The 144,179-nt window shown below is 38.4% G+C and overlaps 1 protein-coding gene across 8 annotated transcripts; it reads left to right on the top strand.

The window, feature by feature from the left end:
- Positions 1-54,498: 54,498 nt before the first annotated feature.
- HNF4G (hepatocyte nuclear factor 4 gamma) lies at positions 54,499-115,430 on the top strand. 8 transcript variants are annotated; one of them, XM_087751189.1, is made up of 11 exons: positions 93,296-93,400; positions 94,851-94,947; positions 96,154-96,322; positions 97,925-98,019; positions 102,638-102,744; positions 106,844-106,999; positions 109,016-109,103; positions 110,913-111,065; positions 111,246-111,482; positions 111,966-112,088; positions 112,484-115,430. In XM_087751189.1, exons 1-11 carry the CDS (start codon positions 93,392-93,394, stop codon positions 112,600-112,602), a joined length of 1,353 nt encoding a protein of 450 aa, XP_087607315.1. In that variant the 5' UTR covers positions 93,296-93,391; the 3' UTR covers positions 112,603-115,430. The 8 variants fall into 8 exon arrangements, with proteins under 8 accessions (XP_087607325.1, XP_087607348.1, XP_087607354.1 ...); XM_087751199.1 differs by lacking the exons at positions 93,296-93,400; positions 94,851-94,947 and adding an exon at positions 54,499-54,685; XM_087751222.1 differs by lacking the exons at positions 93,296-93,400; positions 94,851-94,947 and adding an exon at positions 72,318-72,338.
- The last annotated feature ends 28,749 nt before the right edge of the window (positions 115,431-144,179 follow it).

Raw genomic sequence — 144,179 nt, 5'->3', positions numbered from 1 at the left:
CTTCGTCCAGGTCATTGATGAAGATATGACACAGAACTGGCCCCAATACTGAGCCCTGGGGAGCACCACTTGTGACCGGCTGACCACTGGATTTAACTCCATTCGCCACGACTCTTTGGGCCCAGCCATCCAGCCAGTTTTTCACCCAGCGAAGAGCACACATACCCAAGCCGTGAGCAGCCAGTTTCTCCAGGAGAATGCTGTGGGAAACGATGTCAAAGGCTTTACTCAAGTCCAAGTAGAAAAGATCCACAGCTTTTCCCTCATCCACTAAGAAGGTCACCTTGTCATAGAAGGAGATCAGGTTAGTCAAGCAGGACTTGCCTTTCACAAATCCCTGCTGACTCTTCCTGATTCCTTGGTTGTCTTCTATGTGCCGCATGTTGGCACTCAAGATGATCTGCTCCATAACCTTCCCCGGCACTGAGGTCAGGCTGACAGGCCTGTACTTCCCCAGATCCTCCTTCCAACCCTTCCTGTAGATGAAGATCGCATTTGCTAACCTCCAGTCAACTGGGATCTCCCCGATTAGCCAGGATTGCAGATAGATGATGGAAAGTGCCTTAGTGAGCACCTCCGTCAGCTCCCTCAGGACCCTTGGGTGGATTCCATCTAGCCTCATAGACTTGTGTGTGTCTAAGTGGTGTAGCGGGTCACTAACCATTTCCCCTTGGATTATGGGGGCTTCATTCTGCTCCCCGTCCCTGTCTTCCAGCTCAGGGGGCTGGGTACCCAGAGAACAACTAGTCTTACTATTAAAGACTGAAGCAAAGAAGGCATGAAGTACCTCAGCCTTTTCCTTGTCCTCTGTCATTATGTCTCCCCCCACATCCAGTAAAGGTTGGAGATTCTTCTTAGCTCTCCTTTTGTTGCTAATATATTTATAGAAACCTTTTTCATTGTCTTTTATGGCAGTAGCCAGATTAAGTTCTAGTTGGGCTTTGGCCCTTCTAATCTTCTCCCTGCATAACCTCACGACATCCTTGTAGTCCTCCTGAGTTGCCTGGCCCTTCTTCCAAAGGTCATAAACTCTCCTTTTTTTCCTGAGTTCCAGCCAAATCTCTCTGTTCAGCCAGGCCAGTCTTCTTCCCCACAAGTTTGTCTTCAAATGGGGATGGTGGTTTTGTCTTCAAATGCACATGGGGACAGCTGGCTCCTGTGCCTTTAAGATTTCTTTCTTGAACAATGTCCAGCCTTCCTTGACTCCTTTGCCCTTCAGGCCTGTCTCCCAAAGGACTCTGTCAGCCAGGCTCCTGAACAGGCCAAAGTCTGCCCTCTGGAAGTCCAAGGTAGCAGTTCTGCTGACTCCCCTCCTTACTTCTCCAAGAATCAAAAAATCTATCATTTTATGATCACTACGCCCAAGAGAGCCTCCAACTGTCATATCTCCCACAAGTCCTTCTCTGTTCACAAACAACAAGTCCAGCAGGGTGCCTTCCCTAGTTGGCTTACTCAGCAGCTGTGCCAGGAGGTTATTTTCCACACACTCTAGGAACCTCCTAGACTGTCTCCTCTGGTAAGCTGAAGTTCCCAATGAGAACAAGGGCTAGCAATCGTGAGACTTCTTCCAGCTGCTTATAGAATATTTCATCTGTCTCTTCATCCTGGTTGGGTGGTTTATAACAGACTCCCATCATGATACCTGCCTTGTTGGCCTTTCGCCTGATTCTTACCCATAAACACTCAACCCTATCTTCACCATCATTAAGCTCTAGACAGTCAAAACACTCCCAGAGCTACCCCATCACCTCTCCTTCCTTGCCTATCCCTTCTGAAGAGTTTATAGCCATCAATTGCAGCACTCCAGTTGTGCGAGTCATCCCACCATGGTTCTGTGATGGCAACTATATCACAGTTTTCCTGCTGCACAAGGGCTTCCAGTTCCTCCTGTTTGTTGCCCATGCCGCATGCATTGCTGTACATGCACTTCAGTTGGGCTATTGATCGCACCACCTTTTTGGGGGAAGAAGCCCTAATTCCTATGTGACCATTCTCAGGCACTTCCATGGTTTCTAACATGTCAATAACCCTTGTGTCTTTACTGCCGCATGGATCTCCATCCCCTACCTCCACTGAGATGGCAGACCAAAGGACCTCACTAGCACACCATCCCTCAAACACTGGCATGTTGCCCCCAGGCTTATCTCTAGAGAGCCTGGTTTTCTCCCTTTCCCCTTCAAATCTATTTTAAAGCTCTTTCAATGAGCCCTGCTAACTCACGTGCAAAGATCCTTTTCCCCCTTTGAGACAGGTATACCCCATCTGTCGCCAGCAGGCCTGGTGTCATGTAGACTGACCCATGATCAAAAACCCCCAAATTCTGTTGGTGATACCAGGAGACAGGGACTCACTAAGACCACTCAGTGGCTTTTTTGTTTCATGAAACTGTCCAAATGCTTTTTCAACCCATCACAACTTTTAGCATCCATATAATACCTTATGACAGAGGTATGACAGACACTTAGGTAAGTGTTATCTGAAGAAGTCTTACCCTTTTACTTATTTCAAACCTGTCCTGTATTGTTTCTTTTTATGCTCCTAGTTTTTGTACTGTAACACAGTGATCTGTTGCCCTCTATTCACCTTTTCAATGCTATTCATGATTTTAAGAACTTTATCAGTTCTCCCTCATGTCTTTTCAGGCTGGAGAGGTGAAGTATGCTTGTTGACCCTTTTTATGGAAAACATTGCATAATTTTGGTCATCCTTGTTGCTTTTTTTCTGTACCTTTTCCAGTTCTACTATGTTCTTTTTGCAATGGGATGACCAGAATTATACCTGTTATTCAAGATGTGAGCTCCCCATGGATTTGTAGAGTGTTTCAATAATGTTCTCTGGTTTATTCTCTATTTCTTCTCTAATAATTTTCAACACTCGATTTGCTTCTTCACAGCTTCTGAGCACTGAACTGATGTTTTCCTAGAAATACCTATTATAACCACAAGGTCTCTTTCCTAAATGGTAACGATCAGTAACAAGCATATCAAAGGGATTTTTTATTTCAGTGAACTGAAGTTTTTATTCCATATCTTTACATGTTGGGAACAGCTGGACTGGTGACATCCACTTTTAAATTCCATTTTTTAAGTGAAAATATCTTTGGGTTTGATTCAGTGGAAATAACTAAGATTTCCAACCCCCTTTGAAAAAAATCAACAATCGTCCACAGTCAAATGTAAAATAATGAAAGCATGCAAGATCTGCAAATGTAGTTTCTTCTCAGTTCAGTGGCTGTATTTCAGAACAGTAGACACAAGGACAGTAGTTTTCCAACCACTCACAGAGACAATCTAAGTGTATAGGTTGGGTGGGTCATAACAGCTATCAGGCCTTTCCATGTCAGCTTGCTATTCATTGTAAAGCCTACATTATAAAAAAGAAGTAGAAGAAGAAACAGAATTTTGATAGATTAAGTCTTAGCATCTACCACTGACCTGCTCTTTAGAAGTAAAACACCACCATGACTTGACCAGGGTCTAAACAAAACCTCTGACTTTGACACCACAAGACTTTCTTGAAGGAAGAGAGGCCATCTCATTAATTCACACAGGTTTTGCTCCTGCTTTCAGCACTCTATTCAGAGAAAGTGTCATTAATCAGCTTTCCATGAATATGGGTGGCTGTATCTTGGCAACAACGTTCAAATTACTCAGGGCTTACAATTTAGAAATATCCTCACCACTAAATTGAATGGTGATTTATCATTACTGCAAGGAGATGTTAATTAGAGCAGAACTATAAGCCTCACAATATAATCATATTTTAATGGGTTTTTAAGTCCTACTAAAAATATTTCCAAAAAATACTTGGTGACAGTCTGATGTAATTAAACTGATGCCTCAGTTTTTCAAACTTTGAAAGGTAGCTAGTTACAAGCAATGTTTCAAAACGAAATCTCATTTTGTAACACTCTGTACCATAATTATGGATGAATAATGGAAATCAATGCAAAGGCAGGAACAGAAGCCGTAGAAAATGATTCTGGTTAAATCATTCATTAGTATAATCTTTTATGTAGAATGAAAAAATGAGCAACAGCTAAGATTTCTTTTGCCCATATTTTCTTAAAAGAAAACCTTTAATGAAGCTGCAACCAGGAATGTATTTTCATAACTGTGACCTGAGATATTGTATTTCTTTAAGTACATATCAATTTCAAACCCAAGCCTGCTCGGCAGGATGAATAGAGCTCTCCTAATAAATCATCCATCCTTTCCACTCATGCATGAAATCATTGTAACATGCATGACAAAAGATAACAGATTATTACACCAAATCAAAAAAGAATAACATATGCCTATATTTTTCAGGAAATATGTTCAAGTAAGGTTGCTGTGTCTGCTTAACTCTTCTGCTTCATGCTTGATGCTAAAAGTTTTATGGAATAAAATACAGCTTGAGTGAAGGAAAGTCTGAGCTGTATTAACATGGCATTTGCTCTGACATCATAGCTGGCATAGAGAAAATGCCATGGTTGCCAGGTTGCTTGACTACCAAATTTTGAAAATTAAAAACGAAGGAAATGGAAAGAGGACAATAATAATAATTTAAAAAGTACAAAACTGATTCAGAGGCATTAGAAAGGAAAGAGAACACATTTTATTTTTGTTAATTATGCAGTCGTCGCTGCGTCACGTAACATAATTGCTATCTGTGGCACTACGCTGACACCTAGTGGTGCTCGCCGGGCTGCAGTGGTACCCTTGGGTGGACCGCCAGGTACTGGTTTTGTCCCCAAGAAGCCAGCAGCTATGTATCTTTGAGGAATCTGTTTCAACAGCTGCATGAAATACTCTGGGGATGGATGTGTTCATCACCTCCAGTCACCCACAGGCATGTTTTCATGAAGAACACGAGGATGCATTTTCATATTGAGGAAAATTCACCTGGAACTGAAAGAGAGAGTGAGAAAGCTCATGTGGAGAGATGCAGCAATGCAGAATGGACGACAAGCCAACAAGGAAGCCCGTCAGTAGAACACAAAATGTTCTCTTTCAGATGGGCACATATTTATGCATGCAGAGCAAATAGCCTGAGCTTATCACCCTACAACAAAACTCAGCATCTCCCCATGGTTGCTATCCGATACGTCTAGTGGAACTAAGGAAAAACTCCTGACCCAACCCACACATATCCCATCTAGTTTGAGATCACTCTCAGATACTTCAGTGTGGTCGATGTAAATAAATTATGACTTTTCAGTTTTACCAGGCTGCAGAACTTTATACAGTGAAATGTATCCAGAGGTTTAAATCTGGAGGCTTTAGTGACAGATGCATTACATTCAGGATTTCAATATATGAAAAGTGTAATAGTGTCAGCCTTTAATCAGTTTCAAATATTGAAAAAATTGCTCTAACCTGTTTTCTTCTTTCCATTAAGTCTTGTCTAGAGAATGAATTACTCTACTTGGCATTTTCTGACACAACTTATTGGATGAATAGCATTTGGTGAAATTGACAAGTATGGATTATGGATGAAATCCAGGGACTCAGTGAATTCAAAGGGTATTTTGCCTTTGAGTTAAAAAGGGTCAAACCTGAGCTTTAATCTAGTTATCTGACAGAAGTAATGTAATGATGCTATCTCAAATACTTCCACATACAGGGTCTGATTCTGTTCTCATTGATTATTACATATTCATCAAATCGCCTGGAAGTACTGCATTATATATGCTGGAACAGGTAAGATCAGAACGAACTCTACTTGATAAGAGCAACCAAAGGACAGATGACCTAGTTAGAAAATTAGGTTTGGAGAAAGTGGTTTACATATCATCATTGTAGATCTACATCTTTATATGATGAAATCTACAGCTACAGTAACATTGTCTCTATGTTATTCAGACTGCTATATAAGCTCATCATGCAGCTCCTGTTCAGACAGGATGTTTTTAAGCAGACCTCCCCTGGCAGCATATGCAGAGGTTATGAAGTCCGTCTTACTGTTAGGCATGCTCAGGAAGGAAAGGGGACTTATAGGAGCATTGTGTCTCTGAATCAAGTCTGGGTGGATGTATGTCATGTCTTTGTGAGAGCTTCTGAGCACATTCAGTAATCTCAACCAGTTTTATAGAAGGACAGAATTGCCAAAAAAAATTTATTTCAAATAAGTCTTCTGAAAATTACGAATTTTTAGTGCTTCCTCCTGTCTCTCCCCAAGGGAGATGCCAGCACACTTCTTCCCTGCCTGGGAAATGGTTGGCTCCAAAAAGCCACCATGCAGGCTGGCCAACAAAATGGAGGTAAGCAGGGATGTGAAGAGATGCAGAGGCAGAAGAGAGAGCATGAGGAACCTCTGGGATTAGAGGTGAAGCAGGTTGGAGTTGGTTGCAGGAAAAATTCTAAGGTCCTGAGGAAAAGATTTGTAAATCTTTTGGTTTGTACCTACATGTTTTATAAGTCCTGTTCATTTTTGGAGAAACTTTTTGTCTGTTTGCAGCTTCAGATGCAGATTTTTTGCACCATAAAAAAAAAAAAAAAAAAAAAAAAAAGAGAGAGAGAGAAGTAAAAAAGGATTTGATCCACATTGTAACCTCTGCAAGTTAACTGTGACAAATGCAAGTGGTGGAACTGTTGGTGGCTAGAACAGTTGATTTCTCGTGGTCTAAAGGACTGCTGGGTAGAGCATAGGATTAGATGGGAAACTTAGGGCAGATACCTTGCTCTCACTCTAACTGTAAAATATCTATAGATTTTAATATCTTGGGATCATGCCTTACAGAGAAAAGCTTCAGATGTTGAAATATTTACTACACCATATTAAATTCAGTGCTCAAATAGCTTATGCAAAAAGATAGGCATTTTACATTTATTCACTGAGAAATGGGTCTCTGTAACAAGACAGGCTCTTAGGGTTGATCAAATGTACTGCAACCTTGCTGGTTTAAACTGATGAAAGTACAGTACTTACAGAAGTATTTTGAAAATAGGAAATGCTATATAAAGTTTGGGGATTTATTTTCTTAAAACAAAAATATACTTTTAGGAGAAAAATCACTTATAGTGGTAAAGATGATAAAAAATTATCTCTAACTGTTGGAAGGATATAAAAGAAATAACGGAAAATTGTTTTTGAGCTAACAGAGGCCACATCTTATGAGAAATAACAATGGGGTACAAAGTGAAAGATTTTGATGTGAAGTAAGAACCCTTCCTAAGCTGTTTTCCATTCTACATTGTGCTTGGGGCAGATTCATAGAAGCTGTGGGGGGAAAAAAGTGAAGAAAATATTTCTCCCTTGGTTTGTCAACGTTGAAAATATTTACACCTATATTTTAGCAGTTTGAACAATGTTAATAGCATCTATGTGAAAGAATTTACAGATTTGTAGAATGCATTTTTACAACTAAATGACCTATTTGAATAACACCTTTTTTTTTACAAATACTGCTTTCCTCTTCCTTTTTTTTAAAGGTAAAGTTAGCATTGTTAATGAAAAAGTTAACAGTTGTCACTTAAGCAGAGAAGGGACAATTAAAAGTAACTATGTTTTTCTTTTGATGATTTCTCTTTTGTTATTGGTCCCTTTAGAAGTGCATGAGGTGACTCACCTTCTCCCGCCTTCTTTTGACTAACCTTTGCAAAATCTTCTAAAACACCAAAGAAGCAAATGTCTTGCTTTGTTCATGTACAATACCAACCTAACACTCACTGAGATCATTGAAAAACTCAGCATTGTATCTACCAAGACAGACTGACTCAGAGATTTTTCTGAGATGTACAGAATGCATCACGTCCCTGCGCTGTTTCATTGTTCCTATCAAGGTCATTTCTGGAGTAGTACCTTAGTATACTGTCCTGGGATATTTTACTACTGAAAGCACTTTTAGATTACATGCAAACTAGCAGTCCTGAAAGCCCTAATATCACTCCAAACATCCTGATACTTTTTTTCTAGCTAATATAATTTTGTAGATCCAGCATGATAGTCTACTAATACCCCTCCTGGTGCAGAGTGGGGACAAACTGGCATGATTTGTTCAGAGAAGCAGACCGAAGGCCAGATCTGGAAACTGTTCTTCTACAAATACGGTACAGCACGGACTCTGTTTTGATTTCAACCAAATATACCAAGGGTCAGCTCCTGTGGTTCTAGGGTTTTGGGGTTTTTTTTGAGGGGAATGTCTATGGGTTTATTTGCATATCAGCTTCCCTTTTTGTCCCTATTTTACTGACAACTTGGAACTTTGGATGAAGATAATGAGGTGAATACATAAACTAGCAATGATACGCAGTGATCTGTTAAAAAAAAGATTTCTGATGGTATGGAAATTCCTCATTTTCTTTCCATTTTCCCTCTGCTACCTCCTAAATCCTGTGAATATCTGTCTCAAGCTGCCATTAACCAGTGCTCAGTTGGCGTCCTGCTGAGTTCTGTATATTTTTCTCCCAACAAAAAACTCTGGCCATTGTGCAAGGGGCACTGCCATCCAAATATGTCATATCTCTGCAGATAGTCCATGCCAAGATTATTTTAAGTTATACTTAAACTAAAGAATAAATAAGCATTTTGGATTTTCATTCAGCAACCTGGTTCCTAAAACTGATAAACACTTTCTGAAGAAGCATTTGTAATTAGTTGTGACAACAAGCTGTGGAGACAGTCCCTTAAATGTTTCTATGAATATTTGAATTTTCAAATTATTCTGCTTTGACTCCTTTCCTAACCTTACTGCACTCTCTATTCAGCAGTACTCTAGCATGGGGGTTTACTGATAGTAATGCTGACCAAAACAGATAATTTACAATACACAGTCACAGGTACTGCTGATGCTGATATATTGAGAGACTGATAAAAAAAAATCTGATGGGCTGATTTTCAAAAGTAATCAGCTCATGCAGTACAAATCAAACTCACAGAAGTGTTTTGCTTCCACAGAGGTTCCTAAATGATTTCCAGAAACATTTAGTATATCCAATAGTTCTTACTTGCAATATTAAGTACAGAAAACCGTTGAAAACTTGAACACATTTTTTATATATACAAATGAGAACCATCTCTTTCAGAGCAGGTCAGTTATTTAGGTTCCTGAATAAAAATGTAGAATTCCTTTAAATGTGACACCTTGCAGCCTTTGTACTCAATCAGAGAATATCTGGTGAACTATAAAGCACCATTCAGGAGTTAAGCATAGAGACTATTCAGAGTATTTGAGTGAATGTTCTATGAGGGACAACAAAAAGTTTAAAAAGTCAGATAAAATTCTAGATAAAAATTATTGAGCTGGGTCTATGAAAAAGTGAATAGCACATTGCAACAATGCAGTTCCTCTGCAATGATATAATGCTGGTTTTTGGTGCCAGGCTTTTTATGCTGATATTTATATTAAACGGACACAAATACTTGTGGTTCTGTGTCTCTAGCAGCCTTTTTTCTCCAGTCTCTTCAGGTTCACGCTGTCTCAGACACATGACTCATAACTTCTGGCATGTAGAAGTCTGCCCAAGTGCCTTCCAGGAGCTTCAGTCTACTTCCATACAGTAACTCCACAGGAACAAGTGTTCCTCTCCCCGGTCCTTAACCACATTTGAAGGCATCTTCACATAACTTCATTCAAAACCTGAAAAGGAAGCTCAGACTCTTCCTGGGCTTCCTGTAGGAGCAAGTTTGACCTCTTAATCTCTATATTTAACTTAAATATTTACATGGCAAAAATAAATCCTGGCTATTTTTACTCTGTTTTCTGGAAATTTGGAATATTAGGTTTACATTTTCCTTTATTTTCTTTTCTTCTTCTTATGACGTGAGGTAGCTGGGAATATTCTGTCTGGATATACTGCTTGGCTGGAAACAAAATATTTTCATGAAAATGTGAAAACCTTTTGTTTTTACAAGATTCATTAAAAAAATCAAAAGTTGGGGTTTTTTTACATTCCTTAAAAAACTATTTCAATTTTACTGAAAGGAAGTCTTCAGTGTAGTTTTCAAATGTTTTAGAAAGAATCTATTTCACCAAAATATTCCCCTTTTTCATTCTACCCCAGAATGAACAAATTTGAAAACTGGAAGATTACGTAAAAACTGAAAATACAGTTTTGACCTGATTCAGGAAAAGAGGAAGAGCAAGAAGTTTAATCACATGCAGTTTTTAATGCCTTTTATTTTTTTAATGCTGTTTTATTTTCATTGATTAATGTTCCAATATCAATAAGTAAAACTTTTCTATAAAAGCCAAAATTACTTCTCCTATTTTCTACATGGGAAAATCAAGGAAGAAAAAATTAGGTACAGAATTTGCATAAAGGAGCTCACCAGTGCTGGATGCTTCATGTTTGTGATGCTCTGTATTCCCTTAAGGTCTGTAGTTCTGAGGCCTTTTCAAAAGGCTGACCTGAATTACTAATTCCAACTTTAACAGCAAGGGAGAAATCATGGGTCTTTTGGAGTTAATAGCAAAACTTTCAAGGTTTTCAGGGGAGCTAGGTTTTCATCACAAATTATCTAATGTAATAACATCTAGATCATCTAATCCCTAGTCCTGGAATTTAAGTGCTGGACGTCCTTTTTACATTTACCACTGAACAGTTCAGAATTGTAAAGAGAATATTTTTTCCCCTATTGATGTATCATCTCAGAGATCAGCAAATCTAGGTGGTCCTACCACCCCTAAGAGAACTGAAATTTTTTAATGGAAATTGGAGCATAGATGAATGAGCTAACAGCAGGGTTCAATTTTAATGACAGCAACAAGGAATTCTGTAATTAAGCACATTAAGGCAGAACAACCTCTTTGAATTTCAGAACATCTCTAGTTCATGCTCTAACAGCTGTTTTTCTTACACTGCTTTAATCTGCGTCGTCCCTTCAGGCATCTTACACTAAGGGCTCGACAGACTTTCCTAGTTGACAGTAGCTGGCATCCTTTTAATTGACAAGGGAGACCACTGTTGAAAGAGACTGGGAAGAGCATTCTCTCTTCCCTCAGGGTCTAAATGCTTTGCTTTTGCAGAACTCCTGCAGGACCCGCTAGCTACAAACTCAACCTGAAAATACAGTTTTTGCAGAATTCAAGGAAGAGCTCACCTGAGCTTCCCACACGCACTAGTGTCTTTTACTTTGGATTTTTGCCCAGTGTCCCAAGGGGAAGAGGTTTTGTCTTTTAATTCTCTATATATCTCTTATTTTAGCAGAAAGTGGGATAATCTCCATTTTCACAAAACACTGAAGGATACGCTTATACCCTGTTGAAATCAGATGCAAATGAGAGTTTATCTAAAATTCTTCTTGTGTATATGGTTATGAGATGCAAGCACACATCCATATTTTTTGCTGCATCAGGCCCATTGAATGTACCTTTGAGAAATATAAGCCTGATATAGAAAAGTGTTGTGTTGAAAATCATAAGCAATCACAAGAAGATAATTGACCCCCCCATTATACCAAATGCATTCATATATTTGCCATCCAGTTGCACTGGTTTTCTTGGACTAGCTCCCATCATGTGCATAAAAACTGTTTAGATTGTATATTTCTGGGCAAGGAACCTTACCTTTGTGTTAGTATTTAATGCATCTGGTGCCACGTAAGTAAGAGTAGTGGTTTTAATCACTTGTTCTCATATTTCTGTAATCCCAGTTATTTCACTTGGCCTGCTGTCTATTATTTATCATTCCTGATTGTATTCATCCTGTTGAATAGCCACTACCTGCTGATCTGCTCAGATTAATAATACAGATTCTTTCCAAATGCTGTTTGATGTGTATTGTCAAAGTGTTATATTTTTTGTGATCTGTTCTCGTAACCAATTTCATGGTTAGGTGCCACTGACTGAAACATCAGTTATATTCATACATGGCTTTCAAGAAAGACTGAACTCCAACTCGGCAGGACTATTGTAATGATGGTGGAATGATTATGATTAAAACTAAGCTGATATTTCCACTTCTTCAGCCAGTGTTCCTGGTTTTATTATTTTAGTCTTCCAAAGAATGAAAAAGGATTATCCAGATGATTTTTTTTCTTTTTTCTTTTTAAGAAAACAATGCTCTAGATCCATTAATCTAGTCTTTCTTCACTTCTAAAACAAACCAGTACCTCTGGGTAAAATTCTAGACAAAGTAACGTGGTTAAAAAAGCAACTGGTAAAGACATACAACTTACATTGAGCCTTCTTATTAACAGACTTTTGAAAACAGAAGCCTTGCTGAGATGTTCAGAAGCCATTAATGGCACATTTTTTCTCACTATTGGCTCAACTGCGTATCCTGTTTGCTAGTCATTTTAAATTCAAATACCTCCTTCAATCCAGTGTGGGTGTTGAGCTCATTACAGATTAAAAATTTTAAACAGAGAAACTTCTGAAACAGCAGTAATTATTATTAGGTACAATCATAGCTCTGGTTTACTTCCCTGCTGTACCTGTTGGCTTTGTTTGCTGAAAATAAAAATGCAAACCATACGTTCAAAAAAAGGCATTTTTCGTTAGAAAGATACGCTCTCAGGTACTATATTCCATTAGGAAGTGGAAGCCCTAGGCTTAATTCCATAGAAAAATGCACACAGTGTAGTGACAAAAACTAAATAAATGTTACAAATCACTTTTAAGATGAGATGCGCCTACCCAGGAAGAACCTGCTCAAAGGGAAGTGATTTCCTCTAGCAGCTTATTTCAGCACTCTTAACCTGAACCCTGCGGCGTCCAGCACACGCCTGACACACCGTCCCCTGGCAGAGGACTCCCCAGCACCGATGGATGCTCTTCACTACATCCCCCCACCCACCTGCCCCCAGGACAATATTTGTTTCATCAACCTACAGTAAGCTGAATACATAGATAAACCACACCATTTTGCACACCTCTGTTTTGAAGAGCTGTTCAGGATAAGTAATGTTGGCCAGTGTTGTGAGAGTCTCTAATTATTTTTTTCACTCAGAAACCACATGCAAACTAGTTGGCCCTTGCTGTCTCTTGTCATCTGATGTTACAAAGCAATCTACACTGTCTGTGAGCTTCAGAACACATACTGACAAAAGAAGTAGTTTCCCTGGTAACAAGGACTATATGAGAGCTCTCAGAACATATCCACCCCAGGAGTTAATTTGTTTCAGATGAGAAAGGTGATTACTTATAAGAAAAAAGGGAAAACAGCTGAGCTATTTAAGGATGAAATAGTAAGAGTAAGCAGTGTTATTTGTTCCACTTCCACTGTTTGCATTTATATGCACATGATATATATATTTATATATATTTATATATATAGTTTTGTATGAACTATCGTTGCATAAGTGCTAATAAAAGCGTGTAATGGACTTAGCAGTAAAGAACTTCTCTGAGGGCTTCATTACATCACACAAAAAAAAAAAAAAGAAAAATCATTTCTCAAATGAAAAGCTTGAATATTTCACAAAGATTCCAAGGATACAAAAAGATGAAAAGACTACAGGACGCATGAATAAAGGTCTAGCCAGAAGATTAGGAAATGCAATATGATTGGATTGCCAAAACTAAAGAAATAAAATGCAGAATAAATAGTGGCAAAAGTCACAATAATATTAAAAAATAAAGCTACGTATACAGGTATGATGTTCACATGCAGATAGCTCTTTTAGGAAAAGTTAACTCTTTTTCCTCTAGAATAACTGGAAGTAATATGATGTGATTGATCTTAATGGTTTTCCAGATGTGGAGTGTGGGCTACCAATGATTTATGGCTCACTAGATTTTTTCAAACGGATGCTGTGTGACTGTGATTGAAGGGGAAAGTTGTCTGTGCGTTCATGAGCTGGAGAGCAAATGGTGTCCACAACTGGGCATGGCAGAGGCAAGGTATGTTGCACAATTGGTGTTGTTAAATGCGATCAATGCAATGAACACTTGGGGTGATCGCTGATTCGAGAATGGGTATTACTTGAACTGTTTAATCATTATATCCATTGAGATCTTTTGTCATAACACTTCAGTGAATAAGGATTCCTGTATGCTTTAACAAGACTCATCTCTCTGAAAATAAATTAATTGAAAGGCCAAGACATTGCTGAGAAGAGGAGCAGCAAACGAATCAGGCATCTTTAAGATGAGAACTTTGACTACCTAGATGTCATTATTGAAACCCATGGTTTTCTTTGTTGGAACTTCAGAGTTTTTCATCAGCTTGAGTTTTTCTGTGGGCTTTGTTGGGGGTTTTTTTGGTTCGTTGGTTGGTTGGGTTTTTTGGTTTTGTTTTTACAGACCTGTGGGCAAAGACAGTGCAAAAAATACAGATTTGCCTTTGCCTTTACAGAACACTAAAACTATTAAAGTTGAGGTGGGAGAAATTAGAAAGGTCTAGATGCTTGTCATAACTGTGATTATTTTCTGACTTTTTTCCAAGAAACTACAGCAGTAGCAATTCCTTCATAAAGTTAAATCTTTTTCTTTTTCCTGTTAGTTCTTAACAGCATTAATTCATTCAAATTTTCAAAGACAGTGTAAATTCTTTTCTTTTCACCTACAGGAGGTATGAAAATTAATACCTGGTTGAGAAAGATACAAATGAGCAGTTAATGATAATGGATATATTTTAAACCATTTTATTGAAAAAAAAAAAAAAGACATGACACTGTCTCTTTAATGTCTCTGTTCCCAAAAGAGAAGACATGAGTTAACTGTTCCTACAATTCAGTCATATATTTAAAATGTATGAAGGAATTCCTATAAATCTTACTTTTTGCAGTGTGCCACACCTCAAATTATTTGGAAACCTGAGCTGAGCTCTGGCAGGAATCTGTGGTTTTCTTGCTGAAGAGTTCTGCTTTCGGGGAGTATGCATATTCCAGAATTTCCTCTTGCTCTCAAAGCGTTTCTGGTTGCAAATCAAGATATTGCTTTTGTTTTTAAAAGACATAACTGACTTGGAGCAAAACTTTGAGGAATGTCTAAGTGTCTTATAGGTTAAGTCTCAGTTTTAAAAGTGATTTAGGCACACTACTTAGAGATAGATAGGTTCACTAAAAGATCTCCACTGTGTCTAAGAAGCTAAATGCTCTCTGTGGGATGGCCTCTCACTGTAGGGACCTGTTCTCAGGATGAGCTGTTCCATAATCCAACTCTCCTAGATCTTAAAGTGAGTGATGAGATGTCTCAAACTTCCCCATCAACTTTTCTGTCAAACTCTTTGTATCTGCTCACACGCGCGTGATGTCTCACCCATGTGACTGGGTTTGCTTTTATATTAACCATTGGAGATAGATAATTTGAAAGTTTAAAATACTCCTTTACTTTATTTGTTTATCTTTTTTTTTTCCTTTTCTTTAGCACAACTCTAATCCTAGATAGTACAAATATTTAGAAAGTGTATTTGCTAATGTACACAGAACAAGAGACCTAATTTCTGTCTCCTTCTCAGAGTCTTTCTTACTATTAAAAGTCCTTGGATCCTGTCAGTTTTTTCTAGGGAAGATAAAATCTCCCACATGTTTATCTTCCCACTTTAGAGTCTTTGCCAATACTAGAAGACTGTGGGCTGAGGATCCCAGTCTCCTTCAAGGAAGATAAAATCCCTCACACTCTCATTTTTACTGCTTTGCTTTCTGTTTCTGAAGGGCTGTCCCATTGTAGAGATGACGTCTCTCTCCTGAAATAATTTGTGACACCTTTTTCATTTCGTTCTTTGGTTGGTAATTTCCATTCCATAGCCGCCTTCTCTCTCTCCCCCATTACTTTTGGACAAAAAGAGTTGTTAAAAGTCAATGACGCGATTAGTAACAACCTCATTGCCCTGCCGTTTATCACTGATGATCTCCTTCCTGTCTTCTTTGAGCTTTTATTTTTGCTACAAAGTGGAGGTTGTAAAATATAGATGACACCAGCATAAAGAAAGATGGCAAATTAAAAAATAAAAAATTAAAATTGAGCACTAACTTCCAATATTAGTACAGAAATATTTTTGACTCTCACACTAAATATTAATTATTATTGTTGCTTTTGAGGATCTATTCTGTCCTACCTATGTATCTTTGGGATTTGTCATATAGTCAAAGACCCAAGACATACTATTGAATTAAAAAGTTAATTCATACTCTGATATGAAGTAACGAAACCTCATAGTGAAGAAAATCCTCTATGTTAACATCTAAGCATAGAATTTTTTTTTTTACAAAATTGATTCAAGATGCATTTTATCCAATTTTTCCAAGGGGCAGAACAAGAATATATGCCAGCAGAATAGCTGTTGATACCATAAAGCCATCAAATAAAGAACATAATTTCAAACTAAACACTGGAATCCTGTCACAAACTAAACACTCCATCTGGTGCCATTTAACTGAAATAACTTCTTCAAGGCACCACTCCCATGAAACATACAAACTTCAAACAACATTATTTTACTACAAATGTGGGCTATAAAACTTGATAGAAAAAAAGGAAACCATAAAGTCCTCAAGTTCCCTCTGAGCCTGAGCTAGAATCCAGATCTTCCTGAATTAAGTCACTTTCAACATGTTGCAACAGATCTTCAGACGACTGAGGGTCCCAGTAGATATAAGTTTTATTTTCATAATTCATCCTCAGCTTGGCTGGGAACAAAGTAGCCACCTCCACATTTTTGGCAAGAAAAGTTTCTTTACTGGAATAAAGGTCTGCCTCTTCAATGGGGTGTTTGGCGAGAGATCAGGAAAAAATAATATCTGATTTCCTTTACACTTGACTTCCTTTTTTTTTCTTTCAAACTTTAGTAAGAAGTCTCTCTTCATCCCTCAAATACTCCAGCCAAACTATAATTGCTTTGTTAGCTCCTTTTTGATCCACTCACATACCCAATCCTTTATATCTGCTTTACAAATATTGTATTTTTAATGATACCGAAACCTGTGAGCTTTGGAAATCATTTTTTTCCCTCAACTTCACAATTTACTAGAATCTGAAATTCTTTTACCCGCAGGAAGATTATTATGCCAATGTCGTAAACCTGCATTTTATTTTCCAGCATAATAATTTTTCTTTTCTTTTACAAGACTTTAAACATTCATCAAGGGCCTCTGCTCAGTATATAACTCTTGTCCCTACAATGTCTTTTCCTTGGGTATTTTTCTACTCTAATTATATCCCAATCTATCCCACTAACCAAATTTAACCTCACTAGAGCCAGCATGATATTCCTTCCATAGTAGGCTCCCACATATTTATTAGTATTATAAAGAAATGTGAGGGGATGGCTGCAATAATTTAGCCTTCATAAACTAAACATGAGTGCTGTTCCTGCATTAAACTGAAAGAAAGTACTAGAGATTTTGGTGATAGTTCATAACCGTAAAAATTATTCTGTGCAAATTCGTTCTTACACTAGTCTGAGCAAAAATGAGAAATACTTAACTACTCAGATAACAAAACTCACAGCTGAAGAACATGGGATCTCTGTAGATTTCTACAGAACGCCATAAACATGCGTTTATCTACAACAAATTTCCCCTGACACAGATCATCTGCTTCATTTCCCTCTGAAATGGAAACTGCACAAAAACTTGATGGAAATTCTTGGGCTTAGGAGACTAAACTAGGGAGTTTATGGCCTGTTTGGACCTTGAAAGAAACCATGGTTTACCTGAAAGTCATGAAAGACAGCAGACTTGAAGAGGAAGAATTCACACACTGTGTAGGAAAACTCCATGCTTTGGAGCTGAACGAGAACAAGTAGCTGCCACTTTCACAGATGTCTGTTATCCATGACATTAAAGCTAGGATGGTTAACAAAAATGCATCTATTAAATATGATACAGACCAGGGAGAAAATTTAAGTAAAACCAACAACAGCAACAAATAAAATAAACTTTTGAGAAAGTTGCAACACACTGAACAGAATGTTTTACATTACATTACTGTTCTCAATTTTATCCTGTACAACCTATAATAGAGAAGAGTAAATTTGTGATTAGGCAATTTGTGATTAGGGGAATTACATATCATAAAAAACTAATAGAAATTTTAATAGTGGTGACATACCAAGGCCAATTTTAAAATGCTTATAACTGTATTTTAAATTCCATAGCACATGCAGGGATATATCTAAGGTTTTAGCAGAATGAGATGCTGAGGGAAGCTCTCAAGGGTTCCTGGAAGCAACTTGTTAAAATTCTGTCACCAAATTGAAGGGAAATTGAGAATAATTTTAAAGCCTCTAATGCAATTCCTACTTTCTCTGGGTAGAAAAAACCATCACCACTAGAAATGATTGGTCCCTGGTAGTCATGAAAACAACTAACAGAGAGTTATTTATTTTGCTTTTGGAAGGCATAGCACTGGTCCCAATTACATTATCAAAAATGTCTTGGGGATAATATAACCCAGGCACCTACAAGGTCTTCACGTCCACCCCCTTTTCAATTACATGAGCTGACGCTACTGCTGTTGTGTCACTAGACGGCATATGTTTTTGCTTCCTTGGTCGAAGGAAGGTTTGCAGGGTTGGTTTGTTTGTTTTTTAATGGGTAAACATATCAATAGATTTTCTAGTCTCACTCTCTTCTTGAAGTGTGAGATGGTGGGTAACTTTAACACAAAATATAGGGGAAATGTACGTTGGTGCCTGATGGCAGTAGAATGAAGAGAATTAATGCATTATAGCATTGTCGCCTTCATGCTCCTGAGTATGCAGTGTCTTGCATATGCTCTTAAAGACTTTGTGATTGACTTTGAAACAACTTTGTGCTTTCATTCCCTTTTACTGTATATTCTGTTGTACTTTTTACCAATACAGAAGGAGCTCTTGTGTGAAAATTTAGGCTCCAGTCCTGTAAACACCCAGGCACTTAAGCAGTTGAATAGCCCTACTGCTTTCTGAGGGACCACTCTTGTATTTGAAGTGAAGCATTCACATCTGCATTTGCAAGAAAGGAGTTTAAGGAAAATATTATGGTCAATGTGGATTAACATTATAAATGAATTTCTGTTCCAGCAGAAATGGCTAAATCCTACCCCTTCCATAACAGTGGTATGAAATTGTAACTCAGAATTTGTTTGGTGTTTTTTCTCAGTAGCCATATAACTAATCCCAGTTGTTGACAGACCTCATAGAAAGTTCAAAACCTTAAAAATTGGAGTTGCTTTTACAGGTTCTGTGAATATGAAAACTATAGTGGAGAAATCATATTTTTTCCAACTAATGCAATTTTTCTCTATCTTTTGTTTTGAGCTAAAGCAAAGTGTGAATATTGAAAAAAAATGTTTAAAACATAAGCAAGAAAGAATAGTTTGGGGGAATGCACTGCTAAGCCAAGATCAAGAAAATATCTTTAACAGATGATATTCTAATAACAAAATCATAGATGTTAAATATTTACTCTTAGTATAAAACTCACAAAGTGTACCCTGAAGTTACTCATCACCCAATGTTTATATTTTTAAGTTGCCCTGTAATATTGTGAGAAATTTAAAAGGCCAGTACATCACAGGAAAATAAATATTCACCTTGAAACTACAGAAATCTATGTGGCCTTGGCCACCGAAAGTGTTCCAGTAAAATTTGGTAGCCAAAACCCAAAATGTGTATTCACCTAATGTATCCCTAAAGTATTTCATAGCATAGTCCCTAGTATGCCTTTTTAAGATGTATAGGACACAACTTATTATCCATGACAGAAGCAAGGCAATGTGTTTGAGTAAATACTTTAATATTAAACTATGATTTTTCTTTGTAAGAAATATGCAGAAATATTTCACATAGAATTTTGGTGGTGGCCTATTCCAATACTTGCACATTGTGAAGGAACTCTTTATTTCAATTTGGGTAATTGTCACAAAGATGTAGTAAATGTTCAGATTTTTCAGCTGTACCCACCTTGAATATCAATAACGATCTTGCTGTTGGCTTTAATAGCAGCAAATCAATGCCATGTTACAGCTTACACAAATGAACATACAGTAGCTGCGAGTAGCTAGCAGGAGTTGAGTCTGAATACTCGGTCAGTCTTAATGCTGTCTTCTTACTTGTCTGCATGAAAATATGTTTTTAAGTACATGATTGCATACTACTATTTTTATTCATTAACTAATAATACAACAGACAATGTATTTTTTGAGAACTTTCATCTTTAGGTTGAGTACAAGCGTGAAAGATTTTAGTTCAAAAGGCAAATGAATGAAAATAATAGAACACTTTTATCAGGGTTATCACTTTGTCACACCACAATTAGAGACTGAGCATGTTTAACTGACCATATTGTCGTACTGGCACTGCCTGATACCTATAGAATATACTAGCAATGTGAAATGATTGCATTTTTTCAAGTAAATGGAAGAATTGTATGTAAAATAGGAGTTTCCAAAGCCTGGGTCTAAGTTTGTTCCCATTAAAATCAGTAAGCCCTCTGTAATAGTTAGAGTTAGCTGGAAATGTTATGCACTTTTGATTTTCCCACCTTTAATTCTGCAAATATTTTAGTTGCACAGCTGCTGCATTGTATTTCAATCAATCTACATTTCTTTTAAGCACTCCAGTCATGCTCCAAAGCATTGGCATTATTCTATCCAAATAAATGAATGTGTAGAAGCGAATGAAATTATAGGAACTTTTGTTCAATTACAGTTTCAACTGATAACACTGTGCCACACATCACCACAATACCTCTCTGTTTCTCCTGGTTTAAAGAAGGTTAAAATATGTAAAGACAGAGTTCAGATGTTCAGCATATGTAAAAAAACCTTCAAAGTAAATGATGTAGGGCAATGGTCAATCCTAAAGAGAACACAATCTAAATATCAGTTCGAAAGACAAAGTTTTAATTTTACTGGTTAAAGTAGCTATGACAACAGAAACACATGACAGTGTTTTTTGTGTGAGTTCTCCATAGGCTTCAAAATCGTCAAATAAAACACTTTACTCTTGAAGCCATGCTTGTGACAGACATTCAGAGGAATCCTTGCCCTTAGCTGACAAAATGCAAGTCACAAATACAACTCACCCATGTGATCTTTTCTTCTGTAAGTTACAATTCCACCTTTTACCAACATCTTTGTATATCTTCACATTTTTCTCCACAACAGGCAACAAACTTAATGCTCGTCTTAAGGAAATTTCACATATATGGACAGTCAAATGCCAGCTAGAACTGATGGACCGATATAGCTTGTTTTACCAGCAGTTAATAAACATTATTATATATCTTGGTACAAGCTACAGCTAAGTGCAGCTTTTTAACTAGTATCTGTGACCAGGGATCACAGATCACATCAAGGAATGTGGTTTGTGGCAACAAACATGTATGATATAAGCATCCTGTCTCCAGAAACAGGAGGAGTAGACTATTGGTGAAATGGTTCCTCAGAGCTAACTAAGAATTAGCCACCTCAAATCTTAACAACTGTCAATCAGAAAAATGAAAATCAACTAATCAAGGGAAGATACTACAACTATCCTAGCATCCTGTAGTTCAAAACTCTTTGAAAGAACATGGACATTTCAAATATGTGCATGCATGCATTTATAAGTATATGCAAACTATGCAAAGCCAGGCTGTGGTGTTCGTGCAACAAACACAGCAAATCTGGTATAACTCCTTTGATGTTGCTCAGCCCAGAAAACATGCCTGTTTCATCCCAATGTAACTGAGATAATTTCCTTAGTCTGAGTATTTAAGGCTGTCCTTCAGTTGAAGTTGTCCAAGAACTAGAAAGTAGCCTCTAAAATTGGGGTTACAAATCTTGTGTATGGATGGAACTGTAGAATTTTAGAATTAATGTCACTCTCCATTACATTTAAAATTTCTGTCTTCATCAATTGAGATGTATTCTTAGAATTAGTCTTTTGACAAATCACAGTCCTGACAAAAGAATTGAGAGACTGAAGGTGAGCTACTTTGGGCTTTAAATTTGGCAAAATGCTCTTAAGATCACCCTTAGGAACACATGTGGTGGTGTTACTCCATGTGGCCCCAAGCGATCACTGAGAGATTTGTTATTTCACTTTAGGCTATCCTTTTTTTTTCTGGAGATTGAATTTTAAAGATGAAAACATTATAGTTTAAGGACAAAAGTTCAACCTGAACATCCAGTTTCCCTGTGGGTTTCAGTGAAATTGTTTTTGTGATCTTGTGCCTAAAAATGAATTGAATGTAACACAGCAGGCATTGGGTAACACAATACTGACATTCAAAAACAATTAAAGTGGCCCCAGCTTTATTAATAGCCAGGGAATATTCTGTTTTCTAAAACAGATGCTTTAGTTATGCCACAGAAATTTAATACATGACAGTTGTTATAGAATCAAGCCATATAGTTTATAACAGTGGGAGTTATTGATCATTGTCTTAATTTAATTGGCTTTATCTGACCATTAACCCATAGTCTTTCAAAGGCTATATTAATTATTTAAGCCTGAGGTATCTGGTAATATCTAATTACTCATTAGTATAAGCCAGTGGAACAGATTTTTTAATTGGAAGAGTAGCTTTTATCCCATGTACCAAAGTAAGAAATGAATTTAAACTAGATTAAGCCACAACTCTTCAAGGCATTTGGGGGCAGAAAGCACCACAGAAATTTTAGGTAATGGAAGTCCATAAGAAGAAATAAACAAAACAAGACAAAATTTCCTCCCATTTTTTTAATATTGTTTAAGCAAGATTGTGGTTGGAAGTTGGAATTCCTGGCATGTTTCCCCAGATACATTCCACAAATATATTCCTACTTTGTTGAAAGCACATTTTACCTACCGACATATCCACAACTACATCCTGCTCTGCTGTCATGCTTCCTTAGATAAGTTGGTATTTTCAAGAGACAATCAAAATGTATTGGAAGCTTTGCTAGTGCTTAATTTAATATGTTGCATCTCAGTCACAAGATCGATATCACTCTCCTCTCCGATTCTCTTCCTTGCCATTTTGTCTTTCACATCAAGCCTGAACTTCTGTCCTTGACCTTCAACTTGTCCTTCTTTGTCATTCCATTATAACCCGTCCCAGCCTCTGGATTACTTTTGCACAGCTTCTATGTACCTGCAATCAGCCCCATGTGCTATTTATGTTAATTAAAATAAGTTTTTTTAATTAACTTATTCTGTCCACTAATGCTAATTAATTTCAACAAAGACGTTGTTATCTACTCAAATGAAAACACAGCAACACGCTTCTGCAGATCTCTCCCAGGGAGCTTCCTATGCATTTTGGGATGGATTTATCTGATCTGCATATTTAGACTGTAAAATCCTCATGGCGGGAGTTATGTCTCCATCTCTTCCTGATTCTGTGAAGCAGCACAGTGCTGGCAGCTAGCAAATAATTTCTAATATGAATAATAAGCTGTGTTTTGCCAGGCATGATCTAATGATGTCCTTTCTAAGGTTATGTGGCAAGTATCAGAGACACAAGGTACTTTTTTCTTGAATGAGGACGGTTTTTCAGAAATACTCGCATTTTAAATGGTAAAAATGTATTTTTTTTTTTTTCATTTAACCAAACTGTTCTTTTTCAGACTAAAGCTGTTTAAACAACACAGCTGACCTGATTCTCACCTTAGATAACTGGCAAAAGAGGCACTTTCAAATATGGGACTTCACAGTGTTCCAGGAAAATCTCACATGGATTGCTGCTCACATTTGAAGGTAAATTACACCATTAAAAAGGACACAAATGAGCTCTAAAGACAGGGAATTCAGAGCTTAAAGTTAAAATAGCGATAATTATATCATTTTAGTAATAGTAAAATTCTTCGTCCTTGATTTTCGGTCTTTGCACCCTTTGACTGCCTGGAACTGTTCAAGGTAATAAAGTTAAGTACATCCATAAACATTTGGAAAACTTAGGCCTAATTTTATGTTGTGTTTTACAGCACATGGTGGCATTTTTTCAGTGTTGAGACATCTTTTTTCTCCCTTGAACCCAAACTCTCTATGTGTATGTAAATGTTAAAAAGTATTAATTATTTTCCCTAATTCAGTATTGATATATGATATAATCCGAACTTTTTAAAGTTTGCCCTGAAAAGTCTTCCACGTATCAATGCCGGAGACACACAATACCTGAGGAAAGGCTGCTCGTCAAGCATTCTTGCTTTTCTTTTGAGAGTGAGACTTTGCCTGTTTCCTCTGCCCCTGCATGGCAGCCAGAAATCTGCCACACAGCAAAGCCCACCCTGCCGTGGAGCCAGAGAACGCATGCCATGGGGTATGTGCTGGGAGACATTCCATGTGTATGATAACATTTGCTAGAAAAGGTTACGTGGCCGATAGCAAAAGCAGGGGAAAACTCAAACGCCACTTTGTTTGGCCAAGGATTTTGTCAACCTTCATATCAGTTGCAACAGCTTTTCTACTGTTTGTAGGCAGGTAATGACAGCTCCCATTGGTATGTTCATTTGTACACAACTCCCACATGTAAATCAGTATCAGGTAAATTCTTTATGAATAAAGACATGGGGACTGTCAAGACAAATAACAGTTTTACTTTTGCTTTTTAAAAATTGCTGGGGCAGTGAAACAGCATGTTAAAAATTCCTTTCTAAATATTGTATATTATTGCTTCAGAAGACAGTAATAATCGTAGAAAGCCTAGAGCTACCAATCACCATTATCATCTCAGCATTTCAGCTAGTTTCACAATGACTGATTTAATAAAACCAAGTCTGTCAGTAGTATTTTTTAAGGAAAGTATTTTTAAGGAAAGCATTGGCCAGACATATGTTTTCAGGTAATGCTTCCCATCCACATACAAACTGTTCCTTCATCATGAAAGGATTTTTTGTACAGCTAGCTATTTGTATATATTTTAGCTTTCATATGTATGTATGTATGTGTATATATATTATAGATTTTAAACGTAGACTAAGAAATATTTCTGCATATCGAGGAAGGCACATTTTATCCCAGAAGCTGTGAAGTATTAAATAAAACACTCAAATAAGTGAGCCTGGGCTCACTCACAAATATGTGAAGGATGCCTGATCCTGGAACTTATGTGAAGTTTACTGAAGGTAATGAAAAATCTTCCATTCATTTTTCAGTGTGCTTTTCACAAGGCTTTTAACTATTCAAGCACGGTGTCCTTAGACCCATAATGAAATAATTATGGTGCTAAACATACGTTCGGGTTTGCTCTGAATTTATAGATTGAGATGTGAAGAATTCAGGAGAGAAAATTATTTGGAATGGTTTACCAAATATTGCTAAGCTGTGATCATTTTTTCTATTTATATCCAGAATTTTATACCTCTACTTATAAATGCTTCCGATAAATTCCAATGTCATGATCTGATTATGAATATTAAGTTCATCCAATGGATTTTGGATTGGGCTCAAAAGCCAAATCAATAGTTGGAGCAGTCATACATGTGCAGCAGATCTTTTTTTTAGTTACCAGTGGTATCACACATCAACTGAAATTATTACTAATTACAATTTCTTATATTAATATGCTGAATACCTGTCTAGAAAACATGCACATTACAGTGTCTTACTCAAACTTCTGCCTGGACTTTTAACTGTCTCAGAGATAATGGGGTTGCTGATAAGCTAACAACCAACCATTTTCTGACTGAATTCTTCAAGGGCAGATGGAGCAAAAGGAGCCTGTGAAGCGTTACAACTGGAAAGGACAGCAAGTGTCCATGGTCAGTGTTTATGAAGAAAACAAGCAAGCATGCAAAACTGCAGGGTGCTGCTTCCCCGTACTCCTGGCCCTGGTCACTTCGGGTCCTCCACAGCAGTCCCTGCAGATCCCTTTTTTGCTGGACATGAAAAGAAATTATGCAGAAATTCCTGAAAATGTCTTTTGTGAAGGTTGTGTTGGCTGGTTTCTCTGGTTCACCAAACCACTGATTACCCAAAGACTTCTGACATCCAACTCAAGAACCCAAAATGGGGGTGAGGGATAAAATTATTTGGGCAGTCATGCACAGATTGGACCAGCCAGCCTCCTGATCTGTCTGTCCTCAAATTATTTAGATATATTTAAAACTGAAGCTGTACTGCCTCGTGCCTGAACTCTTTGAAGAGGGGGCAGGGTTTATACAGAGAAAAAGCAAGAGCTCCCGGATGGAAATATTTTATTTTTGCAAGCATTATTACTTTCAATGGGCATCTTATATAGGTGGAGCTAGATAAGGCCTTGAATTAGACAGATGAAATAATGAGAAATGACAGCAGAAAATTAATGGAGGCAGCAGAAAGAAAAGACCACAGAAAACAAAACGAGTGGAGAAAGCTACTTTAGGAAGAGCATCATCATTTGCAAAGCACTGTTTTTTTAAAAATTTATATTCAATAAGAACAGGTTAAAAGTGGACAAAGGACTCATAAAAAGGAGTTTTGAGAAGAGATCTCTTGTTGTAGGTGGTTGAATGACTCCCAAAAGGAAAAATGACCCTGATTAGTAGGAGGCAGCACAAGCCGAGGATAATGTAAGAGGGCTAAGGGGTAGACAACAGAACACAAATCATAAAAAAGGAGAGCGACAGAAAGGAGGGATGAAAGCATGACTGTGATGGCTTGAACTCTCTGTGCTAGGACAGGGAGTCACTAGACTGCCTCCTGAGGGGAGAAGGTGGGCATCCAATGCAGTGAAAATTATTTATAGGAAAGCGGTTTGCATAAAAGGAAGAGACAAATACAGAGATGAAGATAAAAAGGAAATGCAAGGCAGAATTTATTTAGAAATTTAATGATACAAAATGTAGCTCAAAATTTTGCATGCAACATGCATTTTTTCTCAGATATTTAGTGAGAAAGACTGTTCTACATAGACTGAGTATATCACAAAACTAGTTCCTCTCACAATATTTCTCTCAAGGCTGCTTAAGTAGAGGCTTTTTCCATGCTTTACAACATACAAATAAAAATGAAGGGTGTCCAAGCAAGAGGTATTTCAGGAACTACAAGAGACCTCCAAAAATGAAAGATTTCATCAAGAGAGAGTTCACAAAATAATAAACCCAGAAAACAGCCACTATTTTGTAACTTTAAAAAATGAAAAAATCTCTAATTACAGTGAATTCTTTTTCTAAGAAAGTCTTCCTTTAAAAAAAACAACCAAATTAAAGAAAGAAAACTCTTCCTTATATCTTTATAAATGTAAGTGAAATATGAATTCCTCATATTGCTATTTTTAAGAATATTACATAAGATAATAACTCACATTACTAATTTGAAATGTTTTTTATAATTCAAGACAGACAAGTGTTTGTCTACAGTTTTAAAAATGGGAATATATTTCAGCATGGTCGGAATGTAACTTGTGAGCACCAAATCAAAATGTTATCACTGTCACAGACTTCTGTCATACTTTCCCCTTCTGTAAAACACGGCTAGATTATCTTGACCTCCTTCCTCTATCTCTGCTACTCAAATTGCAAGTTCCTTGAGGAAGGGAGTCTATCTTGCTATTTGTCTGTGGAGTGCCAAGCAGAGTGAGAATTTAGCCTCACCTAAAATAAACAAAAATTATTGAAAAGAAAACTATGAAGCTGATGTTCAAAGCTATCCACAAATGCCATATTCAAAAGAGCTGTGAATGGCAAATATTTACTCATGTATTCCAGATAAATCAGAATAAACCCATTGTGCTATGTGACATTAGGATCAAAAAAACCTTCTGCTGTGAATAGGCCCATAGTAAGATATAAGGATCCATTATTTTTCTTCACTGTCATAGTCTGGAATCATTCCTAATCCCAAATCATAAACTTTTATTATTGTCATATTTTCAGATATTAGCCACCTCAGCATGTTTTCAAGATAATTATGAGTTGTGAGATTGGTATTTTAACATGCAGTATATCTGTATAATTGCAATCTATACCTCAGAGCTCACTTTTCAACTCCTAAATTGAACTACAAACCTCTGCGGTATTGTTTATGGAAAATTCCATATGCTTTTTAGGATGTTTGACCTAGATTCCTTAATGTTTTCCAAACAAGAATTTCCCAGACTTTACCAAGAGACTTGTTAGGGAAAAAACACAGGAAATAAATAAAAAAAATGCATTTCACTGTTTTGTTTTCTGAAGTTAAAGATGTCATAATACAGAGGGAAATTCAGTTCTGCCGAAACATTGCCACCGTACAGAACAGCCATCTGTAAGGTGATAGGTGCCAGTATCCTGTTGTTATAAAAGTAACACACAAACTCAAACAAACAGCAATCGCAGCTAAAGGAAATGAGGAAGTTATTGATAAATGAATTGAGCTTTATGAATAATTTTATATAGAGATGGCAGTAAAGAAGTGCAATCTCAAGGAAGGCCTAATAGTTTATAGAATTTCTTTTCTTTATCCTGCTGAAATCCTCAAAATTATTTTTCTGTGAAGGACAAAGACAAAACCAGTATAAGAAATGAATATTAATTTATAATCTATTGCTTAATGGTTTCAGCCAATGGTAACAGCAGGGCTTAGAGCCTTGTGAATTATTATCAAAAAGGGTTAGCTTTTCTGCTGAACATGTGCATGAATATGCAGTGGTACAAAAGCTGAAGAAAAATCTGGAAGTCTCTGATCTTAGGTTACTAGAATTCTTTTCTTTAAAGACTTACTTGACCTTACGATGGCATGTCAGCAAATTAGATTTAGGTAATGCTGTTCCCAAGAGCTCTAATTATGGCTCATATGTATATTCTGCAATTCATTAGAAAAACATGCATTATAATAGCCTTACTGTATACTGATTTGCATACACATCAAAATAGAACCTGAATAACCAGAATTTACAGAATGGCTTTAATCTTTCTGAAGCATTTAGATGTTTCATAAATACTCATAGCTATTATTCATGGTTGACATGCATTTCTTGAACTGTCTGAGCAAGGATAATTTACATTTGTTTTTGGAAGTGGCCAGCACAGATAACTGGTCTGCTCAAGAACATGTACTAATATGAAATATAATCCTTTAAAAAAAATAACTGAACAGATTGCCTTGTGTGTGACATCTATGGAGGACAATGAGAATACAGTAATGAGAATGGCTTATGTTTGCTATTCCTCATTCATACTGAAAACTTGTCATAAAAATGGATTACCTGCAGTTCTGTGCTGTTTGCAATTCTTGTCTTGTTGTGGCAATAAGACATCAGAAGTTTAATGTTTAATATACCCTGTGAAATACAATAACATATAAAGATGTGTGGATATCAAAGTATTTGCTACCTTAACATCTTCCCTGTTATTGCGTATCTACCAGGTTGACAGATCAACACCACTTGTGATGCTGCCTACTGCTTTCTAGTTTCTGGGAACAACATTACATGCTTGCAAGTATCACAGACACATGGACCTTGACACATGAAAAAAAAACCTCAGAAGGTGATAAACATTTTGGGTTGCTGGAAACCCCCAGACCTGGCATTACCTAGCTGTTTTTCGTGATTTGTTGTTGTGTTAATGGCCTACCTGTCTTCACCTTTATTAACTCGAGGAAAATCTGCAAGCTGCTGAGTGTCTCTCTCAATGTGATGTCAGTTCCTGGTTTCTGGTGACCACAAGGAGACCCTCAGCATCTTGTCAAGATGACTTTGTATTCAGCTAATTTACTAACAGGAGTTCAATATTCAGGACTGAACCCAATCAAACCAAGGAATTTGAGGATACAAACCAAAAATATTCAAGAGAGATACATCATTACATCTTAAGTCATATGGAATTAGATTTGATTGGCCATACCTTAACAGGTACTTCAAAGCTAATGGAAAGAACTTTTAAGCCAAGAAGTTAGGTGGCTGTGGAGGAAAGCCCTATATCTGGAAAGACATAGATCTGTTGGAGCAGGTCCAGAGGAGGGCCACAAAAATGATCAAAGGGATGGAACACCTCTGCTATGAAGAGAGGCTGAGAGAGTTGGGATTGTTCAGCCTAGAGAAGAGAAGGCTCCAGGGAGACCTTTTTTACGGCCTTTCAATACTTAAAGGGGGCTTATAGAAAAGATGGGGATAACAGGGCTTGTAGCGATAGGACAAGGGGTAATGGTTTTAAACTAAAAAAGGGTAGATTCAGATTAGATATAAAGAAGAAATTTTTGACGACTACGGTGGTGAAACACTGGAACAAGTTGCCCAGAGAGGTGGTGGATGCCCCATCCCTGGAAACATTCAAGGTCAGGTTGGATAGGGTTCTGAGCAACCTGATCTAGTTGAAGATGTCCCTGCTCATTGCAGGGGGGTTGGACTAGATGACCTGTAAAGTCCCTTCCAATCCAAACCATTCTATGACTCTATGATTCTATGATCTGTTGTTTATCTATAGGTGTACCTTACCAAGGCTTGCAAGTTATGGTACTATGGCTTCTCTCACCTTTAGTGTATTGCCGGTGGATGTTCTAGTAAAGACAGTTCTGTTTATGGACTGACACTGCATTTACTTGAAAGAGTGTTGAATTAATGTTAGTAAGAGTGGGACTGAACCCACAGTTATCAACATCTACATTTTGTGTGCCTTCAAAATACCTTATAGTTACTGAGTTTTCTGAGCTCCTCAGTTCAAATGTAACTTGCTTGAATAGCCTCAAACTTAAAAAAAAAAAAAAAAAGTAAGAAAAAAAGACATACAAGTAAGGCCAAAAAAAAGTCAGACAAAAAGAAGCTTTTCTGTGGCAGTTAAACAAAAGCAGTGCAAATTTATGTTAATAATAGAAAAAAGTGCCACAACCTTATCCTATAGAACCATTGCCCTAATGTAAGGCTGTGTGTAATCCTTCTAAAAATGTCATTAGAAGAGAATTTGTCACTCCAAACTGTAGTTACATTTACAGTAGAATATTTGTACAAGCTGTTTGCTGAAATACGTCTGTTTTGATTCCTCAGTAAAGAGAGGAAAGGCAAGAAGCTCTAGCCTGTATTTACCATGGCACAGACTCAAGATAAGCCTTAAAATTACTTTTTGGTGTCCAAACAGTGTGGTTTCCCCATCAAAAGGTTATTTGTTATAAAAGAGCTTTATTTGGCAAAACATTGGGAACATTCACTTTTTAATTAGAGCAGCAAACTTCTGAGCAGGCTGAGGCCAGAGTTATGGCATTTTATGATGCTTCTTTTCCTGATTATAAAAGAAACAACAAGTGCAGCAGAATCTATTTCATCCCCTGGGAATTCCCTATAGGTCAGTTACACTATGAAAAAATAAACCAGAAACTGTAACACTGAGTACGCTTTCTTAATGTCTTGAGGACTTGTTTAAAACCTGTGGAGCTTAGCTCCTGGTGTTTTTTCTTTGCTTACCCTCATAATGCTAGAAATTTTAAAAACGCGTTTCATTAATTTCCTTTTCCTATATATGCATATCCTTATTTTTAACTCCATTTTTATTTGGAGTGCTTTTGCATTTAGTTTTATTAGTTAAGTGCAAGTGGGTCAAATGTCAACTTAAGTGTCTGTTTTGCTCTGTCCTTGAAGGAATGGGAGCTTTTGTTTTACTGGATATCTTTAATAATTCTTGCTGTTCCCAGCTGGATATTGTGCTGAGTGATTGCAAGTCTTTAGGTAAAACGAATTCAGATCTGGTTGATTGACTGTGAAAATCATATCCAAACCTCCCCAAAATAATGCATGATCAAATGAAATATTTGACATTTTTGAAGAAATACTAGATTAAACTAGATTTACTCTTTCTAAAAAAAATGAGGTGAAACTACCTTCAGTTTTTAGACACAACAAATTACATTCTGCTTGTCATTTCACGTGATAAGACCCAGTAAGTCCATTAATTAAAAAAGCCACAGAGCATCTGCAGCATTTTTGAATGAGTGCAAGGTCAAAATTGTCTGTCTTTATGGATTAGTATTTTTGTGAGAAGGTCAAGGGACTCGTTACCTGCCCCAGAGTCCTCCGCAGCTCGAGAGTTTGCTCTCTTGAAGTGGGATTAGATGCGATGATAGTGGTTGTCCAGACTGTGTTTATTTTTAGATGTCAGGTAATAAAAGTTCTGCTTTAAACATCCATCCCCCATGCCTGAGAGTGTAACATTTTGCAAACCATGTAAGGGAGGTTCAATTGTAATGCTTCAACATTTGAGAGGCACATCTATCTAAAAACTATCATAGATCACTGCAGGCTGGGCTGCTAGGGAAGATACTGGTTTGCCGGGAAGCAGCATGGCTAAGAGTTGGAGGGCCCTCATATTGAGGCAAAAGAACCTTTATCTTAGTTTTAGTTTTACCAGCTTTCTAAGAGATATATGTAACTCCAGGCATTTCTGTAAAAAATATGAAAAAGCTGATTTGTTCTGCGGTATGAAAAAAAAAACACTGAAGTTGCTTGAAATTAATTTTGGGTAACATGAAAGAAATTAAAAGACAAAATCCTATGAAAAACTTGCCACACTGATGTGCTGGAATAACTGAAATAGAAATAAATTTAAAAGAAGGGTTTTAAAATAATAGGACAGATTGTCCAATTCCCACAGAATCAGCCATCATGCCTAAGCAGTTTGACTTATCAAACTGAAAGAGAGTTTTGGAAGAGGCACAAAAAGGTCAATTTAGGCAGAGATAATGGAATTAATCAAGATAGTGTTCACAGGAATAAACGTGAAACACTGCTCGAGGGAAAAATAGATCTGAGCATTCTTCAGCTGATGAAAGTTTTAAGGCTCTCTTATTAGGAAAGATGTGTAACTGAACTCTTCATCAACCCTTAAAAACAGAAATATAACAAAGAATATTCTTATACCACTGTTTAGGTGTGCACTGAGCTAACATCTTGAACAGCATATCCACTGTGAACAGATTTCAGCAGAACTAGAAAAACTAGAAAGAAAAGATAATCAGTACTGTGGATCAGCTGAACAGAAATGATGCAAACTAGGACTCTTCAGCTGGGAAAAGATAGTTGAGGAAGGCAGTGAGAGAGGTCCATAAAAATGAATGATGACTAAAACTTTTACAGGCAAAGAGGAAGCAGCATGCAAAGAAATTATTTTACACACAAAAGGAAATGCTTGCATAAACGAGAGAATTAAACCATGGAACTCAATAACACAGGATGTTGGGGAGGCTAAAATTGTAAATGCCTGCAAAAAAAGGACCAGACAACTTTCATGAAGGATAGGTACATTGGTAAATATTAAGCGTGATGGTCTATGCCCACCCTCTGACACAGGATATCTTTAAAACACTGACTGCCAGGAGCTGAAACAATGGTGAGGGACCATTTTAGAAAGACTGAGGAGGCAATGAATGGAAAAACAGGTCAGCTGAGGTCAAAAATACAAAACCAGGATACTGTATAGCAATATCAAAGGCTCAAACAGTGCCTACTGGCCTATAAAGGCAGTTAAGAACATATGAGGATCCAAGGCAACAGAAATGCAGCCATATCCTGCTACTCACCATGGATGCATTCCTGCAAAGTGTGACAGTTAGTGATATGAGAGACAGCAAAGCAAATGTTATGATAAAAAAATTAAATATGCAGACATCATCCACAGCAACATAAGAGCTTTCCCACTCGCTTTCTTCAAACCTGTTCTTATGAGGGTTAAGAAATGCTCAAAACGGCCATGCCTTTCTGTAAAAGTCTCTTCCTTCTCCACAACAGGACTCACAGTCTTTATCTGCCTCAAGTCCATAGGCATTTAGCCCTTTCCCTTCTGGTGAGCTGACACACCAACATATTCTCACTCAGTTCTTCAGTCCTGGCCAACAGCAGTTTCATTTGCCCCATGGCAGAGATTTTTTGCAATATAATTTGCTTTGACAACAAGAACATATAGCATGGTTGGGGGATGGAAAACATGCCCTAGGAGAAGAGATTCTTCTCTTCAGGTAGACCCAATAGCATCCTTCCAACATGTACAAGGAGATCATCAGGAAGATGGCGCAAGGCCCTTTGTAGCAGTGCATGACTGGAGCATGAGAGATAATGGGCACAAGCTGAAACAGGAGTTGCTCAGACTGGGCTTAAGGAAAAAAAATTCATTGTGTGGGCAGTCAAGCTGTGAAGCAGGTTGCCCAGTGAGGCTGTGCAGTCTCCGTTTCTGGGGGGGGTTCAAGACTGGACTGGTTAAAGCCCTGACCTGATCTCACAACTGACCCTGCTTTGAGATGGAGACTGGACTAGAGACCTACTGGGGTTCCTTCCAGTTTGAACTTTCTAGGATCCTATATTTGGCACTCTTATGAATTTGGTACACACTCATAATCCATAACAATTAATGTAATAAAGATGGGAAGCACACAAGATATAAAACCAACACACAGTTTAAATATTCTGAGATAATATATTGCTTGTCAGGCATACTTCAGAATGACTAGGTGGCTCAGGGATATTTTCAATGGTAGACAGTTTCCAGGAGGTAAAGGGTGGAAAAAATAAATAATTGAGGAGGAAAGAGCAAAACTAGTAAGGCAAGAGATAGAGTGTGATGCTACTGCAGTACTTTTCCTCCAGTCTTAGGGACTGTAAAGGAATTTTGTGTGTCAAAATCTTCTCAATAGGTACAGTGGAAATTGTCACTGAAAACAGCTTGCATGTTCTAAGGAGATCTTGCTAGGAAAATGGCAGTTCAGCATTGTCTAAGACACCTCCTGTGTGAATGTAAAAGAGCTGCTTTGATATACCAGAGTCCTTGCAAGCAGTGGAAGCAATGTTTTCTGTCTGTTACAGAGAGGATAGAACATCATGGTCTATGTACCTATGGAGTGAGGATAGTGGAGCTCATGCTTCTTAGTACAAGCTGTTTTTCTTAAAGAGTATTATTTGCTTCCCAAGCAGCTTAACCTATAATGCCATGCATATTTTATAAGGCCCTTGAACGAAGGACGTTCAAGCACTCCAGTATGTGTTGTTACAGGAGACGGATACTTTAAAAGCTCTTATTCCCTTTTCCTTTGTCTTTGGCTACTTTTTCCTACCCTACATCTCAGTGTGCCATATCCATTATGCCCACAGAATTGCTCGTGAGGCTGCTTTGTGAAGGGGATCAGGAAAATTATTTAGATTAAAAATCATGCTCCAAAAACAACGTTATTTTAGTCTGACAGGAGGAAGATAGAAATTTTATTGCAAATGTTTGAATAACTGGAAAATTCCATACTAATATTCCTTTCTGGTGCTGCTTTTTTCCTTATCTATATACTTTCTACTAGAAATGGCTAGGTATGAGCTTACATTGATATATGATTAGTCTGTTGAACCTTAATATCCACAGACATTGCTAAGAAGTGTTGCTATTTTTTCTTTGGGAAAAGATGGAGTTTCTAGCTTTTAAATGCCTATAACGCACAAACATCAGGACCTCTAAACAAATAACAAGGTAAACTTCTATGTTTTTGAAGGTGAACACTACAAACAGCAACAGACCATAAAATTAAGTGACTAATTTCAATGTTAAACATTGAACAGGGAAATATAATCTGGATGCAGAGGTTTTCCATACTGATAAAATAGAATATGTCTCAATATACACAAGAAAAATCTATTTTTTATTGTTTATGGTATTTTATAGTCTTTGGATGTATAAAAGATGACAACATATTGTCATTCAATGTTTGTAGTAACTAGCTGGTAATGTGCAATTAAAAACAAGTAGTAGTGTGCCAGCTCTGCCCACAGGGTACTTCTCTGGGACAACGATGCACACCACGGCATGTGTCCTCATATGGCCCTTGGACAGTGGAGCATGAAAATCTTACTTACTTCTGAGATTTTAAGGTACATAGATAGTAATCAATAAAGCAAAGCAGGCAGTATAGTAAGATCTCTGAACTAGTTTGAGAGTTAATTTGATAAAGTTTGAATATTTACCTGGGAAAGCCAAGTCGAACATACCTCAAACAATGCAGAATATCAAGAATGACATGAATTTATATAAGAGTTTGGACACATATTAAGAAAAAATAAGTTTTCCAACTTCTTCACTAATATGATACTTATGGCTGGATTCTCTCAGGTTGTATAATCACATGAATGTGTGTTCGTCACACTGCTTTGTTGAAATCTGTCACCATCGGTTCAGGCAACACTGAGGCAGATGATTTTTCTTATTTAAGTAAAACTCAATTTCCTCAAGATGATTTACCATTTAGAATAATTTTTTGTACAGCAAAAGTGAAATCCCACTACAAAGACAAAAAGCAGTGGGAAAGTAGACATGTTGTACTATATCAGCTTGCACTAGAATAATGTAAAACAAACTAGGATGGATTTGTGAAGCAAGAGATTTATTTCCCTGTCTTCATGCGACAGTGTGGAATTCTTACCTTTCTATTTTTTATATGGAAGATGATGTTTGCTTAGTTATATTTCAGTTTTTAACCTATCGGCTTTGAATTTTCAGCTGGCATCATCAATACTGAAGTGGTATAATGTTTATTAGAAATATCCATAAGATGCTTTGTGTGCCCAGTGATTTTGAGCTACATGGTTATAACGTAGATCACTGATAACAGTGGAACATTCTTGGAGTCTCTCAGCTGGGATGGGATAATAAATCTGTCTCAATGGATCCTGAAGTGGAATATGGACCATATGGTGAGATACTAAAAAAAGTGAAAAAATTGCAAATGTGAGGTGTCAGTGATCACGAAAACATTGATTTCCTGGTGTTTCAGAAAACTTAACTGGGATAGAAGGCTGTCACTTCAGGATGAGAATATACATGCTACTACCACCAAGTGCCACCTGCACTACAAAGTAGTTACACAAGTAAATTGCAAGCTCAGGAGATCTGCCCAAGTAATCTGTTTTATGGAGTTAAATATGATTGTGCTTGTAACCTGTAACCTCAATGCGGGAAGCACCTGCAAGATGTTCCATGTGGAATCAATGGCTACAACACTGTGAGTTTATTAAACCATCCTACTACAATGTCAGTGATTTGAAAAACTGCCATTGTACACAAAACATGGAAATATCAGCCATGCTGAAGAAAAAGCATGTTTATGGGCCTCTCCAGAAAAAAAAATACCTGGTTATTTTGATGCCAACCAAGTAACATTTTAGGCTAGCACCTGGAAAGTGTGCTATAATTTTACTTTATGTTGTGTGTTGCTCTATGCATGATCTGTTTTCTACTCTCCCCTAGTCCAACTTCTAGAAGTCTCCCATTCTACACCCAGCCTGACTGTTCTTAGAAGAGGCTCTACTCAGTGATTTACTGCAAAGCCAGTGCCAAAAGCTGACATTTCTGTCAGCTTACACATTCTGATTGCTAGGTAAGTGGAAAATGCAGACTGAGAACATTTTAAGGATACCACCAAAAAGCATATTTTTGGCTCCTGTTTCTTCTGCAGACTTGTGTTAGGCTTCATTTCCTTCCTGTGGGTCACCAAAAAGAGGAGTCTGAGCCAAAGCAAAACTTGCTGGTAAACATGGTAGGGAGACATTGCAAAGGTCACCAACTCTGCAAAGTCAGCATAACCTTCCACCTATTGATTCTGCAAATCAAGAAACTCACAAGCTGCTGCAAGTAAATCCAAATTCTATAAATATCAGGAACATGAAGGTTCCAGTAAATAATTCTGTCAAAGTCAAATCTATAAACAACTTGTTAAAACATGTCAAACTGTCAGACATCCTTTATATTTTCAGTACCCTTTCCAGTATAGGAGATAAAACAAGCACTTGCTGATACCTTTGCTGAAAGTGTAGTCAGGCACTGGAACAGGCTGCCCTGGGAAGTGGTTGAATCCCCATCCCTGGAGGTATTTAAAAGATGTGTAGATGTGGTGCTTAGGGACATGGTTTAATGGTGGATTTGGCAGTGTCAGGTTAACGGTTGAACCTGATGATCTTAAAGGTCTTTTCCAATCATAGAATCTATGATTCTATGATTCTATGATATTACTCTAAAGAAGGCTGCTGGATGTGCCGGTGACTTTCCAAAGGTCCTTAAGAACTTTAGATCAAAAGGAAGGATCTGGCAAATTTCTTTACAAATACTCATCTGTCTGGCAAGCCACCCAAAGAATGTAAGCTTGGAAAAGTTATGATCTTGTAAGCAAGCAAGGAGTCAGTTCTACCATCTAGCAGTCAATACATTTGACTGCATAGGGCTTGTCACAGCTTGTTAGAGGGCTTTCTCCTCAAGCAACATAAACCAGTCTTGGAAAAAAGCTGTCCTAATAGAGCAAGCAGAGATCAGATTTAGTAACAATAGCTCTGGTAAGGTTCTAGCATAGTCCACCTTTACTAAAGTCAGCTACTGAAAGAAATTTAAGGAAGAGTTGCATTTGTTATGTTCAATTGGCAACCTTTGCAGGGAGAAATGTCTGTTAGTTAAGCTTATTTCCATGTTATCAAACATCCTTAACTTCCACACAGCTCTTACACTGTTGAACAAAGTGCCCAGCAGTAGAAAATCTGCATACTTAATAAAATTTCTGAATGAAGGGCTCCCCCACGACCCACTACTTCTCAATCAGTGATACTCTACCTACCAACTCTACAAGTTTATGTCTGCAAATGACTATGCACTTGCAATCAAGTCTGGTGCCTGCTCTGAGGTCAGCAGACATTTCACTATGATCCTCAGAGCATGGGAATATATCTATCCTAATAGATAAATTAGACCAGGGGAAGCTCAGCCCTGAAAAGAAGTCACATTGACGAGCTCATATCTCCACGGAAAATACTATTGCCCTGCAGGGACAGGATAGCTACATCTATACTACCCTTTGGGAGTGGCCTGTTGGGAATACCCACCTTGTGCAAGAATATCCAGGCATTTGTCTTTTAGCTGGCAGGCAAATCCCTAGCTGTGAGGGGCTAAGTTGTGACAATGAGTACACTAAAAATTAAATCGCAAGAACAGTTGTGATTCAGTGCTCAGCTCCATGCTCCAGACCTGTTTTATTCCACAGCATAAATGTAGGCTTAGAAACTAACTTCATAGTTTGGAAACTAAATCCACCATAACTTCTGCTTTCTCCCATAACAGGCAGAAAATCATAGATAGTTAAAAAAGGTAGGAACTGGTAGGAAGTCATAAAAAGCCTCAAAAGGTTTGTTCAGGAATGCAAATTAAATTCCTGAATCAGAGAATAATTCAGGTTGGAAGGGACTTCAGGAGGCCATCTAGGCTAGCCCCTGGCTGTAAGCAGGGTCAGCACTGAACATGAACCAGGTTAGGGTTGCCTGCTGAAGTGCATGGAATCTGACTGAAAGCTGCTCACAGCTGCCAAATGCATTTTGAGAACAAGCAAAATACAGGAGCCCAGATCTACCCATTAGAAGATAATGGGAACTACCTGGGGTAACACTGTATGTGCCCTGAAGATTTTAGAACAAGGATTCGTCCTATCTACAGCAAAGGACTGCTCATCTGTTTGACATAATAGCCTTCATACATAGTTGATCCCCCCCGAAATAAATAGCTCTTTGAGAGTAATAAGCAGTGCATTAAACTCAAATCCAATTCCTTGGCTTTCAATACTATTGAGCATTCTGCCATCCAAATATTAAACGTGAAGCAGCTGCACTATAAGTGTGCCAGAAATTTATGGTCAATAAAGATCTGCCACTCCAGGCTAACATAAACGAAGAACAAGCCATCTGCCTAAAATCCAGAAAACTGCTTTAAATATACGCCTCAGATCTTTGGGCAGAACATAAAGATCTAACATCTTAATGGCATTTAGTATAGGTATCCAGTAGTATCCTTAGTAAGAAATGCATTTTTAATCCCAGATAGTAATGCCAGGATTTACCTTACTTTGGCAATAAAGTTCTATCTAAACTAATTTGCAGCCAAAGAAGTCACGGAAGATGTATACATCTTCTGCATAAGCAGGGATAACTTTTTGAAGAGAATTTCAGGGAGCTTAATAATTTACGTTATTAAACAAGTCTGGAATGTGCAGTGATGTAGGGAACATCAAAGAAATTAATGAGGCCATCCCAGAGTCTACAGTAGGTTTTCTGTGAATATATAGTGTTGCTGCTTTTTTGAATGCCTATTGTAAGAGAATGTTGATACATAATTCTGCAGATAAACGTTATTTTATAACTTATCGGGTATTTCCAATTTATATATAAGGCATTTTTTATCATTTCTGCATTTAAGTGCTAAGAGTTATTTGGGCAATGGATCTACCATTTCCGTAAAGGTTCCCTCTTACTGTACAATGAACCAAAAACAGATGATGAAAAATTTCTATCCTTTCTATCAGAGATAATGAAAGCATGGGAAGAAAAAAGAATCTGTAAGAATTATATTCAACCTGTGGAAGTCAAAGGCCCTGTTAAAAAGTTAAAAACAGAAGGAAGAGTGTTGTGTTTTGTTACTAGGAATTGTTGGAACAATATTGATTTTTTAATGAAAGAATAGTTTGATACTTCTACAGAAATGTGAGGAGGATAATAGTTTCCATCAAGTCCTTTTTAATGATTCAAAGTTTACAAATAAATTTTAAGAAGTTACAGTTGCAGAAAAAAAAAGGTATACATTACAAAAAGGATAAAGCAAACCGCATCCTGATGCAACATGTGTGAAGACACTGAACTCTTTTGTTTAATGTAACTTTTCTTCTCAAAGATGCCTATGCTTTGGGAATGCAAATTATCCATAGTATTCAGATGTGAACATTCACCCTAACACAAAACAATCTTTCTTCATGAAAACAAGCTATGTTACAACACCAGAATGTACCTTGAAAGGTTACTTTGGAACTTTTATCAGAGATTTTTCTTTTCTTCATAGAAAAGGTATTTTTTAAAGTATTTCTCACTACCTCTCATATAGGACACAGCGTGTAGCTATCAGGTACTATATACAGTTGTGTAATTCTGACCCTGCTGCAATCAATCTAACATGGGCTAAATTTTCTAGAGAAATTTCCTAATGTGATATTATTTATAGTCATCAAGAACACCACAGGGGCTTTTTCGTAATTAACAGGGCAAGAAGAAAAAGGCCACATGGCCATCTAGTGTTTACTGTGAGAAATGCAAGTGACCAACTTCAAAACATTACTCCCCAGTTGACAACGACTTCGCAGATCTCCTTTAACAGTGAAAATGTTTTCAGGGTGCACGCTACGTCTGCAAAGCTGAAACCTGAAATTCTGGCTCTAACACTGAAAACCGTAGTAAACAGGCTTATTTCGCAGCTTCAGTTATTCCTGTTAACTGTATCCTTGTGTCTAAACTTCCGCAGCATGCTCTTCGGTATGGAGCAGAGATACTGGGGTGCTCAGCAAGGATTTTCAAAGGCTCTCTCAGGCGCTGAGTGAATGCATTGAATTTTGGTAGCAGTCAAGTACCTAACTCCATTTGGTTTTGTAAATAATACCAGCTGATATGCTGATACCCCAAATTACTATTAAAAGCCAGATAAAGATTTCCTGCCTTGTCGCATGCACAGGCTCTCTGAAGCCCACAGCCACATCCAGGCTGCTCTGAAAGAGGGTTATGCCAAGTAGCCTGGCAGCTCTCCACCATGCAAACACACCAGGCACACTCTGGTATGTGGGGTCCCAGAACGTGCTGCAAGTCTCAGGTTTGGTCTTGCTCTGAAGGCAGATTCAAACCTATAGCAAAAAAAACCATAAAGACAGATGTAACAGCATTCTTTGGCTGCAACATGACCTGGTGCTGAACCAGAGCAAGTATTTACAGAAGACCCATAAGTCAAAGCATGCTTATGGCTGTCAGTACGTGTCAGGGTGGAGTTACGATAAACAATTGTTAGAATTGTATGGTAATGTTTGCCTGTACATTCTATAATATATTCAGTGCAAAAAATTCACATTCCTCTACACACAAAAGTGGTTTTGTTTCCCTTGAAGGCAAGAGGAATTTTACCATTGACTTTGACAGCATTACATTTCTTATGAAATTAACTCATTTGTGTTCATATAGATTTATCGCATTAGTTGTCCTTCACAGAACTGCAGAAATGATCATAGACTCATATAGTACGTTACGTTGGAAGAGACCTCCAGAGGTCATCTCTTCCAACCCCCATGAGGAGCTGGAAAGAAGGGAGTAGCTCTTCTCCTGCTGCCAGAGTGCTTCCTGACAACATCACTCAGAAACTCAGTCTGAATCTTTTTTGCAAAATGACAATATTTTTAACAGACACTTTCTACTTCAGCATGCTCTGCCTATCACTGCACGGTTCCACATAAAAAGCAAAGGTACTAACTGAAATCCTCCAAGAAAATTGACAGCCCTTCCTGGGAAGAGAAATCTCTCATGAAAGCTACTTTTAATGCATCTGAAGATGCAAGAGACACAGCTAAATGTCTCATCAGTACATGTTCATTAGGAATGGCCCTTTTGTGCATATTGAGTTTTAATTAGCATTACCTTTGTCCCTGCAGGGGGTACTCCCGATAACAGCTGAGTTCACTATCTTGCTGCCACTGGGTAAACACCGCAATGTCTGCCACTGACATGGATCTCTTCTACACTCATAAATGTGGGTTCTTGTCCTACCTCTGCCTCATTTGTTAATTATGGCCACTGAGAATTATACCATGAAGCTTTATTTGAAGGTACTTCCAGCATAAAGATGGAAGAAATTAAAAGACATTATAGCTAATGAGGGACCACCTGAGCCCTATAGCAATTTCTACAGGCGTATGGGATCTGGTGGGCTATTCAAGAATGTAGAAGAAATATCTGAGGTGATTTAATTCATTAAATAATTCCCTAGGTTCTCACTAAGTACTACACATACACAGGTCACAGTGTTCTCCTTTTCTTTTTTCCAGTGTACAATTAATGAGATGGCACACTGAGGAGTGGTTGGATTTAAATGCAGGAAGAGATGCCACATATGCAAATGTCCTGAAGGAAAACCGGATGGGCATTCCACAGGAAAAACATCAGTGTAACCTGGCATGACAGCATTCTGCAATCTAGGTAGTTGGATTTACCACAGATAACAGAATATTACATGAAGCTAAAGAGGAAATCTTTTAAAAACTATCTCAGGGGTTGGAAACACATCCTCCAATACATTTAGTGGAAGATATGTCTAAGTCCCTGTCACATTTTTAAAAAATCTCATCAACCTATCATCCAAATATTTATTGCTGTCACATTTCAAAAGACCAGATTCAGTCCTAAGAGAGCTGCAAAGAACAATTCACTGTGAAGAAAATAGTAGGACTTAAATAGGATGGGAATACTACCAGCACTTCTCACTATGTGCAGTATGTCCAACATACTCTCTAGCTCTTGTCACTTCAGTGTGTAGATAAGGGATGGTGTAGAAAGCATAGATAGCACTGTAGCTCATTTCCAGCCTAACCTCTCAGCTTTCCTTCCCATAAAACCACAGGAAAAGAGGCAGGACTGTTGACTCCTGTCTTACACAGATCCCTTAGTATAGATACAGTCCAAGGGCCTAAACTTGCTTCTGCTAAAAACTGCATCAGTTGTACCTTTTATTTTTTAAGAAGAGACAAAATCCTCACCTTCCCCAAAAAGTAGAGGACAATGTTTATGGCAAAAGTCTTTGCTTGGGGCAGAAAGCAAAGGTTGCAAAGTTTGCAACCCTTTGCTGGTTGCAGCTACATCACTGACTAACGGAGGACAAAAGGGGAGTTTGGTGCAGTCTGCTATGGTTTTAGGGCTGTATAGCCACATCATGTGTGTACTGGCCGTCAAGATCATGCCAGTTGCCAGTCCTACACGTGTCCATACATCTACACTTAAAAGGCAGTGCAATGCAGATCTCTGTACCAACACCCCAAATCACCTCACTGCTGCTGACAAAATTCCCTGCATGCAGCAAATGCAAACTCCTGGAGATCCCCATGTCCGTGCTGCAAGTGGGGCACATGGGATGGCAGCCTGGCAGGACACCTCCACTCAGAAAGAAACTACTTTGAAATTGTCCTTGCTGCACTAGAGTGTGTGCACATCAACCCAAGTACAGAGAGAAGGCAACTTCTCACCCAAACAAGAACCCCTCTGACACACCTGATAACTATTGTAGATGCAGCCCAGGTTCTTCTATTCTCCTCCTCTGGACTTTGATGAGAATAGCTCCATGTTCACAAAGAAATACAGATATTTCTATCTGTACACCTATATCAGAACAGTTCATAATCTCTTTGTATTTGTCTGTACCCTATACCACTCCGAGATGGGGAAGTATTTGCATATTTTCCTTACAGACAAGAGAGAGGTACAAAGACATTCCTTTCTTTGGTTGAGATCTGTGGCAGAGAGGACAACTGAATGAAAATCTTTGCAGTCACAAGTCCCAGAGTGCCATTACCTTTCAGACTTCTGGCAAATATATAAAGACTTGATAAGTACTATACTATAGTGTAAAATTCATACATTAACATATACTTGTAAGAATAAAGAAATTATCTTCCACGTGCTCATTTACTGAATTTTCTCCATTTTCCCCAGTAACCATAAAGCTTTCAAAATCTTACTACCAGCTTGACAGAAACTTAGTGTATTGAATTTAACCTTCTTAGTTGTTTCAAGGATTTCCCGATGCTTTTTGAACTGCTATTTGATGTCATTTTGCAAATGAAACAGCTTAGGGGATTGGTAACAGGATACAGGGCCTTCACTTGCAGGTCTGTGGTGGCCATCTACCTCCTGTCAACACTGATTACAGCAATGTTGTGTGGTTGCTTGCTGAAAATGAATTGGAATTCCAGCTCTGCTTGCTAGTTGACAGCAACTGCATCAGAAACTATCCTGACAACTGACATCTAAGTTGTGATGCCTCAATGAAATGGGTGAAAGAAGAAGTACCAGACTCCATTCTTATCCTTCTGAGACAGGGTTGGATCACTAGATAATTTGTGGAATTACATGCTACCCATACAGTACCTAGTCAATGACCAAATAAGGAACTTCACTTTACAGGATTGTCAATCTATCACCTTTCAGGAGCATTAAGTTCACTTAAAAAAATTAACTTTAGCAGAAAAGGATGTTATTGCTTTTACTGAGGTCACTGAAAGGGTAATACCATTCTCAGTGATGCTAATGTGAAGGTACAGGGGTGACATGAGTTAATTGCGCAGTTACCACTCTATTATTGATTTATACTCTCCTGACATTTACAGAGAAATAAAATAGAGTTTACATTTTACACATTCTCACAAAATACAAGCCACAGAAACTACTGTAGAGAGTTGGACTTCAAATTGATAAAATTGTTACATGCAAAGGAATGAAATTAGGAAAAGGCATAATTTCTTCTCTTAAGTTTCCTGCCATGAAGCATTAAAACTATAACTAGGGGTTTTGAATGAAAGCAAGGAAAGGGGATTTGTCTACTTGAAGAGTTTACACTTCCAATAGCTATGTGCATGTAGAAATGTTCTGCCTCTGTAACTAGCGCAATTGTCATAATTAAGGCCCACAAGAGGGCTGCATAAACGTATTTCAGCTATACATTTTACACTACGTATATTTAAGTGTCAAAAAATAAGACGAAATATGCATATAAATGAATTGGTGTAAATTTACCTGTTTGAACTCTGACAGTAACTCTAAAGTATGTAAATAGCTGTTCTTCCCTTGAAAGAGTTTTTCTTGCCAGCCTGTTCAGTCTAGTAATTCAGTTTGGTCACTTTTGTTCATTCACAAGTCAGGATAAGAGGCTTTTTGAAAGCAAGATTTCTCAAGAAGCTTCATCTGAAATTTTCTTCCATCATAGGGCTCTTTTAAGATTCATGTTCCTGAATCCCTTTCCCTGTTTCATACAACACTGTGTGATGAAGGGTATCAGGAAGTGATGCTTCAGTAGAGAAGCAAGTCTGAAATTCACTTCATAGTACAAATCTCCAGCCCTGAGGCTCAAACACGATAACAGAAGATGAATCTAGTGCACACCAATAGTTCAGATGCAACTCAGGTCCTGGAAAAGTAGGTACCAGTGGACATGGTTCATATCAAACACCTGAAAAATATATCTTAGGTCTACTTACACGCATGTTCTGTATACTTATCTGAATTCCTGCACTAGACCTGTGGAGCATGCAGCTTCATCTTTAGGAAGTCTGGGGCCTCTTTCCCTTATTTGTGCGAGTCTGGCCTTCTCCCCAGAACTTCTATTTGTCTCAACATGAGGAACATCTGATTATACCAGATACATGAATCAGGAACTGGAACACAGAGAGCCTAAGAAACTTGGCAAAATATCACACAATAAGTCTATTGAGAAGGCAGAGGAAGTAGTACATATATACAAATGTGTAAATATGTATATAGATCATCCTTCAAAGACAAATCGGCTGTTCCATGGTGATGGTAGCATAGACAACAGAGAAGCAGCTGTTCCCCAAGGACATCTTTCTTGGAGGATCCAATGTATTCCATGCTGGGGAGAGAATTTCGTTTCAATGTACTCTTTCCCAGCATGCCTCTTTTGCTTTACATCTTTTGTATTACAGAAGCAAACCAATAACTCTTAAAACAGCTATTTGGTAATTAATTTGATGCATTCCATTTCTTCTAACCTACACATCATCCTGACTTAAATGGTCTTTTTGTTTCCTTTTCTCAGGGAAAGGTGGACACTCTCAAATTCACTCATGTTAGCATGCTATCAAACTACACATACAAACTTTCTAGGAAAAAAACAATCTGAGTGCTTCACTAAAACATTCTACTCTCAGGCTGGAAAAAAAACATGCATTGATCTTTCCCATTCCTTGAAAAAAAAAAGCTTGTTTGTACAAATCAGTATGGGAAAATGCACTGAAAGTTAGCAAGTATTAATTTATATAGTGTGATATGATTTATGGAGTGCAATTATTTTTATAGTGACCTCGACATATTTCCTGGCATTAGTGACTGAATTTTACAAATGATTTAATAGGCAAATATATTGTGTCTTAGCAATCTTAAGTGATGTTTGCTTTTACACTTTTTTTATTAAGCTTTTAGTTTTATGTAAAATATTTAAATAAATGGCAACTTTAGGTTCATCATCTAGAATATAAGAATGTCCATACTGTAATTAGGCTTTAGGTTAGACTTAAGGGAGACTGTGTCGTATCACGTGGTTTTACTGAAAATGTAAATGTGGAGTTATAGATCTATAGCTACGTTAAATAGCACTGTTAAGACAAACTTATTAAAATGCCATTCTTCATTTTTTATTACCTTAGAAATTAAAATTGGGTTATATTGTTAACGTAAATGTGAATATAGTAGTGTTTGATCATATGTTCTAAATGCTGCTGTGCTCTACACAGCACATGAGGAATATACAAGAATCACAGCTGTAGTTGGGTTCTAAGTAACTTTGGTAATTATATGAGCACATACAAGGCTGAGGTCCATATAAAACAGCCCACCCCTTTTAGATCTGGTGACTTCAGAGCCTGAAGATAGAGAGAGGTTCTCCCCCTCACGGATGATTAATGTTATACCTCCAAATTCTCCACCACTGTAGTTAACCCAGAATACAGCCACTCACCTTCTGCTGCAAGCTGCCTGTCCTCTTTTGATTTGTATTTTCAAGATTATATCTCCTCTCAGATCTCCTCTTGTAACTGCATGCATGTGCAGTACTGTTTGAATCATCTGATTAAAAAGCAAACAAGTTAACATAATTTTTAAGTTAAGCTGGATCATTTTGACATGGTTACATCAGGAGTGGTTGGTAGCACATCTCAGGAACTGGCAGCTTTCAGCTGGGGGGGTGACGAGCCGAGGAAGAAGTGCTTGGAGCAAGGGTGGGACTGGCAGGGATTTTCAGCACTCATCTGGCTCAGCCCCGTCAGCCTCAGCTGCTGTGGCCAATGCTCAGGCCTTCTGCACTGAAGACCTGAGCCATGTGTTTCTGAGGAGACTGTGTTGAAGTGGTTGAAGTGTGACCAGTTCAACTGAAATCAGCTATGGGGAGTTGGCATCCATTTTCCTAAAGCAGCGCTTTTCAGCTGGTGATCTGTGAATCACAGCAGTATGTGTAGATTAAGGAGAACGTGATGGGTAACTATGAAAAGTAAATAAAAACACAAGTATTGCCCTGAGTCTGTACCTCCACTGAAAAGAAAAGGTGGGGATCTACAAATGGAATAAGTTAAAAACCATTCTTTTAAACAATTTAACACCCAAAATGGGCTCCAAAGCTCTTCTGTAATTCTTTATATCCAGTGCCAAGAACAATGCATTCTGGGATGTTATAAAAACAGCTGGTAAACTTTAAGATTTAGACAAAGTTGAATTGTCTCATCCTCTCTGCATCTACGTAAGCGTAAAAATAGCCCAGACAGACCACTTAGTTTTAACTATCATTATTAACCCAGACAAATGGAATTTGTTTAAATGGTTCATTAGACTTCTAGGGCGCTTTTTTTCCTGTGGAGCCCAACTGAAAACATTGCAGAAGTTTTCATCAGTTCATGTCATGGAGACTGAATTATTCCCAATTCTCAGCAAAAGATGATTTTCATATGCCATGTCTGCACTGTCAATATCAATGTATACACACTGTTTATCAGTATACACAGTGTGAATTATATTCACTTATCTGTAAAAGATCATTTTCTTTTGCCCTGCCTACATTTTGAATTCAGTCATCCCTAACTGAATCAATGAGGTAGAACTACTTTGTGTAAAAATTATGTATCAGATGCATGCTCATCCTGTTAATCTCTGCTCTAGTCTGTTTCAGTTTTGCTGTGTTCTCGTATTGGTAGTGTTTAAATCTCTTTCAACAGCAATGTCCTCTGCTTACCTATCCTACAGTTTCCAAGGTATCTCCCAAGATGTGTTATCTCCTGGGAGGCAGTCTAAGGCGACCACTGCATACTCAAACATAGACGGAGAAGACTCCACTTGAGTAAGGATCGTTTCAGAATAGCTCATATTGGACAGAGCATGTAGACTAGCAGATATGTATCCATGCTGAAATTGCCATACATATGAAGTCTTTTGATCTTTTTTATAGATAAGCATGAGGTATATTCTAAATCACGTTAAAGGCATCAAATAATGATATAACAATACACTTCAAAAGTGTAGACCAAGCAACAGATCCTTAGAAAGCTGATCTGCTATGACCAGTGCTTTTAGATATGGTATGTTGAATACCATAACCATGAAATATTTTTCATTTCATCTTTTGTTCATGCATGCGTTTTTTGACTGCATTTTGGGAGGAAAAGCAATTAATCATGATTTGCATAAAGCATACCATGAACATGGCCTGGATTAAGCAACAAGATCAAAATGGTGTCTCCAAACATGCAGTTACTGTCTTTATCTGTGGAATCGTTTTCATTATATTTGTTCTCATTACATCAGTAACTGCATTTGTGCTTCTGAGCCCTTATTCCTGCTTTAGCCTGGCAGGATTTTTAATCAGAAAAACAAACACGGTGGATACGATTTGTACTTCCACACATTCACTACCGTTGTGTTAATGACAGTGTCCTAGATGATGATGTGCCTGCCCCCCATCCTCTATTTGCATGGTCAGAGGATGTGCTTTTTCCAGGGAGGGAATTGATAGGATCACTGACATGGGCCAGATGGAACAAACAGGATGGAGATCCGTGGCTCTTATACTCTATTTAGCAATATATCTACGTGATGAATATTTGTGGGGTGAAAGGGTCAAGATTGGGGGGGGGCGGGGAGCGGGGAGTGAACGAAGCATTCAGGCAGCGTGAAACCTTTCGGCTGCCGACCGTTTCCTTTTCCCCCGCAACCCGTGGGGTGCCTCGCGTGCAGCATTTTGACACGCTGCCAGGATCTCGCTCACTTTCTCACCTAAAGGCAGCCGTTACGGCTGGGGCGGTAGCTCCCCCCTCGCTCCGGCTGCGGCCGGCCCGCGGTTCTGCCGCGCCGCGGCCCGGTGGCGGAGGCGGTGGGGGCCGGGGGGCCGCGGGCAGCGCGGCGGGGTCGGGCAGCGGCGGGCAGCGGGCGGCGGGCGGCGGGCGGCGGGCGGCGGGCGGGGGCGGGCGTGGCGGCCGGGCGCCGCTAGGTGGCAGGGCTGGGTCTCGCACGGCGCCCGCGCCCCGCCTCCGCCCGCGCTACCTGCGGCGCTGCCCGGCCCGGCGCCGCCGGCGCCCCCCGCCGCCTCCGCACAGCCGCAGCCCCCCCGCCCCGTGGGGTAGAGGGGGGCAGCGGGACCCCCCGCGGCCTCCCTCCTTACTCCGCCGCTAATGAGGGGAACGGCCGGGGGGAGGGGGACGCAAATCGCCTTAAAAGGGAGGCAGAAAATTACCATGGGCAACCGCCACGAGGCTGGTTTTGTTTCTCCGCTCTCGCAGTAAACTCTTGTAATCTGCGGTCATTAGCATAATCTTCAAAGATTTTTAGAGGGATAATCTTTAAAATGCCTAGGGTGCTCGCTTGTGAGCCTCCTAAATAGGATATCACTGGAGGACCGTCAATGCCCTTTGAGGTGTCTTTCTTCGGATTCGAGGGGTTCCTCTCCGCCTTCCGCTGTGGCGGACAATAACGTAATCTCCGCCCTGATGGGGGTCAGCAGAGCATTACAGCTCTGAATACGCAAATCTGCTCTCTCGCGGGCTTTTAATTTACGAGGGGGAAAGGCATATATTTTCCCTCGAAGTTTACTTTTCGTCAAGGGTAATTATCTCACTTGCATTTGAACTCTTCGGGGGACTAGCATGAGTTTCCAATCATTTGATTCCCCTGCCTGAAATCTATAGCTCTTTTGTGTGAACCTTCAGAGCTCTGGAAATGAACAACCCAACCCGCGGTTTGCAGAAATGTTCATTGTCGCGAAGGGCGTGTTCGGAGAATACAAACAGCACCCACAGATAGTTGCCAAGGGCACCCAATACATCTTTGCATTACACCTTGAACCAGTCTGCCCATATCTCCGAGTTTTTATTGCACGGATCATAAATGATTGTAAAGTCTGCAAATCTTTCATGAAACCCTGGCAATTAATAGTTTAGCCAGGGAACCTTTAAAGAAAACAGAGTCTCTAATGCAGCCCTTGAAATCGGTTCATAGCCGCGTGGTGCCGGCGTAATCTCACGATTCAGAGTTTTAAGAGGTTTACAGCTTTTCTTTTTCTTTTGAACAACGCACTTTCTCTCTCACTCTGTTTTTCGAGGCAAGAAAACACAGAAACATCAGTTAGCATCAGAATGCCAGGTGCTCTCTGATCAGAGGGAGGGGAAAAGGGCTCTGCAGAAGTCAGCTTGAACCCTCGATACCAGAACCTGTAAAATTACACCGCGTTTCCCATTTATGGTTTCAGGTAACCATATAAAACTAGCTGTTTCTTTAAACCGGTTTGGTCCTGATCGTTTCCTGTATTGCGCTTTTAAAGCCGAGAGCACCCCGTGACCCTAAGTGACTATAGTTCCCGGCAGCCGTTTAGATGGTTTTTGAAGGCACGTTGGGGTCCTTTATCAATTATTCGTGTTGACAAAGAAAAGGCGCTTGCCTGAGGATGGGAAAGTTTTTCAAGGGAAGCTCCTGCGAGGAGCGAAGTGCCCAGTTCCCCATAAATGATTTACAAGGGATGGATCAGTGACAGGGAAAAAGCAGCCCAGGGGAGGGAGAGAGGGCACACAAACAGTTGCTTCACCGGCAGGTTAATGATACCGGAATGAAGCGAGCGGAGACCGGGCGGGTTGCCGCGGTGGGCGGCCGCCCGCCCCCGAGCCCGGCTGCCGCCCCAGCCCCTGCCCCGCCGCCTGCAGAGGCAGCTCCGGCAGCTCCCCTTGTTTTCTCCCCAAATAACCTGCCGGGCGTCTGCCTGGAGAGGGGTAGACAAACGCTGCTCGGAGCAGGTCGGGGAAGGGCAGACCCTGGCAGAGGCAGCCGGTAGCTGCCCTGCGGGAGCGTACGGGGCTGCGCGCCCGGGGCGCGGGGGGCCCGCACGGCGGGGACGGGGGGGCTGAGCCGGCGGCCGCAGCCCGGCGGGCAGCCGCCTAGCAAGTGTCTGCGGCCACAGCCAGAGGCAGCCAAGTGCTTAGAGGGGCTTCTGCAAATTGGCACGGAAACTATACCGTCTGGGACTTCCCCCTTGAGGTCAACGCCTGGAAATATTCGTTATCTCCGCTGCAAAGGGCTACGTGGATTTCCTCCCCTCCCTAACCTCAGTGCCGTCTCCCAGCCCTGCCCTCCGGGATGTAGTTAGGGAGAGATGTGGTGAGCAAAAAGGACATCTCCAGCCCCTGACGGCCCAGCTGGTGCTTTCAGGGATCCCGGGCAGATGGTCCCCGCCGCTGCCCTAGTGCTCCATCCTCAGCAGAGGGGGGGCAGGACTGGAGGCGGCGGGAGCCCCCACCCTTGGGGGAAGCGGGAAGGGCTCCCGGCCACGGGCACCGGGGCAATTCACAACTCCTGCGGCTCTTTGGGCAGTCGCATGATTTCATCGTGGAGGTGACACGTGAAAATGCTGCTTCAGAGGTAGCACTGGCGGCGAGGTGACCGTCAAGGGACTCTATGCTGCCCCCCACTCTTCCTCAAAAACGTTGTTGATAACTAAGACGCAACTACTTCATAAAAAACATTTAAGGAAAAGCTGAAGTCGAAATGAAAACCACTAGTTACATTAAGGTTAAATCAAACGTGGCCTTATGTGATGAGAAATACGCGCAAATATTCCCCGCATAGGAGAGAAATTCCATTTACTATTCTGCAAGCTATTTGCTTTTGGCACGAAGCAGTACCTTTCCTGCTGAAAGAATAATAATAACGTTTGTATACGCTGAAGTGACTGGAATCAAAACGTTCTGAGCCCCCCCCCCCCCCCCCCCCATCAAATCTGCCCGCATCTGTGTTTACGGTCCAGATGCAAGTGTGGAAATACAGTTGCTACAGATGACCACATGGCTTTAATATCTTAACTTTATTCTAATTAAGACAGCAAAGAAATGACGAGCAATCCTCTTTATTCATGTAAGAAAACTGGTTATTAGCCCACGGCATATGGCTGAGATTCTCAGAAGAAGGGTAAAAAACAACCCTTATGTAAGTGACAGTCACTTTTTAAACCGGCTATTTGCGCCTGCGGATTGCTCCGAGGCGCGCTGTAGCCAGCAGCAGTAACGTTTATTTCATTGTCAGTGCTGCCCTTGCCTGCAGTATTTTATCTGCGGCAGGAGATGGGCAAGAACTCCTCAGGAACAAGTCTTCCTCGACGACTTTTATTGGCCTTTTAAAAACCACCTTTGAAAAGACACCGGAGGAGTTTGGATGTGTTTAGACCTTCCGTGTGGCTATCTGGGCATTTATTTTCAGTGATTATTAGTGTTTCGTAATGGGGGGGAATTGTCAAGCAAAATTCCCTTTGTTCCCTCCAAGGGACAATCGAAAGCCCCTAGAAAGTGGATCCAGAGTTTCCACGGGCAAACTCTGGAAATGAGGAATTGGCCACCTTAACGAGATACAACAGCATGGCAAGGTACCATCGGTAAGAAAGTAGAGGAAACTGGCTGATCTCCTCACTGGGGAAACCAATCAATCACCGGCCGCTTTCAGAGGCTGGAGGAAGAGAACATTTTTCATATTTTTTTTTCCAGTCTCCTTCCTGTGTAAAGCCCGGGCAGTTCCTCTCCTGCGAGAGTGTCGTTAAATCACTGACACGGGTGTGCAGTTACGGGAATCAGGCATGCTCACACATCCACGGCACGGCAATCCCTTTCTTACGGGGATTTTCTTCATTCTTCCAGGGGAACTTCTGCCAAATATCCTCCTCTCACGTCGCCGAGGAGGCCCCCCCGGATGATATTTGGAGTGACAAGACACCACCTTCACTGCCTTGAATTATTTCCTTTCTTCCTGATGCCTCTGTGGGTGTGAGCTGGTGATATCATAGGCAAGGCGTTAATTATTGTTTCGAGCCTGTGAATGTTCAGTGTCGGAGGACAATGACAATTATTATTTTATAAATACTTCCTTGTGTCACGACCTTCCCGACGGTAAGAGGCCGACGAGGCGTCTCTGGCACAGGGAACCCAGAGTTTGCAGTGGATCCCCGTATTTGGTCCCGTTTCTTTATATAACCAGGCGCCTAACTAAAAAGAGGCTGCCTCAGAGGCTTTTTTCCCTCCCCCCGTGACAACTTCAGTGGAGCAAATGGAGCGACACTGGGTGGGGAACTCTTGTCAGGTTTGGGCGCCCGCAAATCTGTGGCTACCAAGCACGGGGGAGAGCTGCGGGCCGGGGGACAGCGGGGCAGCCCAGCGGCCGGGGTCGCCGCTCACTCGGGCCCTGCGGGGGGCCTGGCCTCGCCCCCGGGGGCAGAGCAGGGCGGCCCGGGGGTTATTTCCCCGCCCGTAGCACAGGAGCAGCTGCAGCCCGGCGTGGGGCGGCCGTCGGCCGGCGCGGTGCAGCCGAGGAAGCGAGGGACCGGCCGCTCCCTGGCCCGGCGGCCGGGGGGCGCTGCCGCGGAGCCAGCCGGGGGGCACCGGGCTGGGGGGCAAAGCCCCGCCGCGACTCCGCGGCTCCCGCCTGCCGCAGCCCAGCGGGGCCGGGCCAAGCCGAGCCGGGCCGAGCCGGGCCGGGCCGGGAGCGCCTGGCCCGCCCGCCGGCGGGGCGGGGGCTGCGCGCAGGGCCAGCCGCCGTCGGCAGCAGCAGCTTTCAGTTTTCATTGAGGCTTCTAGTTACTGTTTAACATCCCCACCCACGTTTCAGTTTGTTTAGTAAATCGATCTGATGCTTGGGCTGAGGCTGTTGCCCTGTCGCCATTGAGCAAAGTTAATTCCCCCCCCCGCCCCGCGTTCCACACACTCTCTCCTCCTCCTTCCCACTACAGCATATGGTAAAGACGGTGCCAGCCACACCAAACAAGTCACGCAGCCCAGCGCCGGGACGCCCGCGGGGAGCCGGGGGGTGCGGGGGAGGCAGGCGGCCCGGGGGATGCCGCCGCCCTGAGCTGCGACCGCGCCGCCGGAGGCCGAGGGACGGGGCGGCCCCGCCGGTAAGTTCCCGGGGGCTGGCGGCGACGGCGGCCGCCGAGTGACACCGCAGCCCCGCGCACCCCGCCGCGCCGGCGGGGCAAACGTGCAGCGTGGGGAAAGTTGACCCGGCTCGTTGCAAAACGGACAGCAGCCGGTTTGGGGGTGGGGGGGAGTATTTCATTTTATACTTCTTTTTTTTTTTTTTTTTTTTAATACGCCTGGTCACGTGTCCCTCTTGTCGGCGCCCCGGGCGCTCCGGAGAACCGCGCCGGGCAGGGCGCAGCCTCGGGCCCCCGGGGCGGGGTGTGCGGTGTCCCGGCTGCCGCAGGAGGCCGCGGCAGCCCGGCGCAGCCCAGCCGCCGCTGCGCGGTCCTGCGCCCCCGCCGGCCGCCCCTGCCCCGGTCGCTCTGCTGCTGCCTGGGGATGTGCTGGCATTTGTGAGTCCTGAGCGGTCGAAGTCACGGCTTTGCACCGGCTTTAGGAAGGTTTTCTAAAGGCTTTTTGGTTTTGCCTCCCTTATTTATTTCTCCGCCCCCGCCTTCGTGGTCACCTGTACAGCAGGTGGATTTGTTATTGTAGAGCTGCTCCTAGTAATAGCAGTTGGCCACTGCTGGACGCCTTGCTGGAGAATCCCAAAATACTTCCCTTAGGGGAAGAATAATTATAAAAGAGAAAAATTCAAACATAAAACAGGCAAAGCAAGCCAAGGATGAGTTTTGCAGGCAGATCCAGCAGTGTTTCCAGTGAAAGCCAACTTTCAGATGTCACGCCTGTGAGTCAAACATCTGTTCTTGTACAATGAAATGGGAGATATAGTCAAGCATTTTGCAAAGTAGACAGTAGGTTGCAATAACAGTATTTTAAAGCGACTTTTCGCATTTGCAGTAGTGAATACTATTCCATAGTAAACTATGGTTATGTTAAATTGGACCTTCCTTTGTGTAGGCCTTTTCTTGTACAGTGCTGCACGTACTTCGATTTATTGTGGTTTCTCATCCATATTACAAAGACGGTAGAATATTTTAAAGTGACATCTCCTTTGTTATTGGTGCTGAGTTTGTTGAAACTGAGTTATTGAATAAGACTGATTATGCTACACAGCTTTCAAAGTTCCTGAGTCTTCTATGTGCTGAGAAAACTACAGTGCTATGTAATTCCCCATATTCTGTAAGAACAGAAGTTCTTGCATAGGAGGCATATGAAACATTTATACACATGCAGGTGATTTTCAAATGTTATGAACACTATTTTGGTCATTTCATTCTTTTCCTCTTTCCTTTTTCTAGTGATATGATAAGGGAAAAAGGAACAAAATGCTTAAAACACTCTGTTGTAACTCAGTTCACACTTCTTATCATCCTTCAGTCTCTGAAGCACTGAGAGGAAATAAGAATTTTAAAACTGATGTTTCTATTGCCCAGTACTCAGCTCCCTGTCCCTCTCTCTCTTACTGAAGTGCACCAGGCTGCCTAAGGCTCACTTCATACATGTATTTAAAAAAAAAAAAATGGAGTGTAGGACAAGACCAGGATACCGTTATCTTGTTCATGACGTTATCTTTGATTCTAGCAGCTCATGCATTTGGACTTATTTCCCAGAACACAAACTTTGTGTTTCCTTAACACAAAGCATAACTTTTTCTGCACCTTCTCTCACAAAACTAAAGGAATGTCTCTATTCCAAAATTTTGTACTTGGTAGCAGTAGTAGTGTAAAACCAGAGCAATGCAGAGGTCCAGTTTGCATTTCCAAGATGGCTGTTGTAAGTACCCTTAGGCAGTGTATTGGGAAAAGCTTCATGTGGCATTGAGCTACCACTGCCCTCTATCCTGCCTCCCACCAGGGAAGAATGCGGGAGGTACATGGTATTCTTGTGGCCTGGCGATAACAGCCAGTTCCTTGGATGGCCAAGTGATGTTTACTACTAATTGGCACACATCATTAAATCATCTCCAGGCCAAATCCCTATCCTGGTTTTGGCTGGGATAGAGTTACTTTTCTTTCTAGCAGCTGGTATAGAGCTGTGTTTTGGATTTAGGATGAGAAAAATGTTGATATCACACTGATATTTTAGTTACTGCTGAGCGGTGCTTATACAGAGTCAAGGCCTTTTCTGCTTCTCACACCGCCCCGTCAGCGAGCAGGCTGGGGGTGCACAAGAAGCTGCGAGGGGACGCGGCTGGGACAGCTGACCCCAACTGACCAAAGGGATATCCCATACCACATGACGCCATGCTCAGTATATAAAATAGGGGAAAAGCTGGCCGGGGTTCCACTGCTCAGGAACTGGCTGGGCATCGGTCAGCGGGTGGTGAGCAATTGCATTGTGCATCACTTGTTTTGTATATTCTTTTATCATTATTATTATTATTTTCCGTTTCTTTTTTGTCTTATTAAATTATCTCAACCCATGAGTTTTACCTTTTTTTTCTGATTCTTTCCCCCATCCCACTGCAGGGGAGCGAGCTAACGGCTGTGTGGTGTTTAGCTGCTGGCCGGCTTAAACCACAACACCCCCTAACAAAAGCGTTCTAGTATAAACACATCTTTGCTACTCCCATTCCTCAAGATATGGCCTGGCATTGCTTGGCAAAATTTGAATCTCTGAATCACATCCTATTTGATCCCACTGAGTTTACCAAACAACTACAGTAGTGCAAGAACAGAACTGGGTCCTTGTGCTTGACATGGCTCCTATTTCAAACTGTGCGGCAGAATTTATATCATGTGCATATGGACTCAATACTACAAGAGGTTGGTCCCTCTTGTCTCTTCAAGCTCTTTATGACTGGCATGGAAAAATGGGGTCCAGCAAAAGTCATTAGTGTTACCTGCAAATCTGCATCACATATATCAATTTCCACTGGCTACAAGAAACAAAACACTACTTTAAACCATATTAATTCTTCTTAGCAGGTCATTAATTGAAATTTTTTTTTAAATATTTCCTGAAAAAAATTCAAAACTCGTAATGTGGTAACCCATGTAATGGAAAAAAACAACTTTTTGTTTGTTTTTGTTTATTTGGGAATTGAGTCTATTATAACAAGCCAATAATAATTCACAACTGATTTAAGACTGCATCTTTGGTATAATGTGGTTCTGAGCTGAGCAGATTGTGTTTTTACATCTGTCAAGTAGCAGGGGCAATGTACTCCATTTACTAATTGATAAATGGACTCTTTCAATGCGGGGATCTTTCTGCCTCACTTCTGAATGATTTCAAAGTTCTGTCTCTTACTTGTGAGCTTTGAAATATTCTCTAATTTATTTATTTTCATTTTTTATTTAACAAAGTGGTTCAGCTGTTCGGAAGTCTTTCTTTTGCTCACTTTCTGCATTTAAAAGTGAATGAAACAATTGACACTGTTTAATATCAAGCCTGAAAATCAGTTTGATTTGCCTATGTTGTGTCATGTTGATATGAGGTATGAAATATTAGATAATTGCATTATTCTGGTAACATAGACTGGTAATGTAGACTTTTAGAATAATGAAGACAGGTTTTATTCTGTGGCAAATAGTTACCTGTTATATATAGTAATATGTTCTGTGATAGAATTTAATTTCTCAGTGAAAATATCACTGCAACTTAAAATAACATAAGGTTGCAGGAAGGCATGGCTCTTAGGTTTTAATGTATCTTAATGAATGATGCATCATATAACATTATGATGAGAAAATACGGAAAATGCATTTCTAACAGATTAAGATGTTTGAATGTCTTGCAACAGCTTTGATTGAATAAAATATTTTTCATTTCAAATTTTCAATTTTAAAACAGCACACCCTAAAAATCAGGTCAGAATGCTGTGTGTAATGTCAGAGCTGAGATCTATCAAACTGAAAGGCTCCAACAACATTTTCAAACCTTTCTCAATTGTCAATTTAAGTTAATTGAAAATGAAAGGTCTCGCTTTCAGGATTGGGCCATTTAAATAGAAGCCTGCTGCTTTCATTTTGTAGAAGGGCAATCTCCCTCCACATACGTGTTTTTAAAAGGTTCATTCATAATTCTCCCTTCACACTTCTATTGGAAATGACAGAATTCATTATTTTGAGTTCTTGAACTATTTTTCTGCAACTTGGGTGATGAATTGTATGAGATCTAGTTCATAACGTGGCACGGCAACCCACAAGATTTAAAATTCTCAAGGCTCGATCTGTCTCTTTCTGGCACTCGGCTGGCACGGGCGCAGGAAGCCTGCATGTGCATCTTCTGCCTCTTATGGAGTAGTAGGTTGGGATTTTTTTATTTAATACTGACTAGGAAAAAGACTTGCACCCTTGCTCGGTAATTCACTAGAGGTATCCAGGCAACAAGGGCGTACATTACAGTCAGCAGTGTACAAACAAGGTGCTGTGTGAATTTTGCTTGCCTCCTGTTTATCTGGGAATCCAAATGCAGTAGACCTGTACAAATAGCACTGTTTCCACTATCTGTTCCTAGCACAGTAAAGTTTGCCCCTAGACTTCTGGGTTTTTATTTGTATTTAGTTCTCTAATGGAAGAGGATTTCTCGATGTACATGTATGACAGTACCTGCCCAAACATGGGGATTAGGCTCGGGTGGGAGAGAGGGATCGAGCCTCCATGAAACGGCAAGTACGATTCAGCTTGCAACTGATAGTGCATCTGTGGCAATATTGCAATGAGAATGCCCTTTTTGAGAATCATTTTTGTATGGGGTTGCTAGGCTACACCAGCCTGGTTTGTACTTGTCTGAGGCAGCAGCAATGTCCATCAGTAACCAGCTACTTGTTACCCAAAATAGGCCTCACTGGCAGAAAGTTATGCAGATTGAATTTCCCTTTTTCTTTGTTAAACAAGACATTTTTTCATTTACTGCTGACATGTAGAGTATCAGCACTGGGCACTGAGTGGGACCAGTTCATACTCTCAAAGCTGGTCCAGATGCTTGAAGATTACTCACCACCATGACCGTGTTGAACTGCTGACATGTAAAGTATCAACACTGGGCACTGAGTGGGACCAGTTCATACTCTCAAAGCTGGTCCAGATGCTTGAAGATTACTCACCACCATGACCATGTTGCTTCATGTATCTCAGGCACTTTTTGTGCCTCCCACAGCTACACAGTTTCTTTTTCTTTCTTTTTTTTTTTTAAATTGATGACCATGAAGAGAAAGATGATTCTTATTGATACCACCTCTTTGAGAATCACACCCCAGACTGCCTTGCAGACAGTGTCTTTTGCTATGAGCTTCAGGATAATAATATTTATTCCTTTTGGAAGGAAATGTCAGACTGACATTACATTAGCAGACGAAATTCCCTCAGTAGAGGTCTAGACACTACTCAAAGAGGTGGAGATGGTGACCACGCTGTGATTGCACATCAGTACTCACTCACTGTCCTCTCTCTGCACCTGACAGGTATAGGCAGGTGTTGGCTTGTACCTGCTATTGTAGTTCCAAGGGTAAAATGACGATCTTGGAAATTGATAGGATTTTGTTCACCAAATTGCTAAATACTTCACCTGTTTATTCCCCTGCTCCCAACTGCTAAATAAGTTGAAAACAGTCTTTTCTGCTGAACCCTTTGGTAGCCATGCAGTGACCCTGTTAGGCAGGCTAGAGATCCCATACGTTGTTGGCTGCGTGTGTAGTTTCATATGGTTTCTGGGCAGCTACCCTTCAATCCATATTTCTTCTTTTGTCCTCACGAAAATGGAAGTAGGCTTTTTACTTACAAACAGTGAAAATAATGCATGGCTTTTACTGCTAGTTCTGATTTTGGTGATAGACGCTATCTATGTAATAGGTATGTATTATCCTTATTTAATATCCTTCTTACCTTTTGGGAGAACAGTGATATTCCTGGCTTTAATGTCCAAATCCAAAACATTTCAAAAAGATTTACATTTTTAAAGAGGCTTTAATGTCTTCTGAGCCTCTTGTCTCAGTTCATGTTTTACAGTGTCTTACCCTATATTATTGCTTTTAACTTTCTTTTTTTCCTTTTTATCTGACTCTCTGAGCTTCAGTGACTTTTTATATTAATATTAAGCATGTAATTTTAACGAGTGGTTTAGGGAGACTTAGAGACAATACTTTTTAATTTACTTCAGTTTTGAAGTGCCAGAACTTGGTCTGACATAAGTTTAAGGCAGAACTTTAGATTTGATCATAGCAATATGAATAACTTTGGCCATGATAGTAAGAGGGGAAAAAAAATGCAAAGGAAGGCACTCAGTTTTAATATGAGATTTATCTTGCTGTGTTTCATTTCAGAATCTTCTAGATAAATTACAGGGATACAAACTAGTCCCTTTAACAGTTTGGTGTTGACACTCAAGCTTGCATGGAAAACTAGATCATTATATCAAAGACAAAACACTATCTGCAAAAATAAAAAAAAAATAAAAGGAAGCCTCCACTGGAATTTCCCCAAAGAGCAAAAAGTAGCCTCAGGATTAGGGGGAAGAAGTTTTAGTTGTAAAAATGTAAAATGCATTAAGCTAATCGCAGGTGCTAACTTTGTGAGTGGTTTTTGTTTGTTTGTTTGTTGGTTATGTTTTTTTTGGTTTAAAGTGGGTCAAGATGAAAGGAACGTATCTCAAATAAAAATTACTTTACAGGGTCTGTATCTACTTAACTACTGTTATTTAGCATTGAGAGTAAAACATAAATGCAATGAACCAGAGCCCCAGCTCTCAGGAATTTACAATCCATACTACATTTAAAAATGTAGGTGCATTCTGTACTTCACAGAACACAAGTCTGGTTTGAGCTTTTGGGTTGATTTGGGGTCCATCTCCTCAGCCAAATTTTTCAGGCTTCATTCAGGTGCCCTTGTTTGCAGATAAGAGTGGAGAAGAAACAGTACAAGTTCCCTGAAGCAGGTTGATGCGTTTCACTTCCATTTTCAGGCTCAATCGAAACAACCGAGGCAGCTTAAGGCATTAGGACCGCTTGCTTGTTCATTTCATCTCCCACCTCTCCTGAAGGTCATTGTCCCCATAACAAAGGTGCCAGGAGTAATACATATCCTTGTCCGCAGTTGAGATAGTTGCTTAAATTGCCAAATACAGGGATGCTTGCATTGATCTAGTGGATGTTGAACTTCCATGGCTGAGGTCCAGGCATGTGCCTGCCTCTGCTGTCCCCCAACTCCACTACGGTAATCTTTCCCATAGCAAGTCTATAAAGACCTTGTTAATAATGGAGCAAAACCAAGAAACTTTAAATGAATAGGCTTACATTTCAAGGGCAAGGAAATGTTAAGCAGTTTGCATGCTCTGACTGAGAAAGGGATTCAAATTTTAACAGAAATTTTACCATGAATTTTGTTAGTAGAGAACTTAATAGTGGAGTTTTTATCTTATTTTAATCCAATAGGTCAAGTTATTTATTTCCCAAGATGTATTTGAAGCTGAAAGAGTGTAGAAAATGAAAAACACTCCCAATGATCATTCCCAAGTTTCTATGGTACCAGAGAGCGTAAATGAGCATTGTGAAATTAAGATACATGTATGAATTGCAAAAACCTTGGCAGGTAGAAAATGAGCACAGCTTCGAACAGCCTGAAGAACATATCTATGAGATTGCAGCAAGCTGTTTAACCCTTTATGATCTCCTTTTGCGTCTAGCAGCCTTGAATTTGTAAGGCTGGTCTCTTGCTTTCCGTAAGAGGATGAAAAGCAGCATTGTAGAGCAGCTAAAGCCAACAAGGTGCTTGTTAAACCTCAGCTGTATAGGGAAGGTCATGAAGGAAAAACTCGCCTCGTACAGAAGTATTTCATTAGTTGGGCAAAGTAACATAGTTAAGTAGTTGTAGAGAAGCTGCTGTTTAGAACTAAATACATTATCAAACCCAGAAAGACAACGTGCTCTAGGAAGTCACTATGAAAACAGGTAATTTTAGGTGGTCAAAGTAATAGATTTCTGTTTTTCAGTTTAAGAGCTCTATTCTATCTCAGACCAGTACAACTGGAAGTAGAAACTTTGGGGAGCCCTGGCATCAACCCACTAATAGTTTAGAAATCTTGAAAACGGATCGTGTGGTGCACTTCTCCGCAAAGGATACATCTGCCCACCACAAGTGCAGCTTGTGATGCTGGTGAATTAAAGATGCTCCCTTGCTCTTAGGTAGATAAAGAATTCAACATGTCCTGTAATCCTTGACGAGTCAAGATATATTTTTTCAGATATCAAGAAAAATCTATGGCTTGCTAGTGGCTGCTGTTTGCAGGAATCCCTTTCAGCTGAGATGCTTTCCATATACAGTTTGTATTTGGTGTGCCAAAGAACACAAACATCCTCATCTTTTCCTCTTTCTCTGCATCCTGATCCTAATGCCACTGATTTCAAAATTCTAACCCATTTTGGGTCAGACCCAGTGTTGGCTGTTTGAAATGACCCTGACCCTAGAGTCGGTGTAGTTATGTTAGAACTGCAAGATGAGCTTGTGTATGTACAAGGGTATCTTCCAGCTGGGAACACTAGGAACTACTTATAGTATATCTCAGGCTTTAGATACAACATTTGGATGAATGTATATTTTGTATGGCTGGGAGTAAATCCGTGAATTATATGAGTCTGCAACTTGCTTGCCTTCTTGCCCCTATAAAAAACATTTAATGCTGTTATTAGTATGTGACATAGTTAGATTCCTGTTGAAAATCAATAACCTTCCCATAAAGCAAGCCTTACATCCTTTCCTAAATTAATTTAGAATCATTTTGTATGCCTCATTAGCCTTGTAATTTAAGAAAGAATAAAAGAAAAAGAAAACAAACCAGCCACCTATTATTAAACAGTGTATGTAATTTAATTTTTCCAACCAAAGGGGATGTTTATGATACTAAATATATCTGTTAGTCTATAAATACTTGGGTTTATAGTTGAACAGAGCAGTGGTTCTCAAACTGCAGTCCGTCACTTCATGATGATAGACAGTGTGCTGTAGGTAGTATGATGCCAGTGCCACCTTTCTTCCTTCTTTCATCTGCTACATCACTTTCATGGGAACTAAATGTACCACATTAAATGCATTCCTAAAGATTCTGTGCAATTGCCTATTAAGAGGTGGATGGTCAATGTGAATAGATATAGAAATTGTTTTACAGACAGGACCTATACTTAATCACAGTCGACATTTAAGGCAAAAGGTATTGAGTTCCTGAGAGGAAAGACACCATATGACATAGAAGAATATTGTTGACTTTTATGTAAAACTTCCAGTGAGTGTTTTGGAACTTCTTTGAGCAGATTACAGTGTGAGAAAGGGTCGCTTACTTTTATGCATAGTGGGCAATCTTTAATGATACTGAATCTTTAAAATTCCTTGCAGTAACCCTGTGGGAATTACTCCAAATGAAATAAATGGGATGGCGTTGATGATAACCTACAGAAAAAACTGAAGATAGGCATTATTTGAGTTAGAAAAATATTGAATGTCATATGTAATGAATGTGTGAAGAAATAAGGTTTGCAATGCTTATAAGTACAGTGACACTTACTTTTTCATGTAGTGAAATATGCAGCAATACCAAAGCAAATGCAGCTATACTAGACATAGTTGTAAGAAAAACCAAAGACTTTAACAGCTGCTTTATTAAACAATTCTTACTTTTTATAATTAATTTTTACTGTATTTATATTTATTTCCAACATGCAGTCAGTGTTTAGGAATTTTAAATGAAGCAAACTCCTTGCTTATTTAAATTTATTTTTTCAGAATAATCTCCACCAAAATAACGCCCAAAGCAATAAATATTTCAACGGTTTGTTTTTTTGAAATAGATCCTTAAAATAGTATTTAAAATAAGAACATAAAATTTAAAATAAAATTGGAATAAGTGAGTGACTAATCTAGATCTTCACCAACACATTTTTCAATTTCTAGGAACTTCACTTAGAACACCTTAGAATGATGTCTCATGTGTGAGAACCTTACTGTAGACTGTTACTTAAATAAAAAATTAAGATTTAGTAAAGAAAGAAATGGAGTTGGTTGTAATGAAGGAAAGAATTCCACACATTTTAAATTCCCTGAGCAATTTCGTGATGCCTGTTGATGAAGCCCTGATGCCTATTCTGTCAGCGTTGATACCTATGTCCAAACAGCTCATTTCAAACTTTCTATGTGTGTCTCTAAAGAAGAAGAACAACTATGCACATTTTTATTTAAGCAAAAGTGTAAATTTTTTAACCTATATGAAGGTAAAACTTGTCTTTTATCGTTATATCTTTTCATCCCATTTTTAGTGCAGCTGTCCAGTTCGGTCAGAATTGCCTTGCCCTAGCTGAATGAACATGAGTGTGTGCAAGTTATTTATAGACTTGAGTACTAATAAACAAGAATATTGTGCAAAGGTAATTTTTTCTGTACAAAGGCTAATCATATATGCCTGGATTTTTTGTGTGTGCGTTTGGGAGTTTGTTTGGCTTTTTTTGTTTGTTTTTGTTTGTCTTTTGAATACTGCAACTTTTGCTAAAGACACAAGAAGAACAGCTGGCCATATATTAACTGTAGCTGGTTGGTAGGCTGTTGCAGCATACCACTTTCGTGTTGCATCACTGTAGATTTCTTCAAATTAAATACTTTGGAGGAGAAGGGGGTTGTTGTTGGAGGAAATTTATTCTTTTTTTGTAACTTACTCTTGGGCAAGGAGCAGGAGCATCATTCTCTGTGTTAGAGGATGGATTACAGTCTGTACATCTGTAGGCCTGGAGAGCTTGGCTTTAGGGCAGAAGAAGATGTAGGTGAATTGAAAACAGAGGAAAGTCAAGAAGAGGAATTTGGTGAAGATGTTTGTAGGGCGTATTTCCGAAGGCTCTGCTCTCCTACCTCATGTTTGGAAGGGATGAAATGAAGTGACTGGCCTCCAGCACCTGGAGTTGCTATGGCCAGGAAGATCACAGTTAAGACATCAGTCACAGCAACTACTGAACGGGGTTGGCCTTCTAGGTGGAGGTATCTTCGAAAAGGGACAAAGTCTGCAAAACTTCCCATTGCTAGGTCTGGGATTCTGAGTAAGCTGTTGCCCTCACAGTTTTGAGGGAAAAAAAGCACACTCCGGCTGTGTGCTAAGGAAATTTTTATATTCAGAGAATGTTTCAGGAATCAGCAGGCAGTTTGCAAGCAGATGAGACGCAGGAGGAGGAGAACCAGATTGATGCTGAAATTATGAAAATGGAAGCAGTTGAGAAAGAGCAGAGAGAAGGGGTAAATAATGAAAGAGATGCTGTGTTTGAGCACATCTCGGGCTTTGGTGTCGTAAGCCTGGAACTTACTTGAACAGCAGGGACAAAGGAGAAGGAGATATGTTAACAGGTGTTAAAGTGTCTACAGATAAGCATCACTGAAGCTGGTGTGGTGGTTAAGATTGTAGGTGACTGATGACCTCAGGTTTGATGCTTAGGAAGTAGTAAGGTGATGACCTGGGAGAGAACAGAACAGCGGGCTCAGAACTGAGCCTTGCAGGAGTCCACAAAAGAAGGATTCTCTGCTTGGAAGAAAACAAAATGTTGAGACATGACAAATGAGCGTTTTTCAGATAAAGTAGTAGCAATAGATTTATGTAACAACACAGCAATGAGAAAGTTGAAAGAATTAGAGAAATGTCTATATATTACATATATACATATGCATATGCACATTAGAGGCTTGCTTTTAATATAGCAGCTTGTCAAGTTCATTAATGTCTCATTCTGTACCATATGCACACTTACGGAATCACACCAGGGTAAACCTGATAAGAAAGAGGTACTACCCTGAAAAGTCATGGAGAATTGCTAGCAATTTTTCACTGCAACGTAACTTTTAAAAGTGCAGCTGAAGAAGTAAAAAATAGCTTTATTAATAACATTTCCTATTTGCCACTAAATAAATAATTCTAAGTACAGCTTTTCAACAAAATGAAACTGTTTTAATAGTCACGGGGACTCTTGGAATATCAGCATCAATATGCTATAATTAGTACGTCACTGCTATCATGTGGTATGTGGGAATATTCGCACCAATTCTGCACACTCTGTTGCTGATTTCTCTGCTGACCAAACTTCAATTAATTGAGTTACACCAGTTTAAAATCACTGTGATAGAGGAAAAAAATAATTCCATCATTTTCATTAAAATGCACTATCACTGTGTGAAACTAATTTTTTAATTCAGTGCTAACTCCCTTTGCATGTAGTTCCATTGAAGCCATTGTATGGGCTTGCCTAGCTTGTACTTCAACAATGGCACAGTATGGATACAGACAATTACTTGTTCTTGATTGCAAAAATTACTTACCGCCACCATTATATGACGAAGTATTTTTTAACTGTAGAGAACCTTAATAGATTCTTTGCTCAGTCCTTTTAACTCACAGGTTGACATTCCAGCGTTTATAAATGTTTGCTACATAAATGCTTTATTTTTTGTTTTTTCCAGATTTTCATTTGAAGGAAAAGCTTCATAATCCAGTCCTATGAGTTACAGCTATTAGAGCTTTCTTGGGGAGGCTTTAGCAGGTGGGGCTCTGTACAAGCTATTGAAGGCATATGAATAGGAGAAAAAAAAAAGCACGCAGAGAGTTGAAGACAGTAATTACAAAGCTTTTAAAAGGCAGTATAAGAAAGTGCAATAAATGTCCTAAATTTTCAAACAAAAAGAAATTTGTCCCTATCTAAAAGTTCTTTAAACTGTGAGATCCTCTGCAGCTCTCTGCTTTGTGCAGAGGTATAGATGACATAAATGTAAAAGCTTTTCTTGCCTTCCTGGTTACTAGGACTGTTAAATGTCTGAGAGAAAACTCAGATGAGCACGAAGGATTTCTAGGTGTTACCATTACAGTAAATAATTACTATGTATAGTAATCATAGTTTAGCAACAGTAGTTCCACCAGATGTGTGACAGTCTGCATGCGCATTTGTTTAAACAATAAAATTTCAGCTGTTTGTATTTCATCTGGAAATGACTTTTAAGATCAAGAAGTGTATTTCAGCCAAATCAGTCATTAACATAGACACTGGAATGTCCCTAGAAGAAGGTCTTGTTTTTATTAACATTTTCTCATTCGGCAGTGAGAGAAGTGATAGCACCTTTCTGTAGTTCAGGTTTACTTGATGAAGCAAAATAACTTGCAGACCTTGTGAGAATGGGACCCATAGGATTGGTTGTGGTCCACTTTCTCATTTGTGATTTTCTCTTTTTCATTTTGTTTGAGATTGAATTTGAGAGAGAGCTTTGTTCCGGACAGTAGTTTATGGCAGTGGACTGAAGAGATGAGATTTCATTGAATCATAGAACTAATACACAAAGAGAAAATATGTGAAAATTGAAATGACAAGGTAGAGTAGCTTGGTTGTTGAGGTAGATAAAATAACTAGGTTCTCAGGGAAATGAGGTGGGGATTTTGTTCCTGAACTAGATTTAGTTTAAACAAGAACAGTTGAGATGGAAAACCTAGACACTATAAAAACTTGATAAAACCAGAAAAAAATATTTGTCCTGCTTTTTCTTGTAACTCTGTATTGAAGGATCTATGATGGTGTGATCCCACAGCCCAAAGAAAGCAAACCAGAGTCCATTTTTATCAATGTAACACAGCTAAAGGAATCATAAATAGATTCGATTAGAGTGGATTTCTTTTCACTTTATTTACTATGCAACATTGCTGTTAGAGCACCTTGAGATATTGGAATACACAGGAAAATCAGTGGCACTCAGAGAAATCTGTGTGTTCTGCCAGTTGTTTTTTGTGTTTTTTTTTAATCTAGAATAATAGTATATTTATTTTTCTTCCTTTTTCCTTCAGAATCACTGGGGCAAGTTGTGACTGATCTTAGACAGTGAAGTACCCCTTTGTGAACAGAAGAATAAAGTCGGCTTCATGCAATCATGCCGCAGCACTGACAGAGATGGACTGTTTTGAGCTAAAAAAGCCAGGAGTGCTGCCAGGGCTCTCTGGTTTCCAAATAATTGTCCCCTCCTCTCTCATGTGGCTGGAGGAGAGAGAATTATTTTGCCTTTGATTAATAAGGAGTTAATTTCAGTAAAGCTTCCTTTAACTCTTTTACAAATGCTCGGGGAGAAAGCGGCGAGCAGCGACCTTGGTGGCACACAAAGGAGTGTGCTGAGCCCTAGGGAATGTGGAGCTTTGTAGAAAGTGGAACAAGCCTGGGCTGAACCCCCAAGCAGGACAGTATTTCCGACTTTTTTACGTTCTTGCTTTTAGTACCTGAAAAAAATGTCCATTACAGTCAAATCTCATTGACTTTGAACTTAGGAGGACTGTAACAAATTTGTCAGGTTTTGTCAATTTGCTAAGGTTGTCTGCAGAAGTGTCCTTTTTACATTTGTTTGTTTGCTTTTAAATTTCTCTGTTACTTCCACTAGATTCCCATGCAGTACTGTTTAAAACTACCCTGGATAATTTTTCTTTTCACTCTATGAAAATTATCAATCTGGCACAAAATAGCTACATTCTCATCCTGGCACTTTCATCTACCAATTACTTCACCAGTGAGGAGCACTTAATTTAATGTGGCTGTACTGAGCTCAGCTCTTCCTCACACAAGCAAATGGTGACAACTTACACTATAGTTTCACTCTTCCGTTTTGCTGCTGGATAAAGTCTTATGTTGACAGCTGCCTTAATTTAGAAGTATCTATGGAGCTATACAAAAATATATGATGGGAAAGTTTAAAAGCCAGTAATTTAATTTGCTGACTTCTAACTTACCCCACATCTGAGGTTCAGAGAAGACCTGAAACTGATCTGAACCTTTACTATGTTTTTCATATATTACAGTGGTGCTTGTTGGCCTCATGAGGCTGAATGCTGTTTGCTGCCATAATAAAAAGGTAGCCTTTGCTCTAGGATCTTTAGTGCTTGCTAAAGTATTATCAGTAAAGTTAATATTTCTACTGCAGACCTGACTTTCACAGCACCTTCCCTTCTTTATTTGCCAAAATAAATCAAATCAGCTTCATTTTCCTCATGTGGAGTTTTCTAACAAAACTGGGTTAGATTTTGAAAAACAGAATTTACTTAATCTGCCTGTTTGCCAGTATGACAATTTGCAAAGGAGGGAGAACTTTTAACTTTTTGAAAGTATTGTAATTTGTTGTTGTTTACAACATACCACACTTTGTGTGTGTGTGTGTGTGTATGAAATTAATTAGCTTATCCTCTTTTGAAAGTACCAATGGCTGGATGTTTGGAGGTGTTAAGTAAATGTATTAGAGGAGGCTAATGCATAACTTTGACGAGCCATATAGTATAATCAAGACCTAAAATGTCTGCTGTAACCATCACAGTCTCTATAATAAATTGATCGAACATTGCAAAATAATGTAGAAGTCAGATTTTTTATTTGCTGATGACATTTTACCAATCCTGTCCCCCCACGCTTCTTGCTGCCACCTGCTGAGGTGGGTTTTTGTTTGATGTTTATACCTGGCCCAAAGGAACTTGGCTGGAAGTGACTCCTTTGAGTCCTTTGGGGACAGCTGGTTATTTGTTAAACAACTGAGTGGGACTGCCAAGTTCCTTCCTTAAAAACTGTGACGTTAATTAGTCACCACAGTTAGAGCAAGAGGGTGATGAGACATATTTAATATGAGTGAGAAGAATCATTGTCATAAGAGATAGGTAAGTTGACTAGGGTAGTAGCTTCATTAAGTTCACTTTCTCATTCTTATGCAGTACAAACATCATAGATAAAAGCAGCTCTGGTAACTTCCCCAAGTCTTCCTGCCTTTACAAGAACACTGCTGTAGTTTAAGTTGCATTGTGGAGGCTAAAAGTACCTCTCTCGAGTACCTTGAGAGACAGACTGTAGGTGATCACTGGGAGGTACTGATGAAGGAGCGTGACACTTCTGGTAAAGCTACTCTTGGTTTCACCCCAGATAGTGGGGAATAAACAAGACCAGAATGGTATTTTGATGCCTCAACCACTCCAATTTCATATCAACTATTTTTTTATCAAGTACCTTTTGTTATGTTTGGCAATTAAACCTTTTGAAAGTAGACTTTTACTCATTGGTTCGATAACAAGTCTTTTCAATATTTTAACTTAATTTTTATATGTACATATGCACACATACATGTATACATGTACATAGACATGTATTTTATGTGTGTTTATATAAATTTTACATATATATATATATATGTATATCCATATACACATTTCAGGAGGATTGAAAATGCAGTGGTCATTGTCCGGTAGTGGAAGAAGACAGAACCCTTGCCCACAAAACATTTGATGAATGTTTTCAACTGACTTAAGAAATGAAGTTGTTTTCTACAGTTAGCTTGTCTATTCTTATCAAAACTGTGGGGCTTTCCAATGTCAAGACACTTGATGGGTGGATACTTCTCAGAAGAATAGAGGACTTATCAGTGTTTGCTTAGGATCTATTACATTCTCAGCCATAAAAGTAGCTATGCTGTCTATAGCACTCATAAATCTTCACCTAGTCAAGGCTACTGTCTCTTTCTTCATGCAAGTTTACATTTAAAAAAATGAGCGTAAACCAATTGCATGAAGTAATTATAATCTCAAAACACCTAACTTCTTCATTGCCGGTTTTGAAAAGTGATAGCGTAATTCAGTTTGCAGATTTGTCCAAATTATTTATCAGCCCTGCCACAAAATCTCTCTCTTCACCCTTACAATGAATGCGTATTGCTTGGGCACATACTCACCAGAGGGCACTGTTACACATATTCTTACAGATAATTTTTCTTTTGGTGAAAATAATGTCTGGTCTTGGAAGAAATGGTGTGTTGGTGTTAATTTTGATGCGCATTTTTCTTAGGGGAGTTGTTGTTAATAAGATAGTTTGAACTGTTTTATTCTCTTTATCTAGATAAAGTATTGAGAAGTGGCCAGTGTTACCAAAGCTGACGTTTCTGTAGAGGGCCTATCTTTATGTACGTGAATGAACTAAATTATGTCAAACTCCATGCAATTTATAAAAAGTGAGTCTAAAAAGCCCTGAATCTTTAGATTTCCACTGAAAAAGTAGCAGAAGGGCAAAGACATTTCTGTTGTTCCTATTTATTTTTGTTGAACAGAATGGACAGGTAATATCAAGTAAAACCAGTAATTCGGCTTTAGATAATAATTCTGTCTGCTCTTTATTAATTAAAAGCATATACTTAGGCAATATGATTACACAAGAGATCTCTGTATCTACACAGTTACACAGATTTGTATTGCTATTAGGTGAATAAAGATAGTTGAGAAAACTAAATAATGGTAACGTTTATGCTTCAGGCTATATTTTATTGTGGAAATAGTCTCGTTTTGCCAGATGTCTTAAGACAAATCTTACTCCAATGTCTTTTCTGCCTGATAATGTGTTTCCTGAATTTTTATTTATATTTTTCATAGCAAAAGGTGTTTCAAGTTCTCTGGTATCTGTTTGGGCTTTTGCATGTGTATTATTACTTCAGTTTGGTTTAGTATTTCCCAAACATCCCCAAACCACAAAAATGAAATAGAAAAAATGGACTTTCTACCAGAAATTAATGCAGACATTTGTTAATATTTAGCTATATTTCTACTGACTGCTCCAGCATCTATTATTTGTAGACTTCTATGGCTTTTTGATCAAAGAGTGGACTTTTTGTTTTCAGGTGGGTCCGTTATCACTGATCTGTTTGGCAGTGGCTGCAGAGAGCGAGCTGCCATCTAGAGCCCGAGGTAGGTGGGCCGCATTTGGGGTGACCAGCAGTGAAGTGATGGTTTCCTGTGGCGGTGTGGGAACCGTCTGCAGGGCGGCAGGAGATGGAGAACCAGGGTTCTTCTTGCTCTGCCTTAAATGTTTTCTGTCTCACCTGTTCAACTTTTCCACATGCGGTTCTTGCACATAGTACTAGTAAAACAGGTGTTACTTACACACTGTTCACAAGTAGGAAGGTATTTGAAAGTATTGTTATTTCAACTATCTTGCTATAGAATGATTCATATTTACTGATCTGTCTCACTAGTCTGTGTCTGTTATGTCACCCTATATCCCTGTATCAAAGGACCAGAATGTCATAGAAAATGGCAAATACCATTCAATTTTTTTTTTTTTTCTAAAAAGGGCTGCAGATGAAATCTGAGGAGGTACAGTATGAGCTTGATGCAGAAAAAAGTATTTAAATCTCTAATAAAAATAATTTTTGTGGTAGGAGTGAACACTGCATGGGCTTGCAGTTCTTTCAAGGAGTCACTAGGCATAGGGAAAGGGATATGTTGTTGACATAGGTGTGCCTCAATGGATCTGGTGCTGTGTGCTCCCTGTGTCCTGGTCCTTGATTGTCCTGTCCTGAGAGAGCAAGCAAATGCCATAGCTTCTCTCCTGCTGACAAGGTCAGTGAGAGGGAAGCAAGGTGCCCTTCCAGACTTCATCCCAATACAATATGTAGCAAAGCTGGAGTACGTCAGGCTTAGGAGCTTTGAAGTGCTTTGTGGTTGTGATTTTAGACATTGTCACAGTATAGTTAATTTTCCAAAAAGCCTTTGGCAAATTTCTTCAAAAAGGCACTTAAAGACACAAAGCTATCATGGGTTAAGATGGAAGGATTTTTCCTGGATTAATGATTGTTTGATAGCTAGAAAACAAAGGGTAGGGCTAGGATTAGGTTTAAGGTTAGCTTTAATAATGAAAGGAAATTGCTAACAAAGTCACACATAGACCTGTCCAGAAAAAGAGATATTCCTGGGACTTCTGTCGTTCAATATATTCATCAGGGCTTCTTAAAAGGGGTTGATTCATGAGGTTGCAAAGTTTGTTGTTGTTGTAGACCTACTGCCGCAGGGTGCATCTAGTGTGCATCCACATCTTGAGTATTGGATGTGGACCTGGTAACCCACTTAAAAAGATGAAAGAGAGCTTGCAAAGATACCTTTTACACGTCATTTTAGTGTCAGTCAAGATGGCAGCCATCACAGTGATACTGGACAGGTTTTTGTAACTACTTCAATAGCTTTGGGTAAGGAGCAGGGTACTAATGAGCACTGACACTTTAGTTCTTTTCTCCACAAACTCTGCACTGGAAATCCGAATAAAACAGATGTGTTAAAACAGTCAAACAACACTGAGTTCATGGGACTTCTAAGCATGTCACTTTCTTTTCTATTAAGTGTTTTGTAATTTCTGCTGATTTTTCTGCAAACCCATTTGATTATACTTAGTGCAGCCTTGATGCAGTGCGCTTGAATTGCTGTATCAGTGAGATTTGCTAAAATAAGTCTCACATGAATTGTAGGCCATTATCTATCATTAACTCATCTAGAATTTCATGGCAAACTAAGTGCTATGCATAATGTGTTTTCTCAATTGCTACTGGCTGTGTTGTCTTAGTATAGCAGAATGTGGCTGATAGTACAGTCACATGCAGTTCAGATACATGGAAACCAATTTGGGGGAAAAATGGGTTTAGTTAATAATTGCAAATATTTAAAATTATTCAAATATTTCAATTAATTTAGAGGTGTTTAAATTAAAATTTATCTTGTATTTATTTTAGACTTGTTAGTTGCATACATTGCCCGTGAAACTCCTATCCATGCAGAATAAAAAAAAAAAAAAACCAAAAAAACCAAACGGGCTCTTTTCTCAGTATATGTCTACTATGAAAAAGGCATTTTCAAGTTAGTCAGTTGATGCTTATACTTTCCAAGACTTTGTTTTGTAAAGCAGTTTTCATGTTCACCTGGCACTGAGCTCTAAGAATTGCCTGCTAGCATTTATGATTGCCATAATCATTTACAGTTAATTGACAACTGATGAGCTCAATACAAAAAAAGGTCTAGCAAATACAAACTCTTATCATTACACTTCTCTAGGGAATACTTAGGACTGGGGTTAGATTTTCAAAGGTGTTCATGCATCCAAAGATGCAAGTAGACATCTAATGACATACAGCCTACCTATCCTATGCATTGTCTGTAAACTCATCATCTTGTCTGCCAGCAAAAAGTAACAGGGCGATCAAAACCATCAGAAATAGTTGCAGTTGTTGGTTCTCTTTCCTGTTGAGAATGGTGGTACAGTGAATACTACGGCTACGTGCGTGTGTGTGTGTGTGTGTAAGAGGGAATCGTCTTTGGTTTGGAAAAGTCTCTGTACAAGATACCTGCTCTTATTCAGCCTCTTCTGAATGCCAGTGATCCTGTCCTTCCCTCTCGTACTCTTTCAGTTGAGAATCATACTTTTCAGCATGTTCATTCTCAACAGGCTGAGGCCAGCCATTATCAAGAGCCATGAGTTCTCTTACAGTGCATATTTGCATCTTAAGGTGCCTGAATACTTTTGAAAAGTCTGCAGCTCCTTTTTATGGGATACTTGATCTTATGCTGGTCTGTGGCTTGTGTGTGCTTCTCATTTCAGTTTGTCCACTGACGTTTTGTTGAGAAGATGAGTTGTAAGCAGGTCTAAGATCTCTCTGCTCACCACCTTCTTCACTGTTTAGGACTGGTGGGGATAGAACGTTTTCTATGAAAAGAACATTGGTAGGCTGGTATATCTCACTGTTTTTTGCTGTTTCTTTTCTTTTCATCTCATCTCATCTCATCTCATCTCATCTCATCTCATCTCATCTCATCTCATCTCATCTCATCTCATCTCATCATTTTATTTAATTTCCTGGAGACTAGCTACTGCTTTGCACAATGTTTTCTATACCATGTCTTCCAATAATTAATGGAATGTTTCAACTAAAATCAGTGGCAGCTTATAAACACATTAATAAATAATTTTGTGGCATAAAACAACTCCAAAATTTCTTTTCTTGGTCTGGCTAAAATTTGTTTATCTTTTATCAGACTTGCCATCAAGCCATCATCTGATTCTATTTCTAGATTTACTACTATTTCTACCCTCAAATATCTTTCTAGTTCTACATATTACTAAGACTTTTAGATAGCTTTTCTTACAGGCTTGTTTGAAGGAAGTATCCTGAGCGATATACCTTTTTTTAAGACTGAAAGGGATTGTGTCCTTTGTCCCCTAGTGCTATCTACGAGATAGTGCATGTTGCTATTGTTTCAGATGTAGTGTTGCTTTGTAATAATTTGCACATTTTGTGTATGGATTTGGTTACTGAGTGGTATACTTTATGACTACATTCAGTTAAATATTGGAAGTTTATTGTGTGATCATATTTGTTTAGCTTAATCCAGATATGTTGGAAAATCAAGAGGAGTGGCTTGATAAAGCAACAATCTACTAACACTTCTGGTACAATTAATATCACTTGCTTTTGCATACCTCCGATGAGCAATGGTTTCACTGATGAACTTGTCAGAGTAAGTGGTAAAAGTCTGTGTTCATTAACATAGGAAAAGAAAAGCCTAATAAGATTGAAAAGGATAAGGAACAAGAGGACTGACTTGAAAGGGTAACAGAATGAAAAATTTCAGCGGCTTGCGTGACTTGTAAGGTGAGACATGATTAATCTCATCCAAAGGTTGTAAAAAAGCTGGTTGATCATTCTGGTCCTCACTGGTCACAGGTTCCCAAAGGGAAAAAAATTAATCTTGTTGGCTAGCTGGTCAGGTGGACTGCACTGTGCTGCAACTCTGGACCTAATATGTTATTTCATAGAGAAGAGGTAAAGAATTGGCAGAAATGGATGTAAATATGAACCTGAGTTCAGTGTTGCATCTAACTATTGTTAGAGCAAGGTAGAAAAGTTTTTAACTTGCTAAAGTTTTAAAAGACTTTTTTTAACTTTGATTAAGAATTTTTCATATTTGGATTAACTATCATTTTGTTAATTTTGAGAACCAGCTTGCTCCCTCTTTTTTCCATTTTTCAGAGCCATTATTTTGTGGATGCTTTTTCAGAAAAATTGTATATGTTAACCAAATTTTTGACTTAGCCTAGTAGTTATCATTCTTTTCAGGTATCTCTGATGATATTACTCTAATGACCAAAGAATTAGTATGATGAATGTTACAGAATTCTGGAAGTTTTCTTCTTAGAAAATCCAGACTTAAATCTGTTATATTTATATAAATGCATATTTTTCAACTTTTTAACTTATCAGCACATTTCCTTAAAGATAATTGTATTGCATTTAAACATGACTTTATCATAAAATTGTCCCTAAGCCAAACTGCATAACTTTCTCTTTATCTCTCTATATACATAAAAGCGGAGTGTATATATATATATGATGAAAATAACATTGTAATATAAATCTGTAGACATTAATTTTTCTGTGTATTTTGTTAATTTATTTACAGTATCCAGGTAAATTGGCATTGATTTTCATTTTGGAAACTAAAATTGTACCTATTAATGTGAATATATTTGCTTATCCAAGACTTCAGTGCCAGCTTTTGCTATTAAGATTAAGTAAAGTACGTTAGCCACATTTTAACTAAGAGTTCTTACAATAGTTTAAACATGTAAGTAAACAAGCCACAGTATATATAGGCAGTGTAATTTTTTTTAAAAGGTCATCTGTGTAAGTCAGCTACAAATCACATTTTTTTCATTGCCAGTCAAGTCTCGTTGCCACTATTTATGTTATGAAAGTTCTATTTAAATATACTAAAAATGTTTTCATTTTTTTATTGCTGGATAATTCAGGCCCATTATTGACACTGTCTCCTGATTTATTTTTAGTTTCTTTATTCAGAAAAGTCTTCTAAATTTAGGGAGGCATAAAGTTGACAAAAAGCTGCATATGTTTTTCCAGCCCTCTTCCAATTGCCTGACACTTTGTCAAGAGTGTAAAATTATGTAGTGGAGAGTAAAATATGGATTAAACAAAATTCAATCATCCTGAAAGGGGCACTGTTTTGTTTTAGTTTTCTGCCGTGATTTTCTTAATCTTTTTTTTCCTCTATTTGTCCATGTTTTGTTCTCCCCTGCTTTTAAGCAAAATGATGTGATTTATACACAGTGCTTTACTTTGGATCCTGGCTCAATGAAATAATTCAACACATAGCTCTTTTTTATTGTGTTTTTATTTCAGCAAGCCATTTTTTGCACAATAGCATGCTGTTTGGACACTTGAAAATTCACATGAAAAGGGGGATTTTTTTCCTCAGAGTAGTTTTTGACCAACTTTTCTATTTAGAGCGTGCTATTTGAAGAATGTTGCCAAGCTATACACATGTTCTATATATCGCATGCACTTGCTTGTGCAAACACAACCTGTTGTATGTTTTGCTTACAATATTAATGCAGCATATCACATGTTATCTGGGTCAAGTAATTTATTTGTTCTGAGCAGTTGCTAGTTTATGGCTGGGCTTCCACATTTGTGTAGATCATCCCAATTTGAAAGAGGACAGGTTCCCAGAGCTCACAGAAGAGGAACAAACCACTGCTAAAATCTGTAGTAAAAACAATCTCTCTGACAAAGGCTAACCGAAAGAGGGAATATCTCTGGAAAAGTCTAGAGAAGATGGAGAGAGCAAGAGAAGAACAAGTAATGCAACAGATGTATCATATAGTAGGGAAAATGCAGTTTAAAACCTCCCAAATTATTCAAAAGAAAATTGCAGGGTTTTTTTTTTCAGACTAAAAAAGAAGGGATTCAATGCCCAATGCTGTTCAAATTGCCACAGGAAATGCATAACGGCACTCACAGGCTTTTTAGAAACATCTGTTATGAAGGTTTTAAAGAAGAAAAAGTAAAATCTGCTGATATTTTAGTACAATGTAATAAGAAATCCATCAATGTCCTCTTCCAGTTGGAGAAATATTATGATTTTTTGATCCTGAAAAATGGTTCCAGGAAAGAATTTCTCTTATTTCAATAGCAGTCTGAAGCTATGTTGGCTTAATGATATATGTTTTTTATTTTGTTAAAGTGATTTTTACACATAGGGGACTAATTAAACAAAATGACAAAATCAAAGAGAGGAGATGATTGACTGAAAAGGAGCCAGTGGGACAGGTTAAAAAGAAAGAGAGAAATGTTGGGAAGGAGAGACTGGAACATACACGGCACGTGGGTGAGTTGAAAGTAAAGTGACTCTGCACACATTTTATGTGACATAAAGAGGCAATACTAGAAAAAAATAAAATTAATAATTTTCACAAATAGGAAAAAAACCAACCAACCAACCAACCAGGGATGTTCAAAAGGTGAAACTAGAAATACCCAAACTGGAAGTAAGTTACTGTATTTTGGCTGTGACTGTAATTGTGACTGTGACCAATCACTGAGCTGTTGTTGGTCCCTAGATTTTTTTGGTAGATTGTTATTGGCCACTTTTAAATCAAAATGTGTTCTTCTGAAGGACAAGCCCATGTTCTTGGTCCCCATTAGGAATAACTGGATCAAATTGCACTTTTCTGTGTTATTCAGAAGTCAGTGAAGATTATCAGAATGTGCCCTTATGGGAATTATGTTCCTTAAAGCTTCTTAGAGAATAATATAAATGATGAAGTAAAGATAGAGGAAACTCTACTTAAATAGTTAATAGATAACTATAGCTCTTTAAATTGAAGAGATGTGGTATTTTAAAGGAACGGATTGCGGATCGACATAGAAGTGATTGTAAAAATAATCACAATATGCTATAGTTAGTACAGCTTAAATTTTACTGCTAGTCAAGTATTGTGAGGAGACAAAAGTCTGATTTGCCATCAGATTCACAAGTACAAAGTTAGATTTTAAATACCTTTCTTACCACTAAGGGTATGTCTACAGTCTGATATTAAACAACAGCCACCAAGCTGTGTTTGGTGTTTCAGCTGTTTTATGTATCTAATTTAGACAGTGCACTCAAAGGCTAAGGCACACATTAACACATTTTAACACAACCTTAGTGCAGCTATGCAAATTTTGCATTGCATCTAACTCACATCCAGCCAGGTCAGAGTATGGGCAGCAGAAGTACAGCCTGTACCCATCTGATGAGGCAGACCTGATGTTCACTTCTTCCGCCTTTCTGCCTCCCTAACTCAACTCTTTCAGTATTGCTCTAAAAGAGAATGGATTTGGGCTGAATTTGCAAAGCTTTTTTTTTTTTTCTCCATAAAACTAATCTTTCTTTCTGTGAGGGTTTTTTTTTTTGTGTGAAGAGGGCTTTAAAACATTAGGCATAAGTCTGAGAGTAATGATAACCAGGGATTTGAGACAGGAGAATTAGTAGCAGCTCCAGGTATCACTAGGTACGAAGGTCTCTGTCATTAAGGACCACGACTAAATAAACATGCTGGGATATGATTGCTTTATTGCTCTTTGCTCATTTTATGTCTTTTTATTGCCTTACTAACGGCTATAGAATTAGGTGTGTAAGGGAGTTCTGAAAAAGTAGAACTTGAAAGAGATATATAAAAACGTATGTGCTTCCCATAGAGATTCCAACTTTTCCTCATCATGGATGATGGAGAGACTAATTTACCTTGCATAGATAAGCGAGGGTAGGGAGAGAGGCACAGAGGGACTTAAAGAACAGATCCATTTCTAGGCTTCATCCTCACTTTAGTACAGCTGATGATTTTCATGTGCCTTTATAGTGGCCCCAGTGGGAGAGGCTGTGTCATTACAAGTAGTGCTTTTTTCCTCCACAATTAGCCAAACAGTATGTTTCTGATCCAGGGTCTATGTGTGAAAATATGCAGAATTAATTTTATATATCTTTATTAAATAAAACGCTCTCATTGCTGATATTGCCAGAATCAATCTGGTATACTGGTGTAGCAGTATCACTTCTGAGGACAGAAACTACTGATGGGCTAATAATTTTACTGCTTTCTATTTTGCATGCACTGCAGTTTACAAGATCAATAAAGAATGTAGTGCCTCAGCAGACCTACAATTTAGACTGTAAGAATCTCTGTTCTTGACTAAAGTCCTGTTGTATCTAAATAAGGGGAGCTAGTTTCATCCCTGGTGTCTAGAAGTGATTTTCTGTGTTGTCAGTTTCTTCCAAGGGAAAGAACCCATAAGGTTTCTACTAAAGTAAAATGCAAAGCAAAGAATGCTGTCTTAGCTGAAGCCAGTGGATATTTTTTTTTTAATAGGAAAACCTAAAAATGACATGCTCATATTTGGATCTTAATAGCAGGGAGTTACATTTGGGATGTAGAAAAAAAAAGTTGTTTTTCAGAACTTTATGAGTGGCCAGTGTATATTTTGTTTGTATTTAAGAATTGTTCATAAATGTACAGACTACACATATATAAGAATGTATAGAATTAATAGGTAGCATTGCCGTAAATCTACAAATATATAAAACATAAAAAGAGATAGTGACTGCCCAGCTAAAGCTTAGCTTTTAAAAGTGCAGTTCACCCAAGAAAAGTCAGTGAGGCTGACTGCAAGAGTTGTAAAGTAGTTCTCAAGGTTACTACAAAATGTCCCTTTGTTTCCTTCATGCCTTCATCCTTCTTGAAACCCTCTCCACATAGTCAAATTAAACTTATTTTTCTTTCAGGCTTTTCTACTACAAATCCTGTTTTACTATGTAGTTTACCCAGTACCTAAACATTAGAGTCATCCAAAGAGCAGGGAATCTTTTATTCATATGCTTCTATGTCAACAGTTCCGCAGTCTTAAAAACCATTTTGTCTCTTATTCCCTATATGTAATCCTTACAGATAGTATTTCAAGACATTGTATAAATTCTATGCTTTTTTATTTTATAAGTGGAAGAAAATCTGGCATCAACATTGTCTGATGACTTAAGCATTTTCCTGAAGTTTCTTTAATCTTCAGAAATGCCTTTGTACCTTGAAGGAAAGCACTGTATTCTCAACCTTTATAATCCAAATAAGAATTTTCTTTAGGAGCATAGTTGGTTTGCATTGCAGGTAGCTTAGCATTTATTTTACTATTATTGGCTGCAGGTATTACCTAGAGGTGAGGATGGAAACACAGCCTAGGAAATCAGCCTTCCCTCATCTGTGTATGGAGAACGGAAGCTTCTGTACTCTGTTGTTTTCTTTTTGCTGCATGCTTCAATAACCTCCTTGCTTTCTAGAGACTATATCATTAGCTGTGCTATTTCAACACACCACTCTCAGAAAATGATGACCTTTTGGCGACGCGACTGTTGGAAAGCTCCAACAGTTTCATGTGCTCCTGAAAGCCACATAAATACCTATGAAATTTGAGAAATTGCTGGTAGGTTGGTGGAAGGTATGCACACCCCAAAGATTTTTGCCAAATGATATCATTATGTTGTTCACCCAAGGCTGTGTGTGCTCCTTACAAAGCAACTGTTCCCTCATCATATCTTATTACTTTCTTCAGTTGTCCAGATTTTCCAATATCCTTCTGGGAAAGATGAACAGAAGACCTGTGAACCACTAGTTTCTTATTCTTTTTTTCAATTGGTATGCTTTAATCAGCTAACTAAGGACTTTGCAACTCCAACATGTACTGATCTTGAAGACCCAGTCCTTAAAATGTGATGATTTTTTCTACTGATTTCATTAGGCTTTGAGTGATCAGATATTCTTCAGTTCTGGGCCTTAAATATACAACATTTCAAAAAATATTTTTCCCCTTTCCGCTTTCTTAAGTGAATTCTACCATGAACATTTCCCTCTGTGCCCCAGTGAACTCCATGATTCTTGTTCCTTCCTACTCAGCAGCAACTCATGTGTTTTGAATTCAGTCCCACTTGGTTCATCAGGATGATTTTTTGCACATTTTCCCTGTTTAATTATATAATGCCACTTTTGCTCAATTTGTGCAAACATCCTTTGGACTTGTTACAATTTGATTTTCTGTCAAGGATAGTTCCAAAGAAGAGAAAATGATGGGCAGAGGAAATGATGCTGGTGTATATCTTATTTGCAATTCTAATAACAGCTTTGTGAATTTGAACACATTAGTAAAGAGCACTTCACTCAAGTGCACATTACCACAGAACTTGGTAAACATGCCTAAGAATAATGCTACTCCAATCTGGGCAAATTAGATGGATAACATCATTTGCAGCAGTTGTTAATTATGTATCAGCTGCAGTAACAGCATAATTCTGTTAATTGCTTATCACACTAAGGTTAACTTTTTGTCATTTATATTTGTTTAATTCATAATTAGAATAACACACTTGATACTGTTCACTGACCGCTTTAAAAAAATATGCATGATGCAAATGTTCAGCAACATAAGAGACTAGAAGAGATCTCCTGAGTCATCAACTTGGCTGGTGTCACCAATATAATACCTTTCAGAAATTTCTCTTTGTGTCTTAAAACCAGTTAGATTCCTTGCCTCTACTACCTAAATGGAGGTTTGTTACAGTGCCTTAACCCTGCCATGTTCAGAAGCTTTCCACTTGCCCGCCTCAAATTTATGCCTTTGTTCTTATGGCAGCATTGTTTTATTGTCTAAATAATTTTTTCCCCCTATGATGTTTACCATGTATGATTTATTTGTAGAATAAACTCCCTCTCACTTTTCACTTCCCTGAGATGGGCAAACCAACTCCTTTTAGTCTCCTTCTGTAAGATGTATATTCTTGTGCCCTGAACATGGCTGGCAAGCCATTAGTGCTCCTTAATTCCAGCTGTAATGGCGGCTTTTAACCCCCTGCTTGTGCGGATGGAAGCAGAAATGCTGTTCACTGTTGGATGAATGACATATAGCAAGAGGTGTAGATGAGGTCTGCTGGATCTACAAAATGTGTCCAGAAGTACTGGTGGAAGCGACTGGCTGACTTCTTATTCTGGCTAAGTGAACAGGTATGGCAGTATTTTAATTAAAACTGTTTGAGGCAGATAAGTCATAACTCAATCTTTTCAAACCAAGTCCATCACGGTAACTTAATTTATGTTTACATCTGAAAAATAGAGAATGCTGTAGTAATTTAGCCAGGGGAGGCTACAACAGTGCCTCCAACTCTAGACTACATCACCTAAAAAAGAAAATCCTGTTACCCCTATTTTTCCACTCACCTGCAGATTCTGAAAATTTTCAAATGACTAATTTCTTGTATCTGTAATAAAATCTTAACATAAATGGTTAGGATACACCCAGCAGTGACCTTTTCATCACCTGTCTAAGTGAAGTCATCTTTGTTTCCTTGCACACCGCTGCTACTGACTCATCCTTCCTGATTCCTAAACAAATTTGTTCTGCAGTTCTTTCTGATTAGGACATTCTTTTGTACTGTGATTTTGCTTCTTTTTGGAAGTTGAAAGACTAACTTTTCACAGGAAGTTACTTTTGCCATTCTCACAAATCATCTAGGGGTATTCAAATACTAACGGATTTTAGGTGCTGATTTATTTACAGAACTTATTGCTCAAAAGTGAACTGTCACCTTAGATATTTTCTCACGTGTCTAATTAAAGCAATGTTATCTGGAAGATGAATCAGTTTTAGGTGTTGTTATGGCATTTAATCAGTCGAGAGTACAGTTTACAGCTGCTTTTTCTCCTTAATCAGATGAAATGATGTATAACTTTACTGCATTGTTTTGAAAAATCACCAAAACCTTGGAGTGCAACAACTTTTGTGTGTTCTCTGAGATAAATTTAGAAGATTAGTTGTGATTCTCCTTTTGTTCAACATAGATCATAGCTTTGATAAGGCAGCCTAACTTCGAGGGGAAGGCTGTTCCTGCGGCTGCACCTACACTGTGGGATAAGTGCATCACAGCCCTGGCCCCAGGAGATGCACCTGAATAGTGTCCCAGCAGGGTGGGGAAGTGACTTATGTCCTCTGTGTGCCTTGTATTTCTGGTTCCCCAGGCCACAGGGGGTATCAGCTAGTCTCTGAGCCTATGTGCATGCTTGGTGTACCTTCCAAAGGAAGGCCTATCCTCCAGGGATTTTTGGTACACATTCACAAACCGGGACTGCAGGCGAGACTGTGCAGGACAGCTGTCCCACATTTAGATACAGTAACTTAACATTTGCTTTGTCGCTTTCTGTTATAAGGAATGTTCTTCACCTAGCTTATTTTTGGATTCTATTACATGTATCTCCATTTTTATCGAACGCAGAGATACCTGGGTCTGATTCTGTTAATCCTTACTTGGTACAGTGTCCATCATTTTATGATTGCACACGTGCTAAGTTGGCTGAAGCCTGAAGACTTCTCTTCCTGAAGATCAGGCCCTCTGAAACATGTCTTCAGCTGGAGAAAACATCCATTATGTGAACTAGGAGTATAACAATATTTTGAATTTGTTTTAAAATGTGATAAAGGATGTTTTTTCTGGCATTCATAACCTGTAACGGGTGTGTTATATGATATTCTTTCTATTTTGAGAAAGTGCTCAGGTGGATAGTGCACCATCCATCCAGGGTCTCCACCATCAGCTTGCTTCTCTGATTTTGGGGAGTCATTTGCGTAGATTCACTCCACCTAACTCTAGGTGTCTGTTGTATTTGTGTGAGCACTTTGGTTAGACAACCAGTGGGAAGAAATTGATGTTTTGAGAGGTGATTCAGTTCAACTTAGTATCAAAGACAAGTTTGTTGAATCTGTTTAGAAGTGCCTGTTTCTGATCATTGTATACAAAGGGAGTTAGGCATCTAGTTTGCATGCAGATGACAATATTGTAGACACGTGGACTCAAGTGTCATAAGCACTATCTTTAGTTGTCCTTTGCCTCAGTTCTCTGTTCATAAAAAGAAGAATATAGTTTGGCCCTCTCTCACAGATACGGAGATAATGTTACTGACTGCAAGGTTCTGAGATAAAATGATGGAGCCTACCTACATGAATACATTAAAAACAAGGAATACGGCCACATGAATATTGCTGATGTCCAGAAAACTCACCCAGACACAGCTGTTATCTATAATATTTAAGGTAGAACTGATCATGTAACCTACATTATTGCAGCTACACGTAACTTTTCAGATTGGACCTTGATGATTTGCATTGTGTTTTTACTCCTAACTGCACCTACTGCCATTTCTCAAAGTTTCCTCTTACCTGCTTGTAAGATAGAGACTAAGTACACCTTTGCAGGACTGCTTCTCTCACAGTTTCCATGCCAGTGATTTTTTTCCTCCTCAGCTTGATCAGTGTTCTGGCTTTATTAATCAGAGAGATGCAGTCCACCTTATTTTTCTAATATTTATCATCAGCTTTCAAAAGGAACTTTTACTGATTTTGAGTTTATTAAAATCACTGTTAAAAAATCTGTTGGGAGCAGATATAGCTATATTTCTCGGAAGTTGCAGTAGTTAATGTTTTATTCCTACGTGGGAACACACCCAGCATGTGTTAAAATTAAGAGATAACCACTGGCCAATTGCAGAGCGGATCTGTATGTGTACAGCAAAGAATAGACTTAAGCTTCTTCTCCAGAGGATTCTGTTTTATGTGCACTGGGATCTGAATTTACTGCACTTGCAATGCAGATGCCTCTGCCCAAAAGGTATCAAGTGTCCAGGGCCTCCCTGATTCTTAGGATAGCCCTGCTGTTTGTATTTTCAAAGAGTTACTGTTGTCATTTCATGTTTGCTGAAACCAAGAATGACTTTGTTTTCTTAAGGAAAATAATGTAAGAATTTTAATGTGAAATTTCTTGTTTTATGACCTAGTGTAATGGTTTCCTTGGCCCAATTTAGGATTTTTAGAAGCTTTGGATTGTTGGTTTTGATATGTTTTCCAAGCTAGATTTTCAGCAGCACTCAATCCCATCATGTTATTGTTCTCAGAGGGAAAAGTATCCCTTTGAAAAATCAGGGTATTTTACATGCATGCCTCCCCAGGAGATGAGTTATTCTAAAAATCTTCATATTTATTTGATGCATAAAATCGAGTTGTTTTGAGACTTTAAAGAGCTGATCTAAAATATCATTGAAACAGAATATATGCCTTTATGCTTTCATGTTGTTCCTTTATTTAGCTAGTATTTTGAATTTTCTGTCCGTTTGCCATACTTTCAGTTTAAACTCATCGTCTTTAACATGCTTGGAACTTCTCATTAACTGATTTTCATAGCAATAGAAATGAGAGAAGTTGTCAAGCTAAGCATAACCATGCCAGTGTCTTGGAAGAGTTAAGCCAAGTGTGTTGACACAACGTTTTTTCTGCAGGAATGTGATGAGTCAGTTTAGACTCTAGTTAAAAATTTTAATTTTAGACAGAGTAACTGAAAACAATGGGACTTGTCTGACTATTCAGTTATTTAATTAGCCTTTTACGTAGGACCAAGAGTTATATAGTCACTAACATGGGCAGAAGTGTACTGAGTTTGTTCTGAAACATTATGTAGAATATATAACTCATTTAGCAGGGGATAGAACAGAAAAGAAAGATTCTAGGCAAGCTGAAAAAATCCCCAAACACACCTTGCCTTGATACTGGTTAACCTTTTTTTGAACTCTTTTATTGTGTATGACAAAGGCAAGAGTGTTTATCTGTGAAAAAAAAAAAATCTTATTATATGGTATTTCTCAAGATAAATGTGGATAAATGGTAAGTAAAATTTATCTAACTGGCTATATAAAACATTGTTTATGAGCAAGTTTGCATAAAAACCTGCCAAGAAGCCTTATTAAGAAATTACTAATCACCTGGCCATGACTGAACAAGAGTGTTTAGTCTTGCTTATCAATACCATGATGGTTTGGTTTTATCTTACACCTGAACTCTTTCCTCTTTTCTTCTCATTTCATTCTGCTCTCCAGGACAAGTCTGATTAATCTTCCTGTGTGTATCAGAAAATAATAAGTTACCTGATTTAAGCAAATAATTAACAAGTGACTCCAGTCATTTAACTGTAACTCAGCAAATCTCACCACAAAACTCTATGCTACAAAAATCCTTTAAGCCCTCTAAACTGGCAACACTTCATGGCTATTGTGAGTTTTCAAGAATAAAATGAACTGAAGAATATTAAGTTAAAATAGAAATACTAAATACTAAAGTCTACCTAGTAGTAATTCCCATACGTAACAGTAAACCTTGTCTGTTGCTATGTAAAAAGCAAAATATCTTATTTTTTGTCCTTCCTCCCCATGAAAATGCACAATTTTCTAATAGTGCCTGCTAACCCCAGATAGGGTTAGCAAATTTACTGTTAATCTGGATACAAAGCAAGCACAGGAATGTATCGAAGTGGCAAAATACAGATTTGCTACTAGCTCATGGATAGAATCTGCACATGGACAAAATACAACATTAAGAATTACTAGGATCCAGTATATGGGAGGGAGAACTTTCCCCTGTCCAATCGATTTTTGTAGGTATACTCAATGATAATTCAGGAGGCAAATCCAGCTGTCACAAAAACACTGAAAATAAATTCCTACCTGTACATACGTACACATACACATACTTATACACATACCTATGTATATATAAACCAAGATTTTAAATCTTCATAACATTTGATATCTACATGTGTTGCAGTCTACTGTGGACAACCTCCTGGAACAGCTCAATAAAGGAATATAACTACTCTGTGTCCTCAGCCTTTACCTCCTAACCCCTGTACCTGGCATAGTGTGTTCTGACTGTCATCAAGCTTCCACTTCACCATTGTCTATCCCTCTAAATCTTCCCTTACAAATGTGCTGCTTCAACAGGCACCATCATGGCCTTGACTCTTCCATCACCCAGACACACTGCTCTCCATCAGTGCAGTTGCACAGCTACTAGTTAACATTTCGTGATGGCCTATATGCAGTGGTCCCTATGTGACCTCTTGGCTACGAGATGGCTTTTCCTGGACTATTTACTACTCTTCAGCAGTGGTATTATTTGGTGAAAGGCTGTCCAAAACCCCTATGCTAAGTTGAAGGCTGAGAAATCTCAGAAGAAAGTTTTTAAGTATCAGCAACTGACGTACAATTATTATAGGTGTAATCCAGCTCTCCTTAGTTGAAGAAATTCACTGTAACATGAAGATAATAAAGAAGTGAAATAGCAGCAATAGCAAAAATCTTCCTGATTCTGGTAGGTAATCAAGGGCTGGAGAGTGCAGCTGCAGGACCACCACACACTGATATATCACTGGTTTCACTGAACCATTGACAGAAGGTAGCACAGCACATTTGGAAAATGGAGATTACCTTAATAATTTTCATCTGTGCAGAGTGTGGGTGGATGCAATATGAGAATCATCCTCAAAACACACCTTTCTGTTAAAGAGAGAGTGCAACTAAAGGTTTGCAAACTGGAATGTGTCTTGTACTTTGTGAGATGCTACCCAAGGCACTCACCGATGTATGCGTGCATGTGTAAGTGATGAATAAAATCAGATAAATCGGATAGCTTTGTTTACCTTGACCTTAAGTAGTGGATATAACATCTTCCCTTTGCATATGGCACCGTTATATTACTGTTGCTAAGCTAGTAGCATATCCCCTCAATGACAATGTGGTATATAAAGTGAATAAATCATTTATCCTTTTAGGATAAGCTGCAGAGAATGATATTTGGAATAGGAAGGGAGGATCTGAAAGTGGGCTATATCCTCAGCCATTGTAAATTATCTTCAAAATTATCCTGCAGCAACTATTCTTCAGGCTCAAAATATTTTAGAGCTTTCATATTCCTTTGATATTTCCCCTCAAGTACATACAGGGCAAAGACCCTAGTGGATGCGAGATTAAAATTGTAAATTGCACTTCATAGAATTTGGAGTGTTAAATCTCCTACTCAGCTTTGAAACTCTGATGTAGACTAGTCATTGACATCTTCATAACTATTTTGGGAATATTTACAGCTTGCAAAATGTGCTAAATAGGGTGAGTCCATAGTGTTTGACATGTCAGAAGCCAGGCATGTTCTTTGTTTTCTGTGTTTATTCATATTCATGGCTGTTGAAGTTGTAGCCTGGTGTTCCGCAAGACAGATACTTTATGAAGCCAAAAGCATAAATACAAAGACAATTCAGAGCTCACAGTAATGGTCTGTTCCCTGTTACACCAACATGAAAAAAAAAAAAAACCCTCATCATAACTTATTAAAGAAAGCTATGTATTTTTGCTGTATGATACAGTGGAGCTCAACATAATGAATCACCAATTCAAATGAAAAAAGAGGCAGATTCAATATGTGCAAGAATCTCATTTTTATAGAATGCCTGGGGTGGTCTAAGTGTCTAAAAATGTGTGTAATGGAAACAGGCTTAGCCTAGATTTCCCACAAAGATTTGTACTTATGTTTCACCTGGCATGATTTGTTGCAGCTAATCTTACCACCTTGCCTAATAAGTGTGCCGTGAAAACCTGTTATTCAATTCTGGTACTGGCTTTGCTTTTCTAGTGTTTTATTTAACCACTATATTTTTAGGACAAAGTAAAAAAAAAAAAGATGCAAAATGAAAAGGCACAGAAGCATCTAAGTGCCATAAATTTACTCGGTAAAGCTGATAGTTGATGCTGGGTCTGAGAAGTGCATATGAGATGGTGCCTTTGATCATCTTACTGGAAGCAGTTGTTGTGCTGTGCATTTACTGTCATGATTCACAAATTGTTCTGAAAAATCCTTTAACATTAACCAGCTCAAAGGCAACTTTGTCCTTGTTTGCCTCTGAACTTTTTTTTTTGGGGGGGGCAGGGGGAGAGGTGCATGACAATGTTAACAGACTTCCTGTAATGTTTTAGAGTTGTAGAGGACTGTAGCCATGTTTCCATCATGGTATTTAGGTCTTAGGCACAAAAGGCTATTTATTTTCCAAGAAGACTAAGAAGTTTGGTAATACACATTTAGATTTTATCACTAATTTTTAGATCCGATCCAACTCTAACACTTCTATTTAAAATATAAAAAGCCAGCGATCTCTAGCAAATAAAGTAATACTGCAGTGTTACAAATCTTTTCATGTGAAACACGTCATAATTTTGTATATTTTAGAATACAAGCAAGCATTTCCCAGTCATTGCTCATGGACCATTTATGAAATACTTGGGGGTGGATGGCAGCAGAGCTGATGTGATGGTGACTGGCAGTGTTCTCCCTGGCACTAAGGGTGTGTTACAGGAGAGGGACACTTAGTCTCTGGTATTACATGGGCGTGTGTCTTTGTAAGCCAAAAATGAGATACCCCTCTGGTGTGCGGAAATTTGCACACTGCTTCCTGGGTAGCAAGCTTTTTGCAAATAAACTCTCTAACTTGGAAATCTTTGGCTGAGTTTACTGTAGTAAAGTGACGTTCTGGCTCAGCTTGTATGGTTTCATTAAGCTTGGTTAGTAGACTCCCTGCATTCCCAGTTTCTACGTGTGCCAGCAAACAGGAGAAGAGACATATCAAAATGTGTGTTTTATCAACGTAGGATAAATATGCCAGTTTATTGACAAAAATAGGACACCTTCCAAATAAGTCCACCACAACTCACTGTACTTGCAAAACAAAGAAATATTGTGAAGATGTATTCCTTACATAGAACACATGGGAAACAAGGCAAAAAACCCTAAACTTTTAATAAAGACTTTCTTATAGGGACCTACATTTCTTACTAAGCTGGAGTAATAAAAGGACATATTGCTACTTATAAAAAAAAAAAAGAAACCCAAAACTATTTTCAGTAGTGATAGTAGTTTGAGATTTGTTTTTATTTTCAGGAAGACTTTTATGGAAAGAACCTTGATTTTATTAGCTTATGTTCTATTTTATACCACAATCAGAAAGAATGATTACATTTAATATGGAGAGCTGAACAATTAACAGAGTTAATAGTCTTAAAGATAAGATAAGAATGCTTTCTGTATGTGATTGTGAGGTCATCAGATTTAAAGAAAAAACCCTACTAAACCACATGAACAACAACATTATTGTGTAGCATTCTCTTTCTTCACAATTACTGAAAAATTTATTTTGAAAAATCATTTCTCACTCAAATTTACGGTATCACTTATCTGAAAGGAGTGTTTCGTGGTTTGACTAATTATACAATTTTAAAACTTCTGCTTACCTAAGGCTAATATTTCTTGGCTGTCAGTAGTAGATGACTTGACTTAGAATTTGAAAGAACATCTCATACTACAAGCTGCAAGGTCATTCAGAATTTGAAAAACAGTGCAGCTGTCCAATATGAGAAGAAATCTGCTGTGTGGGGGTCTGAATACTAGTGAACATCGTAAAGCTTGGACTGACATAGCACGAAAAGCTGTTCATCATTAGCTTCTTTCCTTAACTGCTCTAATTTCAGAACTGCATTCTGATCCACCTAAGGCAGAAGGAAAACTTATTAATATTTTACAGTAGTCATTTAGTATACATTAATTGTTCATTATTTACTTCATGATGCCAAAAATCCCCTGGAAAGCAGATTTTTATGAATGCAAGATTTGACTGTAAGAAGTTTCCTTAGCAAAACATGAAAAAAATAGTGTAAAGAACGGCTTTCCTGTAGTGTACATTTTTCCATATTAAAAAATCAATTGAAATGAGTTTTTATATGACAGAAGTATGAAGGGTCAATTCATTCCCTCTCTTTAGTAGTCACTGAGGGGCCTGTTTTGGCAGCACTGAAGAAGTTCTGCTAACAGCAGTGGGAATAGCAGGATTTGATCATGTCATACATGATATCTTCCATCTTACATTCATTCCCTTATTTTAAAGTTGCTCATATACCAGAGTGTTTTGGGGACTGGAGTTTTGAAATAAAACTCAGCTAGTCTTAGATATGTTTGTATTTGTGCAGCATACAATTTTGGTATGAAAAAGCCAGAGATTATTTATAGAAAATCTTATCAAAACTTATGCACTAAGGAACAAAAGATACTTCTAGTTAACATGTAAAACTTTGTATGTATATTATTTTAAATAGCATATTTAATGCAATGAATCATTTGTCATGTAACTAGTTATGTAGCAAACACTATACAAATACAACAAATAGGTGTAGCAACTACAACAAATTCTGCTACTGAAGAAACCTTTCAAAATGAACGATCAGACAGTATAAAATTATTCCATCTTGTGATGTGTACCAACTGATGAGCAGTGGAACTGCCCAGAGATTCTTCTTTTCAGAGAAGGTGAATGATTTTTTTTCCCTGTGCATCTGAACAGTGCTTGAAAACAACATGCTGCTATCACATCTTGTGTGAAGAAGAACTGGAGCAGGAAGCCACCTTCTGAGAGTGAGCAAGGTCCACTGCCTAGAGCCATGGCAGCAACACTGTATGTGATGGAGGGGATCTATAAAGTGGCCTTTCTTGCTGCAGAGCTTGTATTGCTTGAGGCCTTGGTTAAGCGTGCCTACACAGCTAGCTCATTGCCGCTGTTAAAGAATGCTAACAGTTGTAAAAATGGGAGGTTTTGCAGCTGTCTTTTAAAATAAAATATGATGATGGACATTTTGGGTATGAGGATAGTCCATAATCATATCACACTTCCTTATTGTTCTGAAGAGAGAGAGCAAAATGGTATATGAACCTACAGTCTCGTTACATAGAACAACCAGAGTGGTTTGTTTAGGATGGTTTATACCACACATTGACAACAAAATGTGTAGCAGAGCATAGGAGATCAGAAGCTTCCTGCATGTCTTGGGTTCACTCAAGAACTGGAACCAGTACAACTCCTGATAAGATTATTCCATAAAGCATTCCACGATTATCAGAAGAGTTGCACTGTATCATAAAAGAAAAAAAAAAAACAGGTAGAATATAGCATGCAGAAGCAGTTTTGCAGCTCCTCCCATTGCAGCACGTAAGTGACAGAGTTATAGTTAACTTTGGATTATCAATCACTGTGAAACAGAATGGGAAGGTTGTACATTTGAGCAGCTTTTTCACTGGTTTTGCATTCAATGATGAGGCTCTCGGAACCAATACTAGACATGGAAATGGCAAACTACAGTGAAGTTTTAGATCCGACGTATACAGCACTGGAGTTCGAAACTATGCAGATTCTGTATAATGGCAACGGTGAGTTCTGCTCCATGATGCAAAATCAAGCCAGTTAAGAGAAAAAGTGAAGTTTAGTAATGCTATAAGGTGTTAGCTAAATGTTTTATTCATGGAGCATTTGGGGGTTGTTTTCAAACTACAAATCTGCTCTTTTACACTTCATCACTAACTCTAAGTTAATAACATTATAATTCTTTAACATTAAGGAAAAGAATAGACAGGTTATATGTAATAAAGTAACTAAACTGTACTGTCACCAGCCAGTTAATCAAAGGAAGAAAATGGTGCATTCAGCAGTTGTTTTATTTACTGTAAGACAAATGAATAACTAGTATTGACAGTTTGGACATGAAAGTATATTTCGTATATAACGTTCAGAAGGACAGGACAAAATTATCCAGAGGCTTGTGAAAAAAATAGCTACTATTTCTTGGTGAATAGTTTCTAATTGTTGGACTAATATTTTATTTATTTAAATGTTAAGCTAGCCTTTCTAGATATGTGTATATATGAACCAGAGTGATTTTTTTAAAATATCATATTGGCTTTCTAGAGGCTAAAGTTTAGCTGAGAAAAAACATTTGTGCTTGGCTAATGTAACACTTTTTAACTTTAGATGGAATTTTTAATGTAATAAATCTTTGAGAAATTGTATCAATGTTATGCTTGAAATAGGAAGCACACCATTTCATTCTGCCATCGAGTACTGACCAAAAAAGAAAAGGAAATGTCAGTCTATTAAAGTGAAGAAAAGTATCAGGCAAATTAAACTACTCTAAAACGGCTTTCCAAATCTTCTAATATACTTCAAAAATTGTTCTATTGTATCATAAAGTATAATTCGCAGATCTGTTGTAGTACGTATTTTTAAAAGGCAGAGCAAATATTTAGTGATTTGCAGGAAAAATACTTAGCACCTGCATTTCCACATATTCCTACCTTATAGAACCTAAGTTAATTTTTATTGTTGGGCTCGAAGTTTTATCTGTATTTCTGATGTTGCTTTACAGCAAGCTTAGTAAACAGAAAGGTAGATTTTGTTATTGATTTAGGAAAAAAAAACAGACCTTTATGCTCTAAGTGATTTTGAAGCTATCAACAATGATTATGTAACTTTTAGATGATTTCTCTACTTTTTGTTCTAATACGGGTGATTTCATTGGTCCTTTGTTTTTTGCTGAATAGCACCCTTGCAGATCTGTTAATGTTACATAAAATGGGAAAGCAGATTAGGGAGTTTATGTTGTGTTGCATTATGGGTTGGTCATAGAGCTAGTTAAATTATTCACTTAAGTTATTAGTTTGATAATTATTATTTATTAGGTATAGCCTTTTTCTGTTTAGAGCTTGCTTTGAGTTTAGCCTAGGTATTTTCTTACAGAATTTATAAAAACATTGTCTTGTAGCTACAGTGCTAGTCTGGAACTGAAAGTTGCCTGTTATGAACCTTCCTATGTTTCTTTTCTAGCTGTCTAAATTAATTAGAAACATTCAGAGGATTTTAACAAGCCACATGCAGGCAGATTATGCAATTCTGTTGAAATCGAAGAATTCTGCAAAATCAGGTCAATTTCCCAGACATTTTGTTTCAGAATAATACCAAGGAAAATAAGTATATCCTTATATGTATACACAACTTATATTGCTATGAAATATTTCATCATTAAATTTAAATATTGTATTTTTAATTATTCTGCTGTATCATTATGATACAAAATTACAAAGCTCCAAAAGAAAGGTTTTATGTTTTTCTAGCTAAAGTAATTCTGTAACACATTTTAAAAAATATTTTAAAAAATGTTTTAAAAACATTTCAAAAAATGTTTTTCCAATAATATGTATCAAAATTAACAGTTTTACTTTTTGACCTCTCCACTGGTCATGAACATCAGTTCATGACTTTTGAGTTACATGACTTTTGAATGCATGTTTCACTAACTAATTAATGTGGCACTCTTTCTTCTCCCTGACTGAACAACTACAAATGTTTAGGGCATATTGCAAACAGCTTTCCTTTCATAAAACAAGAAGCATAACAGAAAAAGCTTTTTGCAATTATTTCTCTGAACATGTCTGTTAAACATTGTGACTCAAAGAAGAATAAACATATCTGGTTGGATTTCAGGTGAATTTCTTCAGTAGCGTTTACCATGTTCAATGACTAATTGTTAATCATGTAGGTAATGTTCTCTTGTGCAAGTAAAGTCTGCACCAATGTTCCTTTGGAAAATTTGTTCAAGGAAATAACATTCAGACAGTCCTCTCAGCATGCATTTTTTTTTCATTAAGTATTGTGCAAAAATTGTCTTGTCTTTTTTTTTTTTTTTTGTGTCATGTATGCAGTTGTATCTTTGTATGACAGTTGCCAGTTATTGCCAGCTCCTATGAGAACTGATATATGAGATCTTTGCCAGCTAACTAGGCAACACTGCTTTGTGCCAAAGTTCCTCTTCATGTTAGTAAGAATGTATACGTAATTATACATGCAGAGTTACACTTTAATTTTTAACCCCTTTCAGTTGGAAAGAGTTTGGAATAATATTATTTGGTTTTGCAAACTTCATAAATTCTATTAACACGTCTATAACTTTTTGAAAGTGTTCATCTGAATAAGAACCAGATGTACTCAGATACACTGTACTATATAAATAGTAAGTGTCAATTAAAAGAGAAAAGGCCAGAAAAAGCCTCCACTTAAGTACAAATTGTTCATGGGGTGGTTGTTGAAGGTCTTGTCCATAACTATGTATGTTGTTCTTGCCTCTCCTCAGACAGTTCAGGAGAAGCTGTCAACATGAATGCTGCTGACAATGGGATCAGTAGTCTCTGTGCAATATGTGGAGACCGAGCGACCGGAAAACATTATGGTGCTTCCAGCTGTGATGGATGCAAGGGATTCTTTAGACGCAGTATACGGAAAAATCACGTTTATACATGCAGGTATTTCAAAAGTTCATCTAGAGGCACTAAATTAATGAATTTAAGCAAAAATTACATTCAGACCTTTTCAGAACTATGTCAGGGTATTTTCAGCTTTTTCTTAAGGAATTCTAACCAGCATTTTTGATGAACATGTGGTTCATGGTATATTCTTATGATTGGAAAAAATGTCTTTTATTCAAGACTACTTGATATTACACATTCCAGATATTACATTCCAGATGTTTGTTGATACTGTTGATCTCATTACATCACTGAAGAGCTGTTTCACTCTTTTATTTATGATTACAAAGGTCATCTCCTGAAAAAAAAAAAAAAGGAAAAGTTCTCATATTTTCACTGACAATGGGAAAAGTTTAATTCCTAACTGTTTTCTAAAAATTCTTTTCAATTTTTTTTCTTATGAAGGTAGTTTCTGAATAGAAAGTCTTAAGATTTATGAGTCTTGTTTTAAGGGCTGGACAAGCACATCTGCTCATCTTCCCACTTTGTTGATACACTGCTCTTTTGAGTGACCATTTTCCCCCCGTCAGTCTGAATGGCAATCTGCTAATTTCCGGATGTCTGGCTGCCCAGATTATCACACTGCAGGTCTGTGCACTGCAGGTCTGTCAAATTGGTCTGTGCATGCACAAGTCCATAAAATGTCAGTTTTAAACTGTGCACAGAATATATGGAAACCTCTGTGAGTTTAGACAAATCACGAAAGGAGGAAACTTTTTGTAAGAATGGCTTGTTACTGGAAATGTTGTTTGCTACACTATTCCTTGGTTGCTTAGTACTCTTATAAGGAAATCTCTCCCTTATAGACAGTGATATAGCATAGACATACCCCTAAAGTGGTGTGACAAGAGCTGATATAAGTGATTTCAAGAAGAGCTCTATTTATGTAACAAGCTTATGCACAGCAAAAAGGCAGAAGCAAACAAGGAGAGGGGGGGATGGCTCATATACAGTCCCCTTAGGCACACCTGTAGATGTGCATGAGAGCTTGGGTAAGCCTTCTTGCAGTGTCACGCTCTGTGTGTTTCCTCATATCTTTATTTCATTGTGGTGTTAGAAAATTTTCCTCCCATCTCCTGTTTGGGTTGTCATCTGTAATGGTACAACATGTAGCTTGTTCACTGGTATCTCCCAGAAGAAGTAAACTTTGCCAGCCAAGAGTGCTGGTTTTGCAGCTAAGGATTCCTCCATGCCAGTGACACTTGGCATTTTCCTTGATTGTCCTTTCCTTTTTCTATTTGTAGCTTTTCTTCTTTTTTTCCCCCACTGCCATTTGATGCATCCACTTACTGACATAGCTCACAAATAAACCCAGGTGTAAATGATGCATATGACTCCAAATTTTTCCACATTTGCCCATTCCAATGCATATATATGTCTATAAACACACATATATTCCTGGAAATTGAGCAGGTATGAAACACCTTTCAAAACTGATTAATAAAAAATAAAATAAAAAAAAAACAACAGAAGAGGAAAGTCTGGGTTATAGACATTGTTCTGACAGGCCAGATTAGTTGTGGGTTTTTTTTTTTTCTTCATAATCAGGGTGCTGCTTTATTAATGCTTTATACATTTACCTTTTCTTGTCTCTGATAGATTCAATCGGCAATGTATTGTTGACAAGGACAAAAGGAATCAATGCAGATATTGTCGTTTAAAAAAGTGTTTTCGGGCAGGAATGAAAAAAGAAGGTAATAAAATCATTTATTATTTGATATACAAAGAAATAATCTGAATTAGTTTTAAAATGTAATAAAAATTCTAAAAAACTTCAGCAGAATAATTCAATGGAAAGTCTGCTATAATGCCTTCATGATGGAGAAATGCTTTTATATCGAGGTGAAATATTTATCATCTAATTTTCAGGCGGGTAAGCAGTTCCAACTAACATTAGCAAATCTATGGATTTAAAGTAAATTTGCAACTGTTTAATCCATGAATCCTGCCACCAAAATTCATTGATTTCTAAGTGTTGAGCCATATCCTGGAAAAGTTCAAAGTGTGAGATTTTAATTTTTACCAAATCTGAGTGATAAAATCACAGAATCACAGTATCACAGAATGGGTGGGGTTGGATGGGACCTCTGGAGACCATCTAGTCCAACCCCCCTGCTAAAGGAGGTTCACCTAGAGAGATTGCACAGGATTGCATCCAGGCAGGTTTTGAATATCTCCAGAGAGTCTAAAACCTCTCTGGGCAGCCTGTTCCAGTGCTGTGTCACCCTCAAAGTAAAGAAGTTTTTCCTCATATTCAGATGCAACTTCCTGCGTTTCAGTTTGTGCCCATTGACCCTTATCCTGTCGCTGGGCACCACTGAAAAGTCTGGCCCCATCCTCCTGACACCTGCCCTTAAGATATTTCTAAGTGTTGATAAGATCCTCTCTCAGTCTCCTCCCGGCTAAACAGACCCAGCTCCCTCAGCCTTTCCTCATAAGAGAGATGCTCCAGTCCCCTAATCATCTTCGTAGCCCTTCGCTGGACTCTCTCCTGTAGTTCCTTGTCTTTCTTGAACCGGGGAGCCCAGAACTGGACATGGTACTCCATATGTGGCCTCATCAGGGCAGAGTAGAAGGGGAGGATAACCGCCCTCGACCTGCTGGCCACACTCTTTCTAATGCACCCCAGGATACCATTGGCCTTCTTGGCCGCAAGGGCACATTGCTGGCTCATGGTTAACTTGCTGTCCACCAGGACTCCCAGGTCCTTCTCTGCAGAGCTGCTTTCCAGCTGCCTTCCAGCAGGTCAACCCCTAACCTGTACTGGTGCACCTCCCTAGGTGCAGAACCCTACACTTGCCTTTGTTAAACCTCATTAGGTTCCTCTCCACCCAACTCTCTAGTCTGTCCAGGTCTCGCTGAATGGCAGCATAGCCTTCTGGTGTATCAGCTACTCCTCCCAGTTTCGTATCATCAGCAAACTTGCTAAGGGTGTGCTCTGTCCCTTCATCCAGGTCATTGATGAATAGCTGAACAGGACCGGACTCAGCACTGACCCCTAGGGAACATCACTAGCTACAGGCCCCCAGCTAGATTCTGCGCTGCTGATCACAACCCTCTGAGCTCTGCCATTCAGACAGTTCTCAATCCATCTGTATCTGGGATTTTATTTCTACCCTACCTAAGTAATGACAGTGCCAATTTACTGGTTCTTCCCTTAAACTTAACTTTTTGAAGCATTTAAGCCAGAAGAAGGAGTGTGAAGTTGAGTGAAAAAGTAGTGGTGAGAACAGTAGTGGTAGCTGTCAGTGGAGTGTCCACATTAATTGAAAAAATTTGTAATCTCATTAGGGCTTAATATGGGAAGATTGTTCCTTATGCATCTCACTGACAGACATAAAGAAACATGGGTGTCACAGTGATCGTCCTGTCAAAGTGGAAGGACCAAACGACCACAAAAGCAGAGCAATAGCAAAAGAAAGGAAGTGGGAATATCAGAGGATTTTTGTATCGGGTTGTTGGGACTGTTGCTTCACTGTCAATTATGATGTAGAGGCAAAAGTCATCCTGATCTGGTTCAAATAAGCACTCAAAAATGGTTCTTTCATCACAAACTTTGCCACCTATTTTGTTGGGAGCATGGTGTATCTGCCTGAAGGCCAGTCTGCAATGTGAGGTGCACAGTTCTCCTGTACTGTAACTAGTCTATAGTCTTATATATCTATCTATAGTACTGCTTTGCTAGTGATCAAGTTTTGATATGAGGTAAAATGGATTTTCTTCTTGCAGCTGGATGGGGATATTCTATACAGTGTTACACTGTGTATGTATGAAATAGGTTTGGTAGTTCTTGTGAATCTCCTTAAACACAGTTTAGCCTTTTGGAATTTGAGCCATTAAAATCAGTAACATATTGTATATATATTATCAATCTGACATGAAGAAAAGGGAAGACCTGTGTGCCCACAGCAGCCCTAAAAGTTTTGGAAAAAGCAGAGCCTCACACCTGGAATTAAAGAATAGTTTAGCTCAGAAGGGACATCTGGAAGTGATCTAGTCCAGGCTCCCATTTAAAGCAAGGCTAACTTCTAGGTTCAGTCAGGTTGCTTGGGACCCAGTCCAGTCCCTGAGAGGGGAGATTCCACAGCCTCTCTCAGCAACTTCTTACAGTGCTTGACCACCCTCACTGGGAAGAGTTCTTTCCTTTTATCTAATTGGAATGTGTCTTACTGCAATTAGGGTAGTGTCCATTGCCTCTTGTCCTTTCACTGTGCATCTGAGAAGAATCTGGCTCCATTTTCTGTAAACTACAGAAATTAAGATCCCCACCTCCACCTTGGTCCTCTCTTCTCCGCATAAACAAAGACACCTCTCTGCTTCACCTTGTGCATCTTGTGGGTTACATGTCCATAGCCCTCCGCTGGATACTGCCCAGTTTTCCAGTGTCTTTCATGTACTGAGGAGCCTAAACCAGAGAAATAATCACTTCCCTCAACACGTTAATGCAGCCCGGTGCATGGCTAGCTGTCATTGCCATGAGGCGTGCTGCTGACTCATGTTTATGAAGTGAAGATATACCCTGCACAAAACTTTTAACCTAATTTACACCACTCTGCTTCCTCTGGTCCCACTACCTATAAAACTTCCATTTTTCATTGCGTCCAAGCCATGTTTATTCAAGGCTTCCCAGTGCTAAAATAATTCAAAACACTGAACTCTAAATTTCACTGCTTGTGTGTTGTTATATACCTCTTTACATCATCAGGGGATGTCTCATAGCGTAAGTGTAGCATAGTCTATATGATAGTTTCTCGGTTTGTTTCTAGCAAATCGCTTTCTTTTCTTCAGGGCGAAGGTGAGAAAGGCTTCAGCTGGTAAAAGCTATACAAGCCCCCTTTGAGCAAATATTCCCCCTTCCTCATGGATTCTCTGTTTAAGGCAATTTTAGCCTGAACTGACAAAAAGGCTTTAGCAAGACAGACAATTTAGTTTAATAATCCAAAATTATGCATACACAGGAGAAAATTGAAACATTTCCCTATGATTCTCAAAATGCTCCACCAGTGACTTTCACTAGTGATTGTCAGAATAGCTTACTATTTTTCTAATAATAATCAGCACTGACCTTATTTTAATTATCTATGTAGCACTTAAGCTGCTGAGACTCAGTTAATGGTCTTTTCCCCATTCTTTTAAAAAAGGTTATATTTTTTGTTTCCTGACTACATGAACACTTGGCACTTTGTGTTTATCACTGCACAATATTTCTTACTGTGACCTTAATAAAAGTCCCATCAGTGAGTGTCCTTGGCAAAAAGTTAGTATACCTCTGGAATAAACTATGTGCATTGTTCAGATAAACCCTGAAAACTATTCAGTGTATAGAATATTTTATTTTTTTTATTGAAGCCTTTGGTACTACTCCTAAATTCTGTAATGCAGATTGTTTCCCACAAAATAGCAAATGTATCTTTGGAAATAAAGCTGCTGCTCTTAAAAGATGATGAGATTCCTTGTGCAATAAAAAGATTTTGATCAGCACAATTCTTTTTTTTTTTCTTTTCTTTTCTCCTTGGCCTAACCTTGGACATGATCTAGGTTTTAGAAAAATCTGATTGATAGTTTTATTTTTTCTTCTTCCTTCAATTCAAAGGTAAACCTTATGGCTTCATAAGCCTTGCATGTGCTGATTAAGGATTCCTTATCCAAAGCCCTTTCAACTGCCTTTTTTTTTGGACCCCATGAGACAAAACTGACTGGCCTGAAACTTTTTTGGTGCTTTTTTTTTTTCTACTTAGTTATTGTTCTGTAAACTGGCTAAGAATGCAATGTCACTGAGGAGGAGCATGAGATTTAAGTTTCAAAATTATCTTACTAGTGGATTAAGTTCATGATTCATTCCTGTTTCAGGGTTTCTCACAGGAGAGCAGGAGTAGGGCTTTCACACTTCCTCTGACTGTGACATTTTGTCAGTGGTGGTGCTGTACCTCTTGACCTGTTCAGCAGTCTGGAGATGTCCATTTCTACTATTATCATAAAGCCTCACTTATTAAATTGGTTAAAATAACAAAACAACAGCATGTGTTCAAGTTCAAAGGAAGAAAGAAATTTCACTGTAATAAAGTCAGTCACAAAAGTGCTGATAATTCAGGATCTATCCACAATTAGTTATACGTAGTCTTTACAGGCAAACAGTATACAGATAAAGACCATAAATGTGTTGTAATCCTCCTTAATCACTCAGAGCTAAACGCACAAGGTCTTTTTTGAATGTCATGCCTTTTGATTCTTATAGTTATCTAGTAAACTTCTGAAATGATATTGTGTGGCAATGTCTACAAGTTAATAAATGAGATGATTGTTCTTTTCCAGCTGTACAAAATGAACGGGACAGGATAAGTACGAGAAGAAACACTTTTGATGGCTGCAACATTCCCTCTATTAGCACATTGTCACAAGCTGAGACACTCTCCCGTCAGGTACTGAGATCTACCGCAAAATTATTTGATGATTTTAAGACCATTTTTTCTAAAGTTAAATACTTTTCAGTTTCTTATTGTATTAAATGTAGTTATTGAGATTACTTTTTTCTACTTCCAAAATGCACCCAGCTTCCTCTTCCCAATGAAAGAATGAGTAATAGAATACATTCTTAAAGCAAAGTCAATAAAAAAAATTCTACTTTGTCCAGGACAATATGTCCTAGGCACCTTTCTTAATAAAGCTTTATGGTTCTTACTGCTTTTAAATCAGTTGCTGTCTCAGGCAGCTGGTGGCATCTATCTATCCTTGAGGCTGGCTTTCCCATGAAACATTAGGGAAAAAATTGTCCAAAGCCATTACATTCAAAGGGGTGTGGACACTCATTTCCTTACATTCTTTTGAAAATCCCATTTTTAATATCCTTAGACATTATAAATAAGGCAAACAGAAGTGTTCCAACTGCAGAGCCTATTCACATCTCGCTTTTAAATTTTCTTTGTCTCATCTGAACTTCATTTTCCTTTTTTTTTTTTTTTCCCCTATCCAATCAATTGCTGAATGGAACAGTCTCCAGTCCTTTTCTGCACCTCAGATAAATCATAGTCATTGATTCTGCATTCTTGCACCTCTTACTAACTTACTTAGAATTTAACTGCCACCTTTATGATTTCATGCTGACTGATTTATACATCCCCAAATGTTTTGTAATCTCATCCTTTAGCAGCATCTCTCTTAGGGTGGAACTGTCTGTAAAGAATTGATGCAGGAATTACTGGGTGATAGTCTTTGGCACGTATTGCATGTCTGGGCAGACTAGATGAACATAATGGACCTTCTTACCTTTCATACCTATACAGTATGAAAAATATACCTATTTTTACCTCCTTAGTAATTCTTTGAACTTGCTTATTGTGCTTTTTTTGCGTTACTCCTTTAATCATTTCCAACTGGTATATGCAATTCAGAAATAAGAGCTGTCTTAAACAGAATCACGTTCTCAGCCTTTCCTGCCGCAAAGTTCTTTTCAGCCAGTAGGTTCCTGGCCTAATACATCACCTTGTGTATACACACAAATTTGTTCTACTTATTATTAGGTATGTTGTAGTAGGATAGAATTGCTCCCCCTATGCCAAGCATATGTGAAGATAGACTCTTGGCCTCAAAGACCAAGAGGTCACATTAACATGATGGAAAAGTAGTCTTAAAAGTCCTTGTTTTTCCCTCAATCAAATGAGTCTGTAAGATGAGTTCAGTCCTGAGGAGAGACTTGGAGGACATGGTAGTGTCACAAATCATTGGCCAAGTCCTTCAGCTGTGAAATGCGGAAGAAGATAGCATTCATCCCTTTTAGAATTTTCATATTAAAATAGGGAAAATGAATTATTTTGTCTCTGAAGATCCCTTACAGGGAAAAATTGTCCAAGTACAATGTTTATCCTACAGACCCAGGAGAGGCTTCCTGGATTGTGTAAATATGAAAGGGACATGCTGGACTCTCGTAGGAGTAAACGCATGTGTCTCCAATGGTTCTCAGGACAGTAGGGATATCGTGTCATATTATCACGTTCGTCAAGTTATTAATGGGTGCAAGTTGCACCAGGAGAGGTTTCATCTCAGTATAAGAAAGGAATTTTTTACAGTGAGAACAATCAATCACTGGAACAACCTTGCCAGGGATGTGGTGGAATCCCTGTCACTGGAGGTTTTCAAGATGCGATTGGACAGGGTGCTAGATAATCTCATCTAGGCTCTCTTTCCCACAAAAGGTTGGATGAGATGATCTTTCGCGGTCCCTTCCAACCTGGGCTGGTCTATGATTCTATGAAGTTAATAACTCCTGTGTTGCACCCCAGAAATGAGAGGCAGGTTAAAGCAATAGAGAAATAGAAAGAGGAAAGTTGACAGCTTCATTTCCTTGTGAACAGACGCAACCCTAGGAGTTCGTAATGAACTCCATGGGAGTCATCCCATGAATCCCCAGCAGAAGCTCACCAAGTAATTTCAGCACAGAGTCTATAGTTTGTCCTATAAAATGTAATTTATAAAGATGCATAGCTTTGATTAAAAGATATTAAAGGAAGGACAATGTATTAAGTTCATGAGTCAGTAAGTCTAAGGATTAAACAATCTGCCTGTTCTTTACCTTCTTGAATTAACTTCTAGTTGGTGCATGGTGGTATCTTTTTCTGGTAGATCAGAGCACCTCCTGCTATCAGAACTCTCTTCTCTGTGTAGGTACTTTTGAATCATGATCAAGACTCCTCTTACTCTTCTGGAAAAAAATGAAATGTGTTGAATTTCTTTACTCTCTTTCTATACTGAAGGTTTTCTAGACTGAATCATTCTGGTAGCTTTCACCTGAATTATATTCAGTATTATCAACTTCGTTTTCGCAGAACAGATACCAGAAATGGACTCATGATTACAGCAGGGATTTCACAAATGCTCTGTCTACAAAGAGACAATACCTCTAACCTTTTTCTTACATGATAGCCTTTGAATTATGTGTCTAAGAATTTTTTCACCTGCCTAGCTGCTGTATTTCCCTGAGAACTAATGTTAACTGCCATTAATATCTAAGCCATTTTCAGTGTTTTAGACTACTGAATTATGTAGGAAGCACTGAGCTTTAGTTCAGAAGTGCAGCTTCTTTTGACGACCCAAGGATAATAGGGTTTCACCACAGATCCCAGTGAGGGGTTTAACATGGATCTGGGAATGAAGGGAATCAGGTAGGAGTAAACCTAAATAGCATCCACAATCCTGAAATTTGTAGGTACACAGTATTGGAAGATCAAACAATTTTTTTTTGGGGGGGGGAGGATAATCAAACTACAGAATTTCTTGAGTATGGTTTCTGTAATAAAACATAAGGTGAAAGTTAGTTTCATAAGCCTTGTACAGTGATGCGGTTTTATTGTTGTTGTTGTGAGATATTTTTCTTTTTTGTTTTTTTTTCTTTTTCTTTTTCTTTTTCTTTTTCTTTTTCTTTTTCTTTTTCTTTTTCTTTTTCTTTTTCTTTTTCTTTTTCTTTTTCTTTTTCTTTTTCTTTTTCTTTTTCTTTTTCTTTTCTTTTTCTTTTTCTCTTTCTTTTTCTTTTTCTCTTTCTCTTTCTTTTTCTTTTTCTCTTTCTTTTTCTTTTTCTTTTTCTCTTTCTTTTTCTCTTTCTCTTTCTTTTTCTCTTTTTTCCTTTTCCTTTTCCTTTTCCTTTTCCTTTTCCTTTTCCTTTTCCTTTTCCTTTTCCTTTTATTTTTATTTTCTTTTTTCTTTCTTTTTTTAATTTTTCTTTCTCTTTTTCTTTCCTGGTATGATAGCAGCTATAAACTGACCTCTTCTCAGGCTTGGTTTTATCTTAAGTTGTCTTTCCTGCCTGGCTTAAGAGCAAGCCTGGTTTTGTTCCTTTACTTGAAAAGTCATTAAGAATTTCAGGATTTGGCTCAGTGATTATGTGAAAGTGCCCCAGCTTCAGGCCCAGAAAGATATTGCTCTCTCCTTATTTCACAGAACACTGTTCACTGCAGGTGGTCTAATGCACACTCATATCCTTTACATTTGCTCTGAAACGTCTCAGGCCTCTGCCTATACTGCTGCTTCATCATTACAAACCATTCTCCTCCAGGCACTAAAAACCCCCTGTTTTACCTTATAAAGTTAATGATACTTATCTTTTCAGTAGAAGAACATGCTACCCCTTTATCTCTCTCTTTCTTTGCCCTTAATGTTACTGCATGCCCCTATGAGCTCTCTTTTTTTCTGAAATGAAATAAATGTCAACCATTTTTAAAGGAATAAAGCCTCCCACCTCCTACAAATAATAATGTCTCTGGTGTATTAAAAATAGTATTTTGGAATGAGAAGATATTGTATCATGATATGAATAATGTAATTTTTAACATATTGTAATACACACTGGTAATAATGAGAAATAAAATTTTATAATTTACATGCAGACTAATGGTCTGTATGGTCAAGGAATTTCTCAAGAGTATGCATGATTACTGCTGTGATTTTTTTCTTAGATATGCTGTTAACCACTGAAAATGCAATTATATGAAATTTAACATCATTGCTAATTTTTTCTCTCACCATGGTCAGATCTCAGTCTCCAGTCCTGGTGCTAGCACTGACATAAATGTTAAGAAAATTGCTGGTATTAGTGATGTCTGTGAATCTATGAAGCAACAACTTTTGGTCCTGGTGGAATGGGCTAAATATATTCCAGGCTTCTGTGAATTACCACTGGATGACCAGGTATAAGAGGAGACCAAAGAGAGAACTTTAATTAATGTCCTGTTATTTCTGTGATATTTAAATGCTATGATTAAACACTCTTTTTTTTTTTGTCTGATCAAATAGAGCTGGGTGCTAGACCCACCATCTTAAAATTTTGTAAAGTTTTGAAATAGCACTTTTCATTATAATATGGTTTAAGACAGTGTGTTATTTAATTTGAAGCAGGTCTTCTCTATTCACAAAAAATAAAAGCCATTAGAATCTCGAACAAATGCCAAACGTACTGATATCAATCAATAGCAAATAATCTTTCATATAATACAATGTACTAAAATTATATTGTATATAACAAATGTGGGGGAAAAAGCATCAAACCTTGAAAATTCTTAAGGGTTTTTATGACAGAGGTCTGATCTATCATCAGATCTGTAATATATCCTAATATATCACTGGGTTTCAGAGTAAGTTGTGCTGGCACACTCAGAACCAGTGTCTCCATGTTGCAGTAAGCAGTTCTCTCACCGGCTGCCTGGGCAAGAGGTTAATTCACAGCTCAGGATCTCTTGATTTCAGTCCACCAAAATCTGATTCAGCTTGAAAATGACTCCGTGAAATGGAATTGAGTAATTCCTCCTTTTTGCCTCTTTGTCTTTCAGTTTTTAACAAAATCCTGCAAGGAGGGTTAGATCATCTTTGGGTTTGAGACTCAAACTGAGCTCATTCCCTCTTATACTTTTCCTCAGGAGTATGGAGGTGTTTCAGGCCACAGGAGACCCCCCAAAATAGGAGCTTAATGATGTCTTTGCAGACCCACAGGATATATGTGTGCACAAGCTCAACATACTGGAATAAGTTAAAAATCAGTTCATGTGAAAGAAGGAGAATTTTAAATGCATTGGTTACACAAGGGCAACAAAAGCAAGCAAAAATATTGCTGTTTTTATTGTTAAGATGGCATGAAGGAAAAGAGAAGGGATCAGACCTCATTAAAAGTTCCTGTCTGTATTTAAAAAAAAAAAAAAATCAGCTTAGAAAGCTAGGCTGGAAATACCCCTGCAGTGCTTGAACAGAACATGTTGGGAAATACTAAGGAACCTTAAGCACCTTAGAAGAGTAGTGACAAAGGTATTGGAACTTAAAACAAATGCCACTTTTGCATTTGTGATAGCCTCTTTCTAAGGCGTATTGTGCATTTAGTTATAAAATAAACCATCGGGTTTTGAACAAACTATTCTTGATCTGGGAATCAGCCTGATTTACAAATTGTAGAGCAGGCCAGAGCAGACACGTTAACTTTACTGAGAACCTGAAAAGTCTTAACACATTAGTTAGCACCTAGGTGCTGTGTACCTTTACATCACTCATAAAGTATTGGCTTGGTTTCATAAGAAAAGAATTACTTGCCAAGAGAGAAGTTCCTTGAGGAAATAGAGGCCAAAGCTGGTTTCAAGCAGACATTAAAACTAAAGGAAAGTAAATAGGTGACAAAGAGTAAACTAATGACCACATTTTTAAGTGCCTTCCTGGTATGAATCAGGTTTCTTCTTTGTTGTAAGTAGTGGATACTTTAGCATATCTGGCTTTATTGGGGAAAAAGCTCTTTTAAGTGCCACATAAATTTTTCGTACAAGGTGAGAAAAATGAAACACTGATAGTGTCGAATTTAACAGTTCATTCCAGCCCACTGGAATATTTAGTGTCAACTTAAAATTCCAGAAAAAACTTTGTTAAGGGAATAGGCACTAGGAAATAAATGCAAGTATTTACATTTATTGAGAAGTATTTTGCAGAGCCATGTGTTTAAAATCTAGACCAAATGCTAGAAGTGACAGAGGATGACAATTTAATTATAGTGTGCTGTTAGTACAGTGTTAAATTTTTTACATTCACTTTACATTTTATATTAGAATCTTAACAGTCTTAAACATGTACGTATAGCTCAATACACTCATGGTAATATGCATCCTCATTTATTTTGCCTTTATTGGAACTTACTGCTTTATCTTCTAATGAGTCTGCTGTTTTTTTCTTGAGGTTGCCCTGCTAAGAGCACATGCTGGGGAACACTTGTTGCTTGGAGCAGCAAAACGGTCCATGGCATATAAGGACATTTTACTTTTAGGTAAATATCCGTTTTGTTTTAATTAATAATGATGATATAGTACATTAGCAACCACGTAATCACTTAAGTGGGACAGCTGTTCTGGCACACTCAAAGCAATGCATTCTGTGAATGCTAAATAGCTATTAATGACATAATGTCACGTGCCTTGTTGCAGCCAAAGCAGGTAGACAGTTTCCTGTGAGTTAATACAGCTAAATGTTTATTGGATACCAGAAACCACAACTTAAGGGAGCTCCTGGCAAATTGCCTCCTTACATTAGCATCCTTTCTGCATCGTTGTCCCATAAAAAACCAGAACAAAATAACAACAAAAAAACCCATAAAAAACCTTTGCTTAAGAGAGGATCAGACAACCTGTAGCCTATGTACTAATTTCAGTTTTATGAAAATAATTTATCTGGAGCCTTCCCAAGAGCCATTCAGGGATAGCAGAGAAGACCCTACAGGCTTAAGATGTGTGCCTGTGTGTATAGTGATGTGCCGAGGCATTTGTTAGAGTTGTTTGACACAGTACTCTGCCAGTCTGAAGTGCACCCTGCCAAAAATGGTCTCATTAAATATGTGCAGCACTTGGGCTGTTTTGTGAGAAAATGCATAGGTCTTCTTGGACAGGATTTTTGATGTGAGGCAAGACTGTCTGCAATATGGACTCAAACTAGTTTCATCACTAGTGGTGTGGTAAAAGGGGTTTTCCACTACTTGTTCCCCTTCCTCTTTGGGCCTGCCTTTCATAGCTCTTAATCAGCTTGAATTTATTGTTACACATATCATAACATTACAGGGACAGGAAGGGCTTGTTGTGGAGATACTACTCTAACCAGCAATCCTTTCAAATTAAAAACTATACAAATTACCTGCTTAACCTAGTTCTTTCTCTAGATACAGTTTTACTGAAAAATTTAACAGAAATAAAAAGGAAATATTTGCAGTTTTATTGGGATTAGTAGGTAATAAGGACAAATAATGAGAAAATAATAAGCAGAAAATTATAGTCAACATCACCAACATCAGCATATATAGTGAAAGGAGAAACAATTTGAGGCTCCAAGCTTATTTCTGAAATTTGGAGGTAGATATTTGTATAGCTTATGAGTCATTTTGGCATGGATCTCTTGTGATATAATCATCAGCTTTTCTTTCAAAAACTGCTTGGTCGCTTCTGGAAGCTCTGTGGCTTTCCCACTGTTATCACCATTTATTTTAGATGATTTCTGGACAGAAGGTGAATTAAGATGCCATGATGGAGACTTCCCCAAAATGAAAATTTAGAATTAAAAGAGCAGGGAAAATTCATTCTTTCTATTCATTCATTCATTCTAAGATGCTTCTAAATTTTATTAGGAGTAGCAGAAGCATCTGTTAGAAACATTGCTGGTGCCTACTCTGGAAGAAGGCTTCTTTGCCTATTGACAAATCCTGATCATTCAGTTTGGGATGTATTATTTTAATGGGGGAAGATGAAATTTTAAGATCAGTTTACCATTATATTTATCTATTATGTAAAGATAAAGGCCTACTTGCTCCATGCTTGTGCATTCAAATATGGCCCTCAGTCTTGTGGACTAATCAGTAACTGTACATGTTGGCATATTTACATGCACAGATTATTTACTGGGTGACAGCTGTATTTTGCACATATACTTTACTTGCAAAGAAGAGTTTTGTATGATACAAAGGAGAGTTATTACTTACAAAAAATTAATGTGATTAAGCAAAATAAAAGGTGTTTTTGAAAATGGGCTACATCTAGTATGTTACATCAAAGTCTTTATATCAATGCATATGTTGGTATTCTTTCTCTCCAAGGCAACAACTACATAATCCATCGCAACAGTACTGAAGTAGAGATCAGCCGAGTGGCAAATCGGATTCTAGATGAACTAGTTCGACCCTTCCAGGAAATTCAAATAGATGACAATGAATACGCTTGCTTGAAAGCGATTGTGTTTTTTGATCCAGGTACCTTTTAAAAAATATGTCTCACAATTATTGTATACGTGATTATATTGAAAGTAATTTTTGTTGATGTAGCATCTGCTCATGTTATCTAGCTGTATGGAAAAAAATAAAATGAAAAAAGTATGATGCTCCTCCCAAATCATAATCTGCCTTGACTTTAAGTTTTTGCCATTTTTTAAGATGCAAAGGGCCTGAGTAATCCAATGAAGATTAAGAACATGCGGTTCCAAGTCCAAATCAGTTTAGAGGATTATATTAATGACCGTCAGTATGACTCCCGAGGAAGATTTGGAGAACTTCTGCTTCTACTGCCTACACTCCAGAGCATCACTTGGCAAATGATTGAGCAAATACAATTGGTTAAACTATTTGGAATTGTTAAAATTGACAGTTTGCTTCAGGAAATGTTACTGGGAGGTAAGCTAACAACTTGTTAAATTTACCATGTTGTATTATGTTGAATTTGGCATACTGGGACATTGAGGGAATCATGATGTAAGCGAGTACTTTGACCACTGCCTTGCTGGCTGAGCTTTGAGTCATATGTTAGCTAAAGCCTTCTTGTCTTGGCTGCTCATCTTGTTACAGTCCTACAACCTCAGATTGTGGTGTGTACTTCTCAGTCATTGCTGGGTATCTAGACATACAACTCCCTAGGCAGATGGAAGAATCCTTACAAATGTTTCATGAAATTCACTGTTAATGCAGTCAAAACAGTGGAAAATAAACAAAGTGCTTAATATGGTTGAAGTCTGGTTAAATTGTTTAATGAATACCCAGAGACAATTATTCAAATAGCCAATCAAAATATTTGCTCTACAGAAATGTAATTATTGCAGTAAAAGTTGCTGGCGACAACATGCTCTTTTGAATTGATATGTGCTCATGTTATTTTTGCAGGTACTTCTAATGATCCCAGTCATCTGCATCATCCAGTACATCCTCACTTAGCCCAAGATCCATTAACTGGCCAAACTATCCTTATAAGTTCAATGTCTGCTCCTGTACATACAGAACAGATTTGTAAGTAATTGCAAGTTAGCCTTCCATCATAACATTTCACTGTTACAGTTAAAAATATTAATTAGAATGGTGGCCTGTCAGTGCTCATAGAGTTATTTCATCATCATTCTTAAATTAAAATAATTGTGCATTAAAAACGTATGTGTATAAACAGTGTTAAGTGAAAGACTTTGACCTGAATTTAATCTAATTTTAAAAATTCAGCACCATTTTGATGTATCATTGGTTTCACATGCACAATTTTTAATAAACTAAAAATTCTGATAATTAAAATATCCTATTTACCTAGCATGCCAAATGTAACAGAACTTCCTTTTGGGGCAGTAGTAGGTATATGTGTATGCAGAGTAGGCCAGAATATAAAAATACATAATTCTTTCTACATTCTTTTTCAGCAACTCCAGAAACTCCATTACCTTCCCCTCCTCAAGGCTCTGGGCAAGAATACAAAATGTCTACAAATCAGGCTTCAGTCATTGCACAGCAATCTATTTTGAAACAAAAACCATTGTGATAATGTTTCTCTGTCTTGCTCGTCCGTCCGTCCGTCCATCTGTCCTTCCTTCCTTCCTTCCTTCCTTCCTTTCCTCCCTCCCTCCCTCCCTCCTTCTCTTTTATGCAGTACATGAATTGGTAGGACACTTGCACATTTAAAATCTCAGGATGATAAAGGTAATTATTTCCTCAGGAGACACTACTGTGGGTGTTTCTTAAAACACCTCATGATTTGGAAAGTAATACTCACTGTTCTGACTGCCATGTACAACTGTAACTGTGGACACTGCAGTCTGACAAATATGTATAGAGATTGATATTATTTTTAGATCTTTCAACTGCACAGATTAATTTTTTATTTTCTGTTTTAGTAGTTGTCTTAATATTATTGTTTTAGATGTGTATATAATTTTTTCATTGTGACAGAACTTGTTAGAGCTTGTTTAGCTGTGAATTGTAGGCATGAAAAAGCGGGTTAATCAAACAAACGCCAAGATTCCTTAAATAGTAAAACAGTAGGCTACAAAACAAAACACATGTATTAAATAAAAAGGAGAAAATAATGGACAGAAATACCCAAATAATTTAAAAACAAATGCTGATTTGAAAGAACCATCTCTTTCAAGTAAAAATTCACCAAGAGTTGAATACTCCCTGCTTACCTATTTGTATGAATCAGAGGGCCTGCTATGTGCAAATATATTTGAGGACTTTTTAAAATCTACATACGCAGTAATGTCTATATCAGTCAATTGGACAGTGCCAAGTCATGGGTGCAGGCATTTATATTGCTAAATTGTTAGAACAGTGACTCATGTGCTTTTTGGTAAGGACTAACTTGTACTCTCCCAAACAATTTCTGGGCACATTTAGGGAATTAGGCCAATCTAGGACACTTTTCACTAGGCACTATGGATATGGCCACCTTGCTCTAGGGACGCAGAGAGTGTAACTAGGAATATGGCCAGACCATGCCACTTGACCTCAGGGCTGGAGTATAGACTTCGTACTGTTTGATTTACTAGTGTAAATGTAGCCATTGTGTTTATTTGCCTAAATGGCTGGTGAATGCATGTTTTAGCAATCACTCTAAACTTCACTTACAGAGTAGTTGTAGTTATGTAGTACCTCTGGAGAGGTATGGCTTACTAACACAAGCAGCAGATGTGCCTGAGTTCACCTCCAGATGTTCTGGGTTTGAGCCATGGTATTTCAAGCCAGAAGATAGCCAGCACACCAAATACTCATTCTCTGGATTTTTAAGAGTTTTCAGAAGCTTGGGATGAAATGACTTACTGTGATGAGCCCCCTTCTCCAGCTGTTCTTCCTCCCCATTGAGTCTGGGGGGATCCAATATTGACTAAGTTTTGTGCCTGGAGTCTATAATAACCCATTTGGATTTGGACCCTCTGTGGATTTGCACAAAGGGGACCCTGTGACACATGCTCACTTGGGCATATACTCGCTCAGTCACAATTTGTGAAAATGATCTATTATGATATATAAAGTGATCTGTTGTTCATACAATACTGATGTCATAAGAAAATCACCACCTTCCACATTTTATTTATTCCAGACAGCAATGATTTTCCTTTAGTACTTTAAAGTAGACTTTCTTTCCAGAAGTTACGTAAGAGAGAAACAGAGAAAAAAGAGAGAATAAAATACTGCAGTTTGTTGAACTATTGAAAAGAGAAAACATAGTCGAGTCAGAAATTTGGCAAGGTGAGATGTTGATCATCCTGAACCAGACACCTGAATTAATCACCGCATCTAAAGATGGTGTAGTTAAACCTCTGCTTTTAAAAGTTGCTCAAACAAACTGATATGATTCTTCAGATACATTTTTGCAGGCAGGAAATGCATCACAGTAAAAGCTGAGCTGACCTGAACATTCAAAAGGCTTTAATGAGAATACAGTTATCACAAAGTAGATGCTGTGTTTCTTTATGTTATTTTAAAGCAGTTGCTTTTGTAAAGTCTGCATACAGTAGCTCTTAATGTTTACCTGTTGTTTTTTAGAGTGTTTTTTTGCTGGTTACTCTTTATTTTTTATCAATGCATTGCTCTTTTTACATGTCCCTTTTAGTATGAGTTTTTATGACAGAATAAAGTACTGAAGTTTTGCCATTAACTTTAGGGCGATCTGGACTGTGCTATTTTTACAAGTTGGTCACCAATGCTTTGTGGGGAAACACAAAGGTAAAGCATGCGTGAGAGATACTGAACAGCAGAAAAGTTGACGGATGGGGGTCACTGCTTGTCATAGAGTGTTTGGCTCAAGTTGGATCTTCATGACTTTACCGGGTCAGATTAATTAAGTCAGTTGCATAAATGTGGCAGTATTGGTCTGACTAAAAACATTTAAGTGGAAATAAAAAGCAGTCCCCATGTTGGCCATGCTTGCCTTATATAAGCAACATGCATAATAGCTTAATGGGGTTAGTTTTCACACTGTACTTTAGATATCAAGTGTACAATAAAAAGTTTTCACACTGCCAAAATGTACTGGATGAAAAATATACTTTAGTATTTTATCTGTCAAAAAGTTGTTATCTATTTTGTATGATATATTACATTTTTGAATAAGAACACCACTGTAATTTATTGGGAAAAGCTGATTTATTTTATAAATGTAACATTATTTTTGTAAACTTAATTATGAAAAATCAAAAATGATTAGCCTTGTTAAATATTAAATTATAATGAGATGTAACTTTATATATTTGAACTCTGATACCAAGTTTTTGTGTTGAGCATTTGGAATTGAAATGGTTGCTGGAAATATTTCAAATGGACTGTTTTTCATCAAAGCTCAATAAAGAAAAATGAACGATCCAAATGACACATTTGCTTTTTGGTAATTTTGTGACTATTTACATAAACAATGACAATTCTTTATATTACTTATGTTATGAATAAGTATAAAACTGAAACATGCTTTCATCTCTACAGTATCACAGCATAACAGAGTGGCTGAGGTTGGAAGGGACCTCTGGAGGTCATCTTGTCCAACCCCCCTGCTCAAGCAGGATATTGAAATCAAATGAAAGAATACAATGGCAACATTTTAGTTGATTCTACTGTGACATGGCAAAGTATTACATAGCTATGGTTTTCAATTTTTAGTTCTGACTCAGAAAAGAAGTGAAGCACATGCTTAATTCTATCTGTGTTTAAAATGAAGCATATGTTCCACAGACTTTTTTTTTTTCCTGGACAGGGATAACTTAACAAATCACTCCCTTTCATTGCCTAGTGCATTGCTATTTAGGCTAATTTAGTTACAACTAAGCAGTTATTTATTTTGTAGGTAAAGACTTTGAAAACTTTAGAAAGATTCTTTAAGATATATTTTTTTAGATAACCAGTATCTCCTCAGCCTTGGAACGTATGTTTAGTTAGATGTTTCCTTTAAGTAGATTTTGAATAGAGGTGTTTGTTTTTTTTTTTTTTTTTGATTGGAGTTGGTAATAACACAATGAATTGGGCTGTTTGCTTTTGCTCACGTGCTTTACTCTGGAGTGCTGAGCTGCAGGGCAAAGCTGCCGTGGAAGGCAGAAGAGGCTTCGCTTTTGAATGCTGGTGATCTTCAGGTCCCTTTGAGAAACTTGTGTCTGTGGCTAATTACCCTAGGTGAAGGTTTTCTTTGCCCTTTACTTGTAAATGCTGACTTGGGTGAAGGAAGTTAATGATTTTAAGGAATAGAAGAGATTTTGTTTTTCAGCCTACAATGGAGAAAACATGGAAAACCGCCTACATCTTTAATGCCATGAAGTGCTGACAGACTTCTCTTTAAGGATTTCCATAAATCAACTTTAGAAACAGCTCCAATAGGTGAATCAGGAGTGTATATTTTACAGAGAGAGATGGATATATCAGCTTTCATTTCTAATCATTGTACAAAATTCCTCCCAACTAAGGAATTCTGAATGTGGATGAAGGTATTTATTGAGTTCCAGGAACCTTCTGTGACAGAAAATTTAACATTCTCAGAATATAAGAAGAAAATCCGTTATACCTCTTGGTTAATATTTTTATACTTGGCAGTTCTGTTTTCACCTGAAGGATGTGTGTCAGTCTGTGACTGACTAAAATTTTTTATGTCTTTCCAACAGACTATTTCTAGTTGTGCACCTCCAATATTTGTGTTACTTATGCTAAAATATATAGAAAGAAAATATTTAGCTCCATATTTCCCAGTAAGTCTTTCATAAGTCTTCTGTATTGGTTTGCAAATGTCTACATTTTTCATATTGTCCCTGATGTAGAGCCATTAGCTTTCTTCTTTCCCTTTCTCTTCTCCCTAGGAAAAAAAAAAGAAATTAAAAAAAATATTTACCCCAAAATTTAAAGTAATTTTGTTAACAGCTTTCCTTCTCTTCTGGTGGTTTTGTAATATAAAAAGAAAGGGAACATAGTTGTCATCAAGGCTGGCATTGATCACTGCTTCCTTCTGGTTCCTTATTGTCTTGTGGCAAATCCAAATATTTTCATTAATTGGAAAGTTTACTTGTAAATAAAGAGCCGCCTATGAAATCAAAATATAAATTTCATTACAGAGAGGTGTAAAGGTGCTGAACTGCAGGAAATATATTTTCAAAAATCTCTTCCATAAAAATTAAATTAAAATGCATGCCTGATTTCTAATCAAAATTATAAATATTTCTATGAAAGAGTAAAAAACTTAAAGGCAGAAATGAAATATAAAGACTTATACAGTGAAAGAGAACTTCCATCTTCTAGCACAAGATGGAAAGAGGCAAATCATTCTTGTTGAATACCAGCATACCTAAATAGCCTCTAAACAGGATGGGCAAAATCTCATCAACATGGGGAAGCAAGCATGTTATGCCTGAAAAATGCTCTTATGACAATGATCTTTATTCCTTAATATTGTGGTGGACCCTTTATTGCTACTGACATTATCTGGTAGTTCATCTGAGTTAAATGTCAGTCAAAGATGCCACATCAACACTAGATTTACTGGTGGGGATGAGAGGGTTGTCACCTCCTCGCTAACCGTGCCTGATGAGACAGCTGCTCCAGGTCACATAATGGTGGTACCACCTTGCACCAGAACAGAGCTTTTAATTGCAACTGCTGATGATTCTGGGCCTGACATCACTTTTTCCTTTTGCAAGGGTGAATGCCGCTGATGTCTGACATGATGAGGTGTGCTTCATGGGGTGAACAACAGCAAGTGTTGAAGATTTTCCTTTATCCAATCTGATCAAGGGGTGGTTTCAGAGCTTAGACACTGTGCTCTGAGATTAGAGAAGAAAGCCTAGAAATCCACATTTTTAAAATTTCTTTGTCTTGGATCTGAATAGCACTGGCTGGTCTCTCTGAGTCTTATTGTAGCAAGAGGGCACTCTTTGAATGGCTGAGAACCTCGTGTGTCTGATTAGGCTCAGGGGCTTTGTGGGGTTCGGCCTCCCACATAAACTCTTCTGCCATTCTGTTAGTAGGTTGACCAAACAGACAGCAGTTGCTGTTTCAATTTTAGAATCCTGAATGTCTTCAAGGAAATATAGCAACAAAGATTGGTCAGGGAGGTGTTTCTCTGGACTTAAATTACCTTAAGAAGTTAAAGGAGATGATAGTAAGTGGTTAGAGAAAAATATTTTAATAGAGTATATGACAAGGTGTATTATAGTCTTTCAAGGGAATTTAGTGAACGGAGGAAGGAAAGAAGGCCTGCACGAATCTGATAACACCATCAATTCCATGAAGGGATTATGAGAACCTCTACAGTGAGGTATAAGATCAGACAGCTTTGCTCAATATAGTTTGGTTTGTGGTCCAGTATATCACCTGTACATTGCAAGCACCAGATTAACTTGGAACAGCTGATTCATTTACAGTTTTTCTTGAGCAGTTAATGAAACATATCCCAGCAGCTCAACACGGCCTCAGGTGCCCACAGACTGTTGGCTCTCCACAGGGCTGCAGTGCAGGGAGGCCTGGGCACGTTCTGCATCACTGCTCAAAGACCCTTCCTCTAAGTGTTATTTAAACACATTCCTTATCAATGGGCAGTAATGCCATGGGAGTCAAATGGGACCCTTCATGTAGCCCATGGCAGTGCTTACTGTCATCAGTCCCCTTTTATCATTGTGTCCATCATTGCATGTGGCACAGCTGAACCTGCCAGTTGCATCACCTGAACTACATGTGCACATGTCCTGACCACTTTTCCTGGAGCAGCTCTGCAAGTTCCCCCATTCTGGGAACACTGCAAGACAGCGAGCACCCAGCTGATGCTACGATGCCAGCAGTCAGAGTCACCTCTCAAAGTGATCATGGTAGTAGCTGATGCGTTATGCTGTCACGCTTTATTTCATACTTCTCACAGGCCAACTAAGATGAGATAAAAACTTGGTCAAGTTTTTAGTTCTGTACAGACCCAACATTTCAATTTGATACAACTTTGGAGAAAAGAAAAGCGTTGAAGCTGTTAATGTTCTCATCTGTCTCCTTCACAAGTAGCATCAGCCACTTGATCTGCAGAGTGCTTGTGTCACCTATTAGAATGGTCCCTATTTTCTGGGTTTTTTTTGAAATAAAACAACTAAATAGATTGGGTTACAACTGCTATGTAGCTAAAAGTATGCCAAATTCATAGAAACACAGTTTTGAGATCATATAAAACTTTATTTTTTAGTCTATGCATTTTGCTGCTTAAATGAAATGGTGCAGCTTATGTTACATTTTGATCAGCAAGCAGTTTTTCTCTCCTGTTTTTTTGACCCCCCCCAACTGAATGAATTTTCATGAATATGACTGCCCAACAAAGCATCCAGTTTTTCAGATGCCTGCCTTTTGTAATTTAAATAATGCAAGCATATGAACATAGAGATTTTGCATTAAGAGGCAAAGGGAATCTCACCAAAAGAGTTTATTCAATATATTTCCAGCATCATCTATTCCAAGATATAATTAAGATTACCATGGCCCAAGACTAATTTGCTGTGGTTTCCAAAAAGTGGAGCAGATAACAATTGTAATAGAGGACAAGAATTTTTCATATAAAATTTTTCATTGTCATATTAGATTTTTTAATGAGCATTAGTCTTGATCAGAAATGTAATAAAATGGAACAATACTCTAAAATATGCAGACAGAGGTATTATAAAATAAAAAACTTCATATATTTAATTTATGTACTGTGAAGTACACTTTTCTTTTGCAACATGAACATTAATATCCATTTTTTATCTCAACAGCAAAATCACAATTTAACTGTAGCATGATCTGTCCTCTATTTTAATGCGGGTTTTTTTGCAGGTTGATTAAAATTGTATCGTGTGATTAAATACATAGAGGCAGATATTCCATCCCTGTGACATTGTGCCTGTTCAGAGATTGACAGCCTGAGGTGCTACTCATTAACCAACAAATAATTTGAAAATGAAAATAGGGATGGAGTCCTTCTGGAGGGCAGGAGAGGAATCCCAGACCATGAGGAAGACACTGTTGGAGCTTTCAGCTTTTGACTTACAGAAGGAAACACATGCTTAAGGAGAAATTTGCACTTTGAAGATAGGGGTAATAATGGGAAAAAAAATCCCTTAAAAAATAAAGTGATGTTAGTCTCAAGGGTACCCAATTAGAGAGGATAGATTCAAGTAGACTTGATGAGCATAGAAGGGCAGTCAGCCAAGGAACTAACACAGCAGTATTGCCTTTTGCACAGCACTATTGCCTTTTGCAATGCCTCAGCTTCTGGAGGTAAATGAGTATGTGGAAAGGAATCTTTCTTTTGTCATGGTCAGAGAAAGCTTCAAGGCATCATGGTTAACAGAGAACCTCCTCAAACAATGAAATTTGCACACAGAAAAATCAGAAGGAATTCTGTTTTGATTTGGAAATAATTCAACTTATTGATTTTTTACACAAGTCAATCTTTCTGGTATTTTGAGTGCTCTTTTCAGATTTTAAATGCTTGCAATTGACCATGCTATTTCAGATGTCATCTTCATGTTCTGCCTGGTGGGGGAGAGTAGGGGCAGTGAATGAAGACAATAAAAGGCCAAAAAAAAGCCAGAGCAGTGGGAACTCTCAGACCCAAAGAATACGCCTCCATCAGCACACTAAATACTCATGGGACCTACTTCAACTAAAGCATGTGAATAGAACTATTTGCTCAAATTACTGTCTTCAACCCTAATAATATCATTTGCTGGTGATAAAGGTTCTTTAGTGTAATAACTATTAATTGCATTGCTCTGTCCTCTCTCTCACCTGAAGCTTATCTTTCCCAGAGTAAGAGTCCTTATTTATTTACAGCTTAATTTATATTGAATCCTGTGCCTGAGAATCCTTGAACCCATCAAGCTTATAGCACTTGTGTTATCACACTGCTAGCTCCATTTCATGTGAGCTCAGGCTGAGTTTCCTGGGGCAAAAAAAGAGCACCCACTAGAATAACTAGAAAGGGCAAGAGAAAACAGCAGCAGATTTAGAAGGATGCAGAGCATCCTGTCATTTCTGTTACTCACTGCGGCTGAACTCACTACCTACTGTGTATGACCTCTGAACATGTTAGCAACTGCACAGTAGTTCCTCATGTCACAGGGAGACATAAGGTGACACAAAGGTCTATATGCTGCCACTCATTTTCTCTGTGCAATCTACATCTGGATTGTTATGGGGAGTGTTTGGAAGGATGTAAGCAGCACAATTATTTCATCCCATTCTTTTGTTTAAAAAGCGTAAATGCATGAGACATCCTTTGCCTCTTTGCACTTTATATCATTCATAAATACTGATGCTGAAGTATCAGTAAAAATGTAACATTTGGACCAGATCTTAGCTGATGCATTTCACTTTCTCTGTCACTCACCTTTATAAAATCAGTTTTCAGCAGTGTTCATTTTCTAATACCGCTCAATTTTATTGCAAGGTAGTTTAAGATTTTAATCTAAGTTTATGACATGCGACTATGGGATGGTAATGAGGAATACCCGCATTTCCATAAATAAGGTATCATTGCAGTCAGAGTGTGTGCTACAATGCTTTAAAGCTGCTCTTCTCCGAAGTTCTGTAATTTGGGTGCAATGTGTATTACAGGTTAATCCCCAGTACACACAAACCAATTCACCAATTTAAACCTCATTATTTCCTGTCACTTTGCTTTAAACTACAACCAGCACAGGAGACAAAGCTGTGCCCATTGTCCACTGTCATTTGCTTTATATATGGAGACACTGAGAGTTATTTGTTGACCTTTGAAGTAGAGTGTCAAGCTCCTTTAACATTCTTTCATTTCAGATGATGAGGAATACAACTGAGAGTGCTCGGTCAGTCCCACGTGACTCGTGTCCTCGGTGGTAATGAGGCTAAGTGGTGCAGATGACCCCTAACATAAGAAGGGAGCAGCAGAATGCCTGCTCCAGCATGTCTGTAGGGCTACATTACCCTGTAACGGGAAGGGAGTTACTTTCTGCTTCTTTTTCCATGGAATAAATGCAGCTCAGCCGCCACTAAAGCTGCTGCTCCATTGGAATGATTCTTATTCATGCATTAGGCATTTTGCTTTTTTATATGAAAAATATTACAGTGCAATATTATGACACAATAAAAAACATTACAGTAGTATTGGAAGAAAAATTTTGCTAAAGAGCATAGCAAGCCTACCTTGGAGTTTGATCAAACTCTGTTGTATAAGTAAGCAAACTTGAGGAAAGCTAGTGGGGGACCTACTACCTCTGTTCATACAGAAACTAGGAGTATCTGGGTATTACTCACTAATGTAACCTAGTGTACATGAGTAAGCGGCCGCCCTCAGGGCATAAGCTAGAGCTCTTCCGGCTGCTAAGACATTTGAGATACAATCTGAAAAAACACATAGCACTCTGACCCAATCCAATAGAGCACTTAAGCAATGCTTAACTTCAGAGTCATGGCTGACTTCATGGGAGCTGCTTATAGGTTTAAAGGCGACCACACTCTGGCATGATGTGCTGTGTAGGGACCGGCAGCATGCCACCGCATGCCACCCTACGGAACTGAAAATAGTGCAGTGCTGCAGCCCATCATACAAATTATTGCTGCTTCAGCGACAATATTTTAAAAAACACAACCACTTTCAGCAGAACAGCTGCTCTGTCCTATCCACAGGAAACAATGTAAGAAGACAAGATGCAAACTGGGCTAAGTGTCCTGTATAAATTGCAAAGGCTCCTCCATCTCCTCATCATTTTGAATACAAAATTAATCACAGCTCAAAAATTCTAATTTTTATCCCTGGACATTGGTGAGAGTTTTGAGGGGAGCGAGTAGTTCTTTCCAGCTGCGTATAAAGTGTTAGTGGAACTGACTGGGTAGAAACTTTCATCCTATCACAAAGCTACGCTTGCAAGTAGTTACACTCACATCCGTGCAGCAAGGTCCATGACTGAATGCACTATCAGAGTCTGCACTATGTTCTAACATCTTTGGACACAGTCCCCCTCAAAATGAATCTAGTGATGGGAACTTTGCGCTATAGCTAATATGTGAATCTAAACTTTGGCACCAACCTTCAAAGATATTTTGGCACCTAACTACTACTGAAATCAATGGAAATTGGGTACCTAAATAGTAACTAAGTCCCCATGTATCTCTGAGGATCTGTGCCTTTGATCTCAAAATCTGTCAGTCGAGCTCATTACAAGCTCTACATTTACTTTAAAAATATACAAGGTAAGAATTAAGGATAAGATTAATTAATAGTGGCATTAACTGCAGCAAAGCAAAGAGACAGATTGCACTGACAGAGAAACTAGAAAGGATAATGGATTTAATGGCATGTGTTCTAATGGAAAAAAATAAGCTACTGCATGAGACTGTCATATCTGAAAAAATGTGGCTACCATTTACAGTTCATATAGGGACAAAAAGGTTTATACACTGGCAGTATATAAATCACTGAAAAGAGTAAGCTGAGATCTTTGCAGTAATATATTTTCCCTTGTGGAAACTCTAGCCCAATTTTGTATTCACAGAATCTCTCTCGGGCTCAAGGGGCTGACCTATCTCAAACACCCAGCACTGGGGAGGGATGCATCCTGAGTGGACACACTCACTCTCTCTGAGCAAACACTCATTGAGGAACAAGCATGAAACTTCTTGTCTTCATTTACTACTGGATAACACAGGGAACTCATCATTTAGCCTACTAGCTGCCATGGTTATCATTTAAAGTATGTCCCCAAGCAAGGTAAGGACAGAGCCCCTAAATCAAGACTGAGAATTTGACCAGTGGGCAGTAAGATGGAAAGTTAAACATGCATAGTCCAGATATCTCTACATGGGAATTTGCATGCGTGCTAACCACTGAACTAGCAACTAAAAGGCAGAACAGGATGTTGCCTCCTTCATCCCTTTTCTTGACCAGGCTGTGGATCTCCTTGAGGAAACTTGATGAAGTTCAAAGCTATTGCGGCTAAGATGCTTCTGCCTGTGTATAGAAGTCAAAATTTAGTTTTTTTACGGGACCTTGGTGTTAGCCAGAGAAGAATTTTGAGGATGGCAGCTGGGACCTCAGCCCCTTTTTAGTCCTATCTATATTCAATGATGCAGGATGATACTGTGGCCTCTGAGCCACCTCTGGGCTTTCACTGGCATGCTAGCTGTCATACTGCAAGCATTATACCTGTGTCAGTACAACATTAAGCTCGAAGATATAATGCACTGATATGGCTAAACTGCCTTCAGACCCAAGCTAGCATTTCCAGGTATGTCTGTGCTAACTTGGTATTCTTCACCTATGCTGCACTGAGCAGGGCAGACGTGTATTTCTGTTGGATCCCTTTGTAGACCTAATTTCAGTGCTTTCTTCAGAGGATTCTTTGCCACTGACTTCTTAATTGATCCAGATGATTACATCTACAGAAGCAAACTTGGTGGAGGAAGTAAAAGTAAGTAAATTTAAAAATTAAATATAATTGAATATGATAACTGTTACACAAATTTATAGTCAAGCTGATATAGAATGCAATACATGATGGCAGCAATAATTTTACCTGGAAATGGTGTGGTGAAATCTTTGAGACTTAAGGGAGGATGGGGTTTCATCCTAAATGATTAGAAGTAGGAAGTAGGTGCCTAAGTCTGATGGCTCAATTGGTCCCAGCTTGCTGTTAACATCTCAATTGCACTTGTTCTGCCAGTTCAAAAGTTGGGGGGGGGGGGGATAAAACAGAAAAAAAAAGGAAGCCTTTGCAATGAAATTAAAAGGATCAGTTCCAGTTGCATGTTCCCATGGCATTCAATTTAAGGAGCTGGATAGTGAAGAAGTGGCTAAGGAACAAAGTGCTGATACACGGGCCAGATCTCCAGGTATGATGCCTAAGTGCACTGTCCAATTTGGGGAGGGAGAGAATGCACAGGAAGAGGAGCCCTTACCTAAGCCCTCCCCTCATCCTGGGGCTGCTGTGTACAGGGCCAGCCCTCAGGCACAGGTTAGAGCAGCCCTGAGGCTACCTTGCTAAGTAGACAGATCCCTCTGCAAGTGCAAGATTACTCCCAAAAGAATGTTATCGACTGCTGTGTTCAATTTGGTTTTAAATGATTCATGTACTAATTGAGCTTCTACTACTTACCAGCTGAAATATCATTTGACCTCCCTGTTAGGGAACACAGTCTCGTTCCAGTGTTCTGACAATTGTCATTGTGTAATTGACCACCACCACCAAAAAATAAAAAAGTGGTTGCAGAATGAATTCTGCTGATTGAATTTGCTGTGTGAGGTGATCAGGTAAATATAGTGCCGCAGCTGATTTTTTCAAGCAACAAAACTATGAAATGCTTCAGGGCACCAGAAACCAGAACTTAGGACAAACTGGGAACAATAGTCCCCAGTGAATTACTTGTTCAAATGCCCTAGCTCATGCTAGCAACAGAAAAAATAGCAGACAACAGTATATGATCTTCTTCATCATTATTTACTAAATCCCAGAATACTTGAAAGATGAGGTAACAAAGGAAAAGGAAGGTGATTTAAAGGGTTCTTGCCAGAATAACTGTGACAAATATTCAGTTGACTGGTGGGCCTGTGTTTCCAGTAAGTACATACTAATTGAAAGAATCTCTTCTTTCCTTCCACTCATTTTTTTCTGTAGTAGTTAATGCATCTTAAAACACTTCTTTATATTTGGGCACTGCATCATTACAAGCATTCATCTGTGCCACAAAATGTTTGGCACAGATCCTTTTCTTTCCAGTACTTATTTATCTTTTCCGAGAGGATAGGTATGATTTTGTGCCCCACAAGGTGATAAAGTGTGGTACAGGTACTCGGCACTGGTGAGGCTGCACCTCGAGTACTGTGTTCAGTTGTGGGCCCCTCACTACAAGAAGGGCATCGAAGTGCTGGAGCGTGTCCAGAGAAGGGCAACAAAGTTGGTGAAGGGTCTAGAGCACAAGTCTTATGAGGATCGGCTGAAGGAGCTGGGGTTGTTTAGTTTGGAGAAGAGGAGGCTGAGGGGAGACCTTATTGCTCTCTATAACTACCTGAAAGGAGGTTGTAGCAAGGTGGGGGTTGGTCTCTTCTCCATAGTAACAAGCGATAGGACGAGAGGAAATGGCCTCAAGCTGCGCCAGGGGAAGTTTAGGTTGGATATTAGGAAAAACTTCTTCACCGAAAGGATAGTCAGGCACTGGAAGAGGCTGGCCAGGGAAGTGGTTGAGTCTCCATCCCTGGAGGTGTTTAAAAGACAGGTTGACATGATACTTGAGGACATGGTTTAGTGGTGGTCTTGGCAGTGATAGGTTAACGGTTGGACTCGATGATCTTAAGGGTCTCTTCGAACCTTAACAATTCTATGATTCTATGATTCTATGATTCTATGATTCTATGAACTAAACTAGCCTTCTGTCAGCAAAACCACTACCCTGGAAAGGCAGACTTTGGCCTGTTGAGGAGTCTGGTTAACAGAGTCCCTTGGGAGGCAGTCCTGAAGGGCAAAGGAGTCCAGGAAGGCTGGATGTTATTCAAGAAGGAAGTCTTAAAGGCACAGGAGCAGACCGTCCCCATGTGCCGTAAATCGAGCAGGTGGGGGAGAACACTGGCCTGGTTGAACAGAGAGCTTTGTCTGGAACTCAGGAAAAAAAGGAGAGCTTACCACCTTTGGAATAAGAGGCAGGCAACTCAGGAGGACTACAAGGAAATTGTGAGGTTATGCAGGAAGAAGATTAGAAAGGCAAAGACCCATCTAGAACTTAAACTGGCCACCACCATTAAAGGTAACAAAAAATGTTTTTACAAATATATCAGTGACAAAAGAAGGGCCAACTTCTTCACTGAACAGGTTGTCAAGCATGGGAACAGGCTGGGCAGGGAAGTGGTTGAGTCTCCATCCCTGGAGGTACCTGGGTATACGTGGTGCTCGAGGACATGGTTTAGTGGTGGACTTGGCAGTGTTTGGTTAATGGTTGGACTTGATGATCTTAAGGGTCTTTTCCAACCTCAATGACTCTATGATTCTAAAACCTCAGATTGCAGGGAGATGGCCCCAGTGGCATCCAGTGAGTGTGCAGAAGAACTAAGGAGACACTTGTTGAAGTAACTAGACAGAAGGCCTCAAGGGACTAACTAGAAATGCATTTCCATAATGGCCTGGCATCTTTGCCTACTCTTCCTTCAGAAAGGAAGGTCAATTTTTAGCCTTGAAGAAAGGACTGATTGGATATGTGAAACCCTATTCAAGACCTGACTTGAAGCTTCATGAACACTGAGCAATTCTGGACTTAGCTTTGCATTCGATGAGGGTTTTGTTTTGTTTTGTTTTTAATTCCTTTATTTACTATACAAAGAGTAGCCGGGGCAGCTGATATGACTTATATGAGGCAAAATTGTCCATGGAAAAACTGAAAGAACAAGTGCTCAGTGGAAGCAGAGCATCATTGTGATTCTGTCACTTGTGTCCATACACATGCATTGGGAGAGGGAGTTATCTGGAGCCAGTTTATCTCCAGGGCTGGTACACTGACAAACCAATACCACCTCAGTACCAGACTTTAATCTCCTAAACCTTACAGGCTTGGCCAGCTTCTCTATGCCTGAGAAACTTTTTTATTTCCAGCCAGACCTTCAAGGGCCAGTGCAATAGAGCTAGATGTGTGTGATACTATATTTGGCCTCATGCATTCTGCTAGCTTCAATGTGAGCTTGAGTGTGAGCCTCGGTTTCAATGTGAGACTGCGCTCCAGATCTTGGCCCTCTCTCTCCCAGTGGAAAAGTCCATCTGACCTTCCAGGGTTCACAGGAGCTGGACATGCCTTGGGGAACAGCATAGGCCACAGATCACTCATGTCTCCTCAGGAGATCATCTGGCCATAAATGCTAAAAGACTGCACAACCCTAGTCTGTATGTGTTGCTTAGAGAGGTGATCAAGGCAAAATAAGGATTACACAAACTGAAAGACAGACACATTGAGGTCAATCAGATTAACATACTGACATGCAGATACTTGAACTATAACCAAGAAAATCTGTTGTTCTTTGTATTAGGTGTTACACAACTGACAAAGAGACAATATATGTATTCTGAATAAACTGTATAAAATGATATTAGACTTACAGGTATATTAATCTTATCAGGCACAGTGAAGAAAAAAAGAAATCACAGGAATTAAATGCACAGTTTTGAATCAGTTCGGTGATCCCTTCATTTTATTATAACCCACATCACTTTCATAAAAGAAAATCACACCTTGAAGAACTGACTCAGTAGAACACCCACCTAATTGTGTGTTTCAAAAAGATTTAAACCTAGGATTAAGTGATCTGATGAATCAGAGCTTTATATACTAGAGTTCTGCTGAGCATACTAACAAAATACTAGAAAAGGAAAGTAGAAATATATTTGGTCTTCCAAGAAACCTTTTTAGTCTATTAAGTAACTCAAAAGTTATAAGGGTCCAGGTAATAAACAGTCTTTCTCCCAGTAAGAGACAAAAAAGAGAAACAGGAATGAACAAGTGAATTTCAGCACAGTTAAAAGGACATGTAAGAAAATACTGCTCATGTTTCTTGGTGATGTGAAAATGGGAGCAGAGGAGAGGAAGCAAACTGCAACTATTATCTTTGGAACCTATGGCAGTAAAACTAAAAAAAAGTTTTCCGTGAGGAAAAAGAGGAACTGTCCATGAGAGCGGGATATTTTTTCTGTAAACATATTTGCCTCCCATCTCACCGCCATGTGATGGCCACTTTTAATCTCTAAGAGTCAGCATGCTCCTTAGTTGCTTGCCTTGCTGGCCAGCAGCTATGGGGGGCTCCCACAGCTGGAGCAGGGCAGTGCTGTGGCAGTGCAGTGGCCAAGGAGTGTCAGACCATGCTAGAGCACAGCACCCAGAGGAGCCCTAATGTAAGGCACAGTCTCCCTTACTTGAAACTTCATTTAATATATTCCTAAAAATTGCATGCAATTGGAGTAATTAGGGAAGTCCAGGACCTGCAGCATGCATACAGCCCCTGCCTCCAGTCCTACAGTATTTTGTGTCTGACTTTGCTCATTAGCTCAGTGTCACCTTTGACAGTCCCTATTTTTCATAGTATCTTTCTGACCAAAGATAAAATGGAGATTTTAAAATTTTCTGCTTTTGATCTTTGACTTATTCATGAAAAGATGTCAGATGGATATTAATAACCTAGTTTTTAGGTTACAACCCAAATGTTTCATAAGAACTCCACAGCCAAAGATTTGTATAGGAGATGAATAAGAAATTGAGATGCCATATTTCTAACACATAACCCTCATACACATCAGCACACAAAATAACCCACAGCTCCAATTCATTTTAGTAGGACAAAAGCAATCTAAAATAGAAACAAAAACAAATTCATATTACTAGGAAGAATTGAACTCTGATGTATGTTGATGTTCAGACCCTTCAGAATTATACTTTTTGATAGAAAAGGTTCTGTTGCAACATTTTTAGGCATTTATTTATTTTAAATATGCATATTTGTGAGTTTATTTAAATAAAATATGTGTATTACAGTGCATACACACATGAATTATATTTGTATGTATTTTTATATTACATTGATCAACTCTCATATGCATATAAAGACTGGCACAATGTTTTAGAAATTCTTAGCAGATTCAAATTCTTGGTTCTCTGTCAGTTATACAATGAACATTGAATTATTCCAACTGTTTCAGCAGATTTAAGAAGAAACTGATCCCTGCATGGACCAGTACCATTTTCCATCTTATGTATAGATTTAGATTCAATATTAGAAAGAAATTCTTTACTGTGAGGGTGGTGAGGCACTGGAACAGGTTGCCCAGAGAAGTTGTGGATGCCCCCTCCCTGGAAGTGTTCAAGGCCAGGTTGGATGGGGCTTTGAGCAACCAGTGGAAGGTATCTTTGCCCGTGGCAGGGGAGTTGGACTAGATGATATTTAAGGTCCCTTCCAATCCAAACCATTCTGTGATTCTATGATTCTATACCCAAACTTAGATATTCAGAATAAGATAAATGTGTCTTCTTTCTTCCATGGAAACTCCAGCTTACTGTACCACCTGAAGACACTGGTTTTTTCCTTCATAATTATAGAAGTTTAGCACATTATAGACTACCACCCTAATTTACAACACTGAACTAGACTCAAATTTGTAAGGATGATCCTGAAGGAACTCAGGAGGTAATACACAGAAAGTTATTTCTGGCCTAGTCATTTTTGTAATAAGAGATCTTCCCTTTCTATAACACTGTTAATTGTAGACACAGATATAAAACAATAGTCTTGATATTCAGGGGGTTATATTAAAATGCAAAAAGTCCTCTGTTGCTTATTAGATCTTGCACACTAAAATGCAATAGTCACAGTATCTGTAAAGATCTAAGTGACCATATTACACTTAACTTGTACACCTGAATAAAAAATAGATATAATGATATGGTAGGCACAAAGCTCACTGAGAATTGCTTTACTGTATCATTGAACTTCATGGACAGTTTCCACAACTTAGCCTTTTGGGAGAAATCTGAAAATTTAAGGCACAAAGAGATTTGACATCTCAAGGAAGAAAAAGCTGATACAGAAATAGAGTACAAATACAGCAAGATGCAAAAATGGCCTTCAAAAAAAGTGCCACAAAATAAATTTATAGATTATTGAAATTTAAAATCCCAAACAAAAACACTTCCTATAGATTTGTGTCAGAACTGAATTCCTAGAGGTATTCTCAGGGCTGGGTGTTTTTTTTTGTTTGTTTATTTGTGTTTTTCCTCATCTTCTGAGATACTGAGGTACTGGTACTTCTTGTACCAGTCCTGCCCATCCCAATGAAAAGACCAGGTGCTCAGAAGGTCTGAAAAACAAAAGCTATCTGATTTCAAGAGGGAAACATACATATTGAAACAAGTAGAATATGCCATGCCAGGAAATTGGTGATTTTATAACAAAATGAAATAGTAATACAGTTATATAACACATCACATTCAAACACTGAAATGAATGATGCCTGAACAGTAAATTTATAAAAGTTTATACTTTAGGAAATCAATCTCAGTTCTATGATAAGCCAGTATTTATTATAATAGACGTGGCACAGGTTTACATAGTCAAACAATTACTGCTGATATAAAACAGGTCCAACATGCTTTACCGGATGTTCATTTTCTTGGCAGATTTTGTAGACTCCACAATTCCCAGAATCTTTGATATGCATTCAGTACCACTATGTGAACCAAATTATATCCTCTTAAAGTAGCAGAATCTAGTCTAAATGAAGAAGGTTTTAATACAGTGTTTCTTCTTCTAATGTTGGAATTTAGCCCATGAACTACCATCGACTCATTCTTCTGTATAAATTATTTGAAAAATGGTATTGTTTTTCCATGAAAGCAGGGCACGTGCACAAGCTCACAAGATTCCTACAGGGAATCTCTTTAGATTGTTTCACCACTTACTTCTCAAAACAAGCATGTAACACTGCAAGAAGAGTACGTGAAGCAGCCTTGAAGTTCATCAGTGCTACTTCTGGACTAATAGGAAGGGATCAGGTTTTATTTCAATGAGGCTCCAAGGACTGACCGGATAACCACCAAGGAGCTTCATGGCTATGCAGAGAAAAGTCTGTTGCAGTGAGCCAACCTGTCAAGACAAAATTTCTCTGATTCTTGTATGCCCATTTTATGTTCTCTTTTACTCTCCCCAATCCCAATATTATGAGGGGAAAAAGCAATTTAGGAATGGGCAAGGAAGTAGGGAACTTTTCCTTTTTAAGTCTGAAATTTCTTCTGGACTCCATTGTTTGTCATCAAACTTTATGACATCAGGCTGCTGCTTTTTATGTGTAATACATATCCATAACCTCTGTGCAGTTCTTCTTCCAAAACTAGTATGCGTAACCTCTAAAATAATCTACCCAGCTTCTAAAACTGAGGGCCTGCTTTTGGTATTCACACTGGAAAGCCACTGATATACAACGGCCTTAATTGGAATACTTTTGGGCAGGCTCAGCAAATGAGAAAAACTGAAAGGATGTGGTAACCTTACTTGCAAAGGCAGTCAGAGTCACACAGATAGGACCATTGTGTGGTCAAAAATTTGTGCTCTACTTCTGTACATTAAAAAGGATTCAATCTTTGTTACTTGTCATGAAGAGTTGCTGGTTTTCCTCTTTTTTATTTTATTTTATTACTTCTTTATTATTTAATAAGAGCAGCAGAAGAAATGTTTTCTGCTGTCCTAGTTCTGCAGAACTTTTCATACAATTTGGATAAATATACTCAAATTTGAGTGTGCTTAGTATTTTTCCATGAATTAATACTTTTACTTGGGCTCTTCTGTCTATAAAATGTGATTAATTCTAAATTAAAGAATGACCCAAACAGCACTTGAGACTAAACTGCAATGTTTTATAAAATATGTATATTGATTTTAACCAAATGCAAGCTTTTTAGATAAAAAGACTCTTTGATCCATATTCAGTACACCAAAAACTAACTTTCCTGACTTTGATCATACAAAGACATAGAGAAGATCTTGTCAGAGATGAAATACAGAAGTGAAAAGAGGTGAAAAATCAATGAAGTGACATAACACTGGTTGAGCTTTGTTGTCCTTGCTGTACTATACTAGAACAAGCACTTCTTGCTAATATGATGGAACAGCTCAACAATTTTCAGGCACAAAGACTACTTGAGGGAAAATTCAATAAAGAAGTTAAGAATACCAAACTGTAATCAGGCCTCGGGGAAGAAGCAGTATTGAAACACAACTTTTTTTGACAGTTTTGAGTGTAGCTCTGGTGGTCTGTTTCAAAAACTGTCAAAATGATGATAAGTGGTCTTAGGAGTCTAGTTTGACTCTTAAACCAAATAATCTGGCTGCCTTCTTGGTATTAGTGCCGTTAGCAATTTAAAAAGTCTGCTTTTTGAAAGAGAAGAGATGTTAAAATGGAAAAATGACTATGCTGAATGTACAGTAATTACTTTTCATGACATCCTCATTGAAATCAATAGGATTGACTAATTAAGACATCTAAGCTGAAATCAATAGGATCTGACAGCTAACACCTCCTTGTAGCAATAAGCCAGCATAAACAATTTTGCATCTATACTGATGTGAAAATTAGCCAATCCTATTTCTATCACTATTCAGTAATTAACATTTTCCCTAACAACAAAGCCATTCCGTACCTAGTATACTCCCGACATTCCAAAATAAGAGCTGATGAAACCGATATACCGTCTGTCTTCTAGTGCACATTTGCAGTTTGTTACAAAAGAGCTTTGATAGGCTTGATATTTGGGTTCTCTTTCCTAAGATGCCAGTGGACTATAACAGGCAATTAAAATGCCTGTCATGGCCAAGAGCATCAAATGCAGAGCCAGCAGCTCAGAATGGGGAAAAAACCCCACAACCAACACCTGTTTTTTGTTTTATTCTTTCATTAATGAGGCTTTAATGGAAAAACCTATGGGTAGATTCCTGCCGGTTCTTCCACTGAGGGTTTGCTCTGCTTTCCCGCAAGTTTTCAGTCTTCCCCCAGTGGACTTCTGGAGATCTATGCAAAGTCTGTGCTACGTTACTCCTGAACCTATACTCAGTGCACAGCAGAACGGAAACCATGCCACCTTGAGGCTCTCTTGAGTTGGAAAGGGGAGAGAGACAAGGAAAGAATCAAAATACAACTTGTGCTATCCAGCAGACATGCAGCCTGAGGTTTGTTTTTCTGCTACTTAGATTCTGAGTCTTGTTGGAGTTTTCATTCCTTCTGAATTTCTAGGCAGAAGTAACAGTCAACATTGTTTTTCATCTTTAGTTTGCAGTGAGGCTGTGACTCTTCTTCAAACCATGCTGATGAGCATGATAGCCTTCATTAAACCAAGGACAATCCTTTTGACACTACACATAAGTGACCCTGAAGACAGATCAGGAAATTCAAGGAGAGCAGAACACATCAGAAATGTCTTCTGAATTATCCTGTTGTCCCTAGAATTCACTTCACATCTGTTCATTTTATGACATTTTTTTTTTCCTTCCAATTGCTGTTGGGGTTTTGAACAGTTTATTTTGCTGTTTAATTCATGGCCAAATGAGTATTATTGGTTTTAATATAGTTGTCAGTAGCAGACTAGAACCATGTCTTCCAACCACTAAAGGTCACAGTAAACAGCCATTTGAAGACGTGTTAACTGCTGTTAACATATGTAGGTTTTCTCTTTCTCTCAGGTACAGGAACATTTATTTGGAGGTAGAGTATGAATTTAAGCATGCCTACACGGGGCCTATGTATTTTGATTCATGACTTTTCAAGCTAAAACTCAAAAATTTTTAAGAATCCAAAGTAACAGCATATCCTGTCCCAAAATACAAATGAATACAAAATGTATTAGAAATCACAATTTCTGACACCAAATTCTCTCTTTGTAATTTCTGAGCCAAAGTGCTTCCATAATTTCCTGTCCTCCGAAGGATTTTGCAGATGCCTGGATATCAACAAAAAGAGGTTATATGATTCGTATTGGAGAAGAACTGAAGTCTAGATGCCCTAAGCAAGCAGTAAATCTTAATATTGGACATATTCAAAATTTACTGTAGGCACAACTTTCCTTCCAAGAAATTTCTTTGTATCTGCATGCAATATTTAATTTGAGAAGATTTAAGCATGAGTTTAAATTTGAGCATTTGTAGAATGGTTTATCTTGAACTGGGCTGGCAAGAACATCCTTGACAGCGGGTCAAGTCAATGGAATTTTTCTATTGGATCAGGCCCCAGAGAATTTAATCACCGCTGCTGATCTCACCTACAGTAAAGTGGCTTGGAATGAGAGGATGGCATTCAAGCAGAAAGTTTCAGCCCACTTAGGAAACCACACTGAACCTGATTCAATGGCCTCTGAACTGTCCTTCTCTACAAGTACCACTGCTAAAACAACTTCACTACCTTGTTCAGTTACAGCATTTACTTCAAAACTATGGCTACAAAGGAGATCAAATTACCTAGCAAATGTGAAAAGATGGTAGAATACCAAAATTTTGAAGTGGCATGAGAGAAACTGCATTGTGACCAATCACAGGAGATGCCATAACATGCTCTCCCTTTTTCCATTTTAGTAAGAGAAGGTCTCATGCATAGGCTATGGACTTAGGAGTGATGGGTCCAGTTTCTCCATTTTTTCCCTTCTGTGTCTTTTGGCAAGCCTTTTGGCCCAGGTAGTTCTTAGGTTCCTTAAAATTGGTTTTAAATAGTTCGTGGGTACCATGCTCAATATCAGTGGCTAAGGCTGTGTAGGAGAATATGGACAGAGCTGCATAAGAGCTAACACTTCCCCAGAACAGACACATTGCTTAGAATGACAGCTAATGAAGCATGCATCTGAAATAGGTGTTTCTTGAACAATATTTTTGACTTGTGCATCCAACACAAGAGTGAGTAAGTGCTAAAATCACTTCCCTTGGGTGTGGGGAAAACTGGATTCAGATCCTTGTTCTGCTTTTTTCATGGCAGTGAGCTAACACAAGAACTTCCATGTGATAGATGAAAATTACTGGATTGAAGAGACACTCCCTTTTTCCTTGCTAAATCATTTATAAAGTACAAAGTAACTCCAATAAGATTAATTTGCACTTCACTGGAAACCCAAGTATTTTACGATTAAGGTATTCACATGGAAACTGGCAGAGCTATGCTGAAAATTCTTGGTCTAGCTCCAGCAGAGGCAGAACTTGAATGCAGATCTCCCACCTCTGTGTGAGTGCTTTAGACTTCAATTTACTCTGTGCTCTTTCTGTTATTTTCTTTGCAAAAGGTCAAACCAGGTTCATGAGTCTTATGGAGGGTTAATAACTGAGGATTCCATTAGGTGATGGCTTAAATTTTGCAATACTGCATCTTGTTACTTTTACGAGGCCAATCCTTTAAGTTTCTCCCTGTCTATTTTCCTTGTCCATAAAAGTGGGATATTGGTGCTTCTCACATCCTACAAGTGTAATTATAAAATTTTAGGAACAAGGTTAATGGCACCATGTAAATTCTGTGCATGGATATCTAATAACACAATAGTGCATGAAGATAGTAAGCCAGTGATTCACAAAGGCTGAAATGAGAAACTAATTAATAAGAAACACAAGTAACAAAAGTATTACAGAAAAGTAATTTCTGTGTCTGAAGGGGAAAGGATTTCTGTAACAATTAAGCCCATAATGTGTGAGTTCTGTAATGATAAGGCTATTGCTAATCTCTTCTTCCATCTCTGTGATATCAAAGAAGGAGCTTCATACTTTAAATATAGTATAAATATGATAAATAAGGTAAAAAAAATATTTTTACATCAGCATTCGCATACAGAATTTTCATCAGTTCAGTCAAATAAGAGTCTATAAGCAAAGCATTATATAGATTAAATAACAAGGTGCAGGTGCCCTGGTTTAAGCCTGCAGAGCTCTGTGATACTTCTCAGGAGAATACCTTCCATTTTAAGTGTATTATATTCATTATTCCTTTCCTCCCCCTCCTTTCTTCTTACATTTTAATTCATTTTGCGGCTTCCTCTTCATCACATGGGCTTTTATTTTCAAAATAAGCCATTTGTGCAGTATCTTTTCAAATGCCTTTGGAAAATTTAAATATATAATGCAGCTACATTCCCTTTATCTGTCATGCTAGCAATATCTTCAAAAAGTCTAGTGTATTTGTAAAGCAAGAGCAGCTCTCCTAGCATTCTTACTGCATCTTGTTAACTAATCCCCTTGTCACCACCTCACTTTCACTTTCTTCTGTCACAAATTAATCCATCAACAATCTTGTAATTCGAATGATCTGGTTTCCTTCTTTTTCTGTGAAGTGACATTAACTCGTATTTGAGTTGTAAGAAGGCTGCATAGTTCTCACTGAACAAAATATAATCAAATCTTATTTCTTTTAAATGCTATTTGAGTGCTTTGCTAGTTACCATGCAATGCTGTCAAGGATATTTAAGAACCTAGACAGAGGTAAAATGCAGATTGGTTAAGATGTGGGATCCAGACCCTGCTGGAGCCACTGTAAAGCTTCCCGTTGACTTTACTCCCATGGAACTAACATATCGTCCTTTGCTGGGAGCAAGCAACTTGATTTTGCCATATCCTGGGGAGGTGAAAGCAGAGCTCCTTGAACATCCCATTAAACTGAGGGGAGAGAAACAAGGCTGATATTATCCCATAAACACCCATCAGAAATAAAGCCTCCCCAGTACAATAGAACTGAGCATGTATTGGTGATGAAAATAATACATGAGGGATTGTGGAGTCACCTGTAGTTAGGCTTTTAGGTTTTCTGGACTGCTACAAACTGGAATGTGCTACTAGCAGGCAGAACCTGTTCAAGTACAAATTAAAGCCATAGGCAGATGCTACTGACTTGTTTCAAATAGGAAACAAAAGAGTGTAGAAGCAATAATGCAAGAAAGTATAGTTCTAACAGACAATCCCATTTTCTGGCTGACTAGAGCCACTTGACCTTTGACCTTGCTTTTTACTGTGTGTCCAAAATAAACAGAAGTTTCGTGCAATGCACACCTTGCTAGGGGCTCTTGCAGATAGAGATAGGGGACTGGTTCCCTGTTGTGTTGAACTTAATTTAGCTGTTTATACCAGTGCAAAATAATTGTAAATATTTTCTAACTCAACCTGATAGTACTTTATATCCCTCTTGCTTTTTATGATGAAGCACATTTGATAATAACAGGTAAAAGACACCGGAGAACAAAGTCATAGGAATTAGCTCAAAACAGCAATTTAATACCTTTTCCCTGACCAACCTACACAAAACTTCCAAACAATCTTTAAGACCTTTAATTTCTTTAACCTCTTTCATCTCTTCAAGATTTTTGAAATTGGGAACTCCAAAGTCACTAGTTTCACATAAAAATTACATCTTAAAACTCTGTGGAAGACTTTAACTGCATCCTTTGGAAAAGAAGAGATTTATAGTAAGGAAAAAATGACTATCGTGATCTCACATGAGACTGGTGAATCTCATTCAGTATAGCATCCTTTATCATCTTTTATATGGTAAAGCATCCTTTATCATCTTTTATAAGGTAACATGGAAGATTCATTAGTGTGAACATTTTATGCATTATAGGCTTTTTTTAAATGCACCCATGACCAATATACTATTTCAGAAGGCTAACAGATATTTTTTTTTTTTTAAATGTGCAGTTTGGGGCCTAATCTATATGCTGTTCCTCACTTAGGCCAAAATTCAGCTTTTATTGAGTACTATTTTGTTTCTGAATCTCTTCAACATTTAGATTTACAGGTGGTTTTTTTTTCCTGTTTATGTGTCTATCTGCTAACACTTGGAAATAGCTGGAAAACTTTTACAGCCTAAATAATTTCATTTTAGGAAGAACCTGCACTCAGGTAATTTTGGCCCTCAAAATAGGTATGTCAGGAAGTTATGAAGGTCTGAATTTGATATGATGAACATGAAAAGGGTTGTAACTGATGCTGTATTGTAATGGAGTCTGTACCAACAGTCTCCCATGCTGAGAAGGAAGACTCATGTTTTATACATCTGTTTCATACAATGGCAGGAAAGACACCCTCTTGAAGAGAGAGATGTGTTACAGTCATGCAGTTGAGCGTGCGGGATGCATAGGAATTTCTCTAGGAGAAAAGAACAGTGTCTGGAGGTAGGAGTTAAAAGACACAGAGATAAGTCGTGTTTCTAGCCAGAACTCTCAGGTTTTCACTGCTTTGGCTGTAGAGACCACGCTACGTGAGAGCCTGTGTTACAGGACACAACTAACAGTAGAGTCACACGGCAGGGAAGGGTGAGGACACTCAGCTGTAAATAGGGATCGTGCAAAACCTCACAGCTTGTGAGGGGCAGCCCTTCGCCCACCAGAGCCAAGAGGCACTGTGCCTCCTCACCTGGGAAATGCTGTGGCACGCTTCTTTCTGCCTTATGCCAGAAAACACTCCTATGAGCTTCACATTTGGTGACAGGGACTTGGCTGGTCACTAGAGAGAGGGCTTGAAGATAGTCCACTGTTAAGGAGGTTCCCGCAGCAACTTTTCCTCCCTGCCACTGAGTCCCCATGGGACCATATGCAAATTCTGCCTTCTGTAGGCCTCAGTTTCCCCATTTGCAAACCAAGAACATCTAATCCATGCCATTTCCACAGCCCTTGGAGATCCCTGAATACAGGCAACAGTTGAGTGCAGATGTCTACTAAATATTAGCGCTGTTAGAAGCAGGTTATAAAATCTGTGTGGACTAGCTCCAGAAATGTGTTTGGGCACAGGCAGAGATTTGCAGAGGCAGAACGGGCACAGAGAAAGCAGTCACACACAGTGGGACCCAACTGTTCATTATTATTTTTCATGTTATTTTTCTGCTTTTATAGCTTTGTTTTTTATTTCGAGCACTAGCCATTGGATGCAAAGGCAATTATTGCCCCTGCATGAAAGTTGTGCTTTTTCATTTCCATCTCTTTTATTATGGCAATTGAATTCTCATCACTGACCCATATTCCTCCTTATCCCTATAGGATATAGACTTTTTCAGTTCTTCTCTCCATTTCTCCACTGTATTGATCAAGCAATTTGCAACCTGTCCTTCCTTTAATGTCATTTCCAAACTTCCATCTATCTAGCCTCCTGTCTCTCCCAGGCAAATATTTGGTGGATGCAATCTTCTCCAATATAGCATGGCATTATTTCTGTATTTAAATGCCACATTATATACATAAATGGATGCATGGTATGCAGAAATTCATGAAGAATCTCCCTGTAGGTGTCAAGCAAACCCTGTTGTTATTATGAAGGTGAGTGAGATAGAAGGATGGCTTAAAAATAGACAAATAAACAAATAAAAATGATAAACAGAGAGATTTATAGAGGACAGTCCTAATAATGGTCTCCTTCAGCAGTCAGAACAACAACAAAAAAGCCCAAGGAAAGACAATAATCTGCCCCTCTGTACGAGGACACACATTCATTCCATTTCTCCTGAAAAAGTTTGAATGGTCAAATTCTGATCAGTTTTGTACTGATGTAACACAAGCAGTTTCAGAAGGATGATTTTCAGCCTATGTCAGTGATATAAACCCAGATCCTTAAAGCAATACAGGTGCTTTCACTTTATTTTAACACAACTGTTCTTTAAGAAATTTTCTCCATCATGAACAAGCTGGATCCTAAAACCTAAGCCTTCTGATAAGGGTCTGCTTTTATGGAGAGAGAATTTTTGTGTCACAGGAAGACAATTTTCAATTTTTTTGCAAATGAAAGAGTTTTAGCTTGCAACACTCACTGTATCAGACTCTCAGAGAAAAATGCCTATTTAGTCCTTTAAAAAGGAAATAACATTTTGAGAAGACCTTCCTAATGAAAGGAAATAAATGAAGGATTTCAAGAGCTTTTCCAATTTTCTGTTGAGGAGAATATATATGTATTTATAAGTACTTACATATAAAAATAAATTACATAGGTACTTATAAGTATTTAATTTTTTTACTTTATTTTTTTTTATGCAGCCCTCCTGCTTTAGAAACCAAATCAGGGTCTGAACTGTTCTTGCTGTGCTGTTCATCTTTCCATAGGTCTCTGCATTCCTGAAGTTGGGATGGACTGCAAAGGGCTGCTCACAGAGGTTTAACTGCAGGACTGGGACCCTGACATATAGTACATGTGAGCTCTTATAAGAGAGCTCACTCCTGAGAAGCCTGAAAACCTCTAGTGTGTTTCCTAGCATTGAATTTAAAGATTCTGCATGAAGCATTGAAATAAAAACTGTTCCTAGCCTTTGATAACAAGCCTTTTCACACAAATTTGCACTTAGTATCTCCCTAAGTTTGCACAGGAGCCAGACTTCTGAAAACAGATGAAGAGTAGCTCTGTGCTCCCATCTGATGTTGGTTCAGATCACTGGAAGGATGTTCTTATAAATAAAGAGCTGCAGGCCATGTCAGAACCTCCTTCCTCCTCCTAATCCACAGCTCAGTTAAGAAATAACACATTTTTCCTCATTCAGGCCTCCTTTTATCTTTTCTCCTTCTCATGTGTCTGTGGGGTGTTTTTTTCTCCTCTTTGCTATTGCACTGCTGCTGAATGTTGATGAGAGACTACTTAGGCCAATCCTAGACTGATTTTGTGTTATTGTTTTGTTTGGTTTTTTTTTTTCCTTCAGGTCTGGCAATACCTGATCCCTGCATTTAAGAATACCAGGTGGCTTAGATTGCTTGAATACTGGATGTCGTCCTACGATGACAGCTTTCCTCACCTCTCCTGAGGAAAGGAGATGCATTAGAAGACAACGCAGAAATGTTTCTCTCAGTGAATCCTGCAAAAGAACAAAACTACTCTGTCTTCTGTGCCTTGTGAGCAAAAATCACAGGATGGAGTCGTATTGGAGAGGAGAGAAAACAAAGGTCCAGCTCTGGTGTTCTGGGTCAGTAGGTTCCAAATGTAGACTTACTTTTACATCTGTTGCACTGATTTATATACAAGGTGGAGGTTAACTGTTTTCTATTTTCCTTTAGGCACAACTTCCTCTGAGCTTTGCTTTCTTGATACTGTTTCAGAAGAACCTTTTTTGGAGGGTGGGGTTATTTGACTAGACCTGGTGAAAAGTCCCATTTTAAAATTGTACCCTCTATGCTTGTTAAAAATGTACAGCAATCATTCCCACTTTGCTCCATTTGCTAGGATCTAGCTGTATTTTTAGCAGCAGTGGTTAGTAGAAAAATACATGCCCCAAACTCTTTCTTCCTACTGTCACTGTGACGGCTGGGGGTGCTTGATGATTAAAGGTTTCTGTGCTGGTTTGTGCTGGAGAGATGAAAATATTAAAGCCAGCTCTATGAAACAAAGCAAACAAGGTATAGCTTGACAAAAAACTGCCAAAAATTTACCTAGACCAAGGGAACTACAGGGAGTCTCCTACCAGGTAGGGTGAAATTTGGCTACCACAAGTGCTTGTATAAGCCCCTGCTTCTTCTGTCTTACATTGATGCACTTCGCCAAAGGTAGGGAAGGCATAGGAGAAATAGCTGCCTTTCCTTGTATCAACTGAACAGTCCTGATAGGCTTACACCAAAGAGAAACCTTTTCATAATTCTGTTGAAGAAAATGGTATATATAGGAGTGAGACTTTCCCAAAGCTGCAAGGAACTGTGCTGGTGCCAGTCAGTGGGGCAAAATGTTTGCCCAAGGGTTTTGTCGTAGGGCAGATACCCTGATGGAGATTTATTAGTAGAACAAAAAGTCTATTGTGGACTACTTATGTGCGCTCTTAATGGGAAGTATGCAAATCCATTGGCCTCAATGGCACTATTCATGTATGCAAAGTTGGACACGTGCTTTAGGTCTCCATTACTTCCACCCAAGCCATTCTGTTGTTAGTTCAACAAAAAAGCAGAGCAGTTCCTCCAGCTTTTACCTTGGTAACCTTTGTGAAAGTACTGGTAGGAAAAACCTGCAATGAAAAAATTATATTGAATGTTTATAATTAAAAGGGTTCTAGTTTTGTCACCAAAAATGTTAATAGAAAACAATCATTTCTGTGGAATTATTTTTTGGTGACTTTTTAAGAAGTCCAAAGCTTAAAAGCCTGCAATAACTGTGAACAGCAAAAGCTTGCTGCAATCCCAGATTTGCATGGTCTTTACAAAACAAGCCATGCTCAAAATCAGGGGGACTGCTTATAGGTTGCAAAGACTTTCGATTGAGTTCAGTCCTCTGAGGTTATGTATTGCAAAAATCATGCCTTGTTTGAGCAACAGTTGTTTGGAGAATACAGTCCACACACAGTAAAATATTGGAACCATCTGTATTACAAAGTAGGCAGAAACAAACATTTCTCAGCAGAAGTGTGTAAAAATACAGTGATCTGTTTTGCAATGGAAATCTCTATATGAGGTAATTCTACCATCTTGCAATCACAAGCCTAAAGATGTTAATAGCATAAAGCATATTTTAAAAGCAAGTGGCAAACCTATTTATTTCTTACATCTCTATGTATTTGTCATTTACCATGAAATACTTAAATGTTTTTTGCATTGTTTAAAAAAAACTCTCCATATTTAAATAAAAACCTCCTTTCACTGCCTATGCTACGTATTTCTTTTTATCTGTATGAGAAATGTGAAACTAGGGAATTAATAATTATTTCACTTGGAAAGGTATGAAGCAAATTCCATTGCCTTTGTCTGATTAGAATCTTCCCTGCTGGTTTAATTAAAAATGGCCATGTGACAAGCAAAGAAAGCATCTCTCCTTTGGGGTGGGAGGGGGAGGAGGGAATGGTATTGTATTTTCCAGTAAACAGTGAATCCTCAAGCTCCAGAGTTGTAAAATTTAAATGCTTAATGCAAATGAAAAATGCAGACTCAGGTCAGCTATAGACAAATGTCACTAGACTGGATGCAAAATGCACTGCAGGCAGAAAAGATGACATTTATCAGTCATCCATACATCAGTAACTAAAACAATTTTAGGGTTGTCTAGACAGGCATCTATTATTCCTTAAATTTAAAAGCTTTAGTAGAAAGACAACAGCAAATGCTCTATTTATATTTAGGGCTTTTTTTTCCAGAAGAGACAAGATAGGGAAAGGAAAAATGATAGTTTTCAAAATGAAAAGTACAAATTTGCTTTTCTTTCTTTCTGTCTTTTTTTTTTAATCTTTTTTGCTGTCTGGGTAAAGGAGATTTTCTTGGCATGTTCTGAAGGCAATTTAAGTGAATTATCAGAGTGTGCATGCAATGCTGGCTGTAATTATTACAGTACAGCCCTGTAATATTGAGCTTAATTACTGTGTACAGTGTTTGGCCTTTATGTTTTCTGCTTAATTTACCCTGTATAGTTAACGTGAATTTAGTGAAATCATTATGCACCTTTCAGGTTTCTTCTTTGGGAAAAAAATATTTACATTCTCAGGAGAAACAAACTAGAACAGATACAAATATTGAAGTAAATAATTCTGGTGGATGGATCCCTTCCCTCTGTTGCTTATGTGGAGTCAGTTCTGCAAATATATGTTCATGTACTGAATTCAAGTCTGTGAACTGTCCCATTAGTTGGAATACTTGAAAGCTTCAGTTTCAACATCTGACTAAATATTTTCACTATTTAAACCACATGCAGTAAGG

Source organism: Nipponia nippon, unplaced genomic scaffold (assembly GCF_047370975.1).
Source record: "Nipponia nippon isolate SJK-2023a ecotype South Korea unplaced genomic scaffold, ASM4737097v1 scaffold_1, whole genome shotgun sequence".
Classification (NCBI taxonomy): Eukaryota; Metazoa; Chordata; class Aves; order Pelecaniformes; family Threskiornithidae; genus Nipponia; species Nipponia nippon.
Note: the sequence above shows the minus strand (reverse complement) of the source record. Positions and strands in the feature narration are given on the sequence as shown.

Bases quoted from the DNA above. Each gene is read 5' to 3' on its own strand.
- HNF4G (XM_009466287.2), top strand. From the start codon at position 93,283: ATGATGAGGCTCTCGGAACCAATACTAGACATGGAAATGGCAAACTAC. The intron at 102,745-106,843 runs GTACTGAGATCT...CACCATGGTCAG, and splicing joins CTGAGACACTCTCCCGTCAG to ATCTCAGTCTCCAGTCCTGG. The intron at 111,483-111,965 runs GTAAGCTAACAA...TTATTTTTGCAG, and splicing joins TCAGGAAATGTTACTGGGAG to GTACTTCTAATGATCCCAGT.